Source organism: Equus przewalskii, chromosome 2 (assembly GCF_037783145.1).
Source record: "Equus przewalskii isolate Varuska chromosome 2, EquPr2, whole genome shotgun sequence".
Classification (NCBI taxonomy): domain Eukaryota; kingdom Metazoa; phylum Chordata; class Mammalia; order Perissodactyla; family Equidae; genus Equus; species Equus przewalskii.
Window position 1 is genome coordinate 120,475,337 of NC_091832.1, and position 144,179 is coordinate 120,619,515.

General features: G+C 41.0%; 1 protein-coding gene and 2 long non-coding RNA genes across 3 annotated transcripts; 2 read left to right on the plus strand and 1 right to left on the minus strand.

Annotated features, from left to right (window-relative positions):
* Positions 1-15,302: 15,302 nt before the first annotated feature.
* On the plus strand, positions 15,303-16,051 carry LOC139081862 (uncharacterized). The gene is made up of 2 exons (XR_011537312.1): positions 15,303-15,705; positions 15,860-16,051. It is a non-coding gene; the product is annotated as an uncharacterized lncRNA (long non-coding RNA).
* Positions 16,052-27,337: 11,286 nt separating this feature from the next.
* LOC139081863 (uncharacterized) lies at positions 27,338-40,436 on the minus strand. Its single transcript, XR_011537313.1, has 3 exons — positions 40,255-40,436; positions 30,411-30,519; positions 27,338-27,451 (listed from the first exon to the last, which is right to left on the minus strand). It is a non-coding gene; the product is annotated as an uncharacterized lncRNA (long non-coding RNA).
* On the plus strand, positions 38,906-106,098 carry TACR3 (tachykinin receptor 3). Its single transcript, XM_008533948.2, has 5 exons — positions 38,906-40,574; positions 57,600-57,788; positions 59,503-59,653; positions 100,157-100,353; positions 102,306-106,098. Exons 1-5 carry the CDS (start codon positions 40,108-40,110, stop codon positions 102,616-102,618), a joined length of 1,317 nt encoding a protein of 438 aa, XP_008532170.1. The 5' UTR covers positions 38,906-40,107; the 3' UTR covers positions 102,619-106,098.
* The last annotated feature ends 38,081 nt before the right edge of the window (positions 106,099-144,179 follow it).

Below are 144,179 nucleotides of genomic sequence, written 5' to 3' on the forward strand. Positions count from 1 at the left end.
ACAGCAGACCCACTACCTGCTTTGTCCATCAATCGCTGTGCTGACAGAGCAGTCTCTCGACTATTGTAAAAGGGCCATTTCAATCCTATGTGAAACATCCTGTTTGGGGGTATATAACCACTCTGTATACCTCACTTCTTTGGTGCCCTTTCTTCCTTCAGGAAGAAAGGCCCCAGGCCATGGTCCTCACATTTTAGCTCAGAATAAACTCTCCCAAAATTTCATTTATAGATTGGTTATGGATTATTTTCGTCGACAGGAGTATCTTCTTAATGTTACTTTGAAATGATCCAGTTTTATGCGTGGTCATATTCTTTGCTCTGAAATCTATTTTGTCTGATATTAATATGGTTATGCCAGCTTTCTTTTGATTATTTTAGTACAGTGTAACTTTTCCCCATCATTTTACTTTTAACTTGTGTCTTTTATTTAAGTAGAATTTGTAGGTAGCATATAGTTGGGTCTTGATTTTTCATCCTATCTGACAGTTCATACCTTTGAATTGTGGAGCTTATTTAAATTCAACATAATTATTCATGTTGTTGGGCTAAATTTGCAATATTGCTATTTGTTCTATCTTTATTTTTTTTACTTTACCAATTTTCCAGGCCACTTTTGAAACTGAGCATTTTTTAATTCATTTTTATCTCTTTTGTTGGTTAGTTAGTTATAATTCTTCATTTTGTTATCTAGGTGGTTGATAAAGGGATTATAGTACACATCTGCAAATAACCACCCATATCATCTTATGGGATGTAATCTAAGCACCTTCAATTAGTGTATTTCTATTTGTCTCTCCTAGTCTCTGTGTTATGCTAACACTCATTTTACTTCTTCATATGCATCTTTGTGGAGAACAGATATAGACAATTGTGAAAATCCTTTATTTTTCATCAAAATCATGGAAAAAGAGAAATAACCTCAACAACAATTGCACTTATCTTTAACAGAAGCTGCACAATTGCTGACTACAGTTTTGAGCTTAGCCAATCTTTAATATTCTTTTCTCTTATTTTACTTTTGTGATGGAAAGGAAGTATTTGTATTTGTTATAATATTAAGAAGTGTTTATTTGCTTTTCCCAGAATAAGAGAATTGTCTCTTTGCTGGGTCTCCCAATCAAACATCAGTTTCTGTGGCATCTCCTTTTCTGTGGGACACAGAGATCAAAGCCTGAGCTTTATACCATGTACTATTTCTCCATTATTCTCCTGAAGCCCTCTTCCACAAATGGAGAAATGCTGCCTCTGAATTGTAGATAGAATAGTTTATAACAACATTAAAAATATACGTATTTTGATTCAGTCAATTCATTAAAATGCCTATTTCACTGAAGGAAAAAGTAAAGTAATATCCAATAGATATGTATTTCATTTTTAAAAATGTTATTGGCTATATAAGAAAATTGACAAAGCATAAATTTCTGCCTTCCCAAGGCAAAGTTTTAATTACAGTTTTGACATAGTACCTTTCCTTAAATTCTCCTGCATAATATTTAATATCTATGATGAACTTGAATTGCAAGATATCAAAGAAGAGTATAATTTCCTGTGAAACCATTAATTCAGTGGACAGAAATTCTAAAGTCTGATTGAAACTTATTAAACTTAACCCATGGGGATATTGCCTCCTCCCTCAAAATTTTATTATGCCAATATATACTTAGTCCACTTGGTAATAAGTTTTCATTATATTCTCCATTTTATACAGGAAGGAGAAAACGTTCACTGAGTTTCTCACAGAGACTAGACAATGATGGGATCAAAGCAGGTGAGGCTTGATAACGGCCCATCGCGCATCGCTTGGAGAAGGAGGCGCAGGAGGGGCCCAGGCCAAGCCCAGCAGCCTGGGGGTCAGCGCCACAGGTGCAGAGAGACGCAGAGACACAGGCCGGCGGTGTGCAGAGGGCCCTGGGGAGTCGCGCTGAGGGCTGCTGGTCCACGCCCGCCGGAGCCGCCCGGAGCCGGGCGGGGGCCGAGCCAAGGGCAGCGGAGATCCAGTGGGCAGAACTCGAGGTCGCGCGGGCGGGGCAGGTCCCTGCTCCTGACAGCCCGAGTGGAGAACGTTCGCAGTTTAGAGGCGGGCCCGGAGCGCCAGCACGGCCCCTCTCAGCAGGGGACGGTCCCGGGCGCGCGCCCTTGGTCCTGCTGACGGAACCCGCCGGGAAGGTCGCCAAGTCCCAGGGCTCAAGCTCAGCGCCGTTCACCAGAATCCACACCAGCGCCCAGCAGAGCCAAACGCAGAACAGGCAGCGTCCAGGCACCACAGAAGGAAGAAATGCAGCCCATCACAAGGAGACTGACCTAGAGATGACCCAAGGATAGACCCCGTAACGAGGGCAAGAAAGAGCTGTGAACGGACTCCCCGTGGTCAAGACCCAGAGGGAAACTGTAATTTATTTAGTGCAGACCCAAACAGGGCCCAAACCAGACTTCTAGAGGTGGAAGTTACAGCCTCGGATTAAAATTCTAGAGCATGGGTCAGATAAGGAGATGGACACCTGAGCCATGAAGGAGCATGGGCTGATTGTGAATTCTCACCTGAAACAACTAAAGAGAAAAGGAAAAATGGGTCAAACAATGGTTTTCACAACATTGGACATCAGGAAAAAATTCTGGAAATACAGGAAACAACCAAGGTGAGCCCTGCAGTTGTCCCCACTTCTTGCTGGGGGAGTGTGCGGGCAGGGGGAAGGAGGAGGAGGCAGGGGGAGGCAGGTCGTCTGCCTGATGAGGGGACATGGGGCGGAGGGTCTGGGGACCAAAGGAGGAGAGTTTCACTGCGGGGACCCTGCCAAGGTGCGCGGTGCCTCTGGAGGTGGGTAGATGGGATGTGCACGCCAGCGGAAAGCACTGGAAACCATTGGAGGGAGCGTACCCAGCACCACAAAGGCCAGGAATCTGTCTGCTCCTGTGAACCAGACAGGGAGCCCTCACAGTCTCGTGCCCTGGCAGAAGCTCACAAGGCAGGGTCCTGCTCAGCAGCGGGGAGCGGCTCACCCTGGATTAGAAGCTGCTCTGGGCCTGCATCTCAAGCAGTTAAGATGCTACCTGAAAGGAGCAAACTATTCTGGATTTCTCCCCAAACAAAGCTCAAAACTGCAGGATAATTACCCACCACCCACAAAGGTGGAATCCTCAGTGTTAGTGTCCAACCGAAGAGCATCAGACTAATCAAGTAGCAGGAAAGCGCGACCCAAATGAGAAAAATTAATCCGTCCAACAAGCTGAACACTGACACTGGTGTTAGGATTAGCAGATACGGACATTTAAAAAGCTATTGAAGCTGCATTCTAGGTGTTTAAAAAGCCAGAGAAAAAGATTGGATATTTTAAATAGATACTTGGAATATATAAATATATATATTGCTGAAGAATATCTGCCCTGAGCTAACGTCTGTGTCAGTCTTCCTGTTTTATATGTGGGTCACCACCTCAGCACAGCCGACAGGTGGTGTAGGTCCACACCTGGGGATTGAACCTGTGAGCCTGGGCTGCTGAAGTGGAGCTTGCCGAACCCAACTACCACGCCACGGGGCTGGCTCCTGGAAGATATTTTTTAAAATCCTAAATCAAATTACTGGAGGTGAAAACTATAATGTCTGAGATAAAAAAATATACTGGATAGGATTAATAACAGGTTAGACATGGCAGAAAAAAAACAGAGAACTTGAAGACAGAGCAATAGAAAATATGTAAAATGACGCACAGAGAAACAAAACTCCTAAAACACATAATTGAAATCCCTGAAAAAGAGAAGAGGGGACAGAAAAAATATTTGAAGAAGTAGTGACTGAAAACTTACCAAATTTGATGAAACTCTAATCCTACAGACCCAAGAAGCTTAATGACCCCCAATCACAGGAAACATGATGGAAACTCCAAGGTGCCCAAGAAAAGTCAGGAATAAAGAAAAAACATTTAAAATGGTCAGGGAAAAAACATGCATTATGTAAGGAGGAGCACAGATAAGGAAAAGAGTAGAATTCTCATAAAATATGAGTCAGGAAAGAATATTGTGGCAAAATCTTTAAAGCACTGGAAAAAAATCTGTCAGCCTAGAAGTATATATGCAGCAAAAATGTATTTGCAAACGGAAAGCAAAATAAAAACCTTTTCAGATGTACAAAGGCTGAGAGAATTCATCACCAGCAGACTCACACTGCCAGAAATGTTAAAGGGAGTCCTCCAGGCAGCAGTAAAATGGTACCACGTGGTCAACTGGATCTACACCTCAGAATGAAGCCCTGGGAAGAGGAGCAAATGAGCGCAGGTAAAAGTACCGAATGTTTGCAGTCAGATGGCAGGCGTGGGGTGGTGTCCACAGCACAGAGGAGTGAAACGTGGGCGGCAACAGCACAAGGGTCTGAAGCAGAGGAATGGGAACACAAATGACTCAGATTTCTTATAATAAGTCTGAAGTGGTGTAACATCGCTTGATGATTAACATGATAAAGATGCATCTTATAAGCTCTGAACGGCTAAACTAAACTATAAAAATGTATACCAAATGCTACAACAACTAAAATAACAGGGAAAAATGTACAGCTTATATGTAATCCAAAAACATGTGAGAAAAATAGAAAACAAATAGCAAGATGACAGATCTATAACCCTATCAAAAATCACATTAAAAGATGATTAAACATTCCAATAGAAAATCAGAGTTATCAGGATGAATAAAAAAGCATAATCCAATGATGCGCTGCCTAGAAGAAATCCATTTAAATATAATCTTTTATAGAGAAAGGGAGAAATTAATGAAATAGAGAATAGAAAAACAATAAAGAAAATCAGTGAACCCAAAAGTTAATTATTTGAAAAGGTCAACAATATTGACAATCCTGTAGTCAGCTTGACTGACAAGAAAGAGAGAAGACTCAAATCACAAAAATCAACAGTGAAAAGAGGGACATCACCACCACCTTCCAGAAATAAGAGGATTATAAGGGAAGAAGCAAGGACATACTAATAAGCCACATACTAATACAATCAGAAACTGAGACGAAGTGGGCAACTTTCTAAAAGGAAACAAACTCTGACTCAAAAAGAACTAAAAAATCTCAATAGAACTATACAAATAAAGAGGTTGAATTACTAATTTAAAAACTGTTTCATAAGGTTGAGTCCAAACCCAAATGGCTTCACTGGTGAACTCTATCAAATTTTTAGTTGAGAATTGATGTCAATTGTTGACAAACTCTTCCAGAAAATGTAAGACTAGGAAACACTTACCAACTCATTCTGTGAGGCCACTATCACCCTAAAGCCAAAGCTGGACAAAAACATAACAAGAAAACTGCAGAGCAATATCTCCTATGAATATAGATACAAAAATTTTCAACAAAATACCAGCAAACTAAATCCGGTAATATATCAAAAAGACTGTGAACCAAGGGGCTGGCCTGGTGGTGCAGCAGTTAAGTTGGTGCGCTCCGCTTTGGTGGCCCAGGGTTTGCCGGTTTGGATCCCGGGTGCAGACATGGCACCGCTTAGCACGCCATGTTGTGGTAGGTGTCCCACATATAAAGTAGAGGAAGATGGGCGCAGATGTTAGCTCAGGGCCAGTCTTCCTCAGCAAAAAGAGGTGGATTGGTAGCAGTTAGCTCAGGGCTAATCTTCCTCAAAAAAAAAAAAAAAAAAAAAGATTGTGAACCATGCCTAGTGAGCTTTTGCCCAGAACCTTTGACCCCGGAACCACACTGTGATTAAATTTGTATTGTGTTCCCCACTCTTTCTTAAAGTTTGTAATAGGAAACTAAAACAGGTCCCCAATGGTACATATTTTTGTTGATAAATTTCTTCACTTACACAAATACAACCAGGATCCTATTGTGTCTGGGTCATTGAATTAGTAGTGCTTTTTAATCTAACGATAGATTTGAAAAATTCCCTTATTATTTATGATAATTTCTCTTGATGGTTGCATATTAATGTTTTGTATGGAAGGACCATGAGCTGTTTAATAGTCTCATTCAGAATACTACTATTATAAATACTTTTATAATGAACATTCTCGTATATCAATTATTTTATGAAGTTTCTGATAATCCCCTTAGGATAAACTCCTAAAACTGTAATTATAAGATCAAAAACAATGCACCTTTTAAGGCTTTTCATATGATTCCCACATTAACACCACCACAATCAGAGTGAGAATGCCAATGTTCATGCACTCTTTATGATTAACTATTTTCCCTTTTCCCCCTAATTGTGTAAGTAGTAAATAACTGGCCCCAGCTGCTTGACTTTACATTTATCAGATTATTAGTGATAAATCTTTTTTTCTTTTCATGAGGGAGATTATCCCTGAGCTAACTGCTGCCAATCCTCCTCTTTTTGCTGAGGAAGACTGGCCCTGAGCTAACATCCGTGCCCAACTTCCTCTACTTTATATGTGGGACGCCACCACAGCATGGCTTGCCAAGCAGTGCCACGTCCACAGCGGGATCCAAACTGGTGAACCCCGGGCCACCAAAGCAGAACGTGTGCACTTAACCGCTGTGCCACTGGGCCAGCCTCAGTGATAAATCTTAATATAGAAGGAAATTGTGATTTGTTTAAATTTATTAAAATGTTTGCTTACCCTTTCTAAACACCAAGTGGTTAATCTCACATTTTCACAGAGCCCTTGTCACCTCCATGATCACGTCCGTGTTCGTGCTGAGAAGAGCTCAGTGCCGACCTTCGCAGATACAGTTTGCCAGTTCACTGTGAATCACAAATTCACTGTCACTTAATGAACACCACTTCTAAGTGCTATTGTATTTATTTGCTTTTGTATTTATTTTCTCATTAAAACCTACAGCAATTTTATGGGGAAGTTATTATTAGCTGTTTTATAAGTGACAAAATCAAGATCCAGAGAGCTTAAAAGTAAGACTTTGACCATTTGGCTCATGTGTACTGCCCTCTGTTAGGGCCTGAAAACACTTAATAGGGTAACACATAAATAATTAAATTTAATGTAATTTAAACATTACTGGATGGAGTGTCGGGGAATGTAGTAGATTTGTGTTCAGGCTCGTTTGACTCATATTTGATCCTTTCCAAACTCTATGTCATTGACTAAGTCACTTTTCCTCTAAGCCTCAATTTCTTTTTTAAAGGGGCATTAGCAATGCCTACATTATAATTTGGCCTTGATTATATACAATGCATGTAAATTTCTAAAACAGAGTTACTTGTCTCTTCGATCCACTGAACAATAAGCTGTAGGGGAGCAGAGATCATATCTATGCTGCCAAAGACCTCAGCCACTGCCTAGGACCCTGCCTGTCACACACAGACACTGAATATTTGTTCCAGTTCCCTTGTTTTGGTTATTACTAAGCGTTAAAGCACTCTCACAATGATCCATTAAAATCTGTTTATGTGCCTTTTATTTCATCCTTCATGTAGTTCAGTTTATTCTTAACAGACAGAAATGTTGCCCAGCCTCAATGATGCGTCATAACTGAGAGAAGGATAAATTGTGTACTAATAAGTGGTTCACGATGGCCCAGGTTGCTTCTACATTTAAAAAGAGCTTTAATTTATCTGTGATTCTTTGAAAAATGTCATAGAGCTCTCTGTGTGTAGTCATTTGACCTACTAAGAACACAGGTACATTTAAAATAATGAAAATAAATGTCATTTGTGATAACAAGCCATAGGTCAAAGAATATCTTATTTTTTATTTTTAGTTCATTTCCTCTCAGATTTATTTATTTCTGGAAATGTAGAGTGGTTGGTCCAAAACACATGATGAACCCCCTTCAACCTCTTTGTTCTTGTCTTCTGCCATAAGGCTAGCAAAGCCAAAACTCATCTCTCAGACTTCTTTCTGATGTAGCTTGCCACAAGGAAGGATTCCAGTGGAAGGCTCTCACTTTCCTCATATAAGTGTATGAGTGCTACTGGAAGTGCCCTTGTTTTTCCTTTTATTTTTTGGTGGCCTTTTTGCCTTGGATGAGAACCATAAGTCTGTAGTGGGAGCAGAAACTTGGCACTGAATAGACATCATCTTACAGGAATGACAGAGCAAAAAGATGGAGATGGCCCAGGTCTTCATAGGAATTATGGAGCAGACATCAACATTAGCAAGTGCTCACCTCTAAATTTCTTTCATGTGAGAAAAATATAACAGGAACTAATTTTTGGGAGGTGTGATAAGGAAGATTGTCGCTGAGCTAACATCTGTGCCAATCTTCTTCTATTTTATGTGGGACACCACCACAGCGTGGCCTGACAGGTGATGCTGTGTCTGCATCAGGGATCTAACCCTGCAAACCCCAGATGCCAAAGTGGAATGCACCAACTCAACCTCTATTCCACTGGGACTGTCCCAACAGGAACTATTATTTGGGGTTCTCTGTTAGTTGAAACCATATTCCTAACTGATAAAGCTGCCTTTCCTGACAAGCAAATAGTATAAGTTAACACATTATTTTTAGGTTAACATAATATTTAGAATTTTTAAACTCCTGGGTATTATTTCAATAGTGAAGAAATGAAGAAAGAAATAGTCAATAGATAGAACCTGTCCAAATGCAGAGAAGTTTGGACAATCAAAATTAAAGTTATATATCTATTATATATATATTAGTATAAATGCTATTAAGTGCAAAACATTTCAATTGGCCTAAGCCCTCATCCTTGTCTTTCAAACCCCAGAGCAATGTCACCCCCTATTTATCCAACTCTTCAGGTGGATAAAGTGTTTTCACATAACATCTCACTAACCATTTAGAAACCCTGTGAAGGTAAATATGTTTGTTCCCTTTTTTTTTTTTTTTTGAGATGAAGAGATGTAATAGGCTTTCTAATTGAAACCAAATAAAAAAGAAAGTTTCCCTTTTGTCTTGGTGAATCCACAAAAGTAAAATTACAGAAATGCAAGCAATAAATTTACTGAAAATTTTAAGATCAAAGAACCTCCCCAAAATCAAAACTACAAAGTTTTGTTTAAAAACATAAAATGTAGCAAACAAATGTAGAGATTTCACATGTTTTTCTATGGACAAATTTTATATTGTAAATATATTATTTCCTCCCAAAACAGTCTGTGGATTCAAATAATTGCTAACAAAACCTCAAAGGATTCCTCATGGAACTTGCAAATTAATTCTAAAGTTGGTTTAGAAAAAAATGTCCCAGAGCAGCTAATTTAGGGAATCAAGAGAAACAGGACTGTGAAGTAGTTACCAGGTTAGTACAAACACGTGCATGTGTCTTTGGTGTAGAAATGCAATGGGATCGCTGGATGCGTGCAGAACACGGACACTTATTTCTGTTAATGTGAGAATTTAATACAAGATAAATGGGCATTTATTTTTATGTGGGTGAAATTTGAGACTATTCCACCAATGGTTGTAGGACAAATGGTGTCCACTTGGGAAAGCAAAATTAGATTTCCCTCTCAAAGCATTTATCCCATTCTTGACAAACTACAAATGCTCATTAAACACAGACACACAACTTAGAAAGCATTCAAGGAAAATACTTGAGGGAGAAAATTTCTTCCTAAGACAAAATTCAACATCATCAAAGCAAAGACTGTCAAATTTGATCACCTTAACATTATAAACCTTCTTTATAACAAAAACAACACAGAGTCAATGGAAAAATGAGCACCTGGGAAAATATCTGAAACATCAATCAGTATTCGTAATCTATGAAAAGCTCCTATTATACAAATTAAAATTACATGCTTCAACAGATAAATGCATAAAGATCAGTAGATAAATACATAAGGGTTATAAGCCAGATAATTAATAGTAGAAGAAATATAAATGGCTAATAAAACAAAGACATTCAACTTTACAACTCATCAGGAAGATACAAATTAAAAATAAGGAGATAATATTGTTCACCCATCAGACTGGGGAGAAAATAAAAGTCGAGTAATATCCAATGTTTGGTCAGAGCAATAGGTGCTGTAATGCACTGCTGTTGACAGTATTAAATAGGAGCATTTCCAGAGAGAAACTTGACTTCACATATTTCTAAAAACCATGTGTTCAGTTCGACTCAGCAAATCTGTTCAGATACATCGTCCAAAGAGTAGTACTGCATAGCTCTGTATATTTCAACATACACGAGTGCTTATGTTAGTATTATTTCTTGTTGTTAAAAAGTAGAAACAATTTAAATATCCCCCAAAAGAGTGGTTAAATTAATTAGAGTGTATTTGTGCTTTTGTTGGCTTATGACTGCGTGAGTTGTATTCATCTGTGAGAACTGTGTGATCACAATATTTTAGAGCTGACATAAATCCCAGAAATCTTCTAAGGAGAGGGAATTGAGGTCTTAAAAGACTTTTCTTTTTTCCTAAAACCTCAGAGCAAGTTGGTGTCCGACCTGAAATGAAAACTGGCAACTTTGCTCTATCCAGGGATCTAGTTCATTTTCTACTACAAATCATGGAGACGTTTAGACAAGAGTTCCATTAACTGCTTATGCCATCACAGTCTGTTTATTGGTATGTCAATTTGTCATTAAACTTTTTCCACATCCTACTTATTTTTTTCCATTTATTTATTAGAAACTATTGCCAAGATTTTTACATGGTTGTAGCAGCAGAAATAATAAACTAATAGTTCTATTTTCTAAATATTAATTCTTAAATGAATCATTCTAAACACCAAACACCAGCTTAATCCATTATGAACTAGAAGCACTACAAGTCTGATTTACCCAGTCACATTGACACTGACTCCAAATTTATGAGGTATGGGGAGAGTAAGACTGTCAATATGCAACTTACATGAATTTGTCCTGCTTCCTACCATGTCCCTGACAGATTGGCATAGTTGATAAAAATATTCGATAGTTTATGTACCCTGCTAACAATCTCCTGAGCTCTTGGAGACAGCAGAGTGACTTACATTTAATGGATTCTGTAGTTGAGCATGAAGTGAAGCAGGCATTCTCACACATGGCTGGTAGATACATAAATTCATGGAAGTTTCCCGAAAAGCAATGTAATAATATATGTCAAGATACTTAGAGGTGCTCCGAACTTTGACTCAGAATTCTGTGAAAAATGATTTAAACTAAGGTCAAAACAGACAAAAATATTAGGATTTATACACAAATTGGTCCACCCTAATGTGATCTATAATAGCTTTAAATAAGTGTTAAATGCTGCAAAACAAGCACTCTGTGTTAGCTCATTATTGTGAAGACAATAAAACGAGGTGAGACCAAGCCAGATGGGGACACATGCACAGATATGTAAGAAAACAGTATTGTAATTCATAGGGTGAACAAAGTCTTAGAACAGAACCAAAGTTAATCTTCAGTGGAGAATTATTTCAGAAGAAAGATTCTTGGAACCTCTTGGTAACAAATGTTGACATTTGAAACACATTATAAATACATGGTAGTTATACATTTATAATTTATTGTAATTTGTTTTTCTTCCAGTAAAACTACTGATGGCTGTTTTGGGTTCCTGTTCTTGTTCATCATAGAAGCAATAGCTTTACAATTTTCCTCTTGTGCCCACAACTTAGCAGGAGTGGTGATTTTTTCAAGATGAATAAGGAAAATTGGAAGCTGGGACCACTCAGGCTTCATGGTCTAGAGTTTGGAAATTGCTGGTGCTTAACTGATGTGATGATAAAAAGATTATGTAGCGTATTTGCTGCCAAATACATTGATGTTTCTTTTATAATGATGTTTAACGTTCTGAATTTTAAAATGTTTTATTAAAACTCTGTTATGTAATTTAACTTGAAGTGTGGAGTCTATTAAATACCGAATGAAATTTTCGATTCCCCAAACTGTTTGAGGGCAGGGTTGGCAGGGAACTCACATTTTTTATGAAATATACAAAAATGTAAAAACTGTTAATGGAAAGCAAATGCAAAAAGGAAACTCTGCCAGGACACTGCGATGAGCTTTCGCTTCTGTTTTGTCTTGCTGACACTATTTTTTAAAATACGCCTGAAACTCGACAACTGCTCAGCTTCTCCATCTCCACCACCGTGGTCCAAGCCCCATCGTCCCTGCCTGGACTGCCATCATGGTTGGTCTCCTCCTTCTCATCATGGCTCCTGGAATCCTGATGAAACGCCAGCCACGTAAGTTCAGACCTATCACTTATCTGCTGACACTGTCCAATAACTCACGCTTGCCTTGGAATAAAAGAAAAAGACCTGCACAGCCTTTGTTACCCAGCGTCTGACCATCTCTCCACCATGAATCAATCACCGCTTTATCCTACCTTTCACTCTACCTCGGCCCCGCTGGCCACACTGAGGTGCATTAGAAACTCCCAAGCATTTCCCGCCTCAGGGTCTCTCCTGGTTCCATGAACCTAGAATGCCCTTCCTTCAGATAGTTCCAGGATTCACTGACTCTGTTTCCTTGGTTTTTGCCAAATGTCATCTTCTCAGAAGGATAAGCCTCTCTCACCTCCTGCATTCCCATTCTTTACTGAGTACCTTATAAGCTGGCTTTAATTTAATATTTATTTGATTTTAACTTTTTTCCTCCCAATGCGGAAGAGGGTCCGTTTTTGTTTGTTTTAAAGCACTGTATCTGAGTATGTCGAAGAATGCCTTACACACAATGAGTTGTGTTAGTTGAATCAATACATGAACTTTATCCCTGCTGGAGTATGGTTACAAAGGTGTCATACTGACCAGTTGAGGACACTGAGCCCAGAGCAGCTTTCGCTTGGCAGAGTGGAGAAGCCTGTCTCAGAGCCCGGAGGGATGCGACTCCAAAGGGTGTGCTCTGTGGCAACACACTGGATGAATTCGTTCCTCTTTACAGATCTGAATCGTCTGTGGGTCTTTGTGAAAATGTTTGTACCTGAGCCTCATCCAGGAAATGTTGATTCAGGAGGTCTGGAGTGCGGGCTCCACAGACGAATCTGGTATGCAACCAAGCTTGGATTTGCACTAGAATAACGGAAATATGGTATAGGCGGATCATATTTAGTAACTTTTCTTTCCAGAAATAATTTTACTATTACTGTAATGTACCTATTGTGTTGAGATAGTTGGCGCATATATCAAAGCCACATTCTTTCACGGGGAAAATTGTTCTGTGTCAACATTGCAACTACAAATGTATATATATGCTATATAATAATATGTAGACTATATATATACTATTATTATATTTTTAGGATTTTTGTATCAATAATATATACTATTACATATTTGTGTATATAAATAATATATAGTGTATATATATACACTATTACATATGTAAGTCAAAATAGCAACTAGAATCATATATGTGATATATATGGTATTGTGTGTATATACAATATGCACATATGTAATAGTGTAATTTTGTGTAATACACACAATATAATATATAGTGTGCATATAATTAGATAAATAATATAGATGTCACTATGTTGTATATATGTAATGGTGTAAATGAATATGTACATATATGTAAAACTGCTACATATGTGTAATATTACATATGACATATGCGGTTGTACTTATAGAGAACACCATATATCATATATATGATATTATATATTAACTCATTTAATATTCACAGCAATCTTGATTATATAACTTTGTTGGATTCCTATTTAAAAGTATGTGGTTAACTGGGAAAGAAAGTGGATCATCTAAGAATTCAACTCATGAAGAAAGCTGTTTTATCTAATTCAGAAGGAAAATAACATCTCATTTTGGACATATGAAAGATTAGCTCATCTTGAAAGAGTTTTTAGAAGCCAACAGCTGGAGATCAGCAAAAATGAAAATGTAGTTTTACAGGGAGTTCCAGAGAAAGTGGTATCCACTGGAGAGAAAAGTCAATAGGATTAAGAGCTTAATTTCAAAATCAAGTGACTAATGAAACTGGAAGTAATCATAAATCTACCACCATAGGAGGCCAGATGCATCCTGGTGGAGACCACGCTGAATCCTGGTTCTGCAACTTGCTGCTAACGTGACTTTGGACAAATTGCTCCACTTCTCTATATCTCAGTTTTGTCTAACTCAAAATTGTTGTGAATTTAAGTGAGTTAGGACACATAAAGCCATTGGAGAAATGCTTGACACACAGTAAGCACTAAGTGAATGCTTGCTATTTTAATTTTTACAAGTCACATTGCTGGGGAAGTTATAGCCCCACAACAATAAAATAAATAATCATCCTTCCTCTGGAAGCATTAATTCCTGTATACCTAATTTTATTTATATATCTATTAAGAGCTGTTAAAAATATTACAAGTGTCATAAAATAAAATTATTAAGCTCCAGAAAAATATAATGAGATACTAGTGGTGACCATAAATACGTTTGTCTTTTCTGACTTTAATGTAATATGTATTTTTAACCTTGAGCATAACATTGGCATATAAATGAGATACATATATATTTTATATATTAAAGAAAATATTTTACTAAGAGAATTGATAAAAAATGGATGTTCAATCAAGTGGTTTTTAGTATATATAGACAGGATTATATGAGATTGTATGTTTTTTTCTTTAGATGTATTTATATCATGAACTATGGGACTGTCTTTCCATTTCTGGAATGAATCACAGTTATTCAGATTATATTACACTGGATTATGCTGCTAAAACATGTTTTTAGGATTTTTGTATCAATATTCATATTGAAACTGATCTGTAATTTTATTTTTTAAACTATCTTTGTCAATCTTCTGTATGAATATTATGTTTTCTATATGAAAATAATGTGGAAGATTTTCTTTTTCTGTGTTCTGTATTTCATTCACATTTTAGTTATCAATTTGTAAGGGTTTCATAGAATTCCCCTGTGAAGCTTTCTGGCCATGCTTATTTGGGGAGGAGAGAAGGCTGGATTTATTTGACAATTTTCCTTACGTCTGAAAATTTTCTAAAGTCATTGGTAATTGATCCGTTTATTTATTTCATTTTCTGGGGTAAGCTTTAGTAATTTAAAACCCTAGCACTTTCTCTGAACTGAATTCAGTTCTTCACTTTGTCTCACAGAAGCGGCTTCATTGCCCACAGCCCCCTTCAGCGTGGCGTCCTCAGGCTGCAGGGCCCACGGCTTCCCGCGCCCGGTCGCACAGTCTCCAGACGCTGCCGCCTGCTCTGCACTGCCGACTTCTCATCTGTTCTCATAGGAGAGAGCTCTGCAGTCTGCGGAACCGCACTTGCCGCCCCGTTACAGATGTGAGTGTGACGTCAGAGTGCACAGCACCCATGGGATTCTCAGGGAGCTCGGGACCCAGGAAACGGAGAGCTCAGGCCTCGGCGGGTTCCCGAGGCTCCCCAGGCGCGCGCGCCGCCCGTCGAGCCGGGCCGTGTCCAGGCCGCTCTTCCGTTAACCCTTAACCCTGTCCCAGAGCGGCCTGGACACGGCCCGGCTCGTCGGGGCGGCGCCCGCGCCTGGGAGCCTCGGGAACAGTTCAGTTGTCTACATTAACACTGCTGATGTCAGCACTAAGGCATCCTTGCTCTTTGTACCCAAGGGCTGTGATGTCAGCCCACTGGGACCTCCCCTGAGCCTGGCGTCTTGGGCTTTGCTGGAGCTTAGGCACACAGGCGGCATCCACGACTGATCCCAGCTATTCGGACTCCAGAGCCCCTCCCCAAATACACCTCTACAGAGATGTCAGAACGGCTGCGATACAAAAAGCTGACAATACGAATTGCTGGCAAGGATGCAGAGTAACACACTCCCGTTCGCTGTTGGGGAGGTAAACGGTGCACCCGTTTGACGGGCAGCCTGGCACTTCTTACAAAGGCAAGCAGTCTTACTGCCATCCGGCAATGGCACTCCCAGGCACCAACACAATGATTTAAAACTCATGTCCACAGAAAAACCAGCACATGAATGTTCATAGTAGTTTTACTCACAGTCACAAAATACCGGAAGTAACCAAGCTGTCCTTCCACAGGAAAATGGAGAAATTGTGGGACATCCACACAATGGAACAATATTCAGTGACAGAAAAGAAGAAGCCATGAAGCCCCACAAAAATGTGGATGAGTTTAAACACATATTGCTAGCCGAAAGAAGTCAGTCTGAAACTCCCACAGTTCATTTTTATGATATTCTGGAAAGGTAAACTATAAAGTTGGTAAACAGATCAGTGGTTGTCAGGGTTTTGTGGAAGGGGGATTTTTTAGAATGGTTAAGCTATGATATATGACTCTGTAATGCTGGATATATGACACTCTGCATTTGTCTAAACTCATGGTAATTCACAACCGTAGAGTAGATCTTAATGTATGTAAATTTAAATTTAAAAATCATTTATGAGGTTGGGAGGATCCTAGAATGGAATGCAGACTGTGACACAACAGTCTTACTGTATTAAAATACATTAAATAACCTCGTCTGTGAGGACAGAAGAGAAAGTTCTGAGCTAAGAAACTTTGGAAATGACTGGAAATTGCATGTTTAAAGGGAAAAGAAACTACACATAAGCACTGTGCTCTAATTGATAAAGCTCTTTCTCACAGAGGTACAAGTTAATTTTGAAGTCACTATATATGAATAATAGAATTAAACAATTAAGTAAATTGATGGCTCATAGTGAGACCCGGGTGCTTCGTAGTTGGAATGAAGCATTATTGACAAGCAGAGCAGGCTGGGAAGATCTACGTAGGGCTGGATTAGAGTTCGAGACTTTAGTACTAACACGTGTTAGCCTCCTAGAGGGAAGGATGGATACACACAGAGATATTTGTGGGGTACACAGGCTAGTGTGTGTGAGGTACTCGGCTCTGTCCTCTGAGAAGGCGTCGAAGCAAGAACAGCCTGGTAGCAATGAAGGCGGTCAGAGCCCAGATTTTGGTTTCTAATATCACTCTCCAATCAAAGGAAACACAGTTCCTTGCATAAATGAGCTGGACAGGAAATATGCCAGATGAGGTTAGAGCATCTTGCAGTGCCAGCAAGTAAGGGAATGTGAAAATTAATAATAATGACAAACAATGGCAGTTTGTCAAAGGGACACAGAAACCAACTGAAAGAGCTGCCAATGGCCAAAGCTGGGATAATTTGAGCAAGAAAATAAAAACAAAGTAGTATTAGGTTATAACCCAGCGTATAAAATAAATACGCATGAGTCCATGCTGATATAAGTACATGATGTAATAAATAAATGGGTGAGATGAGAAAAATACCCCATGCAGAAGTCCAAATAATTTATGTAGCTACTCTACCCTCAAGGAGGCGGAGGGTAACTCCATACTTCTCAAGTATGGGCTGCAGATAGTGATTTACTTCCAAAGGATGCGGAATGGAAAGGGAGAAAAAAATGAGTAACTCTAGAGTGGTTAAACTTGACATACTACCTCAGCCAAGTGATCAAGGCCAACGTCTACAGAGACCTCACTCACAGCAGGCACTCCTGATGTCACATGAGGAGAATGGCACGTTGTCTCTGGGTCTTCCTCCTCAAACCACATGACTGCAGTCTAATCATCTGATAAACCCACACTGCGGAGCATTTCATAAAATACTGACCTGTAGCTCTTCAAACTGTCAAGGTCATCAGAAACAGGCAAACTGAGAAACTGTCACAGCCCAGAGCGGTCTAGAGGGAGTGAAGCTGAATGTACTATGGTGGCCTGGATGGAAGTCTGGAACAGAAAAATGGCATTAGGGAAAAACTGGGGAAACCTGAATAAAATACACACTTCATTTTATAATAATGTATGAATATTGGTTGATTAATTACTTTTGACAAATATATCATTCTAATATAAGATTTTAACAGCAGGGCAAACTGCTTATGAGGTATATGTGAAATCTCTGCATTATCTTTGCAACTTTTCTGTAAATTTAAAACTATTCTAGAAAAAATTTATTTTTAAATCATTGCAATCACAAATGTATTACACTCAGGGAAAATAATGGAGGTAAATTATTGTTTTAAAGAGAGTGTCTTAAGAACGATGTGTTTAAATTTCAGCGTCAATATGTAAAAGATCAAATACGTTTAGTACCAAAATGTACATTGCTTACATCTTCCATATCAATGGAGATAAACTTAGGGGCTAAAACTCCATCTTTGCTTCAGTAATTCAGCACATGGCATTGATCCCATTATAGTCGACTACTGTTACCTCTCTTCTTAAATGAGTGGTAACATATTCACACACTACTCAGGCTGTCTGTATTTAAGCCTAAGACAATGGACATCAAAGCAGATGACATTACTCAAAATTACATAAACATAGAAAAATTACATAAAATTAAAATTACATAAACTAGTACTTAATTTGGTTGGGGAACAAGTTTCTGACTTGTCAAAAATACGTTAGTAGTTCTTGCAGTTTGGATTTCATATAAACTGATAGCAATATCACCAACCGAACAATGAACCTCTGGATCCTACAATTTATCTTCCACGTCTTTTTGGCTAATCCCTCCATTATGACAAGAAAGTAAAGAGAAGCCATAGAAATCTATGAGAGAGATATGGAACAGGTAGCAACCGATTATTGAAAGAGAAAATGTGCCCAAACCTAAGATGCAATGTAGAGCAGACTGCTTTTTTCTTTTGACACTGTCTCATCTCTTACCCCTATGTTAAGTCAAGAATATAGCCAACATCCAGCTCTAAATATATGTCAAACACAAGATCTGTGTGCTATAAATATCATAGCTCCTCTAACACAACAACCTTAAAAGGCAGGTAATAGTCATGTCTCCCTTATACAGATTAAGAAATTGAATCAGAAAGAGATTGAGTGATTTACCCAGAGGTATACAACTAATAAATAAGAATGCTGAGCTGTAACTGAGGAAGATTATATCAAAGATCCTGCATCTCTAAACTCTTGTGGAAAAATTGCTACTGCTTGTCATCTCTGTCTTTTCAATAATGTTTAATGTGATCCCTCCACACTGCCTCCAACACTCTCCATCTACTGTCTGCCTGAGGTCGGAACTCATCACCTGCATCCAGATTTACAGAAGCTGATCACAACCCTGTCTCCATTCACAGCCTCCTTAACACACACGATCTGAGTTTATAAATATGATAAAAATACGTGCATGAAAATTTTTATTTTCGATCTGCCAAATTTCTATCCCTCAAAATTTCTTTCATTGCAACGATTATTTAAAGAATAAACTATAGCCCTCACTCTTTTCATAATTTAAAGTTAGGTTAGCTTGGTTACTGGCTCACACGTTTAAAAGTCCAGTGAGTTTATATGATGCAAAAGGGACTCAAAGCTAATTCAGGAGTGACCACATTTTATACGGATATAACCGTTTGTTCTATAAAATGTCTGCATATTGCTTTTCTGCTTTATAAATTATAGCTGTCTGAGGCCCCTTCCTTTTGAAAGAAATAAGGAAGAAACAAGTGCAGTAGAAGTGAATGTCATTACGTTTCATTAGGCAATAATTATTTAGTGTGATATTTTTGGTTGAATATAGCTATTGTCATGGTTTAGCACATCTCTCCAAAAACTGCTGAGTGGTCATTATGTTGTACTTCCCTCAAATCATGTATCCCCCCAGGAATCAGTTTTATAGTAAGGTGAACTGAAAATGCCCTGAATATAAGAGATCTTTTTTTGAACAATCTGTTTTTATCTTATTTCTTTTGGAGGTGAAGATTTGCCCTAACATCTGTTGCCAATCTTCCTCCTTTGTTTTTTGTCTTCCTTCCCACTCTCCCCAAAGCCCCAGTACATAGTTGTGTACAATTGTAAGTTCTCCTGGTTCTTCTGTGTGAGCCACCACCACAGCATGGCTACCCACAGTCGTGTGGTGCGGTTCTGCACCTGGGAACTGGGCGCAGGCCCCTGAAGCAGAGTGTGCCCAACTTAACCACTAGGCCGTCAGGGCTGGCTCAAGAGATGTGTTTTTCAAAGAATACCTACATGTGAATAGAAGCATTAAATAATGTGTAAATTTTCTTTTTTGTGCATACTTGAGTATCAATTGATAAGGGTACCTGAATTAGATATTATATTGTAGCTACAAAATGATTATTTTTCTATGTAATTTCTTATATACAGCATTTTTCTGTAAAGAAAAGTCTTCTGACCCCACCACTGTTTTTAATATTGAAAAGGACTCATGCTTTCATTGTATCCAGTATACTATGCCTATGATCACTGTTATTTTCTGAGGCTGACTTGCCCCAGTCTGAGCAGCAGGTGCCCCTGCAGGTGGGCCCTCCGCCCTCTGCTGGGATTCCATCTGTGTCTGAAGCCTCCTTGCTTTCACCATAAGACAGAGCAGTTCCCTCCTATGCTTCCCTGCCCCAGTTCTGGAATTTGCTCATTCTCTAACTACTCATAGTGGAGAACAGCATCTGGACACAAGATTTGACCTCTGGGTGTGCGTGTCACACCGATGCCACTGACTCAAATCCCAGATTCTGGGTCCCCCTAACTCTCTGCCATTCAGTATTTGTACCACCATCTCCCACATGAGAACCCTCATTCCAGATGTATTTAATACTCATGTATCTTCTCCATCTCACAGTCCTTTGAAAATATACTTTCATAATCACACAGCTAGTACCACCACCAAGAGCAAATCTACTGCAGTAAATTCAAAATTTCTTTGAAGTTCTGTCAGTCCTTATAGTTTATCTCACTAGGGGTTTACTGTCCGAGTCCAATACTTTGAATCTTTATTGACATTGATCCGAAGTCATTGGAGTGATGAAAGGGGAAAAATTCATGGAGTGTATTAATTATTAACGTAAAATTTGGAACAACTAGAGCAGCTCCGATGTTGTTCATTTCTGAATCTCTCAGAGGTTTCTATGAATGTTGTGAACAGTCCAATAGCCTTCAAAAAACAAAAACCTTACTTAAGTTAACAAAATTTGGTTTTGTCAGAACCAAAGAACCTGAGTCAACACAAACCAGGTACCCACAGCAGGACCAGTTACTACTCCCAGACCCACACGTGATTTTCATTGTCCTGCTCACTCATGCTCTATCCTCCACAGTAGATTTCTTTCCCTCAGTATTGAGAGTTAACTCTATGCTTGCTGGAGCCAGACTGCTGGGTTTGGATCCTCTTCATCCACTCAAATAGCTGAGTTATGTCACCTAACCTCTATTAGCCTGAATTTTCTCATCTATAAAATCATGCTAATAGAAATACTTAACTCACAAGGTTCTTATGATGATAAGTTAATAAATGTAAAGCCTTAGGATAGCATCTGACACACAGTACATACTTCCTGCATCCACAACAGACTTTGCATGCATGTGGCTTTCCATTTTCTCTGATTCCTCTTGTGACCTCTTGACACATAGTGCATTTGGCCTTTTAATATCATGTTTCTTAACACAGTACTACACACAGTGTAGATGCCCCAAAAATATATATTGTAGGGGCCAGTCCAGTGACATAGTGGTTAAGTTCTCACGCTCCACTTTGGTGGCCCAAGGTTCGCGGATTTGGATCCTGGGTGTGGACCTATACACTGTTCATCAAGCCATGCTGTGGTGGAGGCCCACATACAAAATGGAGGAATATTGGCACAGATCTTATAACGCTCAACAACAATCTTCCTCAAGCAAAAAACCCCACAAAACATATATATAATGAATTAATTGTGTGTTTGTTGAGACAGTATTTGATTTTACTTTCCTTAAGGACAGATTTTGTGTAATATGCATAATCATTTTAAATAATACTTGTTAAACTTAATTTAATTAATAACTAGAGACACAAAAATGGCTGCATTTTGCTCTGGTGTTAGCAATTAAAACTTTGATCCTTAACAAACAGAAAAGGGTCTCATTTGACCAAAATCTGGGAATAAATTGCTCACGTTATTTAGTCCACTCTAGACCTGAAAATTTTGACTCTAATAATAGGATAAGTTTCACCCAGTTCAGTATCTGAAAGGCTCCCTTTATGGAGAGGATTAAAAATAGCATCATATTTGTTGAGAATCACTAAACCAAATTCTAGTGTTTGTTACATGCAGTTTCTTATGTGTGCATATAAAGTGAATTGTCGGTGAGTTCTTATATATCCTTTTCCTAGTCTCACAAAGAAACAGATAATAACCCATTCCCGATTTGTCCTTATAATTTCTACATGTAATCAGTATAAAACCACTAATGAGGCACTTACATTTATTCTTCTCAGTAAGAGTTTGGGTCTGGTGTGCGTTTTTCACTGAATGCACATCTCAGTTTGGACTGACCGCATTTCAATGGCTCACTAGCCACCTGTGAGCAGCGGCTGCTGTGTTGGACATGCAGACTTCATGTCTTAGTGCTGCATATGCTCTTGCTCAGAACAAAGCCTTCCAGCACTGTGTCTCATCTGTTTCCTCGTTCTGCCTGTGGACGTCTAATGAGGGTTTGCTTTAGATTAAGACCCTCCAGCTCAAGACGGCCGAGCTCTTGGCAGCCAATGAAACCATCTCTGTTTGCTGACATTCTGTGCTTTTCTGTGTCTCAGAGTTATGTCCTATATCTGTGCTGCCCTTGGGTGGGTGCTGTACTCTCTGTAATTTTTTTTTATCTACATGCTTTGGAAAGAAATGACAGGTGATCCTTAGTGAAAACCATAATGGCCCAGTTCTGTAGTAATCCTGTGAAGTACTTCTGAATCACACTATAAATACCATCCTGGAGGCAAGAGTTAATTGGCATCATCTTGTAATCACTTCCTAGGAAGAACACGTTTGACCCAATTTGAGCTCACTCAACTCTGAGAAATGCAGATTAATAATTTGGCTTTCTAGATTTTTCAGAGCCATTAATGTGCACTGTGATCAGTGGGCTTTGTTTGCTCAACTCAATGTGCACAGTCTCTACTGGAATTGGACGGCTCTCATTGGAGACTACTAGGCCCTCTCAAGCAGGGGTTTTTAAACTTTTTAATGATGGATTTTTTTTCTTTAAATAAAATCTTTAAAATTAAAATAAAATTTTATTGAGGAGAAAACACAGGACTTCAACTCACTTTCTTCTATTTTTCCCTCTGAGGCTTCAGAGAAATTCTCTGGCATCTCTATGGTGGTGAAAAACAGTGAGGAAAGTCTTAAGAATAAAGTGACACTCAAATCCTAAATTAGGCTTCTCTTGCACTTCTTCAGCCTTGGAAATCCATGGATACCTGGAGAGAGCCCCCATCTCACCCCAAAGCCCCCCATAGAAGCACAAGCACAATTTGTGGAGATGTTTGCATTTCGTCACACTGCGTTTCCACAAGGCTGGGGCTGGAACGCTGAGCCTTCTGGAAGTGGAGGCGGGGGCAGGCTGGGTTCCTCTCAGCTTCTATCCTTCTGTCTGTGAGAGCTGTTCCATTGCTCTTCTATGCTGCGCTTCTGAAAACCAATGAGAAACTTGCTCTCCACTCTAAGCGAGCTCCACGCAGACTCTAGTGGGCACCAACTACAAGAGAAGCTGTCACACAAAGATATTCTTTAAATACCACACAAAGTGGGGAGATCACGTTGGCTGTAACTAATGCCCAGGATGACATGCATTCTGAGATCCTAGACTCTAGTTTCAAGAGCATCTATTGCTATTTCTTTTCTTCACATTTGACAGATGACTCCCTTCAGTAGAGCTATTCCAGTAAGTTAGTGGAAATAGGATTTTGTTCAAAATGCTATTTAGTTCAAATTCCATGGATCAAATAAACTTTGAAAGAAATGTCAGATTTTTAAAAAACCATTCAAATTAGTAAGAGTTTGATGTATTGTTTATTTTTCTAAGAAAATATTGAGAATCATTTGTTTTTATTGACATAATGATATGAATTTAGATGTACAAAGTACAATTAAAATATAATTTTAAGGTAACTTTTGGTTGTACTTTGAAGCAAAAAATAAGAATATAAAAACTCTACAAATCAGTACCTGTTTATATGCACAGGTTTCTATGAAATTGTTGACCACATAGAAAACTTAAGTGGATGTACATTATATGAAGAAGAAATTTGCTTCAAGTTCAGGTAACAGAGGCTTAACAAACAATTTTTTTAGAAAATGATAAAACACAGAATGATGCTTGTGGGTCCTGTTTTCAAACACGGGTGTCTGCAACCAACTAGATATGATTAGCTCTTACATTATGCGTCTTATCTCCTACATTCCTATGCTGAAGAGATTTGAAAAAAAAAAGATACATAAAGTTCATTGTCTGCTCTCAGGAAGGTTATAAGCATATTCTTGAGTGTGCGTTTCGCTATCCGTCTGTGACGGCACTATTAGGTTAGCTATAAAGGGATTCCAAGAGCAGAATTAACTGGACAAGCAGATCTTCCTTCTTCCCTGCTTTCTCTCCACGCTGTCCTTCCCTCTTGCACGAGATCGTTCCTGAGGCCTCAGAGGGCCCCATTCAGGTGCTCTGGGGTCTGCGGAGGTTACTCAGAACAGGTGCACTATTCTCCTGTGAGGGGGTTTGGAGACCACTTTGGGAGAGACGCGCTATTGCAAAGCCACAATTCACTATCTGGACGTGAACTTACTCCAGGAGATCTCAGGCACTCCTGGGAACAGGATGGTACCAGACAGTTGCCTGTGCCCCGTCTCTCTGGTCCCAAGAAGCTAATTAAGAATTGGAAGGCTTTACTGTCCTTCCTACTTCTTAGGATGGAAAAGTAGAAGGAAATGGGCTTCCTCCTAGTGCCTAAGAAAGATCCAGTTGTTAAGGGAGATAAAGAGGAGTTAAATAGAAGACTCTTCAGCAAAATAGAGCTGATGGAGGAGGCAGAAATGTGAACTTAAAAGTAATAATGATGGGGCTGGCCCTGTGGCCCAGTGGTTAAGCTCACGAGCTGTGCTTCAGCGGCCCAGGGTTTTGCTAATTCAGATCCTGGGCAGACCTAGCCACTCTGAGGATGCGTCCCACACAGCACAACTAGAGGGACCTACAACTAGAATATACAACTATGTACCGGCGGCTTTCTGGGGGAAAGAAAGAAGAAAACAAAGAAGATTGGCAGCGGATATTAGCTCAGGTGCCAATCTATAAAAAATAAAAACACAGCAAAGTTGAAAATAAATAAATAAAATAAAAATAATGATGATGATAGGAATTAAGAAAAACTTGCTGTGGCCTGAAAAAAGTCTTTTTGAGTCCAAAATCATAAAATAAACCAAAAAACATGATATACTAGCTAAACAAGTCAGTAGATGAACTGAATGAAGATATGGAAATATCTTGCAACTTCAGATAATGACTTGGAAAATGTTGAAGAAATGTATAAGTCAGAGAGCAAGCTTATAAAGAAATAGATATAATAAAGGAAAAGACGAGGAGATTGGAGAATATATTGATGACACCTAAAGTGTTAATAATAGCAGTTAAATACAAAAAAGAAAAGGCACAGGTGCAGAGGGGTGAAAGTTAATCTAGAATAGAAGAAAACGTCCTCAAGATGGAGAGAAATCTAGATTTGAAGATTGAAGAGACTCAGGCTGAATTCATGAAGAAACTCAGAACTAGTCTTATTACTTCCGAATTTAAAAAAATCTGAACTCTAAAAATAAAAAAAGTAATACTCATACAAGTTTACAAACAGAAAGAAAAAGCTCATCTACAAAAAATTAACCAAAAAATCAAATGTCTATTGGACTTCTTCATTATAATACTGGCAGCTAAAGAATAATAGAATAGTATTGACAGACTAGTATGAAAGTAGAATGCTGCCCGTGAGATATGAAGATGAAGAGAAAATAGTGGTGAGCAATGAATTTTGCAATATATATAAAACTAGATAAAATATTCAAATATAGACAAATAATGTGTATTAAAATTGGTTATTAGTTTCCTTGAAACAGATAGCTGTACCTCAGGGGATATTAAAATAGAATTAAAGATCAAAATTACTAAATGATCTCATTAAATAAAGAAGGAGCAATGCTGAAGAGGGCAGGAAACAGGAGAGGGTGAGGAGCGAGCCTGAGTCTCACCCCTGCCCCGTGAGATAGCCCATCAGCTCCTCCACAGCTGCCAGGATGAGAGATAAACGACCACAGATGCGCGAATAAACAAGATTACAATGTATCATGAAACGTATCATAAATACTATATCCACATTACATGCTATATGTCACTTGATTTACCTTATGGCTTATATAATTACGTAACCATATAGTATTAACACATATGTTTAAAATGTACACTCTTGGTTTTGTATATGTACATACTCTACACAGGGAATTCTCTCATGGAAAAGAAAAAACAATTTTATTCTATCATGGATATGCTTAAATAAAGCAAACTATCATAATATTAATGGATATGTGTGTCCGCAAAGACATAGTATGATATGAAAGCCACGTTATCCCTTTTGCCCTTCCATAAATGCATCGTGAGACATTGCAAAATAGATACAAATTTCTCATGTGTAAGAAGATGTGGTCTGTCGAATTGTGAAATAATCTTGTGTTTAAGAACTTCTCCCAAAAAGGTTATTGTTAATCAAACACTTAGCTATTATGATATTCAGGGCACAGTAGCTGTCTTACTCTCTAAATGTTTGAAACCTTTGGTATCAAACCCAGTGAGGGTCATTGCCTTTAACCAAAGTTCCGTTCTCCACAATGATAAGAAAAATTCTCCTGCAAATCTTAATTTCCTACTTATCGTATAAAAACACCTAGAGTTTTTACAAAAGAATGAGTAATTATGATTAAACTATTCCTTTGTGAAACCAAATTTATTTTAATGTTTTTAGAATCAAGTGCTTGCTCACTTTTCCCTTGTATCATGAGGGTCTGTGCAAAACAGTAATGACAATGGAGGTTTCTTTTAGAAAGTGTGGATATTGACTCTGTTCTTTCCTTTGGCACAGCACAAATGAAACAATATTTAAAACACTCTGTTTTGGGGGAATATGCAGTCTACTTCTTGTAGCTTTGTATTTGTATTTGTTTAAATAAATGAATATTTTCCATATTGAGCACAATTTTAGGAATCTTTCCTTCAAAGAGAAAAGTTCTATCACAAAAGGATATAAATACCAGAAATAGCAAATAAAAAATTGGAGTGATGGGGCCGGCCCCGTGGCCGAGTGGTTAAGTCTGTGCGCTCCGCTGCAGGCGTCCCAGTGTTTCGTTGGTTCGAATCCTGGGTACGGACATGGCACTGCTCATCAAACCACACTGAGGCAGCGTCCCACATGCTACAACTAGAAGGACCCACAACGAAGAATATACAACTATGTACTGGGGGGCTTTGGGGAGAAAAAGGAAAAAATAAAATCTTTAAAAAAAAAAATTGGAGTGATGATTATGTCACTCACCAATAGGAGAATAGCTTAATATATTATGATATATAAAGCACTGTGGAATTTTCTGTACCTACTAAATAGAATAACTGATTATGTTTGTGTATGAAACTAGGAGAAATTGTCCCATATATGTTAAATAAAAAACAGGAAGTTACAGAGTGAAGCATATAATATAAATGCCATTTATTATAAAGATTAAAATGTATGAGGAAGCCTGTGGAAGTGGGTCTATCCTTGTGATTGGCTGCAAGACCATACAGAAAACTGTGCAATCATCTCTCAGACGGCAAGACTGCAAGAGAGGGAGAAGGAAAATTATTGATTTGATTTCCTTTAATAAATTTGAAGGAACTGTTAGAGTAAAATGATAAATAAATTTCATAAAATAATAACAAATTAACCGGCATCAAGTTTCCTTACATGTTTATTTTCCTGTTACCCTTTGTTCTGGAGGGTACGAATAGTTCAATGAAATAGTTGTCTGTATGTGTCTACATACTTGTTAGTTGAGACGGTTGGACATGAAATGATGATGATTTTCCTAATTATCTGACAAATCAGAAAGTCAAAGAAATATAATGATATATTCACTGAAGTAGAGGAATAAAGAATTAGTTTAGCAGTAGTATAGGAAAACACCAGATTACATTACATAGAGCTTTAAAACCTACCATAACTGGAGAGAAAATTGATTTATATGAGTATTTTTTGTCAGTTATTACTGATAAAGTTTAAACAACTTTTAGTAAAGTGACGTGAAAAGAACGGTTTTATATTTAATCAGACCAAGGGCAGCAAATGCACAAATATTATGCTCTACAGCATGAACATTTGTACGACTCACTGACGTCACAGAGGACGCTCTGCTCCTAGTTCAGTGATCTTCCAAAGCATCTTTCTTAATAATGTTTCTTTGGGCAGAAGGAAATTGGAGATATGAAAGCCAGAAGGAATTGTAATTCTGTTTTAAAAGAGAGACAATATTGTAGTGTTTGTAAAGAGTGAGTCCATTTTGTTCCCTCTCTGCTAAAATGGGACTGTTTATTTCTCTATTATTCAGGATACCTATTATGGATATTAAATATCCATGCAACTTGTATATATAATCATTTTTAAATAATTTATCATTTCTTTTCCTAAATAAAAACAGCATTTTTCTTCCTTAAAATTATTGCTGCCAAAATTAGAATTTCTAGTTGACTGACTAAAATAAACTTGTTAGGCATTTAGAACTGATTTATAAAGATACACATGAACATTATTTGCTAACATCTTGTTGTGGAAATGTTCACATATCACAAAAATACAGATAACAGTCTCATGAATTCCCAAGGTTCAGCTTCATATTTATCAACTAGCCAATTTTTTCTCAAATATTTACGGCAAATCCAAAACATATGTCATGTAACCAGTAGATTATTCAGTGTGTATCTCTGATACGGACTTTTTAAAAATGTCACAACTATGTAAAATAATAATCCTTTAATACAGATAAAAACCTCCTGTCCATATTCACACCAGTTGCCTCCCACATCACTTGATGTATCCACATTGAGATTCAGAAAGCACACACACAGCACACAGCTTTGTGGTTCTACACTGTTTTTGATTCTCTTTGAGTCCCTTCATCCTCCTCCTTGGAACCACCTTTTTTTTTATCTGACTTATTTGTTTGAGAAAACAAGTAATTTGGTTTGTGTTAAGACCCACGTTCTGGAGCTCTAGCATCAACCACCTTCTGTGTCTCATTCAACGTTGTTCTGGTTCAGATTGCTATTTTGTCTGACGGCAACATTATGACCCTCGCTTTTACAGTTGATAATTTTGTGTGTGCCTCACAGCTTGTGCTTTGTTAGGCAATCTGAATATTTTCATTCTTTTAATGGGTGAGTTAGAGTCATTCATATATATTTATTGATATGACCAGAGGTTTGCTCTCAATTCTGTCACATTGTTTTATTTTATTTAAAGCCTGAGTCATGTGGTCTGTCTCTTTTTATTTTGCTATATCTTTTATGTAGATAAATTTGCATTTTTGCTTCTAATGGTTGGCTTCATGCTACTACTAATAACTGTATATAATATTCCAGGTCTCATCATTCTCACGAGCCATCTGTGAACTCTACTATCCACAATAATTAACTGAGCCGAAAAATCTCCCTCTCTTCTCTCCTCACATCTCAGCATCTAATTAAAATCATATTATTTTAACTTTGTGTTAATACCTATGAAGCAATTAGCAAACATTTTTATTTTCATGTATTTTCTTCCTTCTCCTCCAATTTTTGATAGTTCTGTTATATGTATGACATCAAAGAATATACGTTTACCATAATTTTCTCATCAGCATCTTCAACATTTAGCTTGGTTTACAGTATAATATGCTTTATGTTTACCACCATGCCTAATAATAAAGCTTCTCTTATTATGGCTCAGATGCCTAAAGTAATTATGTAGAAGATTATTCATAAATAGTTGATGGGAATAATAATATCCAATTACTTACATGTTCATAATTATCTGTTACCTTCATATTTTGGCTAGATATGAAATCTTTGTTTCCTTGAATATGTTAAACAAATTGCTCCCCTGTATTCTGTAATGAAATGTTATTTTCAAGAAGTGTGGTACCTATTTGCTTTTTTCCCTTATAAGTAACAATTGTTTTCCCTGGGTTCCAAACACGTTTTTAAAAATCTTTGACATTCAATAATTTTAATAGGTTCCATCTTGGGGTTCATCATTCTGGGTTGAAATTCCCATATAATAGTGAACTCTTTCAAAACATAGGTTTAAGTATCGCTTTGCTTCAGGAATATTTTCTAATGGTCATTATTAGTGTTTTTTCTCGCTCATTTCATTGTTTTCACTTCAGAGACACCGATCGTAGCATGTTGGATCGTCTTTGCCTGTCTAATTTTCTCTTGAAGAGTTTAGGGTTTTTTTTTCACTTTTTTCCCCCATTTTCCTTCAGAGGTATTGTCATGAGTTATATTTAACAACCATTTCTTCCTTTGGAATTCATAAATGCAATCCGGTCCCACACTACACAATCAGAGGCAGAAATGGAGAAACATTAGAAGTGGGGCAGAAATTTATGCTGTGTTCCTTACCATCTCTCAGTCCCTCGTCCCTGTTGGCTGCACAACGCCTCAACAATGTATCCAACCACAGACCCCCTTTACAGTCACATATGTTGAGTTTTAACACACGTCCATCCCACTGTGCAAACTGTCCCTTCAGTTACTTACTATCTCGCAGTGTCGTAAGCAGCTGTTTCAATCGCCCATTCCAGTTTTCAGTGTACATTCTCCTGTGGGTGGTAAGATGTGATGTTTCTCAGTGTACTTTTCATGGTACCTGCAATGAAATGTTTCCTTGACCAACTGCTGTATAAGCAGAAGGTCCAAACTGACATATTTCCTGCTTTGGGCATTAAACAGTCTTGGAGGTATTTTCTTCAGTTAATGGGTATATAAATTCAAATTCAGAATAACTGTCTACCCTGGTCAGGGCCTTTTTGTATCCAGCCAGGGTCAAGGGTAATGAGCCAATGTAATGTATAAACTATGGCAACTCCTGGATCTGCTCAGTATGCAGCCCATGGCTTCTTTTAGTCTCTGATGTTCCCGTTGACAAACAAGCAAATATTGTTAAGATCCTGAGTCAGGAGGGTGCATAACTTCTCTCTGCTGACCAGTCTATTTCTTGATGCCGCCATGGTCACTCATGCCCCGTGTCCAGGAGACCACTTCCAAGGAAGCAGCAAGAGCATTACCGGTGGTTCTAGTCTTCTTTTTAATTTGGACGGTATTCTTGTGATGGGCATCAACATGCCCCACTTTGATTTTCCCCTTCTAAATCCATAATATTTTCTATAACACAGCACCACCAAAATTCCTGTTATCTTCCAGTTTCCTAAGGCTCATTTTCTAGATATAATGCTGGTTCATTGGCTATTGCCCTGTAAATGTTAAAAATCGATATCACATTATTATCAACCAGTCACAGTACAGAGGCTGTCCAGGTCAATGTCAGTTCCCCAGTCTCTAGATGTGTGTAAACCACATTGCATTTTCAGCATCCTCAGATAACTGATCATTGGAAGAGGCTCATTTAGCCAGAATGTTACACAGTTCCTCAGGAATATCTAACGTAGGACACAAAAAATAACAGCCTGGTGCTCATTTACGTGGTTGGTACCCCCAGAGATTCCCCTGTTGCATGTTCTCGAATGTACCATTTCCACCTACTTTTGGGATGATGATCCGATAGAACTCAGGACATAACAGGTGTTTCAGGTCTCAGAATAACTGTATGCCAGTCGACAGCAGAAGCAGTTTCAATTAAAGCCCAAGAACTCATTAGCAATTGCTAACTAGTTTTGACAGTACGGTGAGCACCAGCATCCAGCAATACTAATAAACGTGTCCAGTAATTTTGCTGTAAGCATCTTTGCTGCACAACTAATTGACCTTAAAGGCAACTTTCCCATGAAGGATGAAGCACCTGGTTGACTGACAGTTCCGGTTTCGTTTGGTTACAAATGGTTTCACTTGCCTTCATTGGGTTCACATGGTTTTCATTTGGTTACAAATATGCATCCCAGTATTTGGATGAAACCAATGCCTCTTAATGAAGGAAGACATTTCAGTGAAAAAAAAAAAAAAGTGTGATGCCGAACAAGGAGAGAATAAACAAGCAGAAAAAGAAAAAAAAAATGTGTAATACTGTGAACGAAAGACTTGGGAGACACAGTGCTCAGGTGACAATGCACAAAATAAAATCTGATCTTTGCAGCATTTCCATGAACCTGCAGTCAGCAAAGAGTCAAATGTTTGCATTCAAATATTCTGTATATTTTCAGTTTTTACAGTTGTCTTTGAAATTTTTTTGTTCATTTTTCATACTTCATTATGTCCCTTTTAAAGTCTCTCTTTTTATTTTTGTGATTTATCTTTGACAGCAAATTGCCTCATGACCAGTTAGTTGTGCAGCAAAGATGCTTGTAGAAAAACACCTAGAACCACTAATAGAGATTTCAGTACGCCAAGCCCTTCACCTGCACAAATGCAGGTGACCCGCCAACTCCTGGTGACTCAATTGCCCCATCTCTGAGGAATTCGGAGTAAGTGACCTCTACAGTCCCTCCAAATCAACAGACTTCTGAGTACCTTGCGTTTATTTTTCTCTCTCTTGATTTTATTTCTTCAGCCATCCAAGGAAATTATTTCAGCAGAGGAAGCAATCAGTTTCTTATAAGCCCAGGAGAACAACTGGGTCTATAAACTCTTATCTAAAGAGTCAGTTCTATGAACAAACCACATTTTTTTATGTTTACTCTCTAAGATTTCAGAAACAGTCTTTGTTTTCTTCTTCTCCTCCCCAAAGCCCCCCAGTACGTAGTTGTATATTCTAGCTGTGAGTGCCTCTGGGTGTGCTATGTGGGACGCCACCTCAGCATGGCCTGATGAGTGTGCCATGTCTGCATCCCAACCAGAGAAACCCTGGGCCGCCAAAGCAGAGCACGTGAACTTAACCATTTAGCCACCGGGCTGGCCCCAAAACACTGTCATATTTACAGCTCAGCAGATAACATTTTTGTTATTGTCACATAACAAACTGAAACAACTCGAAAAGAGCAGTGGTGATCACCACAAAGTCAGTATCAGGATTTTCCCATTTTAAGAACGATTTACTCAGGTTTTCCCCCCAAAACTGTGACACCTGATCTCTCTAACATAATAAGCTGGAAAATACGTCAATAAGCCTGTGATTAGTCTCGTATGTCCAGAAAAATAGTTTGAAACCTCTGGATAAAAGATTGATTCCTGCTAAATAGAATGCAAGACATCAGAGTTGGAGTAAGGGTGTGCCATGTAGAGAAGAAATTATAAGCATAGTCTCCTAAAGTACATGAAAGCAAAATCCACTATGTAACCGTAGTTTTCACACCCCTACTGGGACTCAGGAAGATGACACAAACAAGGGCATAACTGTGGTTCTCTGTCGCCCAGCATCCTGTGGTCCGGCCAGTTCAAGCCCACGTGGGAACCTGCTGGGGCAGAGAACAGGGCACCAGCTCTTGCGGGGGACCTGGTGTCGGCAGGGGAAGCAGAGCATAAAGGCCTTACCACAGTCTCCACCGACTGAGAAATTAGTGCGCGCAGCACACACACGCTCACTACTGCATGATCGTGTCTTTGTTCTACTTCACTAATATCTTACGCAAATTTTAAAGTATGTACCAATTACATAAAACATTTAAAGGATAAGACAACAAAAATAATAGAAGTTCTACTCTGTCCTCTCACATGCCGATGCGTCATCTCCAGCACGACAGGCTTCTCGCTCGGAGAGCAGTGGTGTGGGGGTCAGAACCATTTATACTCATGCAGATGAAATGATGCTCCCCTTTTATTGTTTTATAAATGTTGTTACTGCTAGACATTTTTAAAAGTCACTTTACTCAGCTTTTTCTTTCATACTGCTTTATTTTATACAAATTTTACACATTTTCAAAACCCTACAAGAATTTTGAATCTAGAGATTCAACTACCTGGAGAATTTTGCTTTGCCGTAGAAAATCACAAAAACAACGCGACAAGAGGGTGGTTCAAAGATTAATATAATTCTCCCATATTTAAGCATCAAATTAAAGTCAATTTATTTCACAGATTAGAAAAATGGATTTTGCTTAAAATATACCTATAAAATTAAGATTGGAGCTCCTGTTAATAAAAAAAAAAGAAAGAGAGAAATACGTCCTGCCCTGGATCACGTAACTTTGTAAATCCCGGCCGCCGTGCCATTAGATACTCGGCTGTGGCTTCCTAGAAACCCTCATCTTTCCCTGTCGAGTAGTTTGATCCTATCAGGAATCTGCAATTTTTCAGATTAATAATGAAAACAGCAAGTAAAACACCCCCATAGGTGCTTTGTTTCTGTGTGAAATTGATAAAAACTCATTTCCATTCAAAATTTCTAACTTGTATGGTGATATAAACTAAATGCAAATTGAAGCATAAATAATTTAAAAACGTTTCCCTTAACTTTCCCTTTTACGGTGCTGACTTTTAAGGAATGTTGGTGTGTTGCTCTTTGTTTCACCCTGGCTCTTTCACACTCTCTCTGTCTGATGATTTGACACAGAAAACCGCATTAGTCTCTTCTAACGACGTTCGATTAAATTGAGGCCAGAGAGTGGGTGACTGAGACTGGGCTGCACTGTGGAAACACTTGGATCTGAATCCAATCGAATTTCAAATTACTTCCCTCATTCACAAAATAGAGACGTTAATAGAAAGTATGGCTCCATATTTCCCTATATGTTTTGTAGACTATATATATATATATTTCTACAATAATGTCATTATATATGTTCCTGGAAGACTTCCATTCAGGAAAAAAAGAGTTACCTTTTATTTTTATTTATTTATTTATTTTGAGGAAGCTTAGCCCTGAGCTAACTCCTGCCAATCCTCCTCTTTTTGCTGAGGAAGACTGGCCCGGAGCTAACATCCGTGCCCATCTTCCTCTACTTTATGTGTGGGACGTCTGCCACAGCATGGCTTGCCAAGCGTTGCCATGTCTGCACCTGGGATCCGAACCAGCGAACCCCAGGCCACCTAAGCGGAATGTGCTCACTTACCGGCTGCACCACCGGGCTGGCCCCAAGAGTTTCCTTTTAAAAAACAGGACACATGGAGTAAAAGGCTTAGGGACGTGGCTCAGAATGTGCACAATGTGGTCACATGTCACAGCCAGTGCTGGGGAGGGACAAGCTGCCCAGCGGGACGGGGGGCAGCCTCAGCAGACACTGAAAAGGCACCGACTTCCCTGTGCAGCCCTTCCCTCTTGTGACAGCCACACGCGAGCTACCACCTGCAGGTACCTCAGTGTTAAGCATTCTCTTGGGCTACTGAGGAGCTCCAGAGCTTCCCAGGGAAGAGGGTCGGACTTCATGGGAAGAAAAAGGGGAGATATCCACGTTTCAATCAATTAGGAAACACATCAATACTGTAAAAGCTGTTTCTGCACACACCTGCTGACTCCCACCAACAGGCAGCCAGCAGTAGCAGGGCTGCCAGTACCTTGTTTGTTGAGACTGTGTGAGGAAAATGCTGACGTGGCATCATTAACATCATTTTAAATTAACTATTGAAGCGAGGAGAATGCTCATATCCACAAGGAAAGCTACTTTGTTTAAACGGTGATTGCATACGTGACTGTACACATGTATTATATCTATTTATTTTTTGCTGAGGATGGTTGGCCCTGAGCTAACACCTGTGCCACTCTCCCTCTATTTTGTATGTGGGCTGCCACCACAGCGTGGCTGCTGACGAGTGATGCAGGCCTATGCCAGGAACCAAACCTGGGCCACTGAAGTGGAGGGCACCAAACAACCACCAAGCCACCGGGGCTGGGCCCCGTACAGGTGTATTTTTAAAAATATTGTCAAGGGCCTCATCTTTCCTTTCTATTTTTGAGTATTTTAAATGTACATAATTATTAGTGTAGTCGTGCACTATACATAATTTGTAAATACATGAAGACCTGTATACTGACAGCACGAGCTTTCTTTTGAGCTCTTGATCAGTAGCTGAGCAGAACGCTACACCGTCAGTGTATAACAGTACAAAGATTAGAATGTAAGTGGTACCTCAGAGTCAGCTCCATTTGAATTTACCATGTCAAATGCTGATTTGATTATAGATTATGTTCTTGAGAATCATCTTACACCACTGAGAACGTTTTGGAATAAATCTGTATCTAGAAAATTTTGTGCACTATTATGACCAAATTTTACCTATTTTCTTTTTAATGTACTTCCATTCTTGTGGAGCTTATACAATGATTATATTTCAAAAGAAAAATTATAGCAACTCTCAGTGGAGCACATGTAAATAAAGGTAGCAGCACCTCCAGCAGACGCTAATTTCTGATTTCTCCTTTAAACGACAGTAAATGCATCTGTTGCACAGAAATTATATCCCAATCAGGGGACCCTATAATTGTCCTGATTAACTTTGATTCAATTAACAGATAGGAGCTCTCCAAGGAGCTCTCGTTTTGAGAGCTAAAAAGAAATTGAATTATCCCACTGCCTTCCCCCCACCTTCAGCAGTTCTCAAATTTAGAGTAATAGATACTTTAATGAGTTTTGAAGGATTAATTTTTCTCTTAATCTGTTACCTGTATCTTCTGAATCAATGTGGGAAATGCGTGTGTGCAGATAACCAAGAGATGTCTGGCCCACCACCCTACACATACTCCAACAGAACACTTTCTTTTCTTACATAAAAAGTAAACAAATCCGAATGTTACAGAATTGTTTTTAAATGAATTTATATGAATATGCTTTTGTTTCTTTGGAAAATTGTCTCCTTATTTGAGGGTAAAAATGCAGGTAGCAAAATTATCATCACTATATAATTCTATGAAATTGCATCATACATGCATTTAATTTTCTAAAATTCCAATAAATATACTTGGGAAACAAAGAAGGAAAGAAAGACAATGAGAGGTAGAGAGAAAAGAAAGAAACAGTCTGCATTGTTCAGATAACACGCTTCCCATTGCTCTGGTTTAGCATGGTCTCCAGGAGGAGATGGAGACGTGAATCTTCAGTCCAGCCATTCTCAGCTTTCATCCTGTAAAGGCTTTGCACAAATAAGCATGATTCTAGTGTTTAAAATATGCATCTTTCACCATCTGGACTCTGAATACAATCTAACACTTTATATTGGGCTGAACTGAAGCAGCAGCAACACTTTCCAGTGCGAAGACTGGCAATTTTGTTCCTTAGGAAAGGCAGTGTGTGCACTTACTGTACTTTAGAGGTGATGTAGGGCATTCTCAAGGGCAACTTGGATGATGTGATTTTCGCTTGCACTCAGGCTGTAGTGGCTAATCCCCATGTAATCTGGGACTGTGTTGTGCTCGTGTATGTTGAGAAGCATTGGTAGTGAGGCTGTCAATCACCTCTGAGGCATCACTAGCTCATAACAATTAATGTCTCCTAGGGCACCAAGCTGGCTTATTTCCTAGCATCCTCACACATTTGCAGAGCTGCACGCTCTCATGCACTCCCAAGTTTTAGATGTCAGAGTACAGAATCCTTCTCTGGGTCACCATTTCCTCTGCCCTCTGTTCCTTCCCTCAGTGGTCCAAGACCTAGACTTTTGAAGCTCTTGTGGTAAGAGCAGAAGGAAGAAGGAGAACTCGGGAACTGGGGCCAGCCCGGTGGTGCAGCAGTTAAGTTCGCACGTTCTGCTTCTCAGTGGCCTAGGGTTTGCCGATTTGGATCCCGGGTATGGACATGGCCCTGCTTGGCCCAAAGCCATGCTGAGGTAGGTGTCCCAGGTATAAAGTAGAGGAAGATGGGCACAGACGTTAGCTCAGGGCCAGTCTTCCTCAGGAAAAAGAGGAGGATTGGCAGTAGTTAGCTCAGGGATAATCTTTCTCAAAAAAAAAGGAAACTAGTAGGGTGGGCCCCAACAAAAGCAGGATTCAGATTCTAGATTTCTCTTAGTTGAGAACCCTCCTCCTTAGCCATTATTTCCTAAATCTTACCATTTTTCAAAGTATAAGCTTCTAGAAAGTCTGTCTTATTTTTGGCACTTCATTTCATCCTCACAAGGAAATTTTTTAAGAGAAGTTGACGGAATCCAGAGGGCACAACATCCTCCTACTCAGTTACACTCCCATTTTCCTCTCTACCTTCCTCTTCTGCTGCTCGCAATGCTTGCTTTAAAGTCAAAAATACCGTGGACCACAGGATCGATGAGCACAGGGTCACATAAAGCTCCTATCTGTCGTTTCATTTCTACACCCCTTGTACCTGGCACAGCTGCTGGAAGGAAGCACACTCAACACACGAGAGGAACGACTGAGCCATGGATGAGCAGTGACATGTACCGGGACACAGGGAGTCTCTACGTAGGGCAAACCTAAAAGGAAAGCCATGCCTGGAGCCCTCTCCTCCTCTGAGAGCAAAGAACTCTTCAGACTCCTTTCACTGTGACTGCCTCCAATTCCATCATCGTCACTCATGTCACATCACCTCCACTGGTGCCTCAGTCCAACGAGACGGAGTCACAGACTGTGAGAGTAAAGCAGCAGTGCAAACTGATGCATTTCTACACAACTGAGGCATTTTACAACTGCAAATATTTGATCAAAATATGCATAGTTACCAAACCACCACATAACCCCTTTCATATTCTTGATAAATGGTGTGTGTCACACAAAGCAATTTATTTCTTCCCTGATTTCATTAGGGAAGAAAGAGGCTTTCATTTGTAACTCAAGTGATTTCTACATGGTGAATTGGCAGAAAGAAGTAATTTGCCTTTCAAAAGAAGAGGGTTTAATTCAGAATTAGTGAGCAGGAAGGGTGGGATCCCTTCTAACTTCACTCATGATTTATCACATATTTTCACAGGCCTCTCTGGGAAGAAACAGAAAACAATAACTTTTGATAGTTATCATTTTCAGCCTGCATTTATTTTGAAGCAGAGTTGTGTCAATATAGTTATTATCAGGTTGCCTCAAACTCATTGCTGTACACTACTTTTTTTCATCATGAAAACCGTGAAAAGGAAAACGTTTTCCTGTCACCCTGAATCCATTTGTGCATACTCACTGTAGGGTTTTGGAAGAATATGTCCTGAACTGGAAAACTGAAAACACAGAACGTCCACAAATCACAAGCCACCTTCTCTCGAAGCAAATAAAACTTGCTGCTCTGAGCCATTTTACCTGGAACGCTTAGATGGAATGTACGCTGACAACAGGAGGGAAGCGGCTAACTTTTGCTGCGTTCTCCCTCCTGCCTGGTATTGTTGAAACTCTTCATCCCCAGAGCTACCCTGTAAATTAGATTTTTCAATCTTTGTTTTTAAATGAGGAAAGTGAGGTTCAAAGAGTTCAGCATATTCCGGAGATTACCGAAATGGGTTCCACCCCAAGCCCCCTCGCATCTGCACCGAGAGGGAGTCTGGCTGCGGGACCTGCTGCAAAGCGCCCGTGAGATCCAGCTCGCAGCGCCCCGGGCCACCTGCCCCTGCGGGGTCGCCGGCTCCCGCCTCCCGGGAAACGGAGGCTATTGTCGCGCATCCTCCTCAGTGTCCTCACGGTCCGGCCCTGAAAACCACGGTGCCAAATGTCCAACCGCACAACCAAGTGTACGTGTTTAGATTGCTTACAGGATACGTTTATCTCAGAGAAATTAAGAAACCAAGTCTCGCGGTCGTGTTTTAAGAAAATCTACACCTCGGAATTTCTGATCTACCCTCAGCGAGTGATGGCATTCCTCCAGAGCAGAATCCTCCAGGGGAGACCGCAGCCTCTCTGCCTGGGGGATGACTTCTGGTGATGCAGATTGGAGGACGAGGGGAAACGGTGGGCGTTGGGAGAGGGAGCGAGAGGAAAGGCGATGTGAGAGGTGAGAACGCAACCCACAGGCAGAAAGCGCAGGGCAATTCCGAGTCCAGCCACACCGACGCCTCGCAGCGCGCAGCCGGCAGCCGCCGCACCCGCACGCGCTCTCGTCCGGGATCGCGCTCTGCTGACGCGTGCACGCTGAGGTGGGTCTAGAAAAGGACAGCCCACAGCAAACGTCCGAGAGCCGGGACCTCGGCAGAGCGCCTTGAAGTTGAGAGGAGAACAGCCTGGAAGGATGTGAGCTGCGTCTGGGAGGGCGTAGCGCCCCGCCAGACGCGCAGGGACGGAGCGCGCAGGGACCGGGCGCGCCGGGCAGCGATCCGCGCCGCCCCGACCCCGACGCCCCCGACCCCTCCTCCGCCCTGCCCCCGGAGGCGCGGGCTCCTCGCCATCCCCTGCGGGCGGGAGCGTCCCTGAGTCGGCGAGCGCTGCGCTGCGCCTCCGCTCCCGGGCCGAGGGCAGAGGGGACTCGGGTGACGCCGCCGCAGACCCGCCGCGATGGCCCTGGTCCCCGTGAACTGGACAGGGGCGGCGGACACCGAGTGGCTGCCGCTGCTGGGTCCGGCCGGCAACCTGTCTGCCGCCCCTGCCGCGCGCGGGCTGCCGTCCCCCGCGCCCTCGCACCCGCGGGCCAACCTCACCAACCAGTTCGTGCAGCCGCCCTGGCGCATCGCGCTCTGGTCCCTGGCCTACGGCGCCGTGGTGGCCGTGGCGGTCTCGGGGAACCTCGTCGTCATCTGGATCGTCCTGGCCCACAAGCGCATGAGGACCGTCACCAACTACTTCCTCGTGAACCTGGCTTTCTCCGACGCCTCCACGGCCGCCTTCAACACCCTGGTCAACTTCATCTACGCGCTGCACAGCGAGTGGTACTTCGGCGCCAACTACTGTCGCTTCCAGAACTTCTTTCCCATCACAGCCGTGTTCGCCAGCATCTACTCTATGACGGCCATCGCGGTGGACAGGTGAGGAGACGGGCAGGAAGGAGGGCGAGGGAGAGGAGAGCCAGGCAGGAGGTAGGGTTGAAAAGGGCCTGTGACGAGATGGGGACTAGGAAAGAGCTCCTGGAGAAGGAGGTCAGCAGCCCACTGGTAGTTCCCCTGCGGCTGAACCAGTTTCTGCCTCTATGGGCCGCCACTCCAACCTGCCCGCTGGTCCCCATTAACAGCACCTAGAGGGACTGAAGGAGGAGAGTGAAGGAGATGGGGAAAGTCTGTCATGGTAAATAGGACGAAGGCAGCTAGAAACACTTGATACCAGCAGACTTCCTCAAATGCCTTCAGACAATTGCTGCAAAGCTTTTGTTCTCTGTAAAATGGACCTTCCTTCTCCCTGTCAGTCACTACTCTGTCAGAGAAAGGGACCATGGGCCACCTTCCCTCTTCCCTCTGGTCTGCTGGTCCTCGCGGCACCCCACACCCCCTTTCCTTGCCCCAAGGTCAGCGCTGGTCTGGCCTCCCAGTCATGGAGCATCCATCAGAGGCGACAGCTCCTTCCAGGACATTGCTGTCGCCTGGTGGTTTCCCCAGTGTCTGGAGGTGGACCTCACATCCAGTAATCTGGGGCGTCTGTGAGCTGAGCCAGCCCTGTGCCTGGAAGATCTCACTCAAACCTTTCAGACGGTGGGCAACAACAAGAAGCCCAAGAAATAAATGTTTAAAAAACGAGACACACTACTTTATAGCTGTTTAAGGCACATTTTTTAGAATGTTCCCTCATCTACAGTGGGGATTCTGAGATGCTTAGGCAATTAAAAAAGCTGGATAGACCTCCAACATTTGTTCCTGTAGTTTTTAAAATTTCTGTGTGCATTTTGTTTCTTATATTGAACATTGTGAAATATGCATACTTGTATTAAGACGATGGTAAACCCCTACCTGCTATTGAAAGCTAGTTACACTTTAATTCAATATTATGCTAAAAATCAACAAAGCCAGTCGATTCCAGTCTTCCCTTTGCAATTGGCAGCTGCCTGGGGGACCATGGGGGTGATGTCACTTTAACCTCAAGTCTTGATGTTCTCATGTCTGGGTAGAGGAGAGCACTTTTTTCTACATTAACAAACCTGTTTCAAAAGAAAATGAGGCATAATATTAATTCTTACTACACTAAGCTGACATTATGAGGAAAAAAAAAGAAACAACAAGTTCTTTCCATAAGTCCATCCTCTGTGTATGCTATTTTGAAAGAGTGAAAACAGAGGTATTGATAACATAAATCTTTAAAAATTATTTTCACATGCCAGGCTCGGAGGGTTACATTGAAGAATTAGTGATTACTTGCCACTAACTAGGATAAATAGGCTTCTTTTTCTTTTTATTTCTTGTAAGCATGTGATTTTGTGATTAGGAGGAGAGGCATTAGCATATCATGTTATAAAATTCTCACAATCTTGAAATGTTAATGATGCATTATGAAAATTTAGTGTGTGTGAAATTGATATTTCAAGTCTGAGGAAAAAAGGTTATTTTTCTTATTACTTTCTTCTGACATTTATACAAAATGTGAAATGGTCCTGGAGTTGTTTTAATTGATAATGCAATACTATTTCATTACACTCACTGGTTTGAAATTAATGAATACTTTACTACTTATTATTTACTAGAAAACATTGTTCAGTCACTAAAACTGCAAAATTTTTGGAGCATACAATTTGCAACTAAACCTGAAGCATACTCAGTGCCGATACTGAATATCTTTTTTAAAACTGTTATTTAAAGGAATAATCTTATCAAATAATATAAAAGAGTTGATAAAAAGAAACACAGAAATACAGAAAAACCTGTTTAGGACAATTTCTAGAACGAAAGACTACACAAATATAACAGCTAATGGAACTTTCAGTAGTTTACCAGCCCACACAATCTTTCTTATTGATGAAGAATGCATCATTTAGACTGCAACGTGAGCACTTGGCTTATTGAATTTTGAGTGTTTTCTATCCTCATTCAATATAAATGGAATTGTATCCTCCCAGCCTAAATGGAAAGCATACTGCACTCTTTCTGCCTCTCCCTAAAATAAAAAAATCTTCTGAGCTTGAAAGCTACCTCAGCTTTGACTCGGGTGCACTCAGCTTTCCTTCAGCTGCAGCGGAATGCTTGCAGCCCCTGGGACCTTAGAGATTTTAGCCTTGAAAGGACTGCAGATGCCCCCTTAGTGAGCAGCTCTGTTTCACAAGTGGAGGACCACAAGCCAGGGGTCTCACAGTTTGTTGAGCAAAAGGCACTGAGTTTTCCTTGAAGTGTTTGGCACTCATTCTGCACTGGAAAGGTTGCTTTCTGCTTCCATGTTTTAAAAATATAATATCAGTCACTCTACTAAAGATTTGAATGTGAAGTCACAGGTTCTGGTCTCATCCTGGGACATGTTACCTTCTGCTTTCTTAGAAATTCCTGCAAAACTGTGTTTCTATTGGTCAATAAGCGATCTTTCAGTTCCACACAGTTCCTTCTTGCCTGGAAGACTACTTCATCGTCCCTACACACACTCACGCGCGCGCGCGCACACACACACACACAGTGGAATTATTTGCCAATGAAGAGCTGCTCTCTCCACCATCCTTCCCAGATTTGCCATTTTGAAATGTAACATTTAAACACAACATTTATATAAAAGTTGCTAAGCTTTCCCAACTTGATGCAGTCTGGGATTCAAGGCACTGTTGTTGCTCCTAAGGAGCTGTGATGACTCAGGGTTCAATTAGGCAAAATTACACCTTCCAGGAGATTAGAACCAGCATCCGTTTATGCTGTGTGTCGTCCATGTGTCATAGCACATCTTACATATGTGTTGCTTATATTTAGTGTGGATGTAGACAGAAGATTATCAATCCAACAGTTAATGTAATACACAGCTTGTCATTTCTGTTCATTTGTGGCGTATGCCACTTGATATGCGGGGATATTAGAAAACAGAAAACATTTTCTTCCATTTTCTAAGCACCTTTTTGAGATTAAGTTAGAAACTCTAGGAAGGTTTATTAACATATAGCAAAGGACGATTTCAGGGCACATGGTCCAGTATTTATCAGAATACTTAATTAAAGAATTTTTAAAATGACATTCACTGTTTCTTACTTGGAAACCTTAAGGAGATGATTTAATATGATTTATTTATTTATTTATAAAGATAGGAGAAATGCTTTACATTCTTCAAACCTAGGGACACACATGACATGAGTAATTATCAAAAGAAATATTTAATCTAACTGAAGTAAGTTATATTTTTTAGCCAAATACATAGATAAAAATTTATCTTCTATGCTATTCTTTGTTTTTAATTTCTTTAGGAAGGTTCTTTAGCATAAAGCTAATTGTTATGTAAAGTATTTGCAGAACCTCTATTTCTTTTGAAATTTATTATGGACAAATAAAAATATGCAGTCATAAGAAATTGTGAGACCTCAATCTGGTAACAAATTACCTGAATGTATCATGGTAAGTTTTACATCATTGCTATAAATATTATGGATGTAAAAACTTGGCACATTTTTAAAGACTCCTTGCTCAGTCTGTGATCCTAGTACCCTGGCCACCCCTCCTTCCTTCCACTGCAGGGAGAGCCGCTGTCCGAGCACGTAACACTGCTTCTTAGAGCTACAGTAAGACCCCACTCACTGTTCAGCCCAGAAGATGAACTGGGCGAGTTTAGGTTAAAATCAATTGCTTTATCTTTGCATTCTTTGCAAAATAGTAACTGAAACTAAGTTTTGGAAAAGATTACGTTTAGGAAATTTATTGTGAATCTTTGGTTCTTTCTACAATTTGTAGTTCTTTTCCAAGGATTTAAACGTATCCTATTTGCATCCACTAAAATTACTGCTGTATTGAGCTGTGAAAGTTCTGTTAAATCTATGTTGCAAATTCTTATAAAATTTGTTGTGAGCACACTGTGAAGGTGATAAATATGTATTAATGAATGGATGAAGTATGAGATCATCACAGAGGCAGATCCAATCAGAATGGCTCTCATAAACCAGCAGAACTCCAGTTGATTCAGCGTTATATTAACCACGATGGGAAAGAATATGGCAAAGGAGAGTTTGCAGCATATTTAACTGACATAGTGTAAAAAAACCCAAATTTAATCTATAATCTATTCTTATACATTAATAAAAAGTTATAACCCGAATATAAAAGAACAAATGGCATAAACTGAGAGTTCACAAAGAAGAAATAAAAACCTCCAGCAGACAGGAAGTTTTGTTTGCTCACATTCTGTGTCTCCATTTCCTCACCTGCCCTTTGCTGCTGAGGCCGTTTAAGTCTGCGTTCCTTTCCCAACACTCGGTCTCAGTCGTCTTGTGCAGTCGTGGGCGTTTCAGTCCTGATGTCCTTGACCTTCCAGTGGTATTCCCCACAGTGTGTATTCCCCACAGTGTGTATTCCGCACAGTGTGTATTCCCCACAGTGTGTATTCCGCACAGTGTGTATTCCCCACAGTGTGTATTCCCCACAGTGTGTATTCCGCACAGTGTGTATTCCGCACAGTGTGTATTCCCCACAGTGTGTATTCCCCACAGTGTGTATTCCGCACAGTGTGTATTCCCCACAGTGTGTATTCCCCACAGTGTGTATTCCCCACAGTGTGTATTCCGCACAGTGTGTATTCCCCACAGTGTGTATTCCGCACAGTGTGTATTCCCCACAGTGTGTATTCCGCACAGTGTGTATTCCCCACAGTGTGTATTCCGCACAGGGGTCCAACTTCCATGATCTCCTCCTCCTTCCTACTCACCTGTCTGCCACGGCTGTGTCCCTGACCCTCTGCTTTCACTTCGGGGTTCAGTGCATCAGCTCCTCAGTGCTACGTCTCGGACCTGATTTTGTTCTCACTCTACTCTCTCCCCAAGTAAGCTCATCCAAAGGAAGTAATCTTCATTTTTCACTTTTGAATAAAGAGCTCCCAATTTCTCTATTATCTGATTGGTTTTCTTCTGGGTTATAAAGACTCATGACAATCTACACAATAAAGTAGACAAATGTAAATGAAGGAAAAATTAAGACTAGAGAAAATATATAGAGAGAGAAAATGAGAATGAGACCAGGGTTAAGCTGTAGCGTAAGCATTATAAGCATTCAGGTCAAAGAGCCCTAATCATTTGTGAAGATGTCTTCGAATATGTCTCTGAGAGTCTTGATAAACACACAGACGAGGGAATACAATTAGTAATAGGTTGACACTTTTCATCAAGACGACACGTACACATTCCTTAAGGGCTGAAGAATTTCTGGTGTTTGAGTTCCAGGAGACCGTTTGTGTGGGTGGTGAAGGGGGCAGCGTCCTCACCCACACTGCACAGGCAGGTTCCCTCAGCTGTTTGCTTAGTTCCCCACCCCCGAGGGGCAGAGACAGGGGCCAGAGCAGAAAGCGGTCCTCAGGGCCCTGTACCTCCGTCTGAGCACAGTTTCCAGATGCTTGGCCTTGATGCATTGAAACACGCAGGAAAGAATAAAGTGTGTTTCCTCCAGAAGCGTTTTCTCACCTGAACTCTGGATACAGCTTGAGGAGCAGATAACTCAAAGTCCTAATATATGGCAAGAGCTCTCCAACTCCTTCTCATTCCAGCCCCAAGCTCTGGTCCTGACCCACCCGCTACACCAGTCTTTTATTTAAATGTACTTTTTCTCTCATTCATTGTAAAGGTCACATGGTCTCCCCACATCCAGTCTTAACCCATCCTGGTATGGTCACACTGCAACAAAGAATGATCTTTTCAGAACATGCATAGACACATGTGTCTGCCCCCTCCTTGGAATGCTATGATGTTTTCCCGTTGATCTTCCTAATGCCTGCGATGGCCTGATCCCTTGACCTGTCCACCTCCATCTCATACCATAACCCAACCGGCCTAATCTCTGTTACAGCCACTCTGATCCTCTTTCAAGTACCTGAATGTACGATGCTATCTTTCTGCCACAGAGCCTTTGAACACGCAGTTTTCCTTCTGTCTCAAATTCTTTTCTGCCGATTCCTCATTAGTTAAATGTATTCCTCATTTAGATAACAGCTCAAACGTCACTTTCGCAGGGAAATCTTCTGTGATCCAATTTAAGTTAGATGTCCCCTTATGGATTCTCCTAGCACATGTTCATCGTAGCATTTTTCACATATTAAGTTTCACATTTGTGTTTAAGAATATTTCATTAGCAATTTCCTCAAATAGACGTGTAACCACCGTGAGACGGGTTCAATTCTGCTCCTAGTCCTCTGTGTCTCCTCCTGACGATCATACTGTCTTGCACACAGTAAACATATAATCCAGATTGGTAAATAAGTAAATCATAAGAGTTATCAAATAAATGAAAATTAAAGTGATGAGATATAACTGTTTTTCTACTAAAATTGGCAGAAATTGGTACGTGTGTAGTGGATGGGGCATTTTTACACATACATTTAGATTGAGCCATATGAAATTGCCATTTTTATAGTTTAAAATGTCAATTAATATTTCATAGGGTTTAGCCTAACAGGTGGATGTATATTATCAAAAATCCTGCAGGAGTGCAATTTGCCAATGTGTTCGAGGATATGTTTCAAGCCAAAATTCAAAGAACTGAATACAACTAAAAATCCCAACAAGAGGAAATGATCAAATAAATGATGGGGCACCAAAAAATGAAATTCTGTGTAGAAATTAAAGTCACGTTTGAATATAACATCATTTCTCCCAGGTCTCCAGGCACTTGTGTGTAAATGCAGTGACAGTAACCTGAATATCCAGTTCTCTTAATTCATAACCTTTGCTTATAAACCATTTCTGGCTGGTCTTCAGACTGTTTCAGAGTGTTCCTAGGAGGTCTGATAAGAGTTCATCAGTAGTCCTCCTCAGCACTTCCATTCTCCCCACAGCCCTGGCCAGAAAAAAGAAAAGAGAAAAGGCAATAGTTGTTTGGGGCACATTGCATTCAAATCCACCAAACTCATAAGTGACACACATTGCCTTCTGCCTGAACATTTTGTGGTATCCATTCATGCTCCAAGTAGAATTTGGAGGAACAGTCTTGTCCCTAATCTTTGCTCCATTAACAGTTTCTTGATGACTAGCTTCCCTTCATCTTCTCTTTGCAGCTCCCTCTCCCTGGGGCTCTGCTCTGAACTGTACATCCAGGACGAGGAATTTTTTTAAAATATTAATTAACTAGCGGCTGGCCCCGTGGCCGAGTGGTTAAGTTCACGCACTCCGCTGCAGGTGACCCAGTGTTTCATTGGTTCGAATCCTGGGCGCGGACATGACACTGCTCATCAAACCACGCTGAGGCAGCGTCCGACATGCCACAACTAGAAGGACCCACAACAAAGAGGATACAACTATGTACCGGGGGGCTTTGGGGAGAAAAAGGAAAAACATGAAATCTTTAAAAAATATATATATTAATTAACTAAATAAATACTTTTGAAAGAACCAATAATGACTGTGAGATATACACCAAACAGTTTGGACTCCAGAAAAGAACAACTTGATTAAACTTTGTGTAGATATTTTTGTGATAGGCATTTTATGGTGACATTTTTAACACACTTTCTAGGTTGGTTAGAAGTCCTGGAGACGACTCTGGCAAGAGAGTCCTGTTAATGTTATAATGGATTTGTTTTGTGGGCTGTGAAGTTTTTTTCCCAGGAGTCGTGTAAGGATGTCTCACCTGCGTGGAGTAATCTGGAAACCTGCCTGAAGGCACTGGGATTGGCTAGTCCAGTGTTTCTACTTCGCAGTTTGGTTTGTGGCAAAGGTTTTCAAATATTCATTTAAAGTCCCCTCTTGGAGCCCGTAATATCATCTGTGAGATTTTTTTCCCTTCACGTGTGCCCAATATCAAGGTTATTTAAAATTCTCTTCTGAGTGCACCTGTAAGTCTGTGTCTGTGAAACATCATAAAGCAACGTGAGCTCCGTTGTGTTCTGGAGCCGGTTTATATGGACTGGGGGGCCACTCACACATTCCTTCCTAACCCTCCATTCAGCCGTGCTCCTTTGGTAGCTTAAAATTATGATAGGAGTATTTATACCATGGAAATCTGCAAACACTAGAAATCAGGAGTTTGGCTTTCTTTCTGTGTTTTCCTCATAGTGCTTGTGGTTAAACATTTGCCAGCACACAAATTGCTCTATTTGTCACTCACTCAGCAGATATTTCTTGAGCACCTTTTGAGTACTAAACACTGTATAGAGATGGGGCACCCTGGAATAAACAAGACAGGTGTGGCCCACAGCCTAGAGGAGCCGTAATTAATGTCTCCACTTGAACCCCTCAGCTGGATTCCAGAGTCCCAAGTCCAACAGCATGCTTGACTTTGCCATTTGGATGCCTCATAGGCGTTTGGACTTTATGGGACCCACACTGAGCTTGACCCTCTTCCAAAACGCACCCTCCTTTAGTCTCCTGAGGCCAAAATCTGAGCATCAGGTCAGAACTCTGGGAGGTATTCCTGACTTGTCTGTGCTTCCATGCTCCATATCCAATTGTCAGCAAGCTGAGTCACCTCTGCTGCACAATATACGTGGGACAGGTCAGTCCTCGGGATGTCTTCTCTCCCTCAGTCCCCGTCAGTCTCCTTCTCACCCTGCTGGTCCTGCTCCTGCTCCGTTCTTCAGTTTGCTCTCCGTGCCACAGCTACAGTGGTCCTGTCAAGAATGCGTCAGGTCATATACCCCCCTAAATTCTCCAATGGCTCCCAGTTCTCTCAGGGTGGAGGTCAGGTCCTCGCAATGGTCTCTGAGAACTTAGAGTCGCTGGTCCTTGTTACTGTCCTACGTTATCTCCTACTACTTGCCACTCGCCCTCTGCTCCTCCATCACTGGTCCCCCCAGTTCCATCAACACTCGCGCTTGATGTACGTTGCGTACACTGCCACGGGCGTGCTTCCACCTCGGGATCTTACACTGTGTGTGGAGCACGCTTCCTCCAGATAGCCACGCTGCTCATTCCCTCACTGCTTCTGGACCCTGACTACCCCATTTTAAATTGTGTTGTTTTTTCTTTATCACATATATCGCTTTCCAAAATACTATATAGTTAGCGCATCTGCAGTGTTTATTGTTTTTTGTCTGTCTGCCCTACTGGCTTGTAAGTTCCCCGAGGACAGGGCCAGACCTGTGTCTCAATTGAATGAATGAATAGGAGATAGAGTTCATGGAACTGTGAGAACACAGAGCAGGGGAGCACACTTGCAGTGTCAGAGCAGAAGACACAGAAGTTGTAGAAGCATTCTTAACATCTATTTTACAAAAGAAGAAAATAAATTTGGAATTTATCTGCTTATTTGGAAGAAAAATAGAGTCACACTTTACACTATGCACTAATATAAAATATCAGATAGATTAAATAGTTAAAATATAACAATAAAACCATTTAAAAACCAGAAGATACTATCATTGAACAGTCTTGGCTACTAAGCATGAGGGCAACGCTAGGAGGCAGAGAAAAATATTAGTCACTCTGACTGTGTAAAGCTCTACAAAAACATTTCACAGTTCAACCACAAAATCAAAGGCACTAAAGCATAATTAAATGGCAAGGAAATTGTTTTAATTATTTACAATATAAAGGACAGAGACACAGGGCTAATAACTTTAACTTATAATGAACTCCCACAAATCAATAAGAAAATATTAATGTAAATATGCAAAAGATGACAATTTTTGGAAAAGTAAAACTCTTACATACATACCTGGAAAATATATATCTTCACAATAATTAAAGAAATACACATTCACCTAAAAATAAGCTATCATATGTTATGTTAATACTGTGCTAATGGAAGTCAGAGAAGTGGGCATTCTAATTTTCTCCTGGTGGAAACTGAAATCAGAGCAACCTTTTGAGGAACAGTCTGGCAGTGTGCATCCTGAAATCGCTCGTTCCTTTGGACACAACAATTCCACCTCTAGGTATCTATCCACAGAAAATAAAGTTGCAAAGAATGATTTTAATGTTTGCAATTTTTTCGCATTATAAATAGTTTGGAAATAGACTTTCTTGTGCATGTTTTAGAATATTATTTAGTGATTAAAAATAATGTTTTGAGAATATTTATATTCAAAAGAATGTGTGGGAAAATAAGATTAATTAAAAAGAATGTAGATAATTATAAACAGATGCAAAATATAATGATATGAGATGTACATAAACATGCATATGCATAAATAAAATAGTAAAAGAAAATGAACAATAAACCAAGATATTTAGCAATGTTGTCCCTTAGTTGCAGCATTGTGGTGAATTCGTATTTTCTTAGTATACCTTACTATATTTCAAAAATATGTATTTCATAATCAGGGGAGAAGCGTAACTTTCTATAAAGCAGGACAAGATTATTCTTCTACAGTTTCATTTGGTAGAAAGACCTGAATGTTTCTATGCTTTTCCATTAGTCTGTTACTCTGTTGCTGATTGACTCATAGAAGCCTGGACAGTGGTTCTGCAGGTGCTGGAACCTGTTCCTTAGAACTCACCTGAGGTTCATTCCAAGTACCTGCTCCCGTGAGTCTCTGGAGTCATATAATATAGTATTTTCCATTTCTTTGTGTGGTATTTTCCATTCATCTGCTATTTGGATATGGTTCCACTATTTGATTGGTTAATTTTGGGGGGAAACAATCTAAAAGGTTCAGTAAAAAACTCCCGCAAGCAACACATATATAGCATTTTAGACTAAGTGGAGAGAATGGTTGGTCTTGTCTGACATGGTGAATCTCCCTGTAATTTGCCAGGTTCTGTTGTGGTCGTCATCATTTTGTCTTCTTGTCCTGTCAGTTATTGACAGAAGTATGTGATGGTCCAGCTGTGACTGGGAATGTGTTTCTCATTTTAGGTCGTCCGTTTTGCTTTGTAGCTTTTGAAGCAATGTTAATATGAGTCTGCGATTTTTATGTCTTATTTTTGAATTAATCCCTTTTATCTTTATGAAATCCCATCTCTATATTTAGTAACAATTCATACTTTAGCATCTGATTTTTGTGATATTTATATAGCCAATCTTTCATTTTGGTTAGTGTTTACATGGTAACCCCTTTCACACAAACATTTTAATACCAAGAATGCCTAATAAGATTAGAAGTCACAAATATTATTTCATCATGTGTGAAAATGAAAATTCCAATTACATGGCTATACTTTATTTTTAAATTTACATACAGCAAAATTTTAATTGATGTACAGATCTAGGGTTTTTAGTGTGTGGACAGGTTCATGTAACAGCCACCACAATCAGGACAAAGCAGTCTTTTCCCCACAGAGAAACCCCCTCCTGTTGTACTTGGTGTCCACACCTCTCTCTGCCCTGTCAGCTGTGAACCACTGGCCGTCTCCTGCCACTGTGGTCTGGTCTTTCAAAAGGACCTGTCAATAAAATCACAAACATGTAACCTTTGAGACCACTGCTCTCATGCGTCCTGACATCTCTGAAGTTCTTCTGCATGGCTGGGGGCGTCCCACTGTGTGGACACCCCAGTCTGCTTGCTCTTCGGCCCCTTGCGGGACATTTGCATTGTTCCCAGCTTTGAGCAATTATGAAAGGAATTCCTGTGAACGTCTGTGTAAACGTTTTTGTGTGAACACAAGTTTTCATTTCTCTATGGTGAGCAACTAGGAGTAGGATTGCTGAGTTGTATGACAAAAATATATTCAACTTTATAAGAAATTGTGAAATTGTCTTCCACAGTGGCTATACCATTTTTTATTCATACCCACAGTGTATGAGCGTTCCACTTGCTCCAGATCCTCGTCAGCAAGTATTGTTGTCAGTATTTTTGTTTTTATTTTAATTCTAATGTGTATGTGGTTGTATCTGAGTGTGGTTTAATTCACATTTCGTGAGTGGATAATTGTCAGACATTTTTCACGTGCTTGTCATTAATATATCTTTCTTGGTGAAGTGCCAGTTCAAGCCATTTGCCTATTTTTAAATTGGATTGTTTGTTTTCTTACTGTTGAGATTTTATTTTTAACAGCTTTATTGAGTTATAAGTTACATACCATAAAATACACTCATTTCAAGTGTACAATTCAATGATTTTTAGTAAGTTTTTGCTTATGTAACATCGACACAATCTCATTTTAAAACACTTCCATTACCTCGGAAAGAAACGTCACTTCCAATTGTGGTCGCTCCCATCCCACACCCTGCCCTAGGCAACCAGTAAGCTGCTTTATTCTGCTATAGATGTGACTTTTCTGGGCTTTGATGTAAATGGAATCATACGATATGTAGTCTTTTGTATGGACTTCAAATTTTTTTCTGTTTTTACATTGGGTTATGTGTCTTCTTATTAAATTATAAGAGTTCTTAGTGTATTTTGGGCATAAATCCTTTATTGGAATATGATTTCAAATGGTTTTCTCCCTGTCTGTGGCTTGCCTTTTTACTTTCTTCATGGTGTATTTGAAAAGCAAAATTATTAATTTTGATGAAATACAACATATCATTTTTTCCCCTTTATTGTTTGTGCTTTTGTGGTCAAAGAACTCGTTAGCTACTGCAAAGTTGTGAAGATTCAGTTATGGGTTCTTTTGTGGTAGGTTTATAGTTTTAGATCTTACGTTTATATGTGATCCATTTCTAGACGATCTTTGTGTTTGGTGTGAGATAACAGTATAATTCGTCTTTTTGCGTGTGTATGTCCCATTGTCCCAGCACCATTTCTTGAAAAGACTACAGTTTCCCCACTGCTGGACTGCCTTGGCACAATTGTCAAAAATCAATTGAATAAATGTTAAGTGTTTCTTTCCTGACCCTTGGTATTTCCGTCTCATCGATCTACATGTCTATTTTTATGCCAGTCCTGTACTATCTTGATTACCACAAATAAGAGCGTCCTGTGGACGCTTCCGACAATTCAGCTCTCCAGGAGATGATGAAAAGTGACTTTGACACTCGTTCAGGTGATATGCTAAGTGCACGAGTGCAGAACCCAATGCTAGCTGTCCTTGTGAAGTAGCCATCTGAGGAGACCCTAACGCATTCGAGAGTCTGTTGTTGAGGGGAAAATGGCAGTGAGAAGCTCGACTAAATTCTAGGAAAAGCTAATGTGATCACATCGAAGACACACATTTTTTTGGAGGAAGAGTAGAGTACCAGCAGTCATCTGAGTGAGATTATATCTTGGATTTGATCATTTCTTCTCCAGGTCCAGAGGGTCTTTTTTTTTTTTTTTAAAGATTGGCACCTGAGCTAACATCTATTGCCAGTCTTCTTCTTTTTCATTTCTACTTTTTTCTCCCCGAATCCCCCCAGTACATAGTTGTTTATTTTAGTTGTGGGTCCTTCACGTTGTGGCATGTGGGACACCACCTCAACGTGGCCTAATGAGTGGTGCCATGTCCGTGCCCAGGATCCGAACCAACAAAACCCTGGGCCGCTGAAGCAGAGTGCGCGAGCTTAACCACTTGGCCATGGAGCCAGATCCCAGAGGGTGTTTATCTGGATGAGCCTAAGGTGCCTTTCTCCACGCCCACTGTTGGATGTCTGCCGGAGTCACGGGGCAGGAGTATGGATGCACAGTGAATTCCTGATGGCTGGGCTCAGGCTGGTCTTCAGCAGTACCTGGCAACTCCACCGATTTCTTTGGCCAAATGTCTCTCCCTTTCCACAGGATTTCAGCATTTCTTTATTTTCCTCAAACCCTTAGCGTAATTCAGCCTCCAGTGGTTACCCCTATCCCAACCAGCCATCTCTCACCCAAACCAAACCAGTAGCCAGGGTATCTGCTTTCCTGCCCCTGTTTTCTTCCTGCTTCAGTCCATTCTCCAGACTAAAATCTGATTATTCTCCTCCCCTGATTGAATCACCTTCCATAGGACGAGACTATGACCTGTGCTACAACTTCTCAAACCCTGTCCCCTTCACTTTCTGTATTTGATTGCAGCGGTCTTTAATTACCCAGGCGCACAGTGCTTCTCCAAATCTTACCACTCCTATGGGTTTCCTGGGGCCACAGTAACCAAGTACCACAGCCTGAGTGACCTCCAACAACAGAAGTTGGTTCTCTTACGTCCCAGAAGCTGCAAGTCTGAAAGGAAGGTGTTGGCAGGGCTGTGCTCCCCTGGAAAGCTGTTGGGAAATCCTTCCTTGCCTCTTCCTGGCTCCTGGGGGTTTGCTGGCAGTCTTTGGCATTCCTTGGCTTGTGGATGCATCCCTCATCCCTCTGTCTTCACATGTGCTCTCCACGTGTTTCTCTCTGTTTCCAAACTCCTCCTTTATACCAGTCATATTGGATTAGGGCCCACTCTAATGACCTCATTTTAACTTGATTATCTTTATAAAGACTCTATTTCCAAAAAAAGTCACATTCTGTGATAGTGGGGAGTTAGGACTTCAACATAACTTTTTTAGAGGGAAAAATTCAACCCATAAAACCCACCATTAACAAGGAGCTTTTCACACAGTGTTTGTTCCCCAGAAATCTTTGCAGCCCTCACCTTCTGCCACCTTGCCCAGCCACCCTTCCAAGTTTCAACCCAGAATGAGTTTTCTTAGGAAAGACTGACCACAATCTAAGTACGTTTCCCAGTAGATGCATTCCCGTGGCCGTACACCTTGTCTTTGCAACACTTACCATATTTGTAATTGTACATATATGGGTGAAGTTGTTTGATCAGTGTCCATCTACTTCACTGGACTGTGAGCTCTGTGAAGACCCTTTGTCCTCACTGTTGCATCACTGCAGTGTCTGGAATAGCACAGCAGGCGTTCAATAAATGTTCGGCTGAATGAATGAATAATAGATCAGACCAGAAATGGCACAAATGTCAGTTTGAAGTTTCAAAATTTCTACATTCACAAAAGTGTTAGTGAGAACATAAATTGATTGTTTCCATATAATTCAAGTAAAACAATATTCTACCTTTCAGGAAATAATTTCTCTAATATTAGGCTAATTGGCTAAAACCTGAATAAGAAATTTTCAGTTTATTTTGAATTATCAGTGCTACAGTAGCTGTACAAGAATCTAACCCTGCTCATGTCACTCAGCTTCTCTTTTTAGTTTCAAAAATCAACTGTCTAAACATCTAAATTGCATTAATAAATATCCAGGGCAAGCAAAATAGCAAAAGATTATGACAGAGTTGAGGATATCCAGTTTAGTACAACAACATTTATTGCTAAGTGCTGTGCTTGACCCTGGGAACACCCATGAAGCAAAGCTTCAGTGTAGCAGAGGAACGCTCCGCTGGCTCAGGATCAGCAGCAGTGGGGACAGAAGCCCAGCGACGTTCGTTGCCTCTAACGTTTGACTTTTCTTTGATGTTGCACATAAATGCTTTTGGATTCAGAGGCAAAATGCGACTTCAGTTTCTTTGGAAGGCGTCTACCTCATATATTTTTCTTTCTTTTCCACAATTCCTTACACGAATGGTTATATTCAAAGCCATAATCTGTATCTACCTGGAGTTTGAAGAATTGCAGGAATGGTTTAATCCAGCTCTTACCATCTAGGTCATTTTGATCAATTTACTTAGTTTCTTTAAGCCTCAGTTTTCTTTTCTGTAAAATAGAGATAATAATATTATTTGATTGATTGGATTATTCCTGATATTAAATATATATAATGTATGATAAATTGCCTGGTTGTGGTTAGCAATTTAGGATGTTACTATTATTATCTTCATGAAAGGTGGACTTTAAGCATGTTTCAGTTTCACACGTGTGTGTTTCATTTTCTTTGTATGATTTACTTTTTCCTGAACCAAAGTATTAATTTACATTTAACCTTCACTTTTACCTAGTGCCTCTCATACATAATAAATTAAGAATATTTCCTTTACGTAAATTATGACTAAAGTTCATATTATGAATAATATATAAATAAGCTCCAGTATAACTACTGGAGACCTAATTCTGCCTAATAGTTATAAAAACAAAGAGCAGTACACAAATTAATGAATTATCCTTATTTTGAAATATTTATTCTAAATATTTATTCTTAAAATATTTTAGCCTTAAGTAATATTAATTCTCTGATGAAAGTGTTGCCTTTGAAATTTTGTATAAATCAAAATATATCTGAGAAACACAAACTAGCCAAGAGTAAAAATAAAACAATTTAAGTAACGTGTTTTGTTGATAGAAATGCAAAAATAGAATTAATTTGGTATATATTATTCTCTGCTCTGAATATTAGCCAGAATTTGGCAAACAGCCATATTATCCGATTTAAAATTGGAAATTGATTCTTGCAAACATATTAATACTATTTTACCAAGTGAATAAAGCTAGACTTTTGTTAACATATTCAGAGAGTTTCCAATTTCCTAAAAAGTTGCACTTCAAAATCATATGTAAGTGTGTTTTCTAGAGCCTCAAATATGTCCTCCTAAAACAATCATGTCACACACAGTTACACAGACGGACACTGGGAAGGTTTTCGTGACAAGTGGGGGCTCAGTGTTGGGGTCACAGGAAGGCGTAGGCTCAGTCACACTTGTTTTACTCATACTCACCTGAATCCTGACCTTGTCTTTTGTTGCTGTGAAATGGCTACGGGGGCAATATCCTTCAGAGGGGTTCCTCCTCTTTGTCAGTTGTGTAGGTATTATCCATATTAGTTCTCTAGAAGCTTCTTTTAAAAATGGAGGTCTTAAGGTACGGAATCCGTATGTTTAAGCACTTCTTATTCATCTTTCCAGTTCCATTCAGATGACATTTATGAATTCTGATAATTGTTAGGCACAGCACCAGAGAAGTGACACCTTTCACTTACATTATTTTTATTGGTCTTGACTTCACCCTAAAAGGTGGGTGTTCTTATTTCTATTTTAAAAATTATGAAACTAAGGTTCAGAAAGGTTACATACATGACAGAATAGGATTTCAACCTGTATCTGCCTGATTCCTAAGACAATGCCATGATCAATGTTCTAGGCTGCCTCTGCACAGGCAAAACCCTTATCCACTTGTTTACCAGAAGAGAGATGACCCTGAACATTGAAACTCCATTTTAAATTCCACTAACAAGACAGCCAACAAAGCGGTTTTGTTTGTTTTATGTAGGTATATGGCCATTATTGATCCCTTGAAACCCAGACTGTCAGCCACAGCGACCAAGATCGTCATTGGAAGCATCTGGATCCTCGCGTTTCTACTTGCCTTCCCTCAGTGTCTTTACTCCAAAACTAAAGTCATGCCTGGCCGTACCCTTTGCTACGTGCAATGGCCAGAAGGTCCCAAACAGCACTTCACGTAAGTTAATTCTCTTATGATTTTCAATTCAGTTTATTGAACACTTAAGGAGCTACAGGTGGGGAGCAACAATTAAGCAAATAAGACACAGATATTCCCCTCAAGGGCTCAGACTATTTAGGGAAAGAGACATGTGAAAATGCCATAATGCAGTGTGATGTTGTCCATAGGTTTGTCTAAGTTACAAAGGTTTCTAATCGGGAAAATGTGATGGCTTTTCCAAGGGGCACCCTGGAGAGCCTCCTGGAGGAGGCGAGGCGATCCCTGGAGACGAGAGCAGGGCACAGAGGGAAGCGGATTGTCGTTGAGAAGCGAGTGAGGACGGAGGCCTGAGGCCCAGAGGTGCCCAGGGCTCTAGTAAGAAGCTGGCTGACGGGCGGGGCACCCTGGTGCCTTCTTGGCTGCATTCCATTATTTTAGAGTTAAAGAAATTTAGACTCCAGCTTGGAAAGGAAATAGGAATGCTGTGTATATGGTAGAATTTGGTATTTCATATTTTGGACCCACTTTAAGAAAAGCAAAAGAAAAGTATCCTAATTGTGCAATTATTTGCATTTTTTTTATTCTGATCATTTAAATTTTCAGTAAAAATCTTATTTAGTGACCTATTTTTCTCGTTAAAAATAACGAATGATGCAAATATAATGGTCATCTTTTAAAGCAGCCATTTTATCAAACTCTGCTCTACCCAGAATCCAGATTTTTAAAGAAAAATATTAGGGACTATTTGTTGAAGGAAAGGCAGGCTGCAGCTACACTACTGAGAAATGCATTCCATCCATTATTAATAAATCTTACATCTATATGATAACAAAATTCATCATAGTAGTAAAATTAAAATTTTTGTTGACTAAATGGCTTCCTTATTTGATCAGGAACCGGGAAGGTGAGGGGGCTTAAGATCCTTTTACAAAAAGACACAGGTGTGAGGAGACTGGCCCACTGACTCTTTACCTACCTCACAGCTTCCTCAGATGTTGGGAGCCATGCAGAAGTTCACAAAATTCCAGTCGGGCTGTCACATTATTGGTTGCCATCCTTTCCTCCTTAACTGCATCCCTATAATTTGATTGAAAGCAGTGAAATCCTAGAATTTATTTTAATAATTTATAGTATCATCACTTTGGTGTGACTAACCCTTTTGATGTGTTTATTTGGTAAATTAATAATATAACCAAGGTGCTATGACTTTGGAAAAATGCATGTAAATATCTTTACCTGATTTTTAAAATTACAAATAGCTTGTGGGTCCAATGTGGCTCAGAGAATCTAGCTACATTTTTTTTTTTTCATTTGGGTGAAAACTAACATTTCAGATATGGGTGATATTACAGGGATATATAGAGTCTTACTTAGAAAAAATATGTGTGAGTGGGTGAGTTTATTCTGTCCCATGGCTTTTCCTCTGATGATGCATTGGGTTAGGTTGGCTCCACAGTTACCGAGCAGAGGAAAGGCATTCATCCTAAACTTCTAGGCCAGGGGATGCATGTTTAAATGGTCACTGCAGCTCAGCTGTGGCTTTCAGATACGAAGTAAAGATTGACAAAGATCGACTGGTAAGCATCAGGACAACTGTAGTGACAACAGCATATTTTGATGGATTTGTGAAATGAGGCCTAAGAGAAAATATGGAAATAATGTGTGCATTTTCAGTAGAATGAATTCGGAGTCCCCATATTTCCCGTCAAGATACCCTTCGTGTCTCTTGCAGGTACCATGTCGTTGTCATTGTGCTGGTGTACTGCTTCCCACTGCTCGTCATGGGCATCACATACACCATGGTCGGAATCACTCTCTGGGGAGGAGAGATCCCGGGAGACACCTGTGACAAGTACCATGAGCAGCTGAAAGCCAAAAGGAAGGTACCGTCCCACAGAATTAGCTAGCGTTGTGTCAGCTGCAGCACACCACTGAGGGAGAACTCGCTATGGCATTTTAATATAAAATGATTTGATACTTTACTACTGAGGGTTTTTTTTTGTCTTTTCTTTGTTTTTTATCAATTTTTTCGTTTACTCTCTTCTGTCTTCCATAAGCCACTGTCCACGTACAGAAGACTGTAACAGAAGAGTCGCTTCCTCACAGCAGGACTTACTACCTTTTTCAGAGTATTCTCAGTTATTCCACCTGAAAAGTCTAAAATCTCACTTGATGGAATTCCAGTTGACTATATTTCTGCAGCTCTAGCTATCACTGTCCTTTATTGGACAGAACCCCTCCGATCTACTCTATAACCTTCCAGAAGCTTCCTCCATCCCCGGAATGGTGTCTCCTTTCTCATAGGTGCTGTAATTCCCTGATATCTGTCTGTCTGTCCCTCCTCCCCTCCGAGCTCTCTCCCCACCTGGTTTCTACACCGCCATTGCAAAGTCCAACTCAGAGACGAGAGCTGCGTTAATACTCCTTGACAACTTGTTGGGTGACACGAAAAGACCTCTTTTGAACAATTCACATTAAACAAGACCTCTAAAAATTATTATATTGGCATTTTACTAGGATTACTATTTTCATTAGGATTTTCTTCTGACTACCGTTATGTGACTCAGTGAGCAAGATTTTTATAAATTTGTGGAGTTAAAAGGAATCTTAGAGTCATCTTTTCCATCTTCCTCTCTCTAGTTGATGTGCGACTAATGCAAACCAGAGAGATTTTTCCAAGGGTACAAGTCACATTGATTATGCCAATTATTATTTACTCCATTTATGATTCATTCATTTATGTAGCACTACTACCAACCATGTAGACTTCTCTTAAAAATCCTCAATTTTAAAACCACTTGTCGACAAACACTCTCTTAACCATGATCAAGTTTTAAAAATTTAATGTAGAAAATTGACTTCATTTTAATACTAATATATTTTTTTCTGTCATTGGCAAATAATGGTAGACATGACTTATGTTCAGCTAACATTTGATGATGGTCTCTAGTATTTGATAACTGAAAGTAAGCATTATCTTTTTCACAGTAATTTACTTATTTCTGTCTATAATATATATAATTTCATTTTATTTCTCTTTTAGAAAAACTACATTAGAAACAAAGAACACAGACTATGCCTTTGGCACCTAAAAAAAATTCTAAAACTTGGAGAACTTCAGTAACATGTCTTATATGAAAATCTCTCTTTCTCCTCTGTAATTTCAACCCTCATTCCCTGACATCCTGCTCATATTGCAGGATACTCTTTTGGGGAATATTTCCTCATAGCTGTGTCTTAGTCATCACCACATTAAATAACCGATGTGATGGTCTATGTATTTCAAAATAATTTCTGTCTTTGCGACCCACTTGATTTCTTGTCTTTTATTTCTTTCTTATAGGTTTAGCATTCTTAAAAAATTTCCTCTACACTCTTAGACGGATTAAAATAAGTCAAGTAGTTGTAGTTTGTAGTTCTTTTTTCTTCATATACACACAATATTTTTCTAGCAAGAAATGAAAATTTAATCTGAGCATTCCTTTTATTTTTGATTCTCAGAGGGAACAGAAGCACGAGGGACTGTTTTTGCTATTGTCCCTACATACCTGATGAGAGTAAGCCATAAATGTCCCCTTTTGATTTTATTACTCTACAATTTCAAAGTATAAATATCAATTCAAAGGAGAGTGTGGCCCTTCTGGAGTATTTCAAAAGAGTAAGACATTTGAAATTTCCGGTCAGTATATCTTTCTCTCAGACTGCATTCTGAGTTGAAATAATGCAAAATGACTTGGATGTCATGGACTTCTCATAATAAATCAACTTGTCCTTGGATTTCTTTCATGGTCTCTTATTGACCTGACCGTCAGTATCTCAGAAGTAACTCACTTTGTCCAAATGTTTAAAATTTCAAAATACACTTAGCTCTTCTCTTAATTTCTTTCTTTTCGTCTAAAATTAAGATATTGTTTGGTATGGTTTGGAATACACTTGTTTTTAGTAATTATTCTGTTTTCATATGTTAATATGACTACTTAGATCAAAGACATAAATCTTACACTGGATGCGCCATTTAATTACCTGCTGTCTCCTGGAGAAGCACCTTTGACATCACAGATCAGATCTGAGAGATGAAACTAGAGAGGATTTGTTACAAAAGTGCAAATTCATCATTGCTGCCGGGAATCAGCTCGGAGTCAGCCTCCTGGTAGTAAAAGAATAGTGGGTGTTGTTGAGCCCCCAAAGACACGTGAGCAAGAATAAATCAAAACCAAAAAGTTTTAGTCAAACCACTGAGATCTTTGCAACTATTGAGAAGCATTGATTCCATTTCTCTTTCTCCCACAATCTTTAGGAATTGTGCTCAATTTCAAGTCTTGTAGATTAAGTTCTCTGAAGAACAGACAGTACAAATAAATTACACGTCTAAGCTACATAGCACCCAGCATATCTGGAAAGTAAACTAACATGAAGCTTTCAGATAATTTAGGATCAACCACCCACTCAGTTTTTGTGTATGTCCCACCTATGTATATGCATAGTTTGAAAATAATACCAGTGGTTCTGACCAGCACCAGGTAAAAAGACCAAATGTTAGTCCTGAGAAATAAGTTACTACCTCTAGAAATATTTCCTCATCATTAAAATGAGAGTGTAGAGGGGCTGGCCCCATGGCTGAGTGATTAACGTTCCGCATGCTCTGCTTTGGTGGCCCGAGTTCCAGGTTCAAATCCTGGGTGTGGATCTACTCTACTCATCCGCATACAAAATGGAGGAAGATTAGCATAGATGATAGCTCAGGGCAAATCATCCTCACAAAAAACAGAACGTAGAACCTAAAAATCAGTATGAAAGTTTATGGCTCCAAGCAGCTTACTAAGCTCTAGAAGGCAATCTGTAGGATTGTCTGACATTTCAGTCACATGTATAGAACTAGTATTTCAAAAGAATGTTAGCAAGCACATTAATAAACTCTTGTGTAGTGTATTTTACAATTCCAAAGCACTTTGAATACCTCATAACACAACCAAAGTTATCCTTAATTTATAATAAATGTTCTGGATTTGAAAATGCTGTATGTTATCTACCCATTGACTTTAAATATAAATCTTTTTAAATATGCATATTGAAATAATAACATCTCTTTAATGTAAGAAAGTGGCTGACTTAAGAATCCCTGCATTTTAGATAGGGTATCTTCAGTTAGTAGCAAAATATAAAATACCAGTGAATAGCCCCAATCCCAAAAGCCTTGGCAAGTTGGTTCTATTTTGGGGGGTATTTGGTTAATATTCTTGTCAAAGCTCTCCTTCAGGAAATCTGTACCATTCTGTACATTGTTATAATATTCAAGTAGAAAATTTAAATTATTTTTCGGAATTTTACTTTTCTAACATTATTCTGTTTGCTGAGCTTGTTACATTAATGCTTGCATTCCGGTGTGAGAATAATTTAGTGTCTAGAGAAAGAAACCAATTCTTGTCTACTTTGTTCTACTTATTGGTAGATAAGTCACAGATTTTGGCTAATTATTAAAACCTTGACTAAAATACTATGTATGTCATAACAATTATGCAACAAAATCAGAAATCATATCTCTCTATTTAATATACCATATATTGACATATGAAAAGTCATATTTTAATATTTAGTGCTCAACTTTCAAGCTCATTTAAAGTACATTTGCAGTTTAAAAATTCCATTCCAGAGTAGTAGATCTGATCGGAACCTAAAATTTCGCGAATCCACTTCCTTATTGCTCTTCCAGATTAAAATCAAAGGCATGAGGAGGAAATGAGCAGAATGCTAACATCTCATATTTAGGATTATAGGTTAAAGAAATCAAATATGCCCTTTAATTTTTTTCACTCTTGCCAGTATCACCCTGTTTCCCTCACTGTCTAGAAGGAAGACATGGGTCCTGTCTCCTAGGCCATTGTAACACTTCCCTGAGCAGGGTCTTGTCTACAGCTAAGTCCACATGGCCACACCTTGAACTCATTCACCTTGGGAACAGAAGACGTGCCATCCATCTTTCCCGCATAGTATTCTCATAAATTAAGATTATTTTCTTAGCAATTTGGGTGAAAAAAAGGTAGTGACATTCTCTTATAAATGATATTAAGATTCTTGGCAATGACAAAACATATCCCAAAGTATTTGTGTGAGTCTGCTGGCATCTTGGAATATCTAAAACATAAATGCTAGAAGGCCAGTGATTAGCAAGATGGGAAGAAATAAATTTTACTAATTAATAAATACCTGAGTTGGACATAAAGCATAGCTAATATTTAAATGATTATAATCATTAAATTCATCTATAAGAAAAAGAAATGGTGGCTAGATAGAGAATGAAGACAATGAGAATAGTTATAGCAACCTCAACTCATTCATCAAGGTTATTTAGAAGTTCCTATTATGGAAATACCATAGACTAAGTTTCTCTGATATCAGGAAAAACATTTGCAGTCTTGCGATATCTTCATGTATCAGGTAAAGAAAACTGGACTAGTTGCAAGTTGCATTACTGTTGGTTGAATGCAGACACTCCACGTGTGCTGAGAGAGAATGATGTCAGTGTAGTTGGAGGGTTCCAGGGGCATCCGCAGAGCTCTGTCCTCAGCACCAGCTTGTTCAAAATTGATCAGTTAGAAGAATATCAATTCTGTGTCCATGATAAATAAACCTACAGATAGAGGCAGAATATCAGATGAGTGAATCAGGAACCAGGAAGGCCAGGAGAGCAGTGCCGTGCATGGTAGGCTGTGCGTGCTGTAAGGTCTTGATCCCATGATGACCTGAGTGGAGTCTGCGTGTCAGTGACCTGTGTTCTAGTTCTTGGCCTGTCCAGATGTGATCTGTGATGCACCTCTTTAACCTTCTTAGTCTCTGTTTACTGAAAATGGTGGAGGCTTGAAGAAGGGCATTTAGAATTAAAGTCCTGTGATTCTCCACCTAGCACTGTGCCTTTCACATAGCAGGTGCTCAATTCATGCTGATGTTCCTTTTTCTCATGCCACTTTCTACCTTTTTCACTATGGAGATCCTAAAATTGAATGCAGACTCATGTCCAGACATGTTTATCTGACTCTCACTTTGCCTTGTAGGGGAGGAAGCCATTTCCTCTACCCTCTCTGGGTTCATCTGGCCAGAGAATGAATTAAATTCACATGAGACAGAATAGCAGGAGAAAATTAAACAAACGTTTATAACATGTATACATGGGAGGCTCTGGCAACTTGCCAAAATGGCTGAAGCCCCTACCTTAAATATCATATTCAGCTAAAGACAAAGGAGGATGTTGGGGGTGGGGGAGTCAGTTACAGGAGGTTACCAGACAAGCACAATAAACAGGAATAAGACTATTATGCAGATGTAAGTCCTTGTATTCTGTATTGATAGGAGTTTCTAGAGATAAGGTCACCCCCCTTCTTCCTGGTACAGAGAGGGAGACAACTTTACAGATGGAGATTTCCTTTACAATGCAAATCTCTCCTAACAAAGGGCAAGCAAGTTCCACTCCTCAGAGCCCCCTTCCCATCTTCAGTTTGTTAAAAGTAACCAGCCCCAAATAACTCTCATGCCAGAGACATATCTTGGGGTGGCCAATGCCAGTCCCCCACAGCCTCTTTTTAATTAATCAGGAGCCAGCCCTGACGGTTTAGAGGTTAATGTTCCCCCTCACTGCTGCATCCTGGGCTGCGTTTCTGGTCAGGGACCCACACCACCCCTCAGCTGGTTGCCATTTGGTGGTGGCTGCCTGCTGCTGTGCTGCTGAAAGTTATGCCACTGGTATTTCAAATACCAGCAGGGTCACCCATGGTGGATGGGTTTCAACAGAGCTTCCAAACTAAGACAGACTAGGAAGGAGGACCTGGCAATTTGCGTCTGAAAATTTGGCCATGAAAACCCTATGAAAAGCAGTGGAGCAGTGTCTGATACAGCGCCGGAATGTGAGAGGATGGCGCAGACAGACGGGGCAGGACTCCGCTCTGCAGCCAACAGGGTCAGTGGGACTTGGAATCTACTCCAGGGCAATAAAAAATTAACCAAAAATTTGTATTTAATGTGGTCGTAGATTTTATCAAGATTTCTAGTGAATATAAATTACATTAGGGATAAAATCAGTTTCCAAGTGGCCTAGCGTTGCTTGTTTTTTCTGTGCATTAATTTAACAAGAAATATAAATTGCAAATTTCCTATGATTACACTTAACCAAAGTAACAACAACAGCTCAACCACAGGGGGAAAAAGTTATTTTCAATTTTTCAGAATTAGCCTATAAACTGATATCCTAATGTTAGAGAATAACTAATATTCCCTTGGAAGATATCCAGTAAACCAAGGTGAATCAAGAATTTGACAGCACATCTCCTTCTCTGTGTTTTAATATTTACATCACATTTTTGTGCTATTAATCTGAATTATTTCTGAACATTTGTCTTCCTTTGACTACCCAGCCATCACACATAAAGTCACACAATACGGACACATTTTTCTGAAAGAGAACTCTCTGTGTAGCGTCAGCAGTGGTAAATGTTCAGATAATTGAAAATCTGCTGAAATGCTGGCTTTGTGAAAAAACGAAAGTTTTCTGTCTGACTGTTTCCCCAAAACCGATTTCTTTATCTTTATGTACTTCACTTACGTCATCACAGTAAAAGTCTTGACGTTATCCGTGTGACCTAGACGCCCGATGTCCGTACAGACTTGTGAGTGGTGCCGTGCGACTCACTGTCTTCATGCCCCTCCCTCCCTCCGCGCCTTCATGACACATTCCCACTTATTTCCATGCATCTTTCCCCAATAATTTGTCATAATAATATTATTATTCATATTGTTAGTCATAAACCATAGGTCCTTTTTAAAATGTCCCCATATTAAAAAATACACTCTCGTGTATTCTCCTTTCCTTTAAAAATGTATATTATCACCTAGGTATAAAACCCACATTTTAGTAGTGGATTTTCTAGGGAAATGAAAGTCAAGAATCATAAAACATCTTTTTAAGTTTCTGTCATGTATCACAAAATATCTCCCCAATAATGAAAAGTAAGTATTGTAAGCACTTTTGTATAGACATTCAGGATTATTTACCAACTATTTTTCATTCAGACATTTTGAGAAAAGTTGTATTTTGGCTGATGAACAAATGAACACTATTAGGACATACCTGTTTTTTATATTTCTGAAATTGTGTAAAGATTTTGGCCCATCATGATATGACAAAAATTTATCCAGTTGGGTCTTTAAAAAGCTATTGTCTTAAAGGAAAAGCACTGAAATCAAAGGACAGTAGCAAAAACACCTGAAATTTCTGATCAATGTGAATAATATTAACATATTTCTAATTGAAACAGTGAAGCTGAAAGAAAACAAAAGCTATTTGCTCCCTTGGTCCGACTTCCACCCCGCCCGAGCTACAGCCCACCACCAGGAGTGCCTCCTGCCCCTGAGTGAGGCGTTGCTTGCAAAGGCCACTTTCTGTAGACCCTCGATTCAGTCTTCTCCTGGCTCTGTGGGTGGCAGCGGGTAGGAGTCATTTTGATAAGCTTAGAAAGATTTCTGTATCTTTCTTTCTGGTTTTCCAGTAGTACTCGAGAAATGGAAGTGTTTATTCATTTGTACAAAGGTAAGAAAAGACAGTGCTTTACGAGGAAGTATCTTGATGCTTGGCAGTCACTTGAAAGATTTCTCTGTGGATTACCCATAATATTTCTCACTCCCAGTCATAGGCGCAGGAAAGACTGGGATCAGGTCCAAGCGTCACGGGTTTCTTGCAGGAAAATTAAGCTCAGTATATGAAATCTACAAGTCTGCAAAATCAATATACAGAAATCTATTGTGTTTGTATACACTAATAACAAACCATCAGAAAGAAATTAAGAAAAAAATCTCAATTACAATTCTATCAAAGGAATAAATTTAACCAAGGATGTGAAACATCTGTACACTGAAAAATATAGGATATTGATGAAACAATTGAAGACACGAATTAATGGACATATATTCAGTGCTCATGGACTGGAAGAATCAAGATTGTTAAAATGTCCATACTACCCAAAGCAATCCACAGATTCAGCGCAAGTCTTACCAAAATTCAATAGCATTTTTCACAAAAATAGAATAAATGATCCTAAAATTTGCACAGAACCACAAAAAACCCTGGATAGCCATAGCAAACTTGAGAAGGAATAACAAAGCTGGAGGCATCATGCGCCCTGATTTCAAACAGTGTGACAAAGCGATAGTAATCAAAACAGTATGTTTTAGCATAAAAACATACGCACAGATCAATGGGACAGCATAGAGAACCAGAAATAAACCCTCGTTTATTTAGTCAATTAATCTGCAATAAAGGAGGCAAGAACATACAATGGGGAAAAGACAGTCTCTTCAATAAATAATGTTGGGAAAACTAGACAGCCACATGCAAAAAAATGAAACTGAACCTCCATCTTACACTTCATACTTCAGGACACACACACACGTACACAGGCACACACACAAGAATAGTATCAATTGTTGTGTATTTTATAAAATCACTGTCTATATGGATCAATTGAATTGAATCAAACTCTTCCAGTGTCTTCACAATGTGTTTTTTATTTAAAACTTAGATCTGTCTGAAGTTTGTTTATATAAGTTGTGGGATGAGACTTCGGTTTTAAGATGTTTTCTTGTTGTACCTACCACCATTTATTGAGTAACCCATCTTTCCCAACACTAACTTAAAATCTCACAGTTATCATATTTTAAATCCTTAAATGTGTTTGGACCTCAGTTGACTTTCTGTTCCATTCCATCTGGCTGTCCATGCATTGTCACCACGCTGGCCAGATAGTGAAGTTCATAATGTATTTAATACCTGACAGGGCAGTTCTCCACCTCTATTTATTCTTTTTTTCCCCAGAATTTTCTTAGCTTTTCTTACTTATAGTTACATATGAAATTTATCAAGTCATTTTGTCTATTTTAAAACTATTTTTGTTGATGGAATTAGCTCATATGTATTAACTTTGAGAGAAGTGGACAACAATGGAGATTTAGTAAGGAAGGCATGGGATGGGCTGGTGAGTGCGTAAACGGATGGCGTTCTTTCGTGTTGGTCTTAGGCCAGTGCATGTGAACACTGGGGACAGAGACTCTCAGTCTGCCAAGTTCAAATGCTAAGCATGGCCTACACTTTGGGCAACATGACCCATGTGAGCCTCAGAGAGGTTGCAGTCCCTATAAAATGAAAATAAAGATCATGCAAGCTCCTGTGGTTGTTTAGAGATTAACTGAGGTGATACATGTGAAGTGCTTCAAAAAACGCCTGGCACATAAGAGTGTTCTCGGTAAATGGCATTGCTTTAGGCATTTACTGTGAATCTATTTGCCAGGATTCTTGAGATCAGAAAGCATCATGTGGTAGATAAGAGGTATATAACTGGCTATTTAACTTTTTAAACATAATATTGACCTACGTTTTATAGTGAGTCATAGTTTGTAGATAAATTCCACATGTATCTTATTTAATTCTCGCAGTATCTATGTAAATTTTTCTTGTTTTACAGAAGAATAAAACTGAGTTTCAAACTTACAAAATTAATAAGTGGTAGAACTTGGAAGTGAATCTTGGACAAAAGTTTTTAGGGTTGTGTTTCTTTAGAGAATTAGTGCAAAGGACCAGATTCAGAATGACACCTCACGCCTGAGCATCACTTGTCTTAGACAACATGCATTCTCACATGTTGTCTGTGCTGATCTTCACAGTGTTCCTGGGAGGCAGGCCTGGTGGGAATTGTTTTCTTTCACTTAACAAATCAGGAAACTGTTGCTCGGGAAGATGAAAGTTGACCAAACTCGTACAGCTGGTGATTGTGCCAGCAGAGTTCCCCAGCCCTGGGAAATACAAGATGACCGTTCTTCCCGTTACATTGAACTGCAAAGAGCTGGCAGCCACCCTTAGCCAATCTCTTGCCCATTAGAATTTCCTCCCTGGTCATTCCATTATACGTCCTGACTTTCTCTACAACAGGCTGTCCAACAGAAATTTCTTCAGAGATGGAAATGTTCTGTGTCTGGGCTGTCCAATGTGGTAGCCATTTATCCACCTGCAGCCACTGAATGAATACTGCACACAAGAAACAAAATTTAATTGATTTTATTACATAAATTTAAGTTTAAATAGCCACATGTTGGTAGTGGCTACTATATTTTTCACCAAGGCTCTTCTGGAAAGACGTAAGAACAATAAACCAAGTAGTTGTTACACAGTTGGCCTTTACTCTCATTTGTTGTAATAATGTAATAAGAATTGGAGAAAATTAGAAATTCTTCCACTGAGTCCTGAAAAAAGTTCAGGTTCATTTACTTTAACTTTTTGTCATAGAATTCTGGTGTTTGGAATATTTGTTCTCTAGTCTCGGTTCTCGTTACATGTCGTGGGTATTTCAACTATATTGCGTCACATATACACTTATTTTTGCTTGAGCCATAAGTAAAGATTCTCTTTGCAAGAAAAGTGCCATCATGACTTCCTCACGTTTCTGACGTCATACCTGACACTAACACGCATGCGTCTGTGCGGTATTAATGGGAACAAGACATGAACGGTGACATTGGGCAGGCTGGGCTGATTCCTGGACTGTCCGTTACTGGTTTCTGACTCAACTTCTCACCCTCCTTTTACTCATTTGTAAAATACCAAAGTTCTATCTCTTCTCTGGAAATTTTTTGATGAGGGCTAATCAAGATAATGTATGTATTGAAGTGTCTGGCACCTAATGGGCATAAATATGCAATTTCAATCTGCCCATACTTTCATCCCTTCGGGAGACAAAAATAAACCTAATTATGATCACTAATAAAAAGGGTGATGCTGTGACAGCTCTGTAAACATAAGCCAGCATCCATTGTGCTTGTCATGTGCCGACACAATGTAGGTGCTTTAAATAGATCAGCCCAGGGAACTCTGGCAACCACGAGGAAGGCATGATTGTCGCTTTCATTTTACAGATGAAGAAAAGTGACTATCTAGTCTATTGAATGACAGAGCCAGGATCTGAACCCAGAAAGTCTGATTCAGGAGAATGTGTTCTTAACTTTCATATTACATTGATCATTTCTGTACTTTGCTCAAGGGGGGGAAAGTAAATAAGATAAAGTAATCCTTTACTTATTTTTCTTTTTTGTTTAATTATCAGTAGTACAATTGGATTATATCATTGTATTGTTTATTGACGCGTTCTGAGTCAAAGGCTTTTGTAAGTTAAACTAACCAAAATATACAACATCATTTTTCAGAAAAAAATATTTCCCAGTTACAGTAGTTAACTTAAAATTATTTTCCAGCAGTAAACTTAAAAATTAATTCATATAAAACAGTTCATCAGTAAACTGGGACTGCAGGCAATTACCAAACTGAGGAGGCATCTATTTTAGATGTACAAAAATGTGCACTAAGATTTGTTTTTCATCATTAAAAGTTGTAAATCAGCTCAAAATATAGTATTTTTGTTTTTAGTTAAGATGAGTTTTTTTTTACCATTCTAAAGCTCGTTTTAATACATACTGAATAAAACTATACACAACACCCCCTAACAAATTCTCATTAGTTAATATAACACCCTAAAGCATACTGATATTAATTAATGGTTTTGCGACAACTAAAACAGTTCCACAATAATTACATTGCCAAATAATTACTATCATTATATAATAATTTTAATACTAATTTTATAATTAAATATTATAAATGTATAAGAATATTTTAGTAATTATTATTAAAAATAGTAATTGCCCTTCCCAAATATCAGTAGACAGACATAAATGTAATTGTGCTATATTTGTAGAAAATCTAGACTTGTGAAACCAAATGAGCACAGCATTATGTGCGTGCCTGACAGAGAGAAAGAGAGAAGTAGGAAGGAGAGTGGTGGATGTGATGACATGAAACAAAAGAGATGAAAGGCATCATGATACGGGAAGGAGACCTGGGACTCAGGATGGCTGATTGCAGACCCGGGGATGCACTTCAGCATCGTCCTGTTTGAGTCTCCACTTTGCTCTCAGCTCAGTTTGTTAATTGTAAGATGAGAAGATTGAGCTACATTACCTCTAAGTTTTCTTCCAGCTGCAGTGTCCGTGACTGAGATCCATCAGATGTTTATTCAAGGTCTCATGTGCACAGTCATTGTGCACAGTGGTTCTGTTTAAACCTCATAAAATCCTCATAGCAAACTTTCTAATGGGTTCTGTGCAGTTAATTTGGTTAGAGACAAAGTTATCCCTCATGCCTTCGACCCCTTGCAAGTCACCAAGTTCTGTTGTTGTCTGCAGATGACGGATTGTGCACGGATAGGGATGGGAAGGCCACACTGGAGCTCACTCAGCACGGAGCCCCCTTCACTCAAAGATAAAACTTATTTTTCTTCCAGTTTGTAAGACTTCAGTCCCTACGCTTTCTCTCCAGTCTCAGCCACCCCTTCACCTCCTTATTCGACACCCGCCCCATCTAGTTGGGAAAAGAAAAATACGTGCTTGATGCATGCTTGGGCAAGTGTTTCATAGTAGTGCTAATGGGACAGGAGACAGGAAGGCAAATCACAGGAAGTGTTAATACTTAGTGTCCACTCCGTGCAACATCACATTGCGTATAGGTAGCGTTCTGTGTCCATGACTTATGTAAATATGAAGATATGAATGAATATGAAATATACATAATATGTGCACAGCAACAGTGCACAAGATGGTGAGCCATGGGAGCAGTAATGGAGTCTGTAACTACCTCAGAATCTATAATGAGAAATTTTCCCATTTCTAGAAATTTTATAGCACACAGTCCATACATGATTTTATTTTATACTCATAATAATGCTCTGGGATAGATAGGAAAGGTTTATCTTTCTTTAGAGATACATAAGCAAGAAAGTTGAAGCTAGAGAAGGTAAAAGTGAAATAGGAAGGGAACTCAATGTGAAAAACTTTTAAAATAATCCTGGGTTTGGTGATTGATTAGCTATGAAGACTGAGGGAGAGGAAATGAAAAACATTCTATTGAAAGGCTCAATTGCTGAGAAAACTGTGACACTGTTGCAGGAAATATGAAGCCTGTGAGAAAATTTACCAATTCTGGATGAAGAGATGAGTTCCCTTTAGGAGAATCCAGCAAGGTGGAAATGGTCCGTATGCGACTGGAGACGCGTTGCAGCAGAGGGGACACCCTCGCACTGGTGAGGATGATGGCTGATCTGTTACAGCAGCCGGTGCTTCACACCTCTGCCGCCTATGAGCACAGGTTCAGTTAGTCTGTTCTTGCTCAGGTTAGACGTTCTCATAAGAAGAACATCCTATCACAGCCTCTGATCACACGGTAACTGCAAATAAGGGTGCAGCACCTGCTGAGAATCATGGGCACGGGTTCCTCTGCTCACCTCTGCTGTTCCTTCCTCCCAGTCTCCTCACCCCAGCCTCCTGAATCCCAACTCAGAGGAACAGAGAAAAACCCTTTTGCCAGAATTGCCAGCTTCTATTTGCATTTATTTCATTATTTCTATTTATTATTTCTGATTTAGTTAAAAGAAGATTTTGAACCAACGCAGAAAAATCCCTTGGTAGCATTGCTCTTCTTTACTAAAGGAGTTGTTACCAGTGATAACAGGTTGATAAAATGCCCTTTGAAAAAGACAAGTTGCTGACTGGAAGTCCGTGCAGCTGTTTGCCTGCTCTGAAAAGGAAGAGAGTGGGTTCCCCTATCTTCTTCTGTTCCTATTTAATTTGGCATCAGAACCACAAAGCAGGTGTTAATAATTACGTGTGGTCTTTTAGCTTCGACCCTTTGTGGGCAAGAGATGCCTTTGAAGTGTGTATTCAGCACGGTGATAGGGTGATTGGTGCAGACTCATATTTACACACTTTCTCCAGCTTCTGTTTTGACAGACGCCATTTGTTGGAAAAAGAGTTAACTGGTGTTAGGGAAATCTGTGATTCAAAGATAGAGCAAATGCAACTAACCTAAACCCTAAGACAATGAGCTCAGGAAACCACCTGGCTATTTTTCAAATAATTGAACGGAAGATAGAAATCGTTTCATTTAAATTCATAGTAAATAAGCTACAATGGATCTCTGTTGCTTTATTCATTTAGAAATAAGTGTCCGTAAGTATTACACAATCTAGAGACACTTTCCTTCAGGTCTCACCGTTTCTGTGTTTAGTTAATTATTTTCGATTATAATAAAACCGTATGCCTAAGTGCTGTCAGTCACATATACGATCTCATTAGTGGTCTCACAGACTCTGAGGTTTTATTGTATATCCAAAGGATCATGTAACGAAGACTCAGAGAGTTTAACTTGCTTAAACATGCTTCCATTCATCAGGGGACTCTGGTTTGGGCCCTGAGCTAACCCAGAGGTAAGGAAATAATCCATTCCTGTTCTACCTCTTTTTATACAGCTAACGTGCATCATAGATAATGTCAGTAAAAGAAGTAAAAAACAACAACAACAAAATAAAACAGGGGAAATAATTCATAATGTCAGCATCCTAACACTTTTTAGCTTTTTCTACAGTATATATACTTAATACATAAATTTTAAGAAAATAAATTCCTTCCATAAGCTAAATCTCTCTTATTATATTGTCCGTGTAACTCATAGTACATCTCACCTCCTTCAATTATCTGTGAAAAAGCCATTCATAATGGAATAAAACATTTTTAGATTTTTTGTTTAACGCTGATGCGATTGTCTGCCTTTCTCTATGGAATCTCTTATCTGGAAACAGGTCGGTCTTTCTTCTCATATTGTTTCTTCTTTGTTCTTGAGCTTTCAGTGCAGCTTTTAGGCTGACAAGATTCTTGCTAGAATTTATTTCAATGTTTTCCACTTCTTGTGTGGTAAAGTAAATCTCTACAAACATTATTGTCTCTTCCGTCTCCTAAGTCTAACATCCATTTCCAAATGTTATCCGTGTCATCCTATTTTACCTTGCTTGAGTAGTTTCTAATGTAAGCTTAAATAATTTTAACTAGGCTACATGTCAATACCTGAAATATTCACTTCTTTCAACGATGACACAGTATTTAATAACCATTTGTAATTCTTCAGTTTATGATTAAACCTCCCTCAAAAATAAGTTCAAGTGACTGTTAGAGTGTACTGAAAAATAGAGGAGCAAAAAATAAGGTAGATTAAAATCAGGCTAAATTAAAGTGATGCTTGGCATTTTCCCTAAGCAATGTGGGGCATTTTACCCCAGGTGGAGTCTCAGGTCTGTTGCAGACAACTGAGCAGACGATGTCCCTTCCTCACCCTCTGTCCTGAGAGCCCAGCAGAACGCCTTCTGGATGGATGGATGGATGGATGGATCAGTGAGTGGAAGAACAGGGTTTTCGGAGTCAGCTATCTCCTCATTTTGTACATGGGAAGATGAGCTGTCACATGACGTGACTTACTAAAGGTCAAAGTCAGTGAAAAGGAGAGCCAGTTCGGAATTTAGGCTCCCTGCGTTCCAACCTGGTACTCTGCCCCCAGTCCCAGCACCAGAGGAAAGATTTTGGTCTGAATCTTCAGGACAAAGGGAATGTCTTCAGGACTACAGTAATATCCTGAGGACTAAAGATGAGTCTACTCATCTATTGCTGAATGAATTGAACTGTGCTTGAAAGTTTTCCATAATTCCTCGAATAAAAACACTTAGCCCTGCCCAAGTAAACTAATATATTACTCTCCTTTTTATATAGATTCTTGATACAGTGTTCTAGTGGGCCAAAAATTCTAGTAAGTAAAAAGTTTATATCATGCATATATTACTCGTTACAAGGTTCTGAATTCCCTTAACGTTAAACTGTGCTGAAACAAAGGTGCTTTCTTTCATAGAGGAGAAAGCCATTTCAGCATTTTGCAGGACTAACTTTATTGAAGTCAAATATAAGCTGCGTAGCCAAGTAAAACAACCAGGAGATTCAGATGACAGAATGATGGACAACATCTAGAGGATTCCACCGTGTGCTCTCAGGCTAAGTACTGTAAATGTCCGTAGCGTATTTACTAACCTAGCAAATATTCCCATGAACCTCTCATTCTGCCTCAGGCCCGCAGGTGGTAACATCAGCTATGAATCTTTTTTTCTAAAAACAAAAATCCTTTCCCAAAACCCAAAGGATAATGAAGAACAGACTTTTCTTTCTTAGTGTCCCTTCGGTTGACAGGACAGAGAGGAGACAGAGTCGAGGCCTCTGCTGGAACCAGCAGAGGACCTGGGGTTAAACCAGCCGTCTCAGTGCAGGCATGGCTACGTGAGTCCTGCAGGTCTAAGTGTGTGTCTCACCCGCATCAGCCCAGGTTAGGTAACAGAGTACAGGTGTCAGTCATATTTCATGACGTCTGCCACATGCGAGTTAGGAGTGGATGAGGGCATGAGGGAGGAAAAAGTGGAAAGAAGAGCCCATGAGTTTGTTAGAGATGCCACAACAAAGTACCACAGACTAAGCAGCTTAAAAACTGAAATTTATTTTTCTGGAGGCTGGACGATGAAGGCGGCAGCAGGGTTGGTTTCTTCAAGGTCTGTCCTCAGGTCGTGGATGTGCTTCTTCCTGCAGTGTCTTCATGTGGCCTTCCTTCTGTGTTTGTCTGCCTCCCAGTGTCCTCTCTGCTAAGGACACAAGTCACGTTAAGTTAGGGTCCACCCGGGTGACCTCACTGTACCATAATTAGCTCTGTAAAGTCCCCACCTCCAAACGCCGTCGCGTTCCGAGCCACTGGGAGTTAGGACTATTTTTTTTTGAGGAAGACTGGCCCTGAGCTAACATCTGTGCCCATTTTCCTCTATTTATATGTGGGACGTCTGCCGCAGCATGGCTTGATGTGCATGGTGCATACATCTAGCCAGGGATCCCACAGGCAAACCCTGGGCTGGCAAAGCAGAGCGCAGGAACTTGACCACTATGCAACCCAGCCAGCCTGTGCGAGGACTTGAACACGTGAATTTGGTGGAGCACAATTCAGACTATGACGAAGATATTATTTAAGATTTTAGAAGTGGGTCCCTCTGATTAAGTCATTTTGTGGATTCTGATGGTGTGCCGGCACCCAGGGGACTTCTGCGCCCTCGGGAACATCCAGCTGCCTGCATGTGGGTGCTACAGCGAGGGACCAGGGCATCTCCTCTCCACTGCGGGCTGGCAGGCTGTCCTTTAGCCGAGGGAAGACAGGGAAACTGCTCGACTTGAGCATCTCGCTCCTTTTTCTCGACTCTTCTCAGCAGTTTGCTTTCAGAGCCCTTTCGCTTCCCCTTTCTCCTCTACTCCTCTTTCTTTGTTCCTGTCTTAGAGAAAACAGTCCCTTTTGAATCTGTTTCACTTTTCCGCCTTACAGGATCTTTGCAACAGGCAACAACGCAGCCTTTTCAAGGGCCCAGCATGACCCTGTCCTCCGACAGCATGGCCCTCCGACTGCAGACGACTCTTGACGGCCGGATCACAGCAATCCATTGTTTTCACTCACCATTATTTACGAGACCCAGATTTTAACTAACTTCATGTATATATAACTTATTTTTTTCATTTTAATGTGTCTTGAATGGAAAATGTGAATTTTACCAAGGATTTTGTAGATTAGTCCAAAGGGAGAATTTCCCCTCTGAGCATTTCTTCTCAAATCAGTTCCTCAAGGTATTTGTCTTTCTCTCCATCCTCGTTTCCTCCTCCTTCTCTTCTCCCTGCCCACCTTTCCTTCTTGCAGCCCCTCCTGGATCCATCCTGTCCAAAGACCACCACCCACCATTTCTCAAGACAAATTAGCGGGCACTGCTCCTACAATTGAAACTGTAACACTGTTCCTATAATTCAAATATTTCCTAACTTGCAAATCCCCATTGACATCCATTACTCTTCTCAGCAAATAAAATATCCTCCGTTTGCCCAGTTTCACTCTCCTTCAAGTCAGGAGAGGATTATAAATAGAAAAATAAAGTCATCATTGTTGTTTTCCTCACACCATGCTACACGAACCCTGTACACATGTGGTTCTAGGAGTCTGCTGAGTCTTTCTGCTACATTACTTCATTTCTGGAACGACTTCAGACTTTCCTCTCCTGTGGCTTAGGTAGTAGATCTGAAAAGGACTGTGCTTTTCTGTGCTTCTACATGCTTTACTCAGTGTATTCCCGAATTTGTGGATTTTGCAAATTATTTATACTCCCAAACCTGTCTTTAATCTGTTTTTATTTGGAAATATTTAGAGCTGGTGAAATAATACATTGTGGATATTCCTACCTCTTATTCTCAGGCGTTATCCTCAGATTATTTCTGCCTCGTTGTTTCATCATTCCACTACATGATCTGGCAGCATTGCACAAATCTCTGAAATAGGAATTTCTGAAGCCTTTTGCTGCAGCCATCTAAGCCCAGATAAGAAGAATGATTTTCACTGACACCTTAAAGGAACACATACATGCCTCACAAATTAAATCTGTAGAGGAAAAAGCATCCTAAAAGACCTGAAAACCATGGACAGAATCATAGTTGTGTATCAAAGGGAGTGGGAACTCCAGTATTAATCAGAATAAGCAACTGCCCTTTAAACACTACCCCTGCTCACTAAAAGCAGGTCAACTGTGAGATAACAATCCTCTTCGTGTACAGCGCCTCGCTGGCAATTGAAAACTGAGGGTTGGTGGCCATAAGCTTATGTGCCACAGTTAATCCAGCTTGAGCAACAGAGAGTGCTTTATTTCAAAACAAGGTTCTGCGGAAAACTAGAAGACTGTGACATTCATTTGACTCAGAATACAAGCCGGGTCTCCCTCATCACAGTGCCTGCCTATCTTCCAGTCATGAGCCGTCATGAGGCACCTCCTGGAACAATTCATCACCAGACCACAGATTTCTACTGGGAAGGACCTGTCCAGGGAGGTCTAACTCCAGTGCTTTGCGGCAATAAATAAATCACCTTCCATGTATTCAGAGATCACCTGTAATACATTGAATGGGAGACCTTATACTTTGCAACTCAGTTTCTATTGCTCTCCTATCTTCCTGTAAGACATTTTAGAACTTAGGCGGCTTCGAGCAAATGATTCTGACATGCAGGTTTTTACCCACATCTTCCTCAAGTCCCACAGCCCAAATGGAAGCATCGTTCAGGAACATTTTGCTATAGTGATTTCGATTTTTAATACTTATAAGGCACATAAATGGCTGTTCCATTATATTCTGTGATTACAAACCAAAATAAATTTTGTCATAAGCAAAAGAAACTATTTTCCAGTATATAAAGTTGCTAATATTTTGCAAGGTTAAGGTTTTGGAGGAAAGTCACAGAGTCCCTGTCTTTGGGCAATTTAACTGTACGTATTAGATTCTCATTTCTCTGAGAAATGAAATGAAATGAAAAATGGCTTTGCACCAATTTTTCTCATCTACATAAAGTACCAAGTTATATTAGTTGAGTGGAAAAAAGCTAATAGTTTTATTTACATTAATTTTGGGTATAAGGAAAAAGGATTAATTTATTCATTTTGAATCCTTTATCCAAGAGACTTGGACGTATACTCCAATTTGAGGGCAGGCAGAGCCAATGATCTGAGAATTTCCATCAAAAGTTTTGCCCTATGATTCATTTTGATTAGAACTTTAATATGGAGCCAGCCCTGATGGCCTAGCAGTTAGAGTTCAGTGGCTCCACTTTGGCAGCCCGGGTTCAGTTCCCAGGCACGGAACCACACCACCCGTCTGTCAGCAGCCATGCTTCGGTGGCAGCTCACACAGAAGAACTATAAGGACTTACACTGGACTATGCAACTATGTACTGGGGCTTTGCGGGGCGGGTGGGGAGTAAAAGGAGAGAGAGGAAGATTTGCAACACGTGTTAGCTTGGGGCAAATCTTTCCTGGCAAAAAAACAAAACAAAATGAACTGAGATTATCTTAAAACTGAATGAATGACATTTACATACAAACAACCAAAAACACCTTTAATGGGTGTTTCATTCTATTTTTGGAAGTGTGGTTCCTTACAGCTGACGGATGCTCTTCTCCAACCACCTTGACATTGGTCTCCTCTGGGTTTGATTACTCCTTCCAGCTGAGCTCCATGTCTCCACAGCACCACACCTCTTCTGTGCCACCCAAATAATTCCTGGCATGATATTTGGATTCCTTTTGTGGGGCTTAGGGGTTCAAGTGCCACAGATTGCTCAAGCTTCTGCCATCTTCCTCTGGTCACCGTCTTCTCCTGCTCTTCATCCACATGTTGCCTGTGTCTGGATCCTTGGCAGTCCTTCCCATGAGCTGCGGCTGATCGATCAAACCCTCCCTCTTCTGATCCATGACCTCTCACTTCTCTGTGATTCCACCCTCTGCCCCACCTCAGGATGTCAGCACGCTCACATCTGCTCCATCTCGCACTGTTCACATTTGCTTTCTCCTCTTGCTTACCAATCTTCTGCTGCTTTGGTTAATGCTTTTTGGCTTCCAGCACACGGTTCCACTGAAACCACCCTCACCAAAATTACCTTTGCCTTCTTTGTTGCTAAATCCATTGGATGTGCTCAGTCCTTGACCAGATTGAAGCAGTACATGCCTTTTGATCACTTCCCACTTAAGAAGTCTCTCCTTCTGTATTTGCCTCTTTTCTCTTCTCAGGTCATTCCTTTTCTGGACCCTTTTCTGGCTTTCCTTCCTCTAACTACCACATAGATGCTACTGTTTACTCCAGAGGCCCATTCTTCATGTTTTTATAGCTTTCATATAAGAGTCTTATTTAGATAATTTCTTCCACTCTCAGGACATCAACGTATATGAAAATTACATCCAAATCTGCATTTACATTATGCCCATATCTATACTTCTCTTCTGAGGTCCAGGCTCTAAGCTCCATATTAAAATTCTATTAACCTTCTCTCACCCTGGCCTATGCATAACAGATACTTCAAAATAAACTGGTCAAAACAAAATAATCATCTTTGTCTCTGAAATTCTTCTTCCTATTTAGTAGAATATTACTACTATCCATAGAGTGGCCTAGACCAAAAAAAAAAAAAACATTGAAAATAATCTGTAACTTCTCCCTTTCCTCAGTTGAAATCCAATCAATGACAAGTTATTTTAGATTAACTCTAAAATCACCCAGATAGGTTCCCTTTTTCCCTAAGCTCCTGCTCTACCCTTGATCAGAACCTCACAGTTTCTCTTCTGGGCTGACGTAGTTGTCTGCTGACAATCCTCCATTATATCTCACTCAAATGAAATCCACTCTGCACTGCCTTCAAAGTGACCTCTCTATAATCGGAGTTTATAAAATCCTTGAATGGCTTCTCTGGGCTGTAAACCCCTCTTATCCTTCACTAGTCTGGCTTCCACCTCTCTCTCCCAGCTTCTTCAGTAGCACACCCTACATTACCCGTGGCATCTAGTCAGTCTAAGTATTCATAGTTCTAGAGTGAAGCATGAGCTCTGCATATTTTATTTCTGTGACTAGGACTCTCTTCTCCCCACTCCCCCTTCCATCTTCTGCTCGTCAAACCTGGATATTTCCTATTTGTCCTTCAGGATGAACCACATGCACCTCTTCCTCTAGGAAGCCTCCTGGATACCTCCACTCCAGCTGTGTTCAGTGTTCATCCATGTGCTCCCACAATGTCACATGGCAAAATCATCAACTTACAGCATTGTCTAGGAAACATCCGTTTGCTTAACTCTGCCTTCCAACAAACTTTACAAAGCTCACAGGCAGAGTTCATGTCTTCTTCACCTCTAGACATTCAACAGTTTACAGAGTGCCTAGCATAGTTCAACAACTCTATAAATGCTCATAAAATTAATGAACGAATCTGTTTCCTTGGATTTATTTTTGATGGGCAAATGCCCTTGAAGACTGAAAACCAGTGAAAACTTGATTCTTCTAAATTCACAGATGATGAATTTTCAGCGTATTGTATCATTTTTCTTCCCTCAGTTTTTTTTCTCTGCCTACAAGCCTCATGGGGTTTTGAGATATATTCTTTTCTCCTAATTGACATTTCTCCTAGGTGCCTGATGAACAATTTCTTTCCAAGTGAGGATAGATGCTAATTAAATTCTTCATTTCTCTAAGCAAGTCATTAATCAAAAAATAATTATTAATACATACAAAACTTTATATTCAATATAGAAGGTAGAATATTTCAAAATGAATCAAAGTTTCCTATATGTTTCTTTGCTTGCTTATTTGTCTTAAACTGTGACTCAAACAAATCATGATCTTCTAATATTTATGACTCAAATGAGTCTTAAACTATGACTCAAATAAATATTAAAAGATCATGGCTCATTTGGGGCCAAATCTAGTTTTCATTTTTGATAAGGCATTGTATACCAATTCTCATATTTTGTGAGTTGATGGCAAGAATAGACTCTGGCCAGAAATGGTAGTAATTATTGGAAGTGAAACACTCTAATAATTTTTCTAAAAAATTATTTTTCTCTTCTAGTAGTGATAGAAACAAAAGAAAAGCCTTATTCCAGGAGTAAAATCTTGGAAACCGATATGAGATCAATCAAGATCAATCAAGTATCATCAAGTACTTATTATCAACTATTTACATGCTCAAAATTGAAACGAAACATCTAACGTTTTATATTGATTTCAGATATTGTTCCAGGATTTCCATTTGTTTTTTTAAACAGTTTTCATGTATCTCCTGAAATTCTCCACCTTTTGACTCATTAAGCCATCTTTTTCTGTAAATACTTTAACATATTTATCGTAATTATCTAGAGGGCTTATCTACCAATTGCTAAACCTATTGATTCAGTGTTTCTTCATTATGGATCATGTTTATACTTCTTGGCATATGTGATAATTCTTGGTTGTGTACTAGCTATTGTAAGATGTGATCTTAAGACTCTGGATGCTATTATCTGCATCTGAAAAGTGCCGTGCTTTCTCCTAACAGGCAGTTAAATGACTGGTAGATCTCTTGAATATGTAGAGGTTTGGTTTTACACTTTGTCAGGATAAATCTGTTTTAGTTTTGCCCTTAGTTTTAGGGTTAGTCTCTTAATCCTGGGCATAATATTTACTCCTGGGGCCCAAACCTTCTGGGAAAACCCAAGGTGTCTTCTGAGACCCTCTAGTTTGGTGAGAGAAACTCTAAACTCTGTCTCTGCTACAAGGAGTGCCGTCTACAACCTCTCCCCTCTTGCAGCGTCCAGCTGTTCTGCTCCCGAGCTGCTCCCAGCCCTGGGCTGTGCCTGTGATGTGCGGGCAGGGCAGCCAGAGACTCAGGAGGAGTTTGCAGAGAGAGGGGTGGGGACCTGACCTGGTCACACAGCCTCCAGCTTCAGCCTTCTTTTCTTTGCTCTTCTGTGCTGTGAAATAGTCTTGTGGGTGCTATTGTTGCTTATATTTTCTCAAGACTTTATCATTGTTCTTGGGAAAAATGTTTTATATACATACATACACGTGCATATACATATCTGTGTGTGTATACACATACAAGCTACTCTGTATATACCGTGTACAATATGCTCTGTATATGTGCTTGTGTATATTACACACAAGCTGGAAACGTCTTTATAACATGTCCTGTCCTTTTTCTTTGGTTGTTTCTTTAGTGCTGTGTAGTGATCCACAAACTTGTACTAATGTGTCACTTATAATTTAATATTCTCCAATATCTTATCTAGGAGTTTCCTCTAGCACAACTCCCTAATTTCTGACATTATTGATCTAACAAATCCATAAAATTTAATTTTATGAAACACTTCCATTTTCCTAACATGCTACAGAGACGGCTTAAATTTGATGTTTTAGAATATATTTCTGGAGTTCTTAGAGCAGGGGATATTATTCTTTCCCAGAAATTATTCATGCATCTAAAGCAGTAGATATATAGACAAGTTATTTTCTTTTATTCTCATATGAACTTTATGAACCAACTGAAATCTTAAATATTAATAGAAAGAGATACTGCAACTATACTCCTTGGATTAATTTTGTGCTCTATATATTACAGTTAACAAGTAAATGGCCAGTAGATTCTAAGTATTTTCAACTTTTTAAAAAAATATTTATTGTGTTTTATTGTTCAATTAATATTTTACTAAATAAGTTTCACATTCCTAATTTTCCAGTGGTAAGGCTAAAATAAATACCAAGAACAGAGCATCTATATTCTTTTGTTTCCCTCTGGTAATCATCATAATAGTTTTTTCTATAGGAAAGCTTTTCAAGGAAAAGCTGTTATCCTGTTATTTGATAGAGGTATGCTGTGTTGGAGAAGTGACAAAACCATCGTGACTATAAGAAAATAATTAGGCTTGTTCTTTTTAAAGCTGTAATGGAAAACCTGGATTTGGGGCCACCTCCCACGTTCTCTCAGTCTCTCTCTCTGACTATCTCTATCTCTATCCGTGTCATTCACAATCTCACACACACACGTCCACTTTCACACGCAAAGAGCAGGGATTATGGTTAAAAAAAAAAAGCTATTTTAAAACTTCTGTTGTCTACACACCTCAGTCACAGCGTTTCACAGTTCTTGGCTCTGGTGCTCCGTCTTCCTGGTGCCCACTGCCCCCACTCCCCACCATGGCCTTCCCTCGTCTTTACAAAGGCACGTTCATAATCAGTTTAGGCCGTGGTGCCAATAATTTAAAATAAGCCTGTGAGTTTCTCAGATCTTGGGACTGAAGTAACTGTGAGAAACACAGCACGCCCTGAGTGCCTCATGAGCTTGAAGTCCACAGCCCATCTGGTCCTCAGAGTCCTTGCACGATGAGTGTTCTTGTCTCTTCTTTACCAATACGACTATTGCTGTTCAGAAAGATTAAGTAACTTTCCCAAGGTCACAGAGCTATTTACCAACAGGGCTTAGATTTAAAGCAGAGTCTTTGAGTCTTGTGCTTTGACACTGCAGGATGCTACTGTGTAACGAAGACATCAAGGTTTGCTCATGACTATTCCATAAAGAGTATGTGCTCAAATGCACACCACTCATGAGCCATTTAATGAACCATTTAAATTCTTTGCCTCAACACTAAATAGAACAAAGTTAATTAATCCCATACTTTAAAATATCAGGGAAAAAATTCCTCTTGGCAGCTCCTGAAGTAAGTTGTGTGTTTTATGTCTCTTCCAATTTGGGAATTATTCTTCCTAGGCAAAACAATGAATTATGGTGTACCAATGTAAATATTAAAAACTAGTATCAAAAGAAAAACTTTACTTTCTGGAAAATATCCATAGGTAATTAACAACTCAAAGGAAAAAATCTAGAAAATAATAGAACTAAACACATTCATAAATGATCATTTGAAGATACAATATCTTACACTTATTATTTTAAGGATGGAATTGTGTCCCCAGATTCATATGTTGAAGTTCTACCCCCTAATATAACCGTGTTTGAAGATGGGCTGAGAAGGAGGTAGTGAAGGTTAATTGAGGTCCTAAGGGTGGGACCTTGGCCTGTAGGGTTAGTGTCCTTGTAAGAAGGGACATCAGAGGGCCCACTCACTCTGCCTCCCAAGCACACAAAGAAGAGGCCCTGTGGGCGTCACTGCAAACCAGGAAGCAGATCTAACCAGAAACCAACCGCGCTGGCTAGCTTCCAGCTCCAGGAACCGTGAGACAATAACTGTCTGCTACTTAATGAGGCTAGTCTATGGCATTTTGTCATCACGGGCTGAGCTAAGACAATTATTATTTTGTTATGAGCTATTAAAATGTAATAATAAATAAAATTTTGACAGTTTTCCCATGTGACACATAAAAGTATTATTTTAAATAATCTTCACCACAATCTTATGAGGTTAGTCTTACTTTGCATGTGAGAAAGCTGAGGTTTAGAGAGATTAAATAACTTGCACAAAATCATACAGGTAATTTGCTAGCAAAGCTATGAGACTGGAATTCATATCATCCATTCTTCTCTCACAACACCTATATTGTGATACTACATAATAGCACTTAAACTGTATGAAGACTGATTATCATCAGCACTATCTATGACTGCTAAAAATATGACCAATATTATAGAACATTTTTGCACAGAGCAAAATCATCCATATGCTATTAATCAATTTTGCAATGTAGGGAGAATCTAAAGAGAAACTTTATTACACTCTCTCAGTAGCCTGTATGAGGTTAAAGGTATATTTTATCCAGGATATATTAGCCCAGACCATGTGTGAGAATGCCAATCACTCCAGTTTGAATTACCCATCACCATCCATTCACGTATTTATTTATTCATTTATCCAAAGGAGGTCGTCATGTGCTGTGTGTGTTCTTCTGAACTCTGAAGACACAGAGACAAACAAAACTGAAATGTCCAAGACCCGAATGGGATTTGCATTTGAGCAGGGCAGAGAGACCCCCCGGATAGACAAAGTAAGGACAAATTGTGCTGGGAATGCTAAAGGAAATAAATAAATAACGTGTGAAAGGCTAGCTCAGTGAGGGTCATCTTTAACAAGGTGTCAGGAGATGCCTGTTCGAGCAGGTGACATTCCAGCTGAGCTCCTGTCAGTGGGAACAGGGGAGGCGCAGGAAGAGCCAGAGAGGAGCACTGTGGGCAGGAAAGACGACCACACACAATGCCCGGACAGGAGAGGGACAGACGTCTGTCAGGATCAGAGAGAAGTCAGAGCAAAAGGAACCAAAGGAGAGGGAACCGGGAGACCCAGACAAGGCAGGAGGAGCAATGTGCAGCAGAAGTTCTGAGCAACAGTAAGAAGATTTGGTTTATTCCAGATGCAATGAAGAGACCATTTTAAGTAGAAAATCTATTTTGCATAATTTTTTAAAGTCACTTTAGCTGTTGTTTGGAAGCAAAGCCCAATTAGGCAGTTATTGCATTAGTCCAGGAGAATGATAATGATGCTTTCTGAGAGGTCATTACAATAGAGACAAGACATGAAAAGATTTAAGACGTATGTTGGTGACTTGGCTGACGGGATGTGCCTAGATATTGAATGGGGCGGTGAAGATGAGGGTGCAAAGAAACAAGCATGACTTCTGGGGCTGGATGGATGGTGGGGCCACCTAGTGAGATAGGAACCTTCACAGAAAGAACAGCTTTGGGGGCAGGTGGAGAATGAAAGGGGCTTGTTTATACAGAGGATTGTGAGATGTCTTTGAGACATCCAGATGCGTCATTTATATGGGGGAAGATAGTAGCCCCTTGCTAGTTCTCCGGAGCCACCAGCAGCTGTGGTAGAACCATGGGCAGGTCTCAGGGAGGGTGAAGTCCAGAGGCTGCTGCAGGCGAGGAAAGGAAGGCACAGGGTTTTCAGCATCAACCTCGTTCTTCCTGAGGCCGTGAGAGTGCTGCTTCCACTAGGTATGCGTGGGGCAGACTGCCTTCCTGCGACGTCCGAGGACACGGAGCTGGCCGACAGCAGAGGAGTCTGCTCCCCTCCAGACGTGCAGACGTGCAGCCTGAAAAGAACACTGTGTATCTTCACAGGCAAGGATGAAGAGAGCCTGAAGCTGGAAAGAGGAAATAATAACAGACCTTAGGGAGGCCAGCTGCTAGAAACAAGACAAACAAGCAGAGCAACGAGGACAAGCTATAGTTCATGAACTAAAACGAAAGATAAAATCACTTAACTAAGGCATGAAAATCACGAGACTAAATGTATGATTTTTAAATTTAAAACTCCAATTCTTGAAAGAAATGTCACTCTTGAGAAGCGAAGAAATCCATCAAAACATAAATGTAGAAAACGCCTTCTGGATCATGAGGGGAAAACGACAGAGGGTTGGAGAGGTCTAGGTGAGAGATGCAATATTCCCTTGAATGACCAAGAACTTACTGTACAGAGAAATGTTCTGTTTACCTTTACCTCTTTTACTTCTTGACAGCACTCCCTGCTGGAAAGGAGATGCATGCCTGCTAGACATCTAACCATAACTGAAACAGTCAGCAGGGCACCTCCCACAGGCACCAGTCGCCTTAATTAAAATGAGGCAATTCATGAAGCATCACCTTGCACACACATGATGTGTCCTCAACCAGCTTCAGCTCCTTCCTGCCTTAGGAGGCAACTGCTTGTCCCTTACTTTTACCATTTGAGAGGTTATATATTCATTAATTATCCTCTTTGCTAAACAGTCTTATAAAACTAAATGTATCCACATGGTGTTTTCCCTTTCTGAGTCATCCCTTACAATAAAAAGCAATTTCTTTCTTTCTATCATTGCTGCTATTAAGGGAAGAAAGCACAAGCTTCTAGAATATATATTTTTATTTATTTTATTTTTTTTTTAAGTTTTTTTAAAGATTTTATTTTTTCCTTTTTCTCCCCAAAGCCCCCCGGTACACAGTTGTATATTCTTTGTTGTGGGTTCTTCTAGTTGTGGCATGTGGGACGCTGCCTCAGCGTGGTTCGACGAGCAGTGTCATGTCCGCGCCCAGGATTCAAACCAACGAAACACTGGGCCGCCTGCAGCGGAGTGCGCGAACTTAACCGCTCGGCCACGGGGCCAGCCCCATCTAGAATATATATTTTAACTTATGTTTGCCTTAGGGTATAAATAAATCTACAGTGACACAATATCACACTCTACAAAAATAAGTTGGCGTATGGAAACAATTTCCGTAGTCACTGTTGACATAGAATGTAATGAACAATGCAGACATGTATCTATCTTTCTCTATTAGTAACATCAAAATTTAGTTCAATAGGGTAATGAAGCCTTTGCTGTTGTGATGGTTAATTTTATTTTGTGTCAACTTGACTGGCCCGTGGATGCCCAGACAGTTGGTTAAACATTATTTATGGTTGTGTCTGTGAGGGTGTTTCTGCAAGAGATTAGCATTTGAATTGGTGGATTGAATAAAGCAGATGGCCCTCCCCAATGCAGGTGGGCATCCTTCAATCCACTGATAGCCTGAATTGAACAAAAAAGCAGAGGTAGGTTGAATGTGCTCTCTGCCTAATCACTTAAGTTGGAACATCAGTTTTCTCCACCAGCTTTCTTAGGTGTCCAGCTTGCAGATGTCAAATCAAGGGATTTCTCAGCCTCCATAATTGTGTGAACCAATACCATATATTTTATATATATATAAATGCTCAATAAATATTTGCAGAATCAATGAATTAATAAAGTTTGAGGCAACACCATAATGCCATTGGCTAAAGTGATGAGGAACAGGTCAGATAACCAGAAAAAAATGTTTTCTCCCCCAGGTCAAATATATTTTTATCTGAAAATAAAAGTGCTCAGAAATGGGGCTGTTTCTAGGAAGGCCAAAAATATAAGCATGTAATAGGGAACTGTGCAGGATAATGGGTGTCATAGCTGTATTGGTCAGTATTCTCCAGAGAAACAGAATTAACAGGATATATAGAGACCATTGACTCTAAAATATATATTCCAAATCGACACTTGCTCCAGGAGCTCTAAGTTCATATAATGAGCTGTGTACTTGATGTCCTTGTTTCACTTATTTGTCAGGTATTTAAACATTTTAATGTGCAGTACTGCTCTCTGAGTTTAAGTCTCCACGTCCGGCACAAAAGCAGACTCTTCCTGCGTCATCCAAATACCAGCACAGGGCACTGCATCCACCCAGATGTTGAATTCTGAAAGGAGTCATTCTTGAAGCCTCCGTTTCCCTCTCATCCTCATCTGATCCATCACTACATCCTAATGGTTCTCCTCCCTAAAAGCATCTCCCATCTGTTTACTTCTCTCCATCTCCATTGAAATAATTCTCCAGGATATTGTCACTGATCGACAGGTCCACCACAGCAGCCTCTCCAACTACTTTCTCCAGGTCCAACTTCCCCTCAAATTCCTTCTCCAGTCAGTATCCAGGATGATTATTTTATCGAGATATAATTTACATATAACATTATATTAGTTTCAAGTGTACCACATGATGATTTGATATTTGTGTACATTGCCAAATGATCACAATACATGTACAAGGTGATGTTTCATGAGTTGCCTCATTTTTTTTTTAAAGATTTTATTTTTTCCCTTTTTCTCCCCAAAGCCCCCCGCCATGACATAGTTGTATATTCTTCGTTGTGGGTCCACCTAGTTGTGGCATGTGGGACGGTGCCCCAGCATGGTCCGATGAGCAGTGCCATGTCCGCGCCCAGGACTCAAACCAACGAAACACTGGGCCGCCTGCAGCGGAGCGCGCGAACCCAATCGCTCGGCCACGGGGCCAGCCCCATGAGTTGCCTCATTTTAATTAAGCGACTGGTGCCTGCGGGAGGTGCCCTGCTGACTGTTTCAGTTATGGTTAGATGTCTAGCAGGCACGCATCTCCTTTCCAGCAGGGAGTGCCATCAAGAAGTAAAAGAGGTAAAGGTAAACAGACAATTTTTTTTCTGCTGAGAACTTTTAAGATCTACTCTCTTAGCAACTTTCAAATATGGGATACTGTATTGTTAACTATAGTCACCATGCTGTACTTTACAAGTTGATGTTTTTAAAATATGAATCAACTCATGCAGTCTGCTTACAATTTTTCAATGTTTTCCCAATATATTTAAGAAAATAAATAAAAGAAACTGTAAACCCTGAAAATAACCTCTAGGGTCCTGCAGAATCTTGCTGCTTCTTGCTCTGCCAACCTGGTTCTGTGCAGCTTTGCATTCATGCACCTCGTTCCGGTGACACTTGCTCTCAGTTGCTTGAAGGCATCAACCTTTCTGACTCTTCTCGGTCTTCACTCACACTATTCTCAGGATCCAGAGTGATGTGCCCTCCATTCTCCTTCTGAGCATCCTCTAGGCTTCAGCTTAAATACTGCTTCTTTAAAATAATGTCTTCCATTGTATTCTACAAATCTAGATATGATTATTTTTCTCCGTGGAATTGATCATAATTTGTGTACTTATTATATAACGACTATCTCTTTAATAGGATGAAAAATGGCATCATTGTAGGGCAACTGTAATCTAAGTGTACAGTCGATTAAGTAAGCAAAAATAGCTGAACTTCTTTCCTAAGTCTAGACCATCACATGGCTAAAATAGCTGCTCTTCTCAGACATCCTGCTAAACACACGAGCCAAGGGAAATAATAATAATTTTAATTTAGGTGTAAATAATTTTAAAATATTTTTGTTTTATTCACTTAATATTCTTGAATAGCTATTATGTGCATGACAGGGTAAAACACTGGTAAGTCAAAGATAAACAATGCTTCTTGCAATTATAGTCTTCATGAAATGGGTGGAAAATCAGATACCCTGGTCAACAAGTATTTATCGAATGTCGAGAACTCTCCTAAGTTCTGGAGACACAAAGATGAATAATGCATATCTGGACCAACTATGCATGTTGACTGTAACATGTACGTGTGTTACAAGATACAAGTATGAAAGGTTAAGTCTACTTAGGAAGTATCTACCATGACCTGTGTGAAGAAATGAGGGAAGCTGCTAGGAGGGGTGAGCTCCCAAAGGGTGGATAGAGAATCTTACAGGGAAGGAAACCCGGCAGAGTGCTCCAGGCAGAGCAATAAGCACGTGCAAATTGTGCAGACTTATTTCCAGGTTCCTACAGACAAGGACAATAACATCACTTATGAACCATGCTTTCCTAGTTTGTCATACACTGTAGAGAAAAATAATTTTCTACTAGACTAGAGAAGAGTAATCTTACATATTCTAGATTCATGCTGTTTCAAAAATCAATTAAAATATATGCTTTCAAAGATAAAAAGCCAACTGCAATCATATCTTTCCACACCGGCTGGCTCAACATTTCAGACCTCAATATATCAACAGCGCTGTGCTTTTAAAAGGATAAGTTATGTCAACATACGGCAAGACATGAAATCTGCTGGCTGGCCGGCAGTGTCAGCCTCCCCTCCTTCCTGGCCGGTCCCGCTGTGGAGATGCTGGGCCTGCAGTTCCTGGAACAGAGGGAGGAAGCGACTGTCATGCTGCCGGCAGACTGGCAGTTGCCTGAAGCTCTTTCCTCTTTTCCACCCTCTTGCCCAGGAAGGAAACTGAGGCAGAAATTCTCTTGACTCTCTCCCCTGGTGCGACTGTCAGAGGATCTTAAAACTTAAAAGTAACAATTTGGGACTAAAATAGTCCCCTCAACAGACCTGCTTTATGGCGACTAGGTAGAATGAATATATGAGATTGTTAAGGATTTGTCCTCTTTTCTTTTCATCTTTAAACATGCTCTACATGAATGAAGAATGTGGAAGTGGGTAGTCCCATAGGAGCACGTAAAATATTGGAAGTCCTGAGTCCCTATTTCATAGTTTAGTGCAGGCAAGTCACATGTCCTCACAGCACTGAATGAGCCGGGTTCAGCCTCCAGCTCCCGGCCGCTCCGCCGTTCCAACTCCCCCTTTTCTCCCTCCTTGTCGCCCAGCTTTGGGAAAATACCCACCTCACGTGCCCTGAGCTTGCTAAACGGGAAAGGAGCAACGGCTGTTTCTAAGGGTCTTGAGAAGTTGAATGTGTACTAAACGAGCCCAGGCTGACGAAGAACCGGGAGGCCCGGGAACCCCAGGTCTGAACTCGCCGTGACCGGGAACTCACTCCGCTCCCCTGGTTCTCAGTTTCTCGTCCGTAAACTGGAGAAACTACATGCGGTCGAAGCTTTGCCATGAAGTTTAAATAAGTTTATATATTTGACAATTTCTTAAGGAACATAAAGAGCACGAAGGCTTCTATGAAAATCAAAGATGGACACAACCCCACCGACCCCTCAGAGCTGCCCTCAGATGCGTCCGCCGGCCTTGCCTCTCCAAGGACAAGGCGACGATCAGCCTGATTCTCCTCTGGTGGTTCTCAAAATGCGAGTTCACACCGCCCGGCGGACACGTGGAGCACAGACTCCGCGCTCTGAGGAACAGAGTCTGGAGCCAGGAACCGGCGCAGGAAGAGGTGTGGGGAGAGAAGAGAGTAGAAGATTTGAAAGGCGAGATGAGACTGTCCTCAAGTAGAAACGGGAGAAGTGTGAAAACCCTGCTGCCTCTTCCAGAATCTGTAAGAGAGAAACTTGAAACACAGTCGGGCATCAGCCTCTGTTGCTGTCCAGTCACAGGGTAACTGCTCAGCCCGTCTCCAACTGCAAGAGCAGAAGACGTTGATGAGACGTTTCAAGCTCCCTTCCCATCACCAGACCACCTTCTTGTAGTCCATTATAAATTAGCACTTTTATATATTTTGTCCACATCATGAATAGCATACTTTTATTACATTTTTGTGTTAATTTGCTGGATGTGTACCTTTAAAGTAGCCCACATTTTTTAGCCATATTTTGGCATTCCTTCCCATTCTAGTAAAACAAAAGCCTCAAAAACATGACTTGGTCCAAATAATCATAATATGTGACAATTTCTTTTAAAAATAATCTTATTGAAATTGCTCTTGATTGTTTAGATATCTGAAATATTGGTAAATAAATCTACTTCTACTGTTTTTGTAAACCATAGAAATTGTTTTCTGGCTGTTTTCTATTTTAATTCTCTTTCTCTGACCTAATGAGCCATACCAGCTCTGCTCCCACCTAAGTGTGATGACAAAGAAGCCTTTTGCCTTAATCAAAGGGGCCAGTCTTCAGTCTCATCTCAAGTGACAGATTCAACTGGATTTTTGAGTTGCATAACAACCAGGAGGAATCTATCATCTTGCTCAGCAGCAAGCTTTCTGTGTGCTTGTCATTATTTCTGCTGCATGAGAATTTCCATGGGAAACAGTGTTTGTGAGGAAAACCATATATAACCTAAGAGAGGTTCAGCTGATGGAAATGGACATCCTGGTCTGTGCAAACCTCACTGAAAGCAATTCTGCAGGTATCCAGACCTCTCCAGAAATCCCCATTTTCTGGGACCCTGCGTGGCATTTTGCCTCCCACTTTGTTGGAAGGAAGCTGTGTAGTCTGTCGCCCTCAGCCTCTCAAACACTGTGTCAGTCTGCTCTGACTGCCACCCCGGGGTCATCAGGGCCAGCTTCTTCAGAGGCCTCTCCACTTGGTGTGCTGGTGGCTGCAGCCATCTGTCTTCTCATGGTCTTCCCTCCACATGTCTGTGTTCTAATTGCCCCTTCTTTTAAGAACACCAGTCATGTTGGTTTAGGCCCCACCCGAATGACCTCTTTTTAACTTAATTGCCTCTTTAAAGACCCTGTCTCTGGACACGGTCGCATGCTGAGGTGCTGGGCATTAGGACTTCAAGGTACGAACTTGGGGGAGTGATGTCAGCAAAATGAACAAGTAAGATGTCCCTTGTCATTCCATGCTCAACAACGACAACCTGGCATCCATGCTGGAAAAAGTACTTTCGTGGCAGCTGAGCGATCCAGGCGGGAGATTGCAAAACCCTGGTGCAGTCCAAGAACAAAGAGGGACCTTTTGAGAAGACAGGCCTGCACCCGGGCAGCTGACTCGCCACCATGGTCCTGCCCAGAGACCCAGAAACAGCCCCGTAACCCTGAGGATTGGCTACAGCCCCTTTGGGTTTTGGTTCTGTAACCAGCGCCATACACCACGGGGCCCAGGAGGAGTGTTGCCTCCGCGAGTCGGGTAATAGACACACAGACCTCATCCACCATGGCCCCTGCAGTGTCCCGTGAACTGGCTCAGACACCCACTGATTTAGATGGTCTCCCACTGACCAGAGGGCCTTTGTGGAAGTCTGGGAGCCCAGTAGCAAAGCTCCAGCACACTTTGGAGCAAAAGCACCCTGAGATGGAAGGCCCTGGAGAGAGTTAGAGGAACAGCTTGAGTTCACCTGCAGCTCCGCTCCCCAAGGCGCAGAGCTCAGTGCCAGGAGTGCCCTTCTTAGCCATGGTTTCTCCTGGAGGGTGAGGGTGACAGGGAATGGTGACCCGAGCTGTGCAGTCAGAGGCCATTCCTCTCCCTCCATCCTGAAGGCCATGTCCTGAGCTACAGACGAGGGGCCGCCAGCGGCTGGGGAACTCAGGAAGGCTCCAAGTGGAACATGTCAAAGGGATGTGGGTCCTCCTAACCCATCATGAACACCATTGGAGGCCAGCCCATGGGCCACTGGGGACACCTGGCCTGCAGGTCCCCCAACTGGCCCAGTTGTGAGATGACTATGTTCCGGGGATCTCACATGTGCGCTGGTGACTGTAGTCAGCAATGCTGGGGTGTACACTGGAAGGTCGCTGAGTCCAATCTGAGATGGACTCACCACAGAACAATGTAACTATGTGTGAGGCGATGGAGTTGTTAACTACCCTATTGTGGTTGTCATCTCACGATATATACGTGTATCAAATCATCACACTGTACACATTCAACTTACACGAGTTATATGTCAGTCATATCTCAACAAAGCTGAAAAAAAAAAAGAAATAAAAGGCATTGGTAAACCAAAAAGAAAAGAAATTTGGGGGACACAATTCAGTCTGTAATAAGCCCCTATAAGTTTTTATCTCTACCCACGATCCTGTAACATCAGTCTTTATTCCTCTTACCTTAATGTGCTTCCTTTTCTAATCTCATCTCTTCTTCCTTTTTGTGGCTTCCTTTCTTTGGCTTCAGATCACTGTGGGCCTAAAATCTTACAGTGCTCTCAAAGTCTACGTTTCCAACGGGAAAACCAAGTGCCATGGAAAATGAATCATGACCAACGAAATGTAGAGAGGTGGGCACACACAGGTGTGCAGGCACACACGCACAGAAATACTTTCCACATCTGTGTACACACACATGGATTTCTTCATTGGTTTGGGCTGACACTATTGCCCACATGCACCTGCTAAGCTAATGTTAATTGGATGCACATTAGCTGGATTTGGCAACACAAACACCATGTGCCCATATCTTCGTCTAATGCTAAAATCACGTGCTGACAAAATTCAATTCATCTTTTGGACTATCCTGCACTTTTCTAGTAAGTATTACTACTTAGCTCTTGTATTCTCACTTGGGACTGAAATATTAAGCATAGTTTTTGGAACTTAAGCAGACAAGCCCAACCTAAATAGCCCATGAAGTTGTGCTTTAAATTTCGATGCTTTTATTAAAATTTTTCCATATTTTGCTCTTGAGAATACTTAATTTCCTAAGATACGGTTGGAATAAGCATGCCTGTAATGCTGACTTGCAGAAATAGAGAGGTCCCTTTGAGAACACCTGTGCAGACACGGTGTGAAGAGGTGGTGGGTGTGGTCCGGGGATGTTTCTTCAAAGCATACGTCAAAACCAGAAGTTCCCATCTCACGGAGTTGACCACTTCCAGTTCAGACATTCAGAAAGAATAAATCCTGCCCTGAAGAAGATGACTCCTAGATGATTTTTACAGTTGGCAGTATTTTATTTAATGTCCTAGACTGATTTTTTTCTATGACCTAAACCTCAAAATCCTCCATCCTGCACTAATTTCCTTTGATAGATCCGAACAACCGCAGGCATCCGGTCTGACCTGCACAGGATACAAAATCACAGAACTTTTTCCTCTGTGATTCACAAAGAAAAGGTGCCCCGGGCGGCCCTGTGGCGCAGCGGTTGGGTTCCTGAGATCCGCCTGGGAGGCCCGGGTTCCCTGGTTCGGATCCTGGGTGTGGATGTAGCACCGCTTGGCAAAAGCCATGCTGTGGGAGGCGTCCCACGTTTGGGGTGGAGGAGGATGGGCATGGATGTTGGCTCTAGCCGGTCTTCCTTAGCAAAAGGAGGAGGATTGGCAGCAGTTAGCTCAGTGTTAATCTTCCTCAAAGAAAAAAAAAAGAAAAAAGAAAAGGTGTCCCAAGTTTATCCTCACAATGAGACATATGATGTCTATTTCCATCGGCTTATGTGAGTATAGCGGGTTCTTAGCTGCTGGAAACAGGAATGTACCTGTAAGAACTGCTTGTCCCGCCTGCCTTCCTCCTCCTGCCGGTAAGTTCCTGCGCCTAGAACAGCGGTGGCCACAACTGTCCGTGCTGCGATGGAAAACAAATCCCGTTGCCTCCGAAGCAGGACCAGTCTGTTGGCTCCATGGAACTGACGGGTGACAGATGTCCGCCGTCTCCACCCAGGCTCCTGCCTCGCCTGCAATCCCAGGCGCTTCAGGGCGTCTGCCCCAAGCCTCGCCTGCTGGGCGGTTGCCGCCTGTCTGTGCTGGCGCCGCCGTCCCCCACCCACGAGACGGGGCTGCTCACAGCCGCTGCACCTGTGGTTGCTCCGGGTCTGCGCTCCCCGTGCTCCTCTCCGGAGCATGTTGTGAGGAGCACTGCGATTCCGCGATTTGGGCGTTTCACAAACCAGTGCAGTTTGCTCCAACCGAGACTCCAACCGAGGCACCTTTTCTTTGTGAATCACAGAGGAAAAAGTTCTGTGATTGTGAATTTGCGTCAAACCTGGGGTCCTGAAAGTTTGATGTCTGAAATAACCACAAGGTTTTGTGGGTAGAGACCAAAAGTAACATTAAAATGTATTTTATGGAAATAAATAAATGAAATATATTACAGCAGTGTTTCACTGTAAAAAACCTTTCATTTAGTCTTTTAGGTTTTTCCTAAAAATCTTCAAATAAGTTCCTAAGTGTTTTATAATAAAGTACTTGTGGCCCTATACATATGAATTAGAAATTACCGGAAACCTCTGTTCCAGATGTGTTTTAATTTAATTTAACTCTCCATCTGCGTTCTGCTTTTCCCACGTTCTGGACTTCTTCCATGTCGACCACTGGAAGTCACGTTCAAGGACTCTGACGGCCTTTGCAGGTCTTCAGCTGTTGTTGGAAAACAATTTCACACACAGGGAGTTTGTGGTCGGTGTGTGCGAAAGCGTTCAAATAAGCTTTCAGGCACATTGTCTGATACCGTATTGAACATAGTAGCCTCACCATGTTCACACTGTCATAGTTCTTTTTTGCCCATTTTAACATTTATTCTGAATAAAATTTAATGCTTTCATGAATCCAAAATAATATATTGATTATATTGTTGGTGCACTCATACTCTTTATCTAAATCTGTTTGCCCAGAGAAAGGAAATACAGTAAATATCAGGCTCGTTTTATATGCACACGCCCATTTTAAACTTGCAGGACGCGTGATACCACTAATTAGTGGCTGAGTAGCATCACGGACACTTAACCAACTATATGTCTTTTAGTTTCTTTCTTTTTGTATTCACATTCATCAGTTTGTTTAAAAATATCTGATCACTGATTATGTGTGAAGCCCAGTCTCTGTGCCTGAAATGCATCAAACAAAACAAGCAGAAAACTCATGCTCGTCTGTTTTCTAGCGTGAGGAGACTCAATGTCAAGAATACACACGGCATGGAACAAAATAGAGAGTTGCTGAGGGTTTGGGGAGCTGGAAGGGCAGAGCGCAGTTTTAAATAGGTTGATCAGCAGAGGATTCACAGAAAAAGTGACAATTGTGCAAAGGCTTCAAGGAGACCAGGGTGTTGGCACCCGGGAATAACTGAGGGAAGAGCGTTCCAGAGGGAGGGCGAGGAGGGTGGCCTGGCAGGGGCTTGCCTGCCCTGTTGGAGGAGTAAGTAGTGTGACGTTCACACTCTCAAGAATGAAGAAGTCGGTAGAGCCATTTCATCCCGTCTGACAGCCCCTGAGCCCACAGCTGGTGTGCCTGGACTCATCCTTGCTTATAACACGCGCGTCAGCTCTCATAATCATTATTTTCAATTTTGCTTACACATGTTTGTGTTTACTACATTTCTATGCATTTTTAATTTACTTTTTAATTTTTTCCATTATATTCTAAGCTTCTTCAGGATAAAGAATTGGTCCTCTATTATTTTTTTCTATACTGTTTTCTAGGCCCAAACATCATTCAATAAATGTTGTTAACTGTAAGCAGAAAACAAAAAGACTTAAGAATCTCAATTTTAAACTCTGACTTAGTTCTGTGAATCTCAGTGGTCAAGTATTCTGGTGTTTGCCTCAGTTTCCTAAAGTGCAATTGAAAACCAATTAATTATTTTTAAGTATGTGAATGTATAAAGGTAAGTTAAAATAAAATATGGCTCTTACTAGTATTCCACAAATGTTAATAAGAAATAGGAGAGATAAAATGCAGAAATATGAACACAGTTCTTCAGAAAAAATGTGCAATTTGAAGGGCACTGAGGAAATCAAAAGACTTCCCCTGACGTGGCCAATGACGACATCTGTGAGCGGCTGACCTGGATGGATGTCCAGCTCTGACGGTCAGTGTCCGTCGGCCCTGCAGCAGCCCCAGACGGCATGGCCCTCAGGAAGCTCTGCCTCCACGTGGCCCCACTGCATGCTCGTCTAGTTCTAGAATCATCTCTCTCATGGTTCAACCTCTATCTGAGGCCTTCACTTGCAGTAAAACGACAAGTCCAGGGTGCAAATCATGTGTTTTTGTACCTCTCAGATCCCATGAAGGCCATTTATGTCAGGACATTCTCTGATTTGTATTCTGATCTGCTGTGGGTGAGCCTTAAAATTATTTTGTCTAATATATATTATTCTAAAGTTCTTACTATTTCCAAATTTCCAAAAGAGAGATGAAAATTTAGTAGACAGATCGATGGTGAGAAGTGTTAAATCAGGCATCACAGACTGTTAGCTCCCCTTCCACACACAGCCAGCGGCACAGCCCTCAGTAGCTTTGAGCTGGCTCTGCTGATGACACAGACCTCAGAGCAGGTTCATGTCACTCAGAGACGCACAAAACACCCCCTGTGCAGCTCCTGCTACAAACTGAACACCATCACTCATTTAGCACCTATTTATTCACAGCTATGTAGGAGGGACTGTGCTAGATGGGAACATTAAGATAATTAAGATTCTCTCTGCCTTTTAAGAATTTAAGGCCTAGTGGAGGAGAATAGAGACTGACATTCTACCAGTCAGGGCTTTCCAGGATATTATGGTTCAAAAGTGTGGAAACAGAAGATGACCCATGCTTACCAAACTCATGGGAGCTGCTGCATAGACCAGCAGTGTCAGCCGATTGCTTATTCACAGACTTAAAGTCAGTGATGTCTCCTCAGACTAGCGTGAATACTCGTAATCACCATCCAGAGAAAGCTTTCCCAATACCAGGTTACCAGAGAATCCAGTTAATACTCAGAAGGTTGGCTGGTGAGCAGGGTATCAGAGTAAAGACATCCAAACAGTCTTAAGCTGAACTCAGGCGACCATGACCACCGGCCTAGAGGACCCAGTGGTCAGTGGGCAGCTCCTGGAGACGTAGGGTCTCCGGTACGATTCAGGCGGCACAGGCACAGCCCAGCCCGCTCCTCTCGCCCCAGGCTCTGTGGGGGCTTGTAGACACTTATTTCCTTCAGGCCATTAAAATCCATTTGATTCTGTTTGAGTGCCGCCCATGGGGTGACGTCAGGGGGACTGTGACACGGTGTGCCCTCTGGCCACTCCTCAGGCGGCTGTCCCTGTGCTGCCTCCCCGTTTTTAACAGACTGACTGTTTCTTAGGCAGCCGTGGATTTAACAGTATTGGTAGAAACTTGTGATTTGCCATAAGCTCTTGGAAACTTTTAAATTTTCCAAAAATAAGCTCATTCTTTCCTTCTAGGTTGTAAAAATGATGATAATTGTTGTGGTGACGTTCGCCGTCTGCTGGCTGCCTTACCACGTCTACTTCATCCTCACGGCCGTCTACCAGCAGCTGAACCGCTGGAGGTACATCCAGCAGGTCTACCTGGCCAGCTTCTGGCTGGCCATGAGCTCCACCATGTACAACCCCCTCATCTACTGCTGTCTGAACAAGAGGTAAAAACAGTCACAAACCCTGGTTTCTTGTCACCCTGGCCTTGTTGGAAGCATATAGTGTTGCCCCAGCTTCTTGGTGCAAATTTAAAACGCAAAAGGAAGGGAAAGTTGGAAAATTCACTGAGGAAAGACAGAGCTTGATTTTTTCTAGACTCCTCCGCACTTTATGAAATATTCCACCTTAACAATTACTTCATCAAAACGACATTCGTAGAGGTTCTAACTGGGCAATTTTTATATGGGCCAAATTCTCCTTCCAAACCCTTCAGAATCTTATCTGCCAAAGGAAAGAAACGACCCCATGTCCAAAGTAGGTGAGCTGAAAACGAGCTCAAGTCCTCCAAGAAATGAAGATGCTTCGTGGAAAAGCAGATAGTTCTGTAAGATGGAGACAGGATGGCACGTGGAGTGGGCTCCTTTTTCTGTTTTAAGGACGTCTTGTAAATAGACTTCAGAATGGAAGACGTCTCGTGAGGGTGATGCAGGAGACCTGTCCTCCTTCCTGTACAGCAGGTCAGAGGCTGAGAGGGTGCCGCCCCCGAGGGACTGGTGTGAAGAAAACGAGGTGGTCAGAGGAAAGCTGTTTCTAAGTTGAATTTACAATAAAATTAGGAGTATTTACACCCATATTTAAGACTGGAAAAAAGGTGAAATGTGATTCCTGGGTGAAAACACCTTAGTTGTAGGGTCAGCACGTGGAGGCGTAGGGTCAAGTTTCTTCGGGTCGATAATTCCCTTAATAAACCACTGTGTTTGAGTTATTCTGAGAACAAGGAGAAATGGAACTTCACATAAGTAACTGCAAAGCTACACCCTAAGCTCTCTTCCCACCACACTGGGCCTTCCCTTTGCTAGTACTTAACTCTCACCTTTTTCGTTACTTTCATAAGCCACATAGCAATTCAAGTCACCCCACACAGTACCTGTTTTCTTTCTTTCTTTTTTTTTTTTTTGAGGTAGATTAGCCCTGAGCTAACAACTGCTGCCAATCCTCCTCTTTTTGCTGAGGAAGACTGGCCCTGAGCCAACATCCTTGCCCATCTTCCTCTACTTTATACCTGGGACACCTACCACAGCATGGCTTGCCAAGTGGTGCCGTGTCTGCACCCGGGATCCGAACCAGTGAACCCCGGGCCACAGAAGCGGAATGTGTGAACTTAACCGCTGCGCCACGAGGCTGGCCCAGTACATGTGTTTTTAATCAGCTTCATTTAATGGTTTACAAGGTCAAGGATTGTGCAGTCTCGTATGTAATTAAATAAAAACCATCAAGATTAGCAATTAATTCTAACATTATATGAGACTTTAACTTATAAAAGTGTATTTATTCCTCAAAGATGCTGTTTTGAAATATGTTATTTTTAAGTGCCCTGACCGGCAAGCCTAATTCAGTTACACTTGTGCAAATGTATAATATCATGGGAGAAATGTGCACTGTCTCTTTGGCATATTGACCACCTGACGCTGGGCTTTCCCTGTTTGACAGCTTCTCACTGATGGGAGATTAAGGTTCAATTCACACAAGAAAAACTTGAAACACTACTACCAAAACTATGACACAGATTCTAAGGTTTGACTTCCAGTTATAAAATAAGTCAGTCTTGGAGCTGTAATGTGCACCAAGGGGCTATCCTTAATGATACAGATTTCATATTTGAAAGTGGCAAAGAGAGTAGATCTTAAAAGTCCTCATCACAAGAAAAAACAATTGTAACTGTGTGTAATGGCAGATGTTAATTAGACTTGTAATCATTTCATAATGTATACAAGGAATCCTTATGATATATACCTGAAGCTAATACAATATGTCAGTTATGCCTCAATAAAAAGCAATTCTAAGACTTTGACTAGAAAATTAAAAAACTGAGCTTCCTCCAGTCGGCTTTCTGTGGCGGTTGAAGGAAACTTCCACCTGAAAACCTGACTTTGTCCTGTGGCCCACCTCTCCTCAGATTTCGAGCTGGCTTCAAGAGAGCATTTCGCTGGTGTCCCTTCATTGAAGTCTCCAGCTATGACGAGCTGGAGCTCAAGGCCACCAGGTTCCACCCGACTCGGCACGGCAGCCTGTACACTGTCACCAGGATGGAGTCCATGACTGTGGTTCCTGACCCCGGAGACGCGGACCACGCCACATCCAGTCGGAAGAAGCGGGCGACTCCCAGAGACTCCAACGTCAGCGGCTGCTCCCGCAGAGATTCCAAATCCGCCTCCACCACGTCGAGCTTCGTGGGCTCACCCTGCGCGCCTGTGGGGGCACGGTCCTGACTCCAGTCCTGACGAGGAAGACAGGTGTGAGGCCTTCGTGGCGCCCGCCTCGGCCCCGCTCTCCTCACCGTGTACCAGTCCTGCCTACAGACGCCTGGAAACAGAAGGGCAGTTTTTAGGCAGCTACTTTTCAGCTCAGAAAGGTAGCATAGAAATGCAGCAAAGACCCAGTTAAGACATTTGTCCCCCTAAGAAAAAAGGGCTTTAAGTTTGTTCTTTGAAAACTCTAAATTATTATCTGCAACAAACTGAAAAAAATGTCTGAAAATTACTTGTGTAATGTTCCATTTTTCTGATTTAAAAATTGAATATACGTTTATGACACTAAAATGACATAAGAATTTTTGAAAAGATTAAAGAAATTTTACAATATAATATTGTGAGTGAATATAAACAAAATCTATATAAAACAGAACTTTTCCATCTATAATTATAAACCAGAAAAAAAGTTAAATGACTCATTCTCCCACTACAGTGACAGAAAATTAAACTCAAAGAGTAGGAACAAGTGAAAAACTTTGCTCAAGAAAAATAATTTTGTAAAATGAAAAATTTTAAAGATTTTCTCCCTGAAATGTAACTGAAAAGGAAGTCTAGTCGAATTATGAGGCAGCTATGTACCTACATTCTCTTTATTATTTCCTCTGAGAAAAAGGTTTCAAAATAAAAAAGTAATCATTTACTTTTTCACCATTACACATTCTAAAGTGCCAAGCTAAGAAACAAAGTTAGGACCTTAAAAGAACAAAGAAAATTCTTACAATCCTCTTTGTTTTATTTTTCAAGATACTTAAAAAGAAAAAAAAAATAGGTAGATTTTAAAACCTAAAGATGCCTTCTCAGGAAGAAGGGAGAATCCCATTTGTGTCTGAAACTGGCTGCTGGTTTTTAGGAAAGAGCTAAAGATAGCAATTCCTAGTTATGAAGGCAGACAGGAGCACGGACAGCTCGAGCAAGATGTGTTCACCCCTAAAAACCAAGGAGAAAGAAAGTGAGTCAGCTGTTAGGAAAGAAAGCCAGATGTTACTCTGGGGACGTGTGACCAGTGCCGGGCAACGGGAACCTAACGCCAGCCTCCCACAGAGGGAGCTGCCCCTCCGTCTGCTTGACGCCCAGAAGGTCTGGAAAGAAAGTCACTAATAGCTCCAGAGAAACACCTGTTTTACCACAGGAAAAATGTGCTGGCATTTCTGAAGCCGTGACAAGCACGGGGCATCAGGCAGGGCAGAATCTATCTCCAGACCTCAGTGCTTGTGGACCATCTCTCCTTGACTTAGAAATACTGTCGGTCCTGCTCAAGAAAGCAGAAACCTCCTGAGAATGTGTACGCACAGTACAAACTTCTCCCTTAAAATGTTCGGTTACACTTTTAAAGTTATCCATCTAAAATAACTATCTGTAACACTTCACTGCATCATTATGGCTCCATCAATATGGAGCCAACTGTTTTTGAAGAACAAGATGAAAGCAATTATTCCGGAGAAAAGCATGCCTACTACTGCCACGAGGTTAAATTTTCCGCTCCTCCTCCCTATTTTGGATGTAAAGCCGAAAATATCTAACTGTTACAAAGTGTTAAAAATCTAAACAACCCTGCCATACATGTTTGAGCTGAATTTCTTCTGAATATGTCAATTAATACACACATACAAATGTGCAGACACATGCAAGCATTTTAGTGAATATCACAGCTTCAAAGAACTAAGTTCAAAATTGAAAGCTGAAATAGTAAGTGGTCATTACAGAGTTGCCACAAACAGCTCAAAAAAGTCTGTGAATCTTGTGTGCATGCTTTAGATAAGAAAATTTACTATTACTTAGTATATGATTGTGTGAATATACTCTAAAAGTTCATTCCAAAAAGTGTAAACGTTCCTCATATAATGTGAAAGTGTCAAGAAAAAGCCTAATATTTTAAAGCAAGTGTTATTTTCTTCTTAGATTTAGAATGATTATGGGACTAGCGTTAGTTGATGTTCTGGATATGCGTGACCTTTTTCAGCCGTAGACTATGAATGTGGAGTTTGGCCCTCAGAGTCAATGTATTCAGCCACCAGCAAAACACACTGGAGAAACATAATCCTGGCCTTCACACATGTTAGAGAAACTCAGTAAAATTTACTAAGACATCTAAGGAAAAATATTGCTCCAGCCAGCTGTTCTGTTTTAGTTTTTTATTGGTCGATTTGTTGTGCTTACCAAGTATGATTCCTTCTACCATGACAGAGACACCTAAGACCCAGACAGTGTCGTTTTAATACTTTTTGTGGAAAACTGACTCTTTCACTCAATACTCTTGCCTCTTAAACCAAAACTTATACAGTAGAAGATTTTAAGCTCAAAATTTTGAAAAATAATAATAAAATAAATAAGGACAATATGAAAGAGATAAGATTTTAGTCCTTTTATCTGAATTTTGGCACTGACAATTGTAGACTAATACACATGGAAATCAGCTTCAGGAGGAGTCACTTTAAGTAAAGCTATGCCAGTGTTTTCACACTGGCCAGGCTTTGGAAGAATTTGCCTCCAAAACTCCCTCTACTCTCTGATCCTGAAGTTCAACGTGCATTTTCCTCATTGCTTGCGTGCAAACACTGGCTCAGAATACTAGGCATATGGTTAAAACATCCTAGGTTTTTTCAGATTTATATCAATACCAGAAAAATGCAAAATATTTTGAGAAAAATCTGAAAGACTCAAAAAGTCTTCATTGTTTTAAGTATTCTCTTTTTAAAAGAAAAACAAATAATAAACATTGTGCTTTCATTTTGCATCTAGACAGAGTGTTTTGAAATTACCTGCGTGGGAAAGAATTAAAGCAAGCATGATGATTATAGAATCCAGTCAAACATGTTTATTTTTCAGCAGCTCAGTATGCTGCTGCATTGTTCCATCTCCCAACTTCACTACGGTGACATTTCTGACCCAGCAGCCAAACTAGCATTCTTTTCCACATCCTGCCTATCTCTTGTAAACAGAGACCCAGCCAGCCTCACAGTGTCCTCCACACTCACGGAGCACAGAGGAATACCAAGAAGCTCGGTGTCAACCCTCAGAAGAAAACAAATGTGCAAATCAATGCTGGCCAGCACAGAATTTGTATTCAATTTTCCTTAATGCAGAATTTCATCTGAAAACTTCTGATTAATTTCAGGTAAATTATTTCATCAAATACAAAGGCAGGAGAATTACAACAGTTTTTCACATTTTTAACAGTAACAATTTGAGCCCCCACTTCTTGACAGTGTGTCAAAGGTTAAGGAAATCAAGCATGAGACTGCCATGTTGAATAACAGGGTTGCAATAATTTCCCCTATAGGGCCAAGCAGGAATGGAGAATAGAGCCCAATAGCTCTGTACAAGGTCAGTAATTCTTTGTTGTGAAATATCTTTGTGCAAATTCTGTGTATACAAGAAATAAATGTACATAAAATTTGTAGCTATTGAATAAAGTATTTTCAAGTTGTGGTAACTGTACAGAATAGGTTTGGTAGATTCATACTCTTTGCTTGTGCGGTTATATGTGAATGTTTTGATTTTTCTTTTCTTTCCTTTAAAAACATTAAAAATAACATTAAAAAAAAGCAGCCCTAATATTTCCCTACTGGCCAGCAAAGCACATGCTGTGAAGGGTCCCATCTTGTCTAAACACACACACCCAACCATCCTTCAAAACTATGTTGTGCTTCCTTCTTTATTTTTCCTCATAAAAATATCTAGTTTTCCTAAGTTACCTTGATTCAGAAAAAGCATCTATGGGGAGCAAAGGCATCAAAATATAGAAACGTGTTCTGCCTGGAGAGCAGGAGCAGCGATGGGAATGCAGGGCTGAAGTACACGCAGCTGAGTACCGAGCACAGCACTTAGAGCCCCAGCATCAGGTGAACCAACAGACAGCCCTGAGTCTGAATCTTGGCCCCACCAGCTCCAGCTGGGGGGCCTCGGACAAGTGCATCTCTTCTCTGAGCCTCTCTAACCCATCAGTAATGAAGAGAAAACAGTCATTTCTTCAAAGGGCTGATGAGAGGATTGAATGAGCTAATTCATGAATAGAGCAGATCCAAACACTAAACAAATGTTCACAAACATCATTAGTATCGTTGTGCACATGGGGGTGATAGCGGAGAAATCCTCTTTTGCTGTATCACTCTGCCCCCAGCCAGAGCTCTTTGAGGGGCATCCATGGCCAGATGGCCTCCTCTCTCTTGGCCCTGGGCTGCTTTTGGAGCCCCACGAGATCTCGTGGATGTGGATGACTGTTCTGGAATCTGCCATCTAGCCCTGGGCCCTGAGTACAGAAGCTGAACTGGAGAAGGGTTACAAATGGCCAGTTAAGAGAAGGAGCAGTTTTGGGCATGTGAAACTAAACTCTCCTCTTAGGAAAGTTGCAGTTAAATGCAGCCAGTTTAGGTTGAAGAGTGAGAATGTTAAACTTGAGAAGATAACAAATGAGGGAGTGAGAGCAGACCTTTTTCTCTGCAGGTTTGCACAGCAGCATCGCTGCCTGTTCTCCGTGCCTCCCCCATGCCCTGAGGAAGAGCGCTCTGGGACACTTCCATGGCAGGTGGCAGCAGTGGCCCTCGCTGCCTTTCCATTTCTACCAGTTGCAAGGACGTTAGACCTGATCCAGTCCCTCAACCCCACTCAGACACAAGCTGACCATCTCCTCCCCTATCCCAGCATCTCATCATAAAGTGGGAAAGAGAGAATGAAGCAAGACATCGTCACCAGCTCCCACACGACCTAAGCATCAGGAAATCCTCTAAGCTCTTAAAATACATCCATTGTTCTACTGATTCACCTGGTCCAAGCTACGGTCATCTCCTGACACGATCATTGTCATAGCTCCCATCTTTCCTCCCTAAAGTCCATTCTTAATAAGACAGCCATGGTGATCCCTTTTAAAACAGTGTCACATCATCTCACTCCTCTGCTCAGAATCCTCAGGTGGCTTCCCATTTCACTCAGAATAACAGCCAAGTCCAACAATGGTGTAGGAGGACCTTCATGATGTGGCGCTTCTAACTGCCTGGTCACTCCCGTGCTCGCTGGGATCCGTGGACTGTCGCTCTGGCTTCTTTCCTGGCGTGTGCCAAACATGCTGCAACCACAAGACCCTGGGACATGCTACTCCTTCTGTCTGGAGTGTTGTCCACCATGAGAGTTTCATGACAAACTCCTTCATTTGCTTCAAACCTTTGCCCAACGAGGCCAATCCTGATTACCTTATTTAAAATCGCAAGTCCCCACCCACCCCAAACCATTCCTCCCAATCCTCTCTCTTGCTCTTAATTTTTTCATAATATTTATCACTTTGCAGAGTACCCCATAATTTACTCATTCGTTTTCTTTATTGTCTATGCCCCTGAGTTGATATATAAGCTCCATTAGGGAATGGGCTCATTAAATAATCATTAAATAAATGAAAGAATAAGTGAGTTTTGATGTAAGGTACGGTGGAGATTGAAGTTCTTCATATACCCATCATTTTTCAATGTCAGAGCGTCAGAGGGTATCTCCCAACTGTCTCTCACCACCAAACCCCCTTGCGTACTCTCCTCTGTGATACCAGGGCTAAGCCTTTATGAAATGCACTCTCCAGATTCCTTGTTGCCTGACTTCCCATCAGGATCTGTAGTGGAAGTCACTAGAGGGAAATCATCATGTCGAAGAAGAGGATTCTGGGCAGCGACATCCCATCAGCAGCAGGCACTTGGCACGTGCCCTAACTTCTTTTGATGCCCCCAGCCCCAGCTATCCATGCATCCCCAAGACAACAGCAGCAGCTGTGCTGTGCTGTACCACTTTACCAACCACACCACGTTCCCTTACCTGAAGGCCTGTGACACCTGCACAGAGACCCAAGTGCCAGCCCACAGGGGTTCCTCCTCTGCCTTCTCAGAGTCCAGCACTCTCTCTCCTTTTGTATATCCAAGACTCCATGCAACAGATTCCTGAAAGTGTGAATCTCTGGGTTACTTCAATGTCCTTTTTTTTCTCTTTCCGACTTCTAACATCCGTGAAACCAAAATCTCTGTTTGAAATACATAATGTGATTTCCCTTTTCTTAACTAGACCTCCTAACTGATACAGTACTTAATACCTGGAGTGGTCACAGGGGATTCTGGTTTAGTTTAATTATGCGTTTAGTCTTGAACACTCTCTGAGCTCCTAATCAATGGAAAATTGGGCCTAATAATCAATAGCATGTAGTGTCATTGTGATTAGTCAAATTGTCACCTATGGTTACTTGGGATAAAAGGCCAACTGAAGGCAAGACTTGGAGAAGTTGAGTGGTAGCTGCACTTGCCCATTGTGGGATTATTAGTTACTACAAAGGCTGTGGTGGGGCAGTGGTGTTTCTACTAACATCTACACTGGAAAACTTACAGAATGAAGACATCAAGCTTAAAATTCAACTTGCTTTTATCATAAGTAATTATCAGAAGACCACCAGGCTCACAAGATGGCCCTAAAGTAATCTCTTATTTTAGGTAACCACAGAGCAGATAGGGCTAAAAATTATTCCCAAAATTTAACTGTGTGTTGCAAAGTTACAACATAGGCTATTGAAAACTTCAGTAGAAGGGCTGGCAGTAGGTTTGAGCTGAAAGAAGAGAGAATTACTGAGCTTGAAGACAGATCAATAGCGATCATGCAATCTAAAGGACATAGAGACAAAAAAGACTCAACAGTCACAGAGAAAATGAGACACCATGAAGCACACTGACACACACATGATGGGAGTACCAGAAAGAGAGAAAAGACAAACATAGGTTTGATATATATATATATATTTAGGAAACGATGGCTAAAACCTTCCAAAATTTACTGATAAATTAAATACAGATCAGTCATCTCCAAGTATCATAAATGAAAGGAAATCCACATCCAGATACTTCAAAGTCAAAATCTTAAAAGCCAAAGGTAAAGAGAAAACTGAAAGCAAGAAATGGCTCAATACAGAAAAGTATATTTAACACATACGGTAACCAAAAGATACTTTAAGTCAAAAACTGTTACAAGAGACAAAGAAGGACTTTATGTATTGATAAAAGGCTCAACTCATCAAGAAGATACAGCAACTACAAATGTATAAACACCTAATAACAGAGCCACAAAATATAAGAATTCAAAATTGACAGAAATGAAGGGAGCAATAAAAAGCTCTACAATAATAGTTGGCGACTTCAATACCCCGCTTTCAATAATGGAAAGAACATCTGGACAGATAATCAATAAGACAATAAGGAACCTGAAAAACACTATTAACCAACTAGATCTAACATAAGGATATAGAACCCTCCACCCCACAACAGCAGAACACACCTCCTTCTCAAGTGTACATAGAATATTCTCTAGGTTAAGTCACATGCAATACCACAAAAGAAGACTCAAAATTTAAAATGACTGAAACCATACAGAGCATCTTCTCCAACAACAGTGGAATGAAGCTAGAATAACAGAAGGAAACCTTGGAAATGCACCAATGTGTGAAAAGTAAAACAACCTGTTCTTAAACTTCCAAAAGACCAAAGAAGAAATCAAATCACAAGGGAAACTAGAAAATTCTTGAGATGAATGAAAACAAAAACACATACCAAAACTTAAAAGTACTCAGCGAAAAACCTAAAGCTGTAAATGCCTACATTAAAAAAGAAGCATTTCGAATCAATTACCCAACTTTACACACTGAGGAACCAGAAAAGGAAGAGAAACTAAACCCAAAATACCAAGATGAAGAAAATAATAAAGATTAAAGCAGATATAAATAAAACAGAGAATAGAACACCACCATGAGAATCAACAAAACCAAAAGCTGATTGTTCGAAATGACCAACAAATTTGAAAACGTTTATCTAGACAGTCAACAAATAAAGGAGGGAAGATGCAAATACCTAAAATCAGAAATGAAAGTGGGGACATTAATACTGACCTTACAGAAATAAAAATAATTATGAGAATACTATGAACAATTTCACACTAACAAATTAGATACTCTAGTTAAAAGAAACACTTCTAGAAATACACAAATTACCCAAACTTATCCAAGAAGAAATAGAAAATCTCAACATACCTATAACAAGTAAAAAAGATGGAACCAGTTAAAAAAAAAAAAACAAACAAACACCCAACAAAGAAAAGACTAGGACCACATTTCTTCACTGGCAAATTCTACCAAAATTTAAAGAAAGAATAACAGCAATACTTTTTAGACCCTTCCCAAAAGAGAAAATGAAGGAATACTTCTTAACTCATTCTATGAGGCCAGCATTAACCTGATACCAAAACCAGATAAGGTCATCCCAAGAAAAAAAAATTACAGACCAATATCCCTATGAATATAGATACAAAATTCCTCAATAGAATCTTAGAAAACTGAAGCCCACAGCATATTAAAGGAAGTGAAAACTTTGTACTTTGCTGAAAGAAGTTAAAAGCAAACAAATAAATAAAAATATATGCTATGTTCATGGATTGGAAGACTCAATATTGTTAAGACGTGAATACTATCCAAGACAATCTAAAGAGTCAATGAATATCAGAATTATAAAGAGTCTTTTTTACAGAAATGGAAAAGCCAATCCTCAAATCTATATGGAATTGCAGGGGACTCACATTGAAGAAACCATCTTGAAAAATGAAGAATAAAGTTGGAGGGCTCCACGCACACGTCCCAATGTCAAAACTTAGTACAAATCTGTAGTAATCAAAACAGTGTGGTACTGGCATAAGAATAGACGTATTCTTGGACCAATGGTACAGAATTAAGAGTCCAGAAATAAACTCATACTTCTATGGCCAACTGATTTTTGACAAGAGTGCTAAGACCATTCGATGGAGAAAGAATAGTCTCCTTAACACACGGAGCTAGGGAATGAATTTCCACATGCAAAAGAGTGCAGTTGAACCTTTACCTCACATCATATACAAAAATTAACTCAAAATATCTCAATACATTAAATATGAGCATTTAAAGCATAAAACTCTTAAGAGAAAATATAGAGCAAATATTCATGACATTGGAATTAGCGACAGTTTCTTAGATATGACACCAAACACTTGAGGAGCAAAGAAGAAAATAGATGAAATAGACTTCAGCAAAATTAAAAACTTTTATGTGTCAAAGCATATTATCAAGTGAAAAGACAACCTACAGAATGGGAGAAAATATTTGCAAATCATGTGTCTGATAAGAATTTAATATCCGGAATACATAAAGAACTCCTACAACTCAACAACAAAAAGACGAACAACTCAGTTTAAAAATGCACAAAGGGTTTGAATAGAAATTTCACCAAAGAAGATATAAAAATGGCCAATAAGCACATAAAAGGATGTTCAGCATCATAGTCATTAGTAAAATGTAAATCAAAACCACAATGAGATACCACTTCACATTCACTAGGACAGCTATAGTCAAAAAGACCGACAATAACACATTTTTTCCAGAATGTGGAGAAACTAAATGTGGATAGATCAAAAATTAATTGAGCATAAAATTGTGCAGCTGCTGTGGAAAACAGTTTGGCAATTCCTCAAAATGTTAAACACAGAGTGACCACAGGACCCAGCCATTTCACTAAGTATCTACCCAGGAGAAATGAAAACATATGTCCATACAAAACTTGTACACAGATATTCATGGCAGCATCATCCATAATAGCCAAAAAGTGGAAACAACCCAAATGCCTATTGACTGGTAAATGAATACACGAAACATGGTACTTCAATGAAACAAATTATTTGGCAATTTATAAAATTTGCACTGCAAACATGGATGAACCTCAAAACCATCACACTAAGTGACAGAGGCCGGTCACGAAAGACCACCTGTCATGTGGTTCCAGTTACATTAAGTCAACAGAACAGATAAGTCTGTAGATAAAGAAAGCGGATTTTCTGTTGCCTGGTTGTCTAGTGCTGGAGCGGAGAGGAAGGAGTGGGAACCGGCAGTGCTAATGGGAACAAGGTTTCTTTTGGGGATGATGAGAATGTTCTAAAATTACATTATTATGTTGGTTACCTAACTTTGTAAACATACTAAAAACCAGTGAATTGTACACTTTAAACATATATAAGTTATATATCAATAAAACTGTTTTAAGAAGAGTAGGGATTTCATGGAGCAAAAGTCTAATGGGAATATCAATAACCTATATCATTAAAAGCCCCAAGGAAAAAAAGAGCAAATCAGCCAGCAGTTGGTTGAAAAGACTGACAAGGAACTTAGGAAACAGTGGAAGATTGGCTCCTCTTTTACAAATGCAATTACCTTCTTTAGAGTGTTTGCCCTTATTATGGACATAACCCTGTGTGATACTGTGATTTATAATAAGAAAGATATGTTTGGTCTTTGTCCTGTTTCTGGCTCAAGGCTCCTTAAGCTCTTGAAATTTCCTGTCATGAGAGAAATAAAGATGTCGTTTGTTAATGGTGTGACATTTGACAAGTCCCTAGGTCAGCTGAGGATGGGACTGTTTGCCAGGAGAACCAGCCATGTGCTTAGAGGGTTGGAACTTTCAGTCCCTCCCCCGACCTTGGTGGAGGGGAGAGGGGCTGGAGATGGAACCAGTCACCAGGGGCGGTTGATTTATTCGATCATGCCTGTGTAATTGATGGAGCCGCCATAAACCCTAAGGACAGGGCTCAGGGAGCTTCCGGGCTGAACATGTGAAGGTCTAGGGAGAGCTACGAGCTCAGAGAGGGTGTGGGAACTCCGCGCCCTTTCCCTAACCTTGCCCTGTGCATCTCTCCCATCGCCTGCTCCTGAGTTACATCCTTTTACAGTAAACCGGTGATCTAGTAGGCAAAATATTTCCTGAGTTCTGTGAGCCGCTCTAGCAAATTAACCCAACCCGAGGAGGAGGTCGTGGGAACCTCTGATTTATACCCGGTCGGTCAGAGGTTAGAAGTACAGGTGACAACCTGGATCTGAAGTGGAGGGTAGTCCTCTGGGATGGAGCCCTGTGCCTGTGGATGCTGTCTCCAGGTGATAGTCTCAGAACTGAGTTGAAGAGTTCTCAGATGCCCTCCTGGTCTGAGAATTGCTTGGCACCGTGTGGGGAGTTTCCCCCCACACCACACACGGGCGTACACACATTGCAATTGGGTCCAGGAACCCAAGAGACCCTGAAATTGAACGTAAGAATTTCCTTCAGAAAATCCTAGCCCATATTAGGTAGAATTTACCCCAGACTCAGAAGCATGTTGAAATATGATTCCAATCACATAACAAAAAGTAGTTCACTGATTCAACGTTTTTATTGCAGTCAATACAAACCAACTCAGGTAAACTTAATCAGAAGGGATTTTATGAGGCATATTGGGTAACTCACAACCTCTCCTTGAGCTGGAAGAAGAGGCCTGGGGCCACAGTCACTGGGAACACACAAAACAACACCCCAAAGCCATTCAAGCAACCACAACACCACAGGGACTGCTGGTCCCTCGCTGTGACCTGCAAAACCTTCACCACCAAAACCAGCACCCGGTGCCGCTGCCTGGCCCCTGGACTCAGGGTGTCGAAATGGCCCTGAGGTCTCGCTGGACCTGGCTCTCCTGCGTCTCTGTCCTTTGCTCACTGTTTTCAGCCCAAGCGCGGGGTAGCTGCATTGGGCTGGTGTAGCTGAGGCTGTGCATCTTTCCTCACCTCCAAAGCCAGCTGAAAAGGAGTGCTGGCTTTTCTGTTCCTAAAGTGGGAGGCAGGATCTGCCTCGTAAGGTGGAAATTCCCCAAACGCAGACCCTGGGTGTTCAATAAGGGCAGACGTTTGTTTCAGGTGCCTTGGGAAACAGAACGCATCCAAATGTTCTGTGCATACCTTCAGTTAGCAGAAACACAGTTTATAAGTTTCCTCTTATTTTTCTGTGCTAAACGTATTTTCCTTATATGCATGTTCTGTACAAGTAATAAAAATTGTGAAGAACATTATTCTGAGGAAAAGAGTGAAGCATTCTGTTTTAACTGAAGTCACAGGAAATGTCTCCCTTTCTTTCAAGGTTATTGTTACTGTGCCTTGAACATGAAAACAACTACCACAGGTTTTTAAAGGTTAGAACATTTGTCCGTAGATTGGCAGATGATACCACAATTAGAGGAAATTAACATAATTGCCGCCTAGATATAATAGCGCATTCATAAAGGCACTGTACAAATCAAAAAAGAACTCCTGGGACTGACAAGCCAAACCAGCCGTGATGAATGGCCACATCTCCTAAAGAACTTGAACCTCTGCCTGGTCTGAGATGTCAGGACAAGGTGAAGATCTCTTTAATTAACTTTATATTTTATCGTCACTGAATGCTCTTTTCAGTTTATAACAAGAAGTCTGCATTCCTTTTAAAAGGTATTGGCAAGGCTGTAGAAAATGATCCTAGAGTATGAATGAAAAGCCGTTAGAATACTGTCCTATGTTCTAACTCATAATTCTCACCTGGACCAGAGGTCTCAATTAACAAGTTCCCTCTTCCTCCAACCTCCAAACAGCCTAAGAGTAGGTCTGTGTGTGCAGTCCTAGGTGGCCCCTGAGGGCAAGTGCATTTTGATGAATTCAGCTCCTGAGCTGGTGTTTATGCCCCAGGCTGAAGAAAGCACTGAGGCGTGAAAAGACTCAGCCTTGTGTTCCTAAAGGTGGAGACCCCAAAGTGCGTGCCCTTTGTCGGCAGAGACCATGAAGTCTTAGACATGCAAGTGCAGTGGGTGGAGAGAGTTTGCCGGACTTTGGTTGAATGAGTTTGTTTCAGAATATGTAATCATGATAGCGACAAATTCTGAGCCCCCAGGAAGTCACTGAGAATCTGAACTAGGTGACAAATAAAAATGGCAAGCACTAGGATATATTGGAGTATATGAGGAAGCCATTCGGTATAAACCTAATTCAGCCTGACTTTGTTTTTTCCAAAAGGGTCTGACCGTGGCCGTTGAGCATGCATTGTATATACATTCCCTATGGCAAGAACAAAGGCCCTTGAGCTAAAGGTGCAACTTCCCTCCCCCTCCCAACATTGGCATTTCCTTAAAGATTAAGCATCTTTCCTTAGGCTAGGAACTGATTGCTGTGCTCACCTGTGACCACCCAGCTTTGAGACAGCAGACTGCCACCCTGCTGTGTTCACTGAGACAGCAGACCTACCTGCTAGTTCCATCAATCGCTGTGGCGACAGAGAAGTCTCGTGACTATTAAAAAAGGGACATTTCAATCCTATGTGAAATATTCTCTTTGAGGGTATATAACCACTCTGTGCACCCCACTTCTTTGGTGCCCTTTCTTCCTTCGGGAAGAAAGGCCCCGGGCCATGGTCCTCACATTTCAGCTCAGAATAAACTCTCCCAAATTTTCATTTATAGATTGGTTATGGATTATTCTCATCGACATAGGCAAGGAGAAACAAGTGGAATGGGCTCAGTGGGGGTCCAGTGGGGACCCAGGATCAGTGAAGAGTGGTATGAGGGTTTTAAGCAAGAGAAACATTCTCAGAAAAGTTGGGTGCTAGGGGAAGAGCTCAAGCATCTCAAAGACAGTTTTGGGTAAAAAATGTGTTTATATATTCAAAGAATTGGTGCTAAAATGCACGTCTAATATAGTCAAATACTAAAGAATGAAGGGATTTGGCTGAAATGAAACTTGCTCTGCTTGCACAGTGAAGACAAGAGAGCTCAAGAGGAGCACAGATTCCTCAGGCCATGCTCTCTACCCTTTCGTTTCCAGCAAGAACAGATCAGAATAACATTGTTTCTTTACTAAGAATCGTGATCCAGGCTAATGTGGTCGAAAAAGTTGTGAAATTCTCCTCCCCACTCACCAAAGTGGACCCTGCTGCAGCACGGGGGTCCGTCTCATCCTCACTCTTCCCTCCATGTCACATTCCATCACCCCATCCACCCGTGCCACCTCCTACCAAGCCAGTGCCCTGCTCTTCTCACCTTTACTCCACCCCGAGGTGGGTCTGCAACACAAGCAGTGGGAACGGCCAAGAGACAGTTGGCTGCAAACCCAAAAGCTTTAAGAACATGAGATGGATGATTTCTTAGTCCTCTACAGCTTAAAGAATAAGGTGATAGTATGGAAAACATAGGTCTGTGATGAATTTTCTGAAGTTGACAGCTTAATTACCTCAATAAAAAATGAAAAATAGTTTAAAAAATCAGATGTGCCATTTAAAGACAAAAAGTGAAAACAGTCCTCTCAAATATACAGTCAATTCAAAGTGACCAAAAAATAAGTTAAATGACATATTTCTTTTGAGAATTTGACTTTAAAATACCAAACTCATATCTGCATTAGTTTAAACAATGACCGATTAAATGTACGATGCCAAAAATGTATAATATGTAAACAGTTTATTTTTCACATGAAGTCCAAAGGTAGAATTCCTGCTTTTAGAGGACATGGTTCTCTTTCAAGCTCTAAGGCAATGTACTGAGCTCTTTTCCTTTGTGGCTTTGGTATCTTCAAAATCCGACTTCCAATGTGAGTGTGTTTTCTTAAATCAAGGCATGAGGGGAAAAGTTTGAGTGTAGCTGATTCCTAATTGTATTTCACTGAGAAGAACTGGGCACATGGTGCCACCTAAATGCAAGCGAGCCAGAGAAATGTGGACCTTGGCTAGGCAGCTACCTCTCAGCACCAGCTTTGCACTATGGGAGGGTGGGATAACTCTGGTGGAAATTTAACCTTCTGGCACAGCTAACCCATCTGACTGCCAAGTGTCTACAAGCACCATTTGTGCTCAACACAGAATATATCCCCATATGCCCCATCACAAAATGGCGTACAGGTACTGCCAACTCAAAGATCAGGACATCCGGCTGCTGCGCAGCCCTGTCCATCTGACCTCAATGGGGTTACTCGTGGTTCTACAATCTAAAATGACAAGCCATCTGTCCCACCCCACATCCAATATACAATGGTGGAGATGGGACAGAATAAACATAATTACAAACTCAAATTGAGAAAAGGGAATGTCGACGAAAATAATCCATAACCAATCTATAAATGAAAATTTGGGTGAGTTTATTCTGAGCTTAAATCTTAGGATTATAACCCAGAAGAGTCTTTCCACAAAGGAATGGAGCACTCCAAAGAAGTGAGGGTATACAGGGTGGTTATATACCCTCAAAGAGTATGTTTCACATATGATTGAAATGTCCCTTTTACAATAGTGATGAGGCTGCTCTGTCAGCACAGCGATTGATGGAAACGGCAGAAACGTCTGCTGTCTCAGGGAACGCCGCGGGGTGGCAGGTGTGTTGCCTTGGTCTGGGTGGGTCACAGATGAGTGCTGCAATCAGTTCCCAGCCTAAAGAAAAATGCTTAATCTTTAAGGAGACGCCCACGTTGGGAGGGGTAGAGAAGTTGCACCTTTATCTCAAGGGCCTTTTGCTCTTGCCATAGGGAATCTCTAAAGCAGATATACAATGCATGCTCAACGGCCTCGGGCGGGCCCTTTTGGAAAGACAAGGTCAGGCCAAATTAGGTTTACACCAAATGGTTTCCTCATATGTTCCAATATACCCTATTACTTGCCATTTTTATTTGTCAGGAAGAATGGGAAGCACACAGCAGGCATTGGTCCTAAGTAATGATGAAACTCTAGAGAAAAAGCATTCTGTGTACCTCCTCTCCTGGCAGCACAGTATTTCAATACTTGATGTTAACGGCTGTCACTTCTGAAAACACATGCAGCACAAACATATGTATAGACTCAGATGGGAAAATGAACCAATGGACGTTTAAACATAAAGTAAATAAAAACAATCCTTACAGGAGGATAAGCATAGAAAATAATTGGTCATTACCCTTATTTTCCACCAATAATGCAGAAGATTTTCTTAATATTCTGGTCTGTAATTCAATCACTTACTCTTACATACTGAAAGGCGCTGTATTTTCTTAGGTGATTTACAAATATTTTAACACATTTTGCATAAATGTTGAAGAATGGAACTTGTAATACAGAAGATTTAAATATTTTAGGAAAATTTATTTTCAGGTTTTGTAAGCATGCACACAAGAAAGATTTTATAGGGAGTGTCCTTCTTTGACCTTGGATTATGGGACACCTTTCAGACTTGGAGCTCCAAATTCATAGTGAACCCAAATCAAGCAGTTGCTCTGAAAGTTCTTTTGACCCTGATATGAAAATAAAGCACACACACCAGCTGTTCTCCTCAGACTGAAAGTCAGTCACCATCTCAAGTTCAAAGAGACGGTTACTTCCTCTCTAGGGTGTTAGGTCTTTTAGATTTCACCTCCTGATTTCTCTCAGGAATAAAGGAACTTCTGCAAACACGAATCTCCATTTCCCTGCAGGGTGTTGGAGTCCGTGGAGACCCTTGTCAAGTATAAAATGTGGTCCTCTTACCTCATCTGACAACAGAAGAGCACACGGTCAAGGACGGCCCTTTCTGGATAAAGGTGAAAGCAAGTAAAACTATCTGTACATTGTGCGACTGCATCGCTAATTCTCTTCAGTGATCACACGAAATTTCACTGTTCAGAATGGGCTTGAGATCTTATAATGTTTCCATGCGTCGTTAAGCTCATCCTCGGAGAAGGTGAGTGTGTAGACTGTCAGGGCAGAGAACATTCACAATAGTCCAGGACATCACACCGAGGACACAGGATTTCCCTTCCATGCAGACTTAGAGATTGCTCAATTTACTCCTCTTATTTGGTCTGTTTTCAACAGAAAATATTTCTGTGAAGGCAACAGAAAATCATGTCCAATTTAGTAAGAGATTTTTTTAAATTTAACACATTTATTTCAGGTAAATTTCAGAAAATTTACCACCATTTTCAATCAACCTCACCTTCCTTATTATCAATTTTAAGTACTTAGTCTGTAGTTTTAAAGTTATACATGGCTTATTAATTTTTTATGCAACCTTATGAACTAGAGTATTATCCACATATATATTTATTAATCTAATAAAGAAATTAAAATGCAGATATTTTAAGCATCTTACCCAAATCATACAGTTTCTGCTGGTGAAACCAAGCTTTGAACCCAGGTAGTTTGACTCCAGAAGCTGCCTATGCCTTTGACTAGTGGCCTGCGAGATCCAGCCACATGACCTTGGTGAAGCAAAAGCTTACATGTCTGTCTCTGACTCTGACAGTAATCTTAGGAAACAAACAATTCTTATGCTGTCTGATATTTTAATCCTTAAAGTGTGGACATGATGCATTTCATGTGGTAGTCTTGAAACAGATGAACTAGCACCTCCAAACATTTCAAAACGTGTAGTGTTTTCAGAGAAGATCTTGACCAGTTGGATGTTAAGATATTTTATGAGGTCTAGTTATCCTGATGAATAGTCTGCAGTCCTTGTTCTTATTCTAAGCCTGAAGGTGTCCCAGGGTTGATTCCAAATCAGGACAGTTAAGTAATGTTAGCAAAGCTTACAGGAAACTGGAGAAAATATCAGAATATTAGCTAACCAGCATTTTAGCTTCCTACACGAAAACACAGTTATTGAGGAAACTGGTGAACATGGAATCAGAGCAAAGTGTTATTATATAGTCATTACAAGGATTATTATATAGTCATTTTCTTTTGTTCGTTTTCCCCTGAACAACAACTGTTATCTACTACCAAGACACTGTTGATTAATATAGCACCTATCTTTGTTGAATCTGTCTTGTTGAATCCTCAAGATGCTAAGCCCCAGTTACATTTATAACAAATAATTTCACTACAACATAACAAATGATCAAGAATGCATGCATAAGGTGCCACAGACCAGATGAGGGAGAGCACCCCCCTCCACCTGGAAGAACTGGGAGGACAGAAGAGACGGATAGAGATAATTTTCACAGATGAGATGATGCTTGCACTGAATCCTGAAGGATAAACAGGAATTCCCCAAAGAGAAGAAGAAGTCAAGCATAGAGAACAGAGAGTATAGGGGCGAGGAGGCCTAGATAACCCACAATTGTTTTTCCACTAACTGTTAGGTTACTTCCAAGGTTAAGAGTAAAGAAAGCTAATGATCCATCATTAGGCAACACTATCATTATCTTGAAGTTTGACAATGCCAAATAATAAATTACTTCTACCGGACAGAGCCAGTTACCTTTCATAATATCAGTTAAGACTCATACAAACGAAGAAGAGTTCATGACCCTCTCACATTCTTCCTAGGTTCCTCCAACCATGCATCAAAGTCCTGTGAAGGAGCACTAATCTGGTTACTAACGATCCAGGCCTTTCCTGTCTGTAACATTTCAGATCAAACTCAGTGTGCAGTGTGTTTCCTGAATCATTATAAGCAATGAAAAGGATTTTTTCCATTTTACACTATTTGTACAATATATTGGATACATCACATTTTATTTTGACACAGAAACATTAATACAATCATTTTTATTTCAGGAAGACTTTAATATACAATATTTACCTTTGTTTTACTACCATGTAATGTTTAAAACAGATGCTTTCACTCTGTATCTGAGACCAACCTCTTAAAGTCAGGGGTGAAATGAAGGAAAAGATAAGGGTCAAGTCTGAGTGTTGAGATAAGGGACTTATGGTGGAGGAAAGAAAGATAATAAAGATCAAGAATGGAGTGCTATCAAGTTCTGAGTGAGCCAAAGTTGGGATGAGGACCCAGTTTGGAGTAAAAGTGATGGACCTATGTCAAAATACAGATGATGGATAGATAGATAGATAGATAGATAGATAGATAGAAAGAATAACTGTGCTGCACAACTATATATTAACTAATGTAATCCTCCTTGGAATTATTATTTTTAATTCAATATCACAGTTCAGACCGAATAGATTTTTTTTTTTATGGGAAAAGTTGAACACAGAAGCCAATGATAAGTTCAGCAATACTAACAAAATTATTCCAGTAAGGTGTCTTAGGCGTAAGGTAAAATGAAATAAACAATTGGAATGAGTTTTGTCTTTTTCCTCACTGTTGAATGAATCCCTTCCATTTCCATTTGTGACTGAGAAGAGAGCAATCACAATATTTGTTGTTCACTCGCCTTGCGCCAGGACCATGCTAAGCACTGGAAATATAATTAAGAACAAATAGAAACCAAGAGTTCACAGACTTACAGTCAAGTGAAGGAGAAAGCACTCAGATAATTCATGGATATGCATTTAATTATCACCATGGAAGACTTGTGAAGGAAAAATGCACAATGAGAATGCGAAACAGGGAAGCACAACCTAACTTGAAGGCCAGGGAGTGTTTCCTGTGCAAAGGACATTTGAACAGAAATCTGAGGTGGTCTGGTTGAGATTATCCAGAAGAAAATGGGAGATTACTTTTCAGACAGAGATGAAAGTGTGTGCAAATGCTCTGAAGCAGGAACTTGTGCTGTTTGTGAAACTGGAAGAAGGTTACCAAGGCTTGGGCATGGGCGTCGAGGGGTGTGCCAGAGAGCAAGGCAGGGCCACGTGGGGGCTGCTGTGCCTCTGCCTGTTGTGACTTCTCAGGGGATAAGTGCCCATCTTACTGGAGAAGAAACACCTCATAAATTCTTACTTTGGCCTCTGAAGGGGAGACGAGGCCAAACTCCCATGGAAGAAGAATCTGGGCTTATTTACTGTGCCTGTGTGCCTTAGGTCCCACAGGAGACTTGCTGCTGTTGTCATCAACATTAAACAATAACCTGAGACCAGTAGACACCACTGGTTTCATTGGACTCTAAATGGGGACCAACAAAGGATGTCCAGTTTCCTCTCCATTATCAGCTCCACAGAGACTCTCTTGTCAAAGTTAGCGTGTTGTAAATCCAATGGTTACTCATCTTACAGGACAACAAAGGGGCATGTGTGACAGAGGGTCACTTCCTTCTTGAAATGCTTCTCTTGGATCATAATGCTTCGACGTCTGGTTTTCTTCCTGTCTCACCAGCTGCTCTGCCTAGTCTCCTTGATGCTCCTGCTCTCAATGTGGAAATGTGTCCACATATCCCTGGCCCCTTTCTCTTGTCCATCCACGTACTCTCCCCTTCAGGCCCATGGCTTTAAATACCCACATCTCCTAAATCATTACATCCTTTCTGACCTCTCTCAGTTCCAGATGTGTATATCCAATTCGACGTCTCCACTCAGATGGACTCTTCACACAAGCATCTCAAACATTAAGGCACTTGATTCCCCCCGTATCATAAGGTCTAAATTTCAAGCATGCTCCCTTCACGTCTTTGGGACCCACAGGGTCCCAAAGGTCTGGCTGTAAGTTTCCCTGTTCTTGCCAGAAATGTCCCTACCAGAGGGAAAGGTTCGCATCTGACTAGTTCTTCTATCGGCTGGACCAGCTGTACCTCCCTGGTCCTTGATCTAACAGACTCACCTTCCTGCCAAACCATGAAATTATTCAAACAAGCTTATCATGTCCTCCTGCAGGAACCAGGGGCCCCTCGCCCTCCTCTGACTGCAAGGCCTGCTTCCCCATTCCATGTGGTTTACTCTGCTCCTAACTCCAACACCTGTGTGCCCTGGCATGGCATGGCGTCCTCTTCCCCCGGACTGTGAGAACACATGACGAGTCAACAGTTGTCGACCTCATCGGTCCAGCATCAGGGTGTTGTGTGTTTGACCCTCTCCTAATTTAGGGTGCTGCCTTCACCAACAGGAAGAACAGGAGGTGCTCGTAACATGCCCAAAGTACCTCCCCTTTGATCTACATCTCAGTATGTAGCTAGCATCCAGCAAAGTTCTTAAGCCAATGAGCTACCTTTGATTCTTTTCTCTCCCTCTTACCCACATCTAATCGTTTTGAAAGTCCTGTCAACTCTGCCGCTCAAAACACAACCTGAAACTCTCTGCCCCTTTCCATATGCACCACCTCCCTTCTTCAGCCAACATCATGCTTCACTCTGTCACCGCAGTGATCCCTCGCTGGGCTCTGAGCCTTTACTGACAAGTAGAAATGGCAAGCAATAGGATATTGGAGTATATGAGGAAGCCATTTGGTGTAAACCTAATTTTGCCTGACTTTGCTTTTTCCAAAAGGGCCTGATGTGGCCGTTGAACATGCGTTGTATGCCTGCTTTAAACATTTCCTATGGCAAGAATAAATGCCCTTAAGATAAAGTGAAACTTCCCCCACATTGGCATTTCCTTAAGGATAAGCATCTTTCCTTAGGCTAGGAACTGATTGCTGTGCTCACCTTTGACCACGCAGCTCACCTGTGACCAGCCAGATTGAGACAAAAGACCTGCCACCCTGCTGTGTCCACCAAGACAGCAGACCTACCTGCTGTATCCATCCATTGCTGTGCTGACAGAGCAGTCTCGTGACTATTGTAAAAGGGACATTTCAATCATATGTGGAACATCCTTTTTGCGGGTCTATAACCACTCTGTACACCCCACTTCTTTGGTGCCTTTTCTTCCTTTGGGAAGAAAAGCACCAGGCCATGGTCCTCACATTTTATCTCGGAGTAAACTCTCCCAGATTTTCATTTATAGATTGGTTATGGATTACGTTCATCAACATTACTCTACCACCAACAGTTCATTGCTCAAACAACAGCCAGTTTGGAAAACTCCAGTAGTTTCCTACCACACTTAAAACAAAATATAAATTCTTTTCCTGGCTGACAAGGTCTTAAAGGATTTGGTTCTCTCTGGCTCCCTGATTCATCTTGCCTCACGCTTCACATCTCCCACCTGTTTCAGCCGAATTAGCCTTCTCCTGTCCCCAGAGCGGGAGTCTTGCTTCAGGCTTTTACATCAGCCGTTCTTTCTGCCTGGAAAGAAACTATCGTCCATCAGACCCCAGTTAAAATGCTATCTCCTCTTAGATAAATTCCCTGATCTGTCAATCTCTATCATGTCATCTTCTTTTAATTTCCTTCATACATTTACTACTACCTGGTATCTTTCTTGTTTAAATATTTGCTCATTTACTGGATATCTGTTCCCCCTACCAGGCTGGAAGCTGATGAGAGCAAGTACCTCGATGGCTTATTCCCCAGCACAATCTCAGTACCCAGAACCATGCCTGACACACACTGGAAATTTATCTATGATGGTGAAAAGAACAAATGAATGTTGGGGCTGGCCCAGTGGCCTAGTGGTTAAGTTTGCATGCTCCACTTCGGTGGACCAGGTTTCACTGGTTCAGATCCTGGATGCAGACCTATACACTGCTCTTCAGGCCCTGCTGTGGTGGCATCCCACATACAAAGTAGAGGAAGACTGGTACAGAGGTTAGCTCAGCAACAATCTTCCTCAAGCAAAAAGAGGAAGATTAGCAGCACATGTTAGCTCAGCGACAATCTTCCTCACCAAATAAATAAACAAAAATCAAAAATAAAATAAAAATTCAACATTTGACTCAAGACTTTAAGTAAACTTTGAAAGCAACTGTGATGAGCTTATTTTGAACATTGGGATGTTGGCCAATGCTCTACAGTGCTCTGTTGTATGCAATTACCATACTTTAGTCTACAGTTAAACTTGGGGTGTTTCCAGTGCTGGGCCATTACAAACAGTGATGCTGTGAAATATTGCTACCTTTGTCTTCAGGTGCATTGGTCATAGAGTTGTAGGGCACACGTATGTTCTGCTTTGGTAGGCACTCCCAAACAGTTTTCACAGGTGGTTGTGGTAATTTATACTCCCGCTGGCAGCAGATGAAAGTTCCATTTGCTCCACATCCTCAACAACTTCTGGATTGTCTGTCTTTTCCACATTAGCTGTCCTATCAAGGGTGTAATAAGTTATATGATTGTTTTAGTTTGTATTTCACTGATGACCAATGAACTTGAGCACCATTTTAAAAAAGTACTGGTCATTCGAGTCTATTCTTTTACAAAGTGCCTGCTTGAGGCTTTTGCTCAGTGTTTATTGGATTACATGTTTCCTCTAATTGATTTCTAGAGTATCTTTCTATGTATTTTAAATATGAGGGTCTTGTCAGTCATATGCATTTAGATATATTCTTCCACTCTGTAGCTTGAATTTTCTAACATTTGATTGATATCTTTTGAAGAACAATAGATCTTAATTTTAATATGCTACCACTTATCAATCTTTTCCTTTATGGTCAATGGTTTCTGTGTCCTTTATAGAAATAGTTGTCTATGCCATATTTATAAAGATAATATCCTTGGATTTATTTTAGAATCTTTATTGTTTTACTTTTGACATTTAGATCTGCAATCTGTATGAGATGATGTCTAGGTATGGAGTGAACTAGATTTATTATGATCATTTCACAATGTATACAAGTATCTAACCATTACATTGCACACCTGAAAGAAATATAATGCTATATGTCAATTATACCTTAATAAAAAAGGACTCATTAAATAGAAACAAAAAACTACTGAAGACATACAGGTTCTGGTTAATTATATACTATTCACGTTCATTTGTTTCTGTCCATCTATTCCAAGGTAACATTTTAGGAATATCAAAATGAATCGGTTTGAAAGAGCAAGTTTTTGATCTTTTCAACTATACAAAAATGTCTTAGCACACATAAAATACTGAAGGCTATATGGTTTTCTAGAGGTATTCCTTATAAAGGTAGTCACTATCAAGCCACTTATCTATTTCGTGTTAAATGTACTCTAGGTGAAGCACAATCCTTTCTGTCTAGATATGGACGATCTCAGGTGACACTCTGCTGTCTGGTCGACGGCCTCAGGAAACACTCCCACTGACCTCTCAAATTAGCCCAAATGTTTCTCCTAGTAACATCACGGAGGACCCTCCCACTTCTTCCGTGTTTGTACTCATTTGCTCTACCCCACTCCATGCTGGACCGTGTGGATGAGGGACTCCAGGGAGAAGGTGGGCAGCGCCGCAGCAGGGCCCGGGCGCACCCTCCGTGGACGCGAGGCACCCGCAGAGCATGGCCGCGGGCGCTGGCTGTCCTGGAGGACGGGGTTTATGCGCGGGGATGAGTCTGTGCGCGGTGCTGCATCGCGTTGGTGACTCTGGTCGCATCCAGCGGGAATCGCTGTCGTCTTGCCCCTGAGATCAAATGAGAACCCAGCCTGAACTTATTCTTGCGATTTCAATTGGGTTTGTTTTGCCTTAATGTGTGTCTGTCTTCTAATCTCTCCTTTATCTTTTCTTTTTCAATTTTTCCCTTTGTGAGTTATTTACACTGAAAGGAAAATTAAGCATTTTTGTAAATTCAGAAGATAAGCAGGAACAGTCTACAATCGAAGTGCATTAGGATAGAGAATAGAACTTTTCCTGCTCTCTCAGAATTTCCCTAAAGCCTCAAAGCTGGAGAAAATGGGCCGTACATTATGAGAAGTACATTGGACTTAATAAGAACTACCCACACAGTCCTTTGACAACTTCAAGCCACATAAAAATGAAGGAAACCCACATAAGTACAGAGCATGACAGTGGTTCCTTCCTAAGAGAGAGTGGATGGGCTCTCAGCCTTCCCCTCAAGCTGGGTTGGAGGAGGGGGAAGAGAACTGGGATTTGCAACCATTTGCAAGGGGAGAGACTAGCATCTTGGACTTGTGAGGCCTCCTCACCACTCTTCCCAGTGAAAGTGTGGAAACCAGGAGCGCAGCACTCTTATGCCCAGAGCCCTGACCTCAGTCTTCCCTTTGATGGTTGAGGCGTGGTGGCCAGGTGATGGAGCGCCAATGGTTCAGAGCCAGACTCTGAGGAACCAAAACCACATTCTTCTAAATAGAAGATAATTACTTATTTATCTCTCTCTCTTCATTGTGTCTCACATACAAACCCCAGGGGTGCAGCATCATGTGGTGAGTTAGAGCCCAAACATATTCATCAAACATGCCTGTGTTTTCATCCTTTCTTTCCTAGATATGTATATTTAGGTGGGTCAAAATGATGCGGGGTCAGTGAGCCAAGGAGTTGAAAGAAAGATTTCTTGGACTCTCAAGGTCTGGCAGTAGTGCTCTTTTATTTAGAGAATAGTGTGGAATAGCACAGGGACAGGACCCATGGGCAGTAAGGAGCTGCTGCTGCTGCTGGCATGGGGACAGGACCCATGGGCAGGAGGAGCTGCTGCCACCACTGCTGCTGCAAACATGGGTGGAGAGTAGGGCTAAATTTAAGGCATAGGTATGTGAGTTATCTCTTTACCAGACAAAGGAAAGAATGTGTAAAAAGAGTTGTTAAAATGGTATCAGTGCCGGTAGGGTCTGGTTATTGGGTGGTCCTATAACTTTTAGATAAGAATCAAACCAGATTAAGTAAATGGCAGAAGCCACCACTTAAATACTATCTTCAGCTAAAGACAAAGTAGGATGTTGGAGGGAGGGGGTCAGTTACATGAGGTTGTCAGATAGTAAACAACTTAAGCCCTTGCCTTCCCCATTAAGAGTTTCCAGAGATAAGGCCATCCAGTCTTCCTACTGGTGCAGAGAGGGAGACACCCCCCACAGATGGAGACTTCCTTCACAAATGCAAATATCTCTCATCAAAGGGCAAGCAAATTCCACTCCTCAGAGCCCCATTCTCATCTGCAGTTTTAAAAGTAACCAGCCTAAAATCCTCATCAATACGACCTCTTCAAGCTTCAGCTTATCATTTGAAAATGTGAACATAACATATTATGTATAACATAAATCATGTATAATATAGTAGTATATGTATAATTTAAATACCTGGTTGTACAAATTAAATGTGTAAACCACTTTGCATAACAAAAAGTTCAGTTATTTTTCCATTAATATTGTTGTTGCTCTGATTGTTATTTCTCTAAGGACAGGGTTCATATCAGTACAGTAGAATCTATTCACAGGTTCACAAATATTTGATGATTAGATTATTTTTCAAGCTGATATCTAGTACACATATACATCATCTCGATGGGAGAAAATATTGGGAAGGAAATTAGTGTCTACCAAGGAAGCAAGGATGCTCCACAAGGCAGCTCACACACTGTCTTGGGTGTGCTCCATGACAAGGGCTCCAAGCAGAAGCTCCCCAATGCCCATCTCCAGTCTCACCGAGCTCGCTTTAAATAAGTTTTCTAACAATGTTACCCAACTCTTTGCTTTTATAAACAGGGTAAAGACTGCTGCAGTCAAGCGTTGGCTAAATGCCTGATTTGTCGTTTATGGCAAAGCATGAAGGTGAGGGTGCCTTGTCAGTAGTGCCCTCCGCAAAGACAAGAGATGTTCCCGGAGACCCACCCAGGAAAGTTTAATCGTCCCCCTGGATGACTCATTGAAGGGCAGGAGGTCAAGGCTGGTAACCAAAGGCAAGCTTCTGGTCCTCTTGATTTAGTAAATATTCTGTGGCATCCTTATTTACCCAGGAAAAGAAGAGCAGTGGAATACATACTTCCTCTGTTTTTCTGTGAAAATAGCTTCTAGAAATTTTAGCAGGCTTGGAAACTTTCCTCTGAAAGATCAAACCTCCTAAACTATTTCAAGTTGATTTTACCCTGTTCTTGGTTAGGAAACCGTCTACTTTTGAAGTCAATCTTCAGGGAAAAGATAGAAAAGACTTATAACCTGCTGTCACAGCCAGGGTTGTAGGAAAGCGGAATAGGTCAGGAAGACTTCATTCAAGGCAACAGAGAAGAAAGAGCAGGAGTCTGCCCATGCTGGCCTCCAGGAGAAAAGAGTGGGAGCATCTGAGCCTGGTAGTGTCTGCTAATGGTCCTCACCAAGAGGAAAGACAAACTTCCTCTAATCTTCAGAAGGACACAGTTTTACAGCTGGGATCAAAGTAACCCTGAAATTCGGCCCCCACACTCCCACAGAGACTAGGAGACAGGTCCATGAAAAAGATAGTTCTGGAAACTGTCAGAAACCACAGGAGGCATTTAAAAAGATTTACATCTCAAAGGAGAAGAGAGAGCATTTACAATCACAAGTGTTCCAAGCTCAATGCTCTAAGGAAAGGGAGGGAGGGACCTCTGGGGTTAGGCTGAGGATCTGGTCACGCCAAGTGGGAGGGAGGGGCCTGGAGATGGAGGAAGCCACCTGAAGTTTAGTCAAGCCAAGAAGTGAGCAACACAAAAGATAAATTTACAACATAAAGAGGTTGTATTTTCTCATTTTCCCCACAAAATGACCATGCTTTTTTACGATTTATCTGGCTTAGATAAGCTTCAATTTGCATTTTATCCCAGTGTCTTCTCACTCAATATTATTTTGCCTCTTGCCTTTCAGCTCCTCGGATGGATACATGGGTGGAATCTGCAGCAGCGACAACACAGCTGCCGTCACAGTGCAGCTGGAACCTGAGGCTGGGTGCCTTCAAGTGCTCCCATCTTCCTCTGTATGCCCGGCCTCTCGAGTGCCCTTGACCTGCAGTCCTCATTACCAGCCCTTCCCTCTCCCTCATGTCCTCGCCCTTCTAGAGCTCCCTCTTGCTGATTCTATTTCTATCTCGTTTTACTGGAACCACACAGAATCCTATCCGACTTCAAAGAAATTCTATAATAGACACAGCTGCACTATTCCCTCCAGCTCTGGGCCCTAACTGTAACTGCCTCTCCTCTAATAATCTGATTTTGCTCAGAAAGGCCTCAGAAGAAGCAGTTAATCATCCCTGTATTTCATAGCCAGTGAGATATTCACCTTTGTCCTGTTTACACACTGCAATTTCATTCTCAATGCACTTGACACCCCAAAATCCCACCTCATCTGAGCCACTGAGCATCCCCCTGCCCACATGCTCCTCAGCTTCCTCACTGTCACAGCCCTCACTGCCCACGTCCTCAGCTTCCTCACTGTCCCTAACACCAAACACCACGTCTCCTCATCTTCCTCACTGTCACAGCCACCATTGCCCACCTCCTCAGCTTTCTCACTGTCATGGCTCCCACTGCCCACATGATCTTCTTCCTCACTGTCATGGCTCTCAACACCCACCTGCTCACTTCCCTCACTGTCACGGCCTCCATACCCCACGTCCTCAGCTTCCTCACTCTCGTAGCCCCCACTGCCCTTGTCCTCACCTTCGTCACTGTCCTCGACTGCCCTCCACTTCCTTAGACCACCATTCATGAGGACTCTTGTATCTGGAGTATAGTCTCTCCATCAATTTCTGTCATTTTTCTGAATGACTATATCCACATGGACAGCCCACTAACAAACTTCACGCTTGTTCCCCTGTGACACTGTAAAGAGAACAAGTCTGGGAGGAAATATTTGCAAAACACGTATTTGAAAAAGGACTTACACCCAAAATATGCAAAATACTCTTAAAATTCAACAATTAACAACGGAATTTAAAAATAGGCAAAAGATCTGAGCAGACATGTCACCAAAGAAGATACACATATAGCAAATAAACATATGAAAAGATGCTATCATTTGTCATTAGGAAATGAAAATGAAAACAAGAATGAGATACCACTATGTACACATCCGTTAAAATAGCTGTGATCCAAAAATCTGACAACACCATCGCTGGTGAATATGCAGAGCAGCAGAACTTGAGTTTTGCTAAGTACACGGGCAGGACACGATTTCCTCCTCTGCCTTTTGTATCCTCTGCAGCTTGGTACGTATTGGAGCTTAGTTCTAATAAGAGCTGCAAACTTCCACATCTGTTCCTGAATTGCATCCTCTTCTCCCGTGTGTGAAGGAAGGATGCTGCTCCTGATGTGGCCCTCACTTGAAGGGACTCGCTTTCTGTAGTGGACACTTTGACTGTGTTAACCACAGATCTCACAAACTGAGAAAGCGTTCCTTTAACCAGAAAAAGGCACAATTATGGAAAATAATAGACATAATAGCTTTAACATATTGCACTTTTTGAGGTCCTGAGCCTAACAACATCATCTCCAACAAGTGTACCTTTACATAAATGGATAAAATGAAATGAAATGTTCACAGACAGTGAAACCGACACACCCCAGAATAGTGTTCATTGGACTAGAAATTGGTAACCCATGTGACAGAATGTTCAACTGGACATTTCCCATAATCTGGAATTTCCTCTGTGGTAAGCAGAATGATGGCCCCCAAAGATGTCCACACTCTAATCCCCAACCCCCATGGATACATTATTTTACAGGGAAAAAGAGCCTTTGCAGATGCCATCGAGGTTATGGACCTGGAGGTGGGGAGGTTGCTCTTGATGACAGGTGGGCCCAGCCCATCACAGGAGCTCTTGTAAACAGAGAACCTTTCTTCCCTATTGTCACAGAAAGAGGCATGACTGCAAGTTATGGGCTGAACTGTGTCCTATCAAGATTCATATGTTGAAGCTCTAATCCCCAATGTGACTGTATTTGGAGACAGGACCTTGAAAGAAGCAATCAGAGTTAGTGAGTTCTGAAGAGTGGGATCCTAATCTGATAGGACTGGTGTCCTTTAAGAAGACCAGCGATCTCTCTCTCTCTCTCTCTCTCTCTCCCTCTCTGTGCATGGAGAGAGAAGATACCATGTGAGGACACAGGAAAAAGCTGGCTTTTTACAAGCCGGGAAGGGAGGCCTTCCCGTGGTCACCTTGAATCTTGAAACCTGAGGGCACCTTCATCTTGAACTTCTAGCCTCTAAAACTGTGAGAAAATAAATTTCTGATGTTTAAGCCACCCAATCTGTGGTATTTTATTATGGTAGCTGGAACAGACGAATACCCTACAGAAAAGGGTCAGAGAGATGCAACATTGTTGGCTTTGAAGAAGGAAGATGGGGGCCACAAGCCAAGGAACATGGGGGCCTCTAGAAGCTGGAAAAGGCAAGAACAGGGATTCTCCCTTAGAGCGTCTAGAAAGGACACAATCCTGCCAACACCCTGGTCTTTGCTGGTGAGGTGCCAGACTTCTGACCCAGAGAACATAAGGCAACAAATATATGTTGTTCTAGCCTAGCCAGCTGTGGCAATTTGCTACAGTCACAACAGAAAATGAATACATCTTCTAAGAGTGAATGGGAGACTAAAAATGCTGGAATTGCTGAGCAGAGGGCCCTCCTAGGTTGGCGACCCGACCTCATTCCCTCCAGCTTCTGTTTGTGGATGAGCACTATAATAAGGAGCCTTTTTCAGAAAAGAATTGTAGGCCTAGGAGAAATAATGTGCTAGGTGGTGGCTGCCCTTCCCTCCCATCCCAAAGGAAGGGAGAGGGTGCCCTCCAAGCTGGGGGAGGGGGATCAGAGAGCCCCTAGAGATAGCGAGGGGCTGGCCAGAGGACAGACTCCTCCGCAGCCTGGACGTCTGCTGGGTGCAGAGCTGGCAGGATTGTATACTGAGGAACAGTAGGAGAGTCCTTGAGGAAAGTTTAGGGATGCGGTTCAAGATCAGAGCTTGGCTTTTGCCTGGAAGGCTTGAAAGAAGCCGTCAAGGGCGGCTCCTGGTGCTGAACGAGAGAGACAAGGCTGCATAAGGAGACGCTTGAGTTCTAGAGCTTGGTGGAGGAGCACAAACATGCATAATTCTCATGAACCAAAAGCGGCACTGTGGACATTAGCCCGGCTGGATCTGTTTCCAAAGGACCCCCCTCAGGACCACAGCCTGCAGTGATGAGGAGACCAAAGCAGAAGGAACTGGCTGTGAACACGCTCCCTGAAAGGCTGTGGGGTCAACGGGTCAGAACTAGAATATCAGAGGCTCAGCAGGGTGGGTAGAGTTCCCCAAGAAGCCTCGGAATGGTCCCACGAAACAGCTAACACGGGTGCACCCGGAGGACAGAGGCCCAAGGACAATGACAACAGCGCCTTTTCCTGTTGGGCCTCTCCCCACCCTGATGCTGAGGAGGAGGGTGCTGCGAGGCCAGCACGGAGGGGATGAGCAGGTGCGAAAGAGGAAAAGACAGACCACAACCCTCCTCCTTGGACTGCAAGGCCCGGCCGAGCCGCAGTGGTAGGGCCTGAAATGGAGGAGAGACTGAGGTTTCATTTAGATGGGCTTGTCTTTCTAGCGCATGAAAATCTGGACTTTAGTTACCACGCGAAGAACAGCTAGCACACCGCCCGCCCCCTCTGAGTTCTGATCCCCGCGTGCGCACCGCGAGGCTGTGACACTGACCCGCCTGCCCCAGAGCCCGAGCACGGAACCGCTTCCTTTAAGCCCAGGAGGCCGCCCGCTGTGCTCCTTTCCTCCTTTCATTTTCCCTTCTGTTTTCCTGGATCCTGTGTGGGTTCTTTCCTCCTTATGCATCTGTTTGTCTCTGAATAGAGCCTGTCCCGGGCGCACGTCTGTGGCTCTTTCCACGAACGGGCATCGGCGCAGGAAGCCTGAGCTGCCGGCAGAGGTTCCCCGCTGTGCTCGCGCCTGTTCCCTGGCTGGACTGTCCCACTCCCACCGGCTCGGCTCCCCCTGCTTTCCAGCGTCGGAGGTCAATCACGGTGACCGCGTGATGCTGTCCGCGCCCGGCCCGCGGTCTCCCCCCGTGCGAGGCGCGATGCTGCTGTCGGCAGTGGTGTCCCTCCCCGCACGTCCCCCGCCGCGTGTGGCTTCTGTGTGTAGAGCCTCTCCAGAGACGTCACCGTGTTTCCGGAGCCCTTGTGTGCCTCAGGCCTTGTTGCTCTGAGCTGAGAAAAGGCCTATGGCAGAAACCTTTCGGAAGTGCAGCCCCTGCTTTTAGAGACATCGCCACACCGGGTTCTGGGAAGATAAGATCACCTCAGCATTTCCCCTCATGCAGGTCGACATTCCACTAGCGCCAAAAATGACTTCATATTCCGTGAGCATTGGCACAGACTGTCTGTAACGTCTTCATTCTTTTCAGTGTTCAGCTGATGGTGAAGGGTTTAGAGTTGAGACTATCATTGTTGTTTTATTAATTATTTGAATGATAAGGATTGATGTTATATCATTAAATAGTAAGGATACTTTGTTGTTGTTCCTTTTATTGGGAAGGTCAAAAGAACACACAGCCAGTCTTCTAACATGAAGCCATAGGAACATTTTGCTCGTCGTGCTTGGCATTTCCTAATCACTTGAGCAGGGGTACCTCAGGCGCCTGGCCTTTGACCCTGCTGCTCCTTCCACCTTCTAAACCTCTGCTCCTTCCTGACATTTCAAGAATTCCCTCTTGGTGCCAGCTGCTCTGATTTCCCAAGAAAGAGTCAGCCAGCCCCTCCTCTGTGCTCCCACGCCATTTCTTCATGCCTTGCGCTAATATCTGACCTTAAGATGGGAAGTCTCTCTTTCCTACCCCGGGAGACTCCAAACTTTTGAGCCTCTGGCACCTAAATGGCATCTGGCACCCAACAGGCACTCAATAACTCGTACTGAATAAATTCATCGTAGTAAGTATGAAATACCAAGAAGAGATCTAACATAACGTAGTCAATAACTTGTACTTTCCAGAGCATGCGAAAAGAGACAAGGCTGTGTAAATTCCTCAGAAAAATTCTAAATATAAAAAATAGTTAATACTTACAGGGAATATAATTAATTTATGTGGAAAACTCAATTAAGTAGAATATGGATATTGAAAAAATTAAGTATTGTTGCAACATATTCATTCATTTATTTCATTTATGTAGTTTTAACAGTATTTCAAGTGAATTTTCAAAATAAAGCTCTTCTAAAACTTTAAAATATATTATTTTTCAGTATAATGAATATGGTTAACACATTTCCAAAAATTTTTGTTTTAGTATATTTGCTAATATTTTTTTGTGCAGTTAACCAAAAGTTCTTTGAAGAGAACTGGAAAAAACAAGTATGGGAAAATGAATAAAAACTGAAAATTGTGAATTTGCTGAGTCTTCCATAATTATTGGAAGTATACACATACTGCTAGAGTATTTTTTCTGAGAGTTCAGATTTCATGATCTCCTGATTTCTTGAATAGAGTAAGCCTATTTCTGTAGATGTGTCTACAAAAAAAAAATGTGTATTAGTTATTCAAAATATTTGTGCTCACTTAATGAATTTTGGCCTTATTTATCTATGTCATTTAAATTTACTCAGTCAGTTGCTCAACAACCGATTTGAATGAGCGTCTGTCATTTAAAGTCACACATTGTAACACAGAAGGGGATGCAGCAAGCCCGTTGCCCTCACGAAGGCCACTGTCTCTTGAGCGACAGTTACTTCAGCAGAGAATTCACTTTAAGTGCCATAAGGATATCTGAATATTGTTCCAAAGGAAGCCGAAGGACTCAAGACCTCTTTATAAGGCTGCTGGGGTAGAAAATGCAGACCTAAATGAGTGATATTTTAACTTAATCTTAAAAGGTTAGAAGAAATTTTATGTATGAGGAAGAAGGAATTTTCCTCCTCCTCTCCCATTTTCCATATCCAATCCATCAACAAGTCTTGACTTTTGCCTCCTAAATGTCTTCGGAATGTCTGACTTCTCACAGTCTCCAGTCTGACCAGGCTTGTTTGAGTTACCGAGGCCCCTCACCCAGACCGGACGCTGCAGACCCGCTGGACCTCAGAGCATCACTCGGTCCTCCCCTGCAGTCTGCTCTCCACAGCACGGCCAAGTCTGATTGTGTCCCACCTGCTCCTGCCACGCTAAGCCCCTTTGGTGGCTTCCACTGATGTTAGGATTAAGACTGATATCCTCCACCTAGACTCCTGGACCCTGGGGAGCCTGTCCCCTGCCCACCAGTCCAAGTCCAGTGCCCACCGCTTGCCCCCTTTCTCTCTGTGCTCCAGCCACACAGATCTCTCAGCTTTTCAAACAGGTTGTGTTCGATTCCACTACAGGGTCTTTGCTCATGCTACTCCCTTTGTCAGGAGTGCCCATCCCTCCATTTTTCACCTGGTTTGTCTCCATTCACTTCTCATGTTTCAACCTTTCCTGCCCACCCTCTCCTCCCAGGACAGATGAGAAAGCTTTTTCAGACACTCTCATGGTGCCCTATTCCTCTCCTTCAAAGTTTGTCTCTGCTTTAAATTTGCATTCATCTGTCTCCCCTCCCCCGCTATGTTATAAATTCAGCTCTAGAAGAACACAACTTACTTTTGCTCGCTGCTGAATTCCAAGTACCTTTCACAGTGGTTATCACATAGTCATCCAATAATACATGGTTGAATGGAGCAATGAATAAATGAGGAATAGGACATGCTTAATGGGAATAGGGGGACAAGGAGGAAGCAGGGACAATTTCAGAATCTTGGAAAGGGCGTCTTGGAAATTGAGTCTTGGGGATAGTAGACATTCACTGCAGGTGGCACTTAGGTTTATGGTGGAAAGTCTGTCAGGAATAACAAGAGATAGTACTGAAAGAATGGCTTGAAAACATATTCTTAAGAGAGTTAGTATTCTAGAATTGTTTTTGTTCATATTTTATAGGTAATGGGATCAACAGATGTTTTAACAAGGAAGCAGCACACTCTGTTTTGACTTTTGGCATTGTAATTCTGGTGACAGGATGAAGGATGAACTGGAGTGGGTGGAACTGGTGGGGTATAGATCATTTAGAAGGTTACTGCAAAAGATGATGTTACCCTGAAGGACAGAATGGAAGTGAAGATGGAAGAAAAAGGACCTGAGGTTACAGATCCTTCTAAGGCAAAACCACCATCACCTGACAGTGTACTACTTGGTGGGTGTGACAGAGAGAAGGTCTCTAGATTAGGAGACTGGGTGGCTGCCATACCCAGCGGTCAAAACAGAGACTGAAATAACAGTGGCTCATGGGAGGTGACAGCAGCCTCCCACGTGACATGCCAGGGTGAAGGACCATGTGGTCTATGTAGTGCAGCTGTCAATAGCAACACTCACAAACATATGGAGATGCAGATGCATGTTTGTGAGTCTTCAGAATGTAAGGTGACAGTTGAAAACATGAAAATCAATTAATTCAATCATAGAAACCATCTAGAATTAGATAAGCAAATTAAAAAAAAAAAGAGATGAAGGAGTCAGTGAAATGATACAGGTCAAAAGTTTTTAGAGGTGAATGAGATCCAGGTGTATGCTGGTCTGGAAGGAGAGAGGAGAGGGTGTGAGGGAGTGGTCTGCTGTGTCAAAGGCTGACAAGAAATGAACAAGGAAAACCCAGAAGAGGACTTCAGATTTGCAATTAAAAAGACATTAGTGCTTCCAGGGAGAACAACTTCAGCAGACTAGTAAGGACTGAGGTGGGCTGTCAGGCATTGAGGAATAAAGAAAGTTCAGGGGTGAGACAGCCACAGAGTTTGCTCTTTCTAAGAGTTTGTCAGTGAGGAAAGAGAGACCACAGTGGTGGCTAAAGAGAGGAATGCACCAAGGCAAGATTTTGTTTGCTTGTTTATTAATTACTTTTACAGCATCAGCAACACCCACAAATATTTACGCCTAAGAGGAAAGATGAAGTAGTAATACCAGACTGGAGAAAAAAATACAGAGATTATGGAATATTCTTAGTGCTTCCATTTTGTATTATTTTTATTACTTGAGATAGAAAGTGACCCCAGAACTCATTCATTTATTTAGTCCATTTAGTCAGATACATGTATTAAACAGGGCCCCTCTCATGGAGGAACTTGAAATCTGTTTAGAGAAAGAGGATGAAATAAGAACAACTCAAAGCCTGATGTGGATTCATTCAACAAACAGAGGTGCTTCCTCCAGGCAAACATCATGGCAGATGCGAAGAATATTGTAGGGGCCTTGTCAGCTGTGGTCCTCCCATTGTGGAGCTCGTCTTGAGCACTAAAAAGGAAAGAAATAGCATAAAATGCAATTGTTGATGAAAATAATCCATAACCAATCTATAAATGAAAATTTGGGAGAGTTTATTCTGAACTAAAATCTGAGGACCATGGCCCAGGGCCTTTCTTCCTGAAGGAAGAAAGGGCACCAAAGAAGTGAGGTATACAGAGTGGTTCTATACCCCCAAACAGGGTGTTTCATATATGATTGAAATGTCCCTTCCACAATTGTCACAAGATTGCTGTGTTGGCATAGCGCTTGATGGACACAGCAGGTAGTGGGTCTGCTCTCTGGGTGGGCGTAGCAGGAGGCAAGTCTATTGTCTTGAGCTGGGTGGTCACAGGTGAGTGCAGCAATCAGTTTCTAGCCTAAGGAAAGATGCTTAATCTTTAAGGAAATGCCAACATTGGGAGGGGGAGGCAAGTTGCACCTGTATCTCAAGGGCCTTTGTTCTTGCCATAGGGAATCTCTAAAGCAGATATACAATGCCTGCTCAACAGCCACGGTCAGGCCCTTTTGGAAAGACAAGGCCAGGCCGAATTAGGTTTATACCAAATGGCTTCCTCATATACTCCAATATATCCTATTACTTGCCATTTTTATTTGTCACAATAAAAAATCAGTATGTTATTTTCTAAACTTCAGGAGATGTAAGGAACAATTTAATAAGGAAAATCCTGAAATCAGGTAATCCAAAACACTGCCTCATCTCTGACAGCAAAACCACAGGAAATCAAGTTGCTGTCTAAATGCCAGTGATCAAATAGGAGGATGAAAAAATAAAAACTAACACTATTTGTTGTTATTTATTTATATAAATATAAAGTCTTTTATTTTTTCTTATTTGAGATACCCAGATATTTACATTTTTAGGTATTTATACAAAATCTACCCTAACTCTGAAAGGTGAAAGAAGAATACTGTTCAAACTAAACTCCTAAACTTATTCAGCCCAACTGTTTTTCTTGATCTTAACTGTGAATACACGCGTTCACTTTTTCTTCCGCAGCCTCTCGCCTGTTGGCTGCGTTATCTCCTAAACCACACATACTGCTGGTCTCGGAGGTGATGTATCACCACTTCTAAACCACTATTTTCTCTCTTCCCTGAAAAATACCAGCTGTCAAGTGCCTGGCTGGTCGTTTTCATCTGAACGATTATTCTTGCTGTACGTGTTAATAATTCAAATCCCCACACAGACAGTCTCCCCACACCCTGACGTTTAAACTTATACATATAAGCTCAGAAACTGGGAGACTGCATTTCCTTATTTTGTTCATTCTCCCTTGAGCTAGGGAACCATTCACACCTTCTTTCTTCTCAAACCTCCAGCGGACATTCCCTTCTCCTTACTCTCGGCTGCTGATCTTCCTTCTTTCTTTTCTCCCCAAAGCCCCAGCGCATGGTTGTGTATTCTAGTTGTAAGTCCTTCCAGTTTTGCTGTGTGAGCTGCTGGCACCATAGCATGGCTGCTGATAGATGAGTGGTGTGGTTCCCTGCCCAGGAACCGAACCCAGGCCGCTTAATTGTAGCGCCAAACTTTAACCACTAGGTCACCAGGGCTGCCTCTGACCTTCCTTCTCAGTTCACAGAGAAAAGAGAAAGGATGAGAAGAAAACTTGACAAACTCCCATTACCTCATCTACCTGCCAGCTCCCACCTGTACTCAATTGTATTCTACTCTCTCCACTCACAGGGGGACTCTCTGGTCTCCCACCTAAGGCCAGCTTCTCCACTTGGGCCCTGGGTCCCACCTCCTCTCACCTATTCAGAGAGCTTGCCTCTGAAATTATACCCTCTCTCATCATCATTTTTTTTTCACAGTCTCTGCTGGCTTATTACTATCATCATACAAACAGGCTGCTCCCTTTCCCATTAAAGCATCCCTCCCTACATTCCATATGTTGTTCTAACCACCGCTCTGCTTCCTATCCCCTTTATAACACTCCTTGAAAGGCTCGTCCAAACTTGCAGACTCCACCTCAGCACTTCCCATATCCTCCTGAACCTGTCCCAGTCAGACTTGCCCCTCCCACCTCCACGTTGCCAGATCCAATGGCCAACCCCTTTTTACTCTGGTCTCAGCAGTGTTGAGCATAGTTGACTATCCCATCCTACTGGAAACACTTTCACTTGACTTCTGGGAGGCCCCGCACCGCTGATTTTCTTCCTATCTCAGTCGTCATTCTTTGCTGGCCTCCTCTGCTGCATCTTCTTCTGCCCACGCTCTAAACCTCGGGCTCCACGATCTACACCTGAGGACTTGGTCTTCTAACTGCTTTCTAGCCACATTTATTCCCTCATGTGCCATTTGCACAGTAATAACTGCCAAATTTTTGCCATCAGCCCACATCTCCCACCCCATACTCTTACTATTTATCCAGTTCTACGTCTCCACCTGGCTTTGTAATGAGCATTTCACAGTTGACAAGTCCATGTTCTAGTTCTTGATGCCACTCGCCTCAGGCTGGTGATGATAGATTTCAAGTCGACCAGTCAGAATAATGTTTTTCTTTTCCCAAGTTTCAGGTAAAGCGGGTCAGGCTTGGAGTAGACAGACATTTGAATTTAACTAGAATGTGATTTTTCCAAACAATTATGAAGCAACAAAAGGGGGGCAAGGCAGTTGCAGGTGCACGTGTCTGTGCGGTCCTGACTTATGCAGCTTTTGACCAGCTGACCCCTGGCTGCTGCTCTGACCTCATTTCTTATCACCTTCTCTCTGTCCACTTCTCTCCAGCCACTGGCCTGCTCCACAGGCCAATCTCTGAGTCTCTGCACTTGCTGTGACTTCTCTGAACGCTGTCACCATAAACCTTCATGACTTGCACCTCCTTTTACACCTGTACTCAAAACGAATGTCTCAGAAAGAGCTTCCCTGGTTAAATTGTCTGACACAGCATCCCCATCACTCGCCTTACACTAGCTCTATCTCATTTTATAACATTATAAATGTTTTCTATCACATTATATAGTTATTTGTTTCCTGATTCACCTTCTGGAATTCATGGTGCATGAGGACAGAGGTTTAGTCTCTCCTGTTCACCTAGAATTTAAGTAGTAAGTACTATGTAGCTAACACTCAATAAATATTTGTTGAATAATCGAGTGATTACTCAAAATATCTATTTTGTAGGGCAACCCAGATGTTATCTGTTTGGTCATGATATTAACATTCTTACAGGAATATCCATGGAAGCTTCTACTAACAACAACAGCAATTTCGAATGGGAAAATCTACACAGAGTGCTTAAAACGGTATCTGGAAGATTATTCAATACATTCTAATTATTATTATTAATTATTAATAGAAATAACACTTGGAAACTCAGAAATGCCTAATGTATATTTTCAGTTTTATATGCCCTCATATTTTGACTAATTACAAAGATAAGAAAGGATTTAAGTGATTATTTTCTTTTTTCTTTCTCTTCATTCTAGTTTGTTTCTGCAGTTCTGTTATGAACGTCATGAAGAGCTTTAAAAGAAGAGAGTTAGACGGTGATCTCTGCATGGCCTTTGTTCTGTAAAGTGCGAGCAAGTCACGCCCCAGCTCCTTCCCAGTCCGCTGTGTTGTCCTCAGATCACTGCCTGGTTCCCCCTTAGCTCTAATGAGTGTGAAACGCTGAGGAATTAATGCTTTCCACTAGATTCAGAGCAAAGTTCCTATGAACGTCAAAATTGCAATTGTTTCCTGAGGTATATGGCCAGAGGAAGAAACGTGCCTGGAACTGACAATTTCATCGTGGTCTTCTTTAGCTTGAAGATGTGGTATTCCACATCACTCACTCTGGACAGCTTCGAGTCTGAATTGTGGGACCACTAAACTGCCGGGTTTGTCAGCACCATGTCACTCGAAAATGTCAAATTTAACATGCTACGACCAAAGTAACAATACACTATTTAGAAATAAATACAGAGCTTTTATTATGAGAAATCAGATGAAAAATAATAATATCTAATCTTTGGTGTAATTTCACTGAACGGAATGCGTTTTCTACAGTATTAGACAAAGGCAATTTTAGGAGTAATATCAGGATTCCAATTCAAAATCCCATCAAAATTAGAAATGAAAATGCCTGTTGAACTCAGCGGATGAGGTATTGATTTTCATCACAGCTTTTAGAATAATTGGGGCTGTTCAGTAGCTGCTTGATCATTTCCTCTGTGTTGACCCCTGGTCATCTTCTCCAGCTATTTGTGGTCCTGTTTATTCTCTGGAGAAGCACAGAGATCAAAAAGCTGTGGATTTTGTCAACGTGACTGTGTTTATATCTCAGCTTCACCTAGCCAAGGAAGTAGGCTTTTCATTGTTATAAGTCACCTGTTGGTTGCCTCACATGGATTACAGCCCTCGAGTCCTCTCCTCGGAAGTTACATGTAGGTAGGATGTTACCTCCCAGCTTCACTCCAAGGCCCACCAAGTCAATATTTTGCACTAGTCATGCACAGTTTCATTATCCTAGAGAAAACTGCTGGGAATTCCCAAAGTCTAGCAAATCACACATTGACAAGGTAAGATTAGGAGAGAGACTGGACACTTCAATGTTAAACAAACTGGCACGCTTCTGGAAAGCTTGTTTTTCACACCCATAAAATGGATACAATAATATCTGCTGCCTCAGTCCTTTGGGGCTGCTGTGACAAAAATGCCGACTGGGTCGCTTAAACAACGAGCATATGTTTCCCACAGTTCTGGAGGCTGCGGAGTCCAGTATCACTATGCTGGCAGGTTCCGTGAGGGCGCCCCCTGGCTCACAGATGGCTGCCTTCTCACCATGTCCTCATGGGGTGGAAGGGGTGAGTGCTCACTGGGGTCTCTTTTATAAGGACACTAATCCCATTCATGAAGGCTCCACCCTCATGACATAATCGCCTCCTATAGGCCCCACCTCCTAACACAATTACATCAGGAGTTAGGATCTCAACTTCTGAATTTTGAGAGGACACAAACATTCAGTCTGTAACACTTTATAAAGTTTTTAGTTTTCACAATGTCTTACACAGACCAGATGTTAAATACAGGTCAAGTGATTGATTCAAATAAGATATTGCTATTTTAAACATTTTGCACAAACCTTGGGCCATAGGAAACACTCAAAACATGGTAGAAGGAGTAATAGCAATGACAGTGATGCTGTGCTTATGATATCTGCAGTGTAAACTGACTCATTTAATGTTGGATTTCTAGATAATCCATCCAAGTGCTGAGAACAACAGGAAGGATGTTCCCCCAAATCGGGTTTCAGCACTGTAGACCAGGTCTGCGCTGGCCCGTTCAGCTCTTCTGTCCATAGATTTATGAAAACAAACCTGAGGGTCTGGGCTGGTGGCGCAGCAAAAAAAAAAAAAAAAAAATACAAACCTGATACTGTATTCCTCTTCTTGTTCCCCTTCTCTACAAGCTGACCCTGAAAGTCCTAACACCCTGTACAGTCAGCCCTGTGCTATTACTGAACAGCAGCAATGTCAAGGTGGGACTTGAGTCCTGTCCAGACAAGGTCCACATACCCATCTCAACAAGGAGACAAGATAGATTTTACCAATTAATTATCCTTGGAATTAGACAGACTTGGGTTCTAATCCTGACTCTACTGTGCATGAAATCCTCAGAAGATTATTTAATGTCTGTGAATCCCAATTTCCTTATTCATTAAACAACCTGCACTGTTAGCTGATTGTGGAGATCCAATGATACAATGCGGGTCACTGTCAGGGGTATGTAGCTGACTGTGGAGATCCCATGATACAATGCGGGTCACTGTCAGTGGTATGTAGCTGATTGTGGAGATCCCATGATACAATGCGGATCACTGTCAGGGGTATGTAGCTGACTGTGGAGATCCCATGATACAATGCGGGTCACTGTCAGTGGTATGTAGCTGATTGTGGAGATCCAATGATACAATGCGGGTCACTGTCAGTGTTATGTAGCTGACTGTGGAGATCCAATGATGCAATGCGGGTCACTGTCAGTGTTATGTAGCTGACTGTGGAGATCCAATGATACAATGCGGGTCACTGTCAGGGGTATGTAGCTGACTGTGGAGATCCAATGATACAATGCGGGT

What these genes read in the sequence shown, in the direction of transcription:
- TACR3 (XM_008533948.2), top strand. Translation starts at nt 40,108, where the DNA reads ATGGCCCTGGTCCCCGTGAACTGGACAGGGGCGGCGGACACCGAGTGG. An exon ending in GGTCCCAAACAGCACTTCAC is followed by an intron (nt 57,789 to 59,502) that starts GTAAGTTAATTC and finishes TGTCTCTTGCAG; the next exon opens with GTACCATGTCGTTGTCATTG. An exon ending in AGCTGAAAGCCAAAAGGAAG is followed by an intron (nt 59,654 to 100,156) that starts GTACCGTCCCAC and finishes CTTTCCTTCTAG; the next exon opens with GTTGTAAAAATGATGATAAT.